General features: G+C 41.2%; 2 protein-coding genes across 5 annotated transcripts in view; both read left to right on the top strand.

Moving 5' to 3' along the window:
* The window catches only part of tamo (PUB and ZnF_RBZ domain-containing protein tamozhennic), a 59,204-nt gene extending 12,628 nt beyond the window's left edge, over positions 1-46,576 (top strand). For 2 of the 3 annotated variants that reach the window (XM_067132640.1, XM_067132622.1), the window contains exons 2-8: positions 1-64; positions 17,181-17,380; positions 17,674-17,886; positions 18,071-18,241; positions 27,482-27,836; positions 41,790-41,914; positions 42,203-44,531. The exon at positions 1-64 is cut by the window's left edge and continues 586 nt beyond it. In XM_067132640.1, the coding sequence (XP_066988741.1) occupies positions 1-64; positions 17,181-17,380; positions 17,674-17,886; positions 18,071-18,241; positions 27,482-27,836; positions 41,790-41,914; positions 42,203-43,261 (2,187 nt within the window). In that variant the 3' untranslated portion in view covers positions 43,262-44,531. Of the gene's footprint in view, positions 65-17,180; positions 17,381-17,673; positions 17,887-18,070; positions 18,242-27,481; positions 27,837-41,789; positions 41,915-42,202 lie in introns of all 3 variants that reach the window. The other variant, XM_067132632.1, reaches the window with a different exon arrangement.
* A 5,148-nt stretch (positions 46,577-51,724) lies between these two features.
* LOC136855498 (GTPase Era, mitochondrial) lies at positions 51,725-125,351 on the top strand. Of its 2 annotated transcripts, none has more exons than XM_067132587.1 (8): positions 51,725-51,863; positions 54,825-54,960; positions 72,362-72,543; positions 89,046-89,170; positions 91,091-91,265; positions 104,117-104,527; positions 122,242-122,371; positions 125,120-125,351. In XM_067132587.1, the coding sequence occupies exons 2-8, from the start codon at positions 54,864-54,866 to the stop codon at positions 125,311-125,313; spliced, it is 1,314 nt and encodes a 437-aa protein (XP_066988688.1). In that variant the 5' UTR covers positions 51,725-51,863; positions 54,825-54,863; the 3' UTR covers positions 125,314-125,351. The 2 variants fall into 2 exon arrangements, with proteins under 2 accessions (XP_066988688.1, XP_066988699.1); XM_067132598.1 differs by having other exon boundaries at positions 51,733-51,856.
* The last annotated feature ends 18,828 nt before the right edge of the window (positions 125,352-144,179 follow it).

Below are 144,179 nucleotides of genomic sequence, written 5' to 3'. Positions count from 1 at the left end.
CACTTGGGCTATATTGAAACAGAAGATAATACCTCAAAGATGGAGCAACGAGTCAAGTTGGAACGTAAGTCTTTCTGAAGTTTTTCTTAGGCCATTGGCTATTGAATTTATGTAGTGTAGAAATTAATCTATTATACACACCAGATAAGAGGGATACTATTTTGATTATTACTTACTGTATGGCAATTTGTATTATGGTGTTCCACTTTACAATTGCTGTGTTTTTTTCTTTTAATATAAATCCATAAGGAAGGTATTAAGGTCAAACTTACTTTGTGAGAAATCAGGCTATTTTTATTTAATGTTTCTGTTTAGATTTCATCAAGTGAAAGGGATCAGTTTGCAGCATTTCGTAAGAGTAGTCAGCCAGTGAAAAGTCACAGGTACAACACCATATGTCAGAGTTGAGAGTACATGTAGTTCTAGCTAGATTAGTGTTGCTTTTCTGAACACTCCTAGTTTGGATTCTTTAATTTAAATGTTCCTGAACATTTCAATTTTTCTGTTGATAATTTCATAAGGTAGCAGTTATTCTGTCATAGGTACAGTTGTTCCTACTTGAATATAAACCTTTGTCTTTTGTGTGGATATTCCTTTAGCAGTGGCCTAGAGTAGAGTTATCACAATCTATTAGTATTATTAATTCAATTATCAATGTAATAAAGGAGTTTAACCAAATGAATATGGCAGTCTAATGGGCAGTTGGTAGCTACTTCTTCCATTGAAATAATATTAGTGAATTGGATCTCAAGCCCTGGCAGTCCACAATGTGTGTGGGACTGTGGATGGTTGTAGGAGAGGATAAGGTCTGGTCAGTAAAGTACAGGATACTTAAGGGTCTTCGAACTTTTTATTTGCATTGGAGAGATGTGAACATCATCATTAGAACTTTGCAGGGTCCTCAGTTGACATGGTAATGTTGCTGAAGAAACCTGTGATGTTAGGAAGCTGCTGAATATGTGGTCTAATCTTACTGAGATATGCACCAAAAAATGCTAGTGTCTTGTACAAACTGATTTTACTGGCAGAGGGAGGAGCGTATTGCTCATGTTAGTGTTATAGGAGTATTCATTCACTTAAAAATATTGGCACCTTTGGCAATTGACAGAGCCTCCCAGTCCATGGAGGGCATCCGGCAAATAAGGCTGTGACTTTCGTGCTGGACTGCTTACCAGTTGCTTACCTCAGGAACCAAGAAGCACCAAGTCAAGAGGTCATTAGCAGCTCATCTCAGGTTAATCTCGTGAGAATGATTGCCATTAATGACCCCCTGTTGGGAGGCTTTTTGGTGGTTATATCAGATTGGTTGTTATATTCCAAGTCATCCAGGCAGCCTAAATGTGGTGTACATCAGTTGGTCTCTTCTTGGCATCTCTCAGTAAGAAGTTGGCAATGTACTTCTTTCCAATCTTGACTGTCAGGCCTAGAAAATTGATGCTGTGGTCCAAAATTAAGATAGTTTTGAATATGACATCTTGCTTTTATTACTTTGAGGTCTACTCAGCACAGATATTATTTTTGTTGTTCTGGCTTAAATTGAGTGACTCTCAAAACTTTGGAGGGTCCTTCTTGTGAGATACTCACAGAGAACTCACAACTCCATCATATCTTAGCCTTCAGAAACAGACTGGCACATTTCAGTAATTGCTGTTTTTATCTCCAGATCTTGAAACTTTTTGTCAGGAGATTATTTAGTTTTTTAACAGGCGCATGTAATTGCAACTGGTAAATGTGATTGCATCAGTGTCCATATTTGTAAAAGTACTGCACCTTATAATAAGATGGAGCACTTCTTTTGGCTGACAATGATTGTGAGAGCTTAAAATTTAATTTTAAATTGGGACTGTCTTAATGTTAAAGTAGTAATGTTGTGTGTCTTATTTTTCAAGTATTAATGTTGTCAGTTTAAGTTGTCTGTTGACGTATGACATATCTGTCTTCAAGATGTCAGTATAGCGAATGATTTATGAAATTGATTTTGATAAGGCCATTGATCGGTATTTATGCAAGTGATTACTTACCCTTCCATTTTATCCCATGTAAGTAATTCATTGTGCATGTGGCATAGCATATTTCATTCACTGAAAGTAATAAAGATAAGAATTTCTTGCTGAAATGTCTGAAATTTTGTATGTATTTGTAGCTGTATCCATCAATAGTGGAACCACAGAGCTAAGTAGCTATGCTTTTTCTTTAAAATCAGAGATAAACCATCTTATGGTGTATTATACTTAGTGTGTCCCATTTTTTGCCACTGGTCAGTTTCATCGAAAGCAGCCTTAGCTTGAATGAATGAGAACTCCTTCTGGTTGTGGCAGTAGGTACTGAAAGATTTACACTATTTCTGACAAAGTTAGAGTCACTGGCATTATCACAGGTGGAAAATAAAAGGCTTATTGCCCAAAGAACGGAAGTTATAGTAAGTGTTATTTTGGTAGAAACTTAACTAAAAAAATTTAATATACAATACAATCAAACCTCTTAAAACCAGCATTTTACAAATAGAACTTACCTGGCAGTTATATATATATATAGCTTAATCCCTGTCAAACCGGCAGATTTTCAAAACTCGCGGCAACCGCCGAATGGCAGGTGTCCGATAGGTGGTTAACAACCCTTACAGGGTGGTAGTTGGAATCATTCCCGTTTTCAGTTCCTCAGATCGTCTCTGCCGGTTGGACTGACAACATCGTTGTTGGTTCTCCGTCGGGTTTTTCGCTCGCTTCCCTAGGTCGCTGTGTTTGGACTTCTATTGGTGACGTATATTGACCTTTGGATTGGCAGTCGCTTTTGTGGCTTGTTTTGGTTTATTCTTTTGACTGTTCTTGGATAAGATGTCTGATCCTAAGTTTTTTCGAGTGTGTGTGAATGAGGAATGCAAGGTTAGGTTGCCGAAAGCTTCGGTGGAACCTCACACTGTTTGTTTAGGGTGCAGGGGTTTTGAGTGTGCCTTGGATAAAAGATGTAAAGAATGCGAGGGTTTGGATGAAAAGAAGTGGATGGAAATGAAACGCTATGTGCGTAAATTAGAAATGGATAAGTTAAGGAGGGCTTCTAAATCTAAATCTAGGTCTGTGAGTGATGTTAGCCTAGACATTTCTTTTAACCCTTCTATTCCTAAATCACCCTTAGAAGTAGATCCTTCTCCCGAGGTGGTAACCCCTGCTCCTTCTACAGGAACTGTAACTGCTGTTATGGACCCTCAGTACGCATGCCAGGATGGCGGCTGAGATGAAAGAATTAAAGGATCAACTTGCAGCCTTGAAGAAAGGTAAGAGTGCTAGTGAAGTTAGTGATAGTGTTTGTGCAAGTGCAGTGGAGGTGGCGACTGATCGACCCTGTCATGCCCCTAGATCTAGACCTCTACCAAGCTCCCAGGACCAAGGGAGAAGGTACGTCGACGATCGTAAGGGGGTGAGAGGGACGTATCCTCGGTCAGCCATCGCCTCAAGCAGTCCTGTTGCTATTTCCCAGGCTGCTTATGACCGCCACAGAAAAGGCGTGTCGGAAGGGCTTGCGTCTTCTCCTAGCCCCTCTCCTAGACGTAGATGGCAGTATGAGGATTCGAGGCCGATCAAAAGAAGATGGTTGCAGCAAGAGGATCAACCTCGTACTCGCTCTCCCCTTTCGGGTGCATGGAGTAGCCCTGAATCTTTTGCTTCCGATGACGACCGGAACGTCTCTCCAGCGAAAAGGTCAAGACCTTTGTTGGAATGTTCTCCACTCGTTGTACGGAAGAAGGAGAGATCTCTTCTTTCTGCTTCCGGAGAATTCTCGAGAGATCCTTCTCCTTCTCCCAGCTTTGCTCGACAACCTTGTTCGGAACCTCAAGATGCAGCGGCTGCGGCAAAATCCTTTATGACCGTCATGCAAGGCCAATTAGCTTCACTGGTTCAGGCCTTTAGCCGTCCTCCCCCCCAGTCGGTCAGACGTAAAGACTCCAAGTTACCAGTGAAGAGATCTAGAAGGGAGACGCATGCTGAGGTTTCTTCTAGAGATAAGAGAGAACTGGATTCCTCTCCCTTTCGAGTCAACAAGTGGCGCAGTTCTAGCTTGGGACAAAAGAGTCTTCTCTTTTCTCCCAAGCAAAAACCTCGGGGTTCTTCTGAGGCTCAACTCCTCTCCTCTCCACGCTATAAGCGACAGGAATTTTCTTCCTCTCGCCGGGAGCATTCTTCCTTTGTTCATCAAGATGACGACATCGGTTCTCCAGGAAGGAAAGAACGCAGTGAATTCTCTCGACGCCAGGACGCATCCTCCTCTCGACGTCAGGACGCATCCAATTCTCGGCGCCAGGACGTATCCAACGCTAGACGCCAGGACGCTTCCAGCTCTCGATACCAGGAAGCATCCAGCTCTCTACATCAGGACGCTTCTAGGGCGGTTTGTCAGGACGCAACCAGCTCTCGTCGCCAGGACGCATTCGGCGATCGTACGTCCTTCCCGGGCGCAGTACAGCAAGAAGAGAAAGGGACGGAGATGGAAGGAATGCATGATTTGGAAGACGTTTCAGAGGACGAAGATAAACCTTCTAATGCGGCTGATGATTATAAGGTTCTTTCTCGCTTTCTTCTGGAGCTGTATGGGGAGGAGTTTAAACCTGCTGCTCCTCGTTCTCCTCAGTCCCAGTTTAACAGGAAGAAATCGAGGAAGCAGTCAGCCTTTATTAAAATGAAACTTTCCATTTCTGCGAAGAAGGCTCTGACCAGGATTGATAACTGGCTTAAGGAGCGTAGGCAAGCAGTAAAGTCCACCTTCTCGTTTCCTCCAGCTAGGCTTGCTTCGAAGGCGGGCATGTGGTATGAGACTGGAGAAGCTCTTGGCCTGGGAGTTCCTGCCTCCTCCCAGGGGGACTTCTCTGGTATAGTAGACTCTTCTAGGAGACATGCCCTTAACTCAGCTAAGGTGATGTGGTCGATGACGGAACTAGACCATCTCATTAAAGGAATTTTTAGGTCTTTTGAAGTGTTTAGTTTTTTAGACTGGTCTCTTGGAATTTTATCCAAGAGGACAGAAACCATTCAGGCAACAGGAATTGAAGACCTTTCCAGTATTATGGCTTGTATGGATAAGGCTCTGAGGGATGGAGCAAATGAGATGGCTTCTCTTTTTACTGCGGGGATTTTGAAGAAGAGGGCTTTGTTATGCTCCTTCACGTCCAAATCTACTACAGTCGCTCAGAAGGCAGAGCTCCTATACGCCCCCCTCTCGGAGCATTTGTTTCCGGAGTCCTTGGTCAGGGATATTTCTCAGACTCTGGCACATAAAGCCACGCAAGATCTACTTACTCGCTCGGCTAGGAGGTTTCCTCCGGCAATTCCTTCAGCTGCTAAGAAGGAGGAAAAGAAAGTTCAGCAGCCCTTTCGGGGCAGAGTTCCTTCTAGAACTGAATTCAGAGGAAGAAGACAAGAAACAGGGGGTAGAGCGAACAGAAGGACGTTTAGAACACGCTCTAGGAATTGAGAAACAAGTCCTCCAGACAGCAGTAGGAGCAAGGCTGTCTCACTTTTGGCAGGCATGGGAAGCAAGAGGGGCGGACACCTGGTCCCTCTCAGTCATCAAGGAAGGGTACAAGATTCCCTTTACGGGAAAACCGCCACTTTCAACAACGCCACGAGCCCTAGTGGCTCAGTACTCGAACGCTATAAAACAAGGGGCACTCCTGAATCTAGTAGACCAGATGTTGGAGAAAGGAACGATAGAACCAGTTTTGGAACTAGGATCCCCAGGGTTCTACAGTCGTCTGTTTTTAGTGCCCAAGAGTTCGGGTGGATGGAGACCGGTCCTGGATGTCAGCACATTGAACGGATTTGTGGAAAAGACCAAGTTTACCATGGAGACGACTCAGTCGGTGCTGGCAGCAGTCCGCCCAGGGAACTGGATGGTATCCCTGGACCTGCAGGATGCTTACTTTCATATCCCCATCCACCCGACTTCAAGGAAGTTTTTAAGGTTTGTAATCCAGGACAAATGCTTCCAGTTCAAAGCTCTTTGTTTCGGCCTCAGCACAGCCCCTCAAGTGTTCACCAGAGTAATGTCGAATGTGGCGGGATGGCTTCATCAAGAGGGGATAAGAGTTTCCCTGTACCTAGACGACTGGCTGATAAGGTCCCAGTCAAAGAACAGGTGTCTGGAGGACTTACGCAAGACGTTTCTGATGGCTCAGGATCTGGGTCTCATTATCAACAAGGAGAAGTCCCAGACCGAACCGAGTCAGACAATTCTTTATTTGGGGATAGTTCTGGACTCAGCTCGTTTTCGGGCTTCTCCCTCACAAGAAAGGCAAACCAAGTGCCTCGAGAAGGTTCAGTATTTCCTGGGGAGACAAAAGTGCTCGGCGAGGGAGTGGATGAGTTTGCTGGGCACCCTCTCCTCGCTCAAGAAATTTGTCTCTCTGGGAGGTTGCATCTCAGACCTCTGCAACACTTCCTTTCAAGAATCTGGGACAGGAAGAATCAGGAGGACTCATTTTCCTTCCACATTCCAGCAGAGATCAAGAAGCATCTGAGTTGGTGGCTGGATCCCTCGATCTTAGGGGAAGGAATCTCCCTACGCAGAAAGAACCCAGACCTAGTGTTGTTCTCAGACGCTTCGGAGTCAGGGTGGGGAGCAACACTGGAGAACAAAGAGGTTTCAGGCTCTTGGGAAGAGGGACAAATCGGATGGCACATCAACAGGAAAGAGTTGATGGCCATTTGGTTAGGTTTAAAAGCCTTCAAGGAATCTGTCGCGGGGAGAGTAATAGAAGTGAATTCCGACAACACCACGGCTCTAGCATATATCAGGAAGCAAGGAGGGACTCATTCTTTGTCTCTTTACGAAACAGCGAGAGAGCTCCTTCTGTGGGCAAAAGACCACGGAGTGGAGCTGTTGACAAGATTTGTGCAGGGGCAGAAGAATATAAGAGCAGACATGCTCAGCAGAAGAGGGCAAGTTCTGCCCACGGAATGGACTCTCAATCTTCAAATTTGCCAGAAACTGTGGAGGTTATGGGGGAGGCCTTCAATAGACCTCTTCGCCTCCAGCCAGAACAAGAGAATCCCCAACTACTGCTCTCTAGTCCCGGACAGAGAAGCAATAGCAGTAGACGCCTTCATGATTGACTGGACAGGGATAGACACTTATGCGTTCCCTCCGTTCAAGATTATCAATCTAGTCGTCAAGAAATTCGCCCTCCTAGATTCAGGGAGAATGACCCTGATAGCCCCCTTTTGGCCAGCAAGAGAGTGGTTCACAGAGGTGTTGGAGATGTTAGTGGACTTTCCGAGAAGTCTTCCTCCAAGTCCAAGGCTTCTCAGACAGCCCCACTTCGAGAGGTATCATCAAAACCCCCTCGCTCTTCAACTGACTGCATTCAGACTATCGAGAAGCTTGTCAGAGCAAGAGGATTTTCAGCTCAAGCTGCGAGAGCTATCGCCAGAGCGAGGAGGGTCTCTTCACAGAGAGTTTACCAATCAAAGTGGGAAACCTTTAGATCTTGGTGTAAGCAGCATAAGGTTTCCTCAACCACTACCTCTGTGAGCCAGATTGCCGATTTTCTCTTGTCCCTCAGGCAAGATTCTAAACTGGCCGTATCCACCATAAAAGGATACAGAAGCTTACTGTCTACTGTCTTTAGGCACAGAGGCATAGATTTTTCTCAAGATAGAGACTTGAGAGACCTTTTAAAGTCTTTCAAAATGACTAAGCAGACTTTGAGACCCACGTCCTGGAATTTGGATGTGGTTTTGAAGTTCTTGTGCAGCAGGAAGTTCGAACCCATCTCGCAAGCAACCCTGAGAGACGTAACGAAGAAAACTCTTTTCCTGTTGGCTCTTGCTACAGCAAAAAGGGTCAGCGAGATTCAGGCGATACAGAAGCAAGTAGGCTTCAATTGTAATGGAGCAATTTGTGCATTAAGGCTCGACTTCCTTGCTAAGAATGAGAACCCTTCCATACCCTGGCCGGGGACGTTTGAGGTTCCTAACCTCACTGATTTAGTGGGCCAAGAGGAGGAGAGACTCCTCTGTCCAGTTAGAGCCCTCAAAGCATATATTTCTAGGACAAAGGACTTAAGAGGTTCTTCCAGTTCCTTGTGGTGTTCAGTGAAGGATCCGCAAAAGCCCCTCTCGAAGAATGCGTTATCATTCTTTTTGAGGGAGACAATAAGAGAAGCTCACCTTTTATATGAAGAGGAGACCTTTGGCTTGTTGAAGGTGAAGGCTCACGAAATAAGAGCCATTGCAACTTCTCTGGCATATAGGAAGAATATGTCAGTTAAACAAATAATGGATGCCACTTTTTGGAGAAGCGACTCTGTTTTCGCTTCTCATTACCTCAGAGAGGTAAGAGTCGATTATGAGAAATGTTACGCCTTGGGCCCGTATGTAGCTACGGCTTCGGTATTGGGTAAAGGAGTTACTGCCTCCCCTCAACCTTAACTTTTGTTTGGAATACCTGTAATTGGGCTGGTGTTTTTATGGTTGTCTGAGGAAGCTTCCTTGTGGGAACAGCAACCCCAGTCTAACTAGATAGGTGTATATCTAGTCTGCAAGGTTAGGTGGTTAGATTGAGTAAGGTTACAGGTAATAGAAGGGGGAATAGGAAGTACAGAAGTCTAGTCACGTTGTTGGTCTCACCCGTTTGACAGACTCGATTGAGTTGTTTCAGCATAACAGGTCTTCACCTGGCTGGCGCTCCTAAGGGAAAGCGACTCAAGAGGCAGGAACCTTTGAAGTCAGCTACCTTATCAGGTAAGGAATCAAGGTGTTTACCTACGACTTTTAGTTGTTTCCCAACGATGGTGGCTGTCTTTCACCCTCCTCCAAATGTGTGAATCAGCTATATGTATATAACTGCCAGGTAAGTTCTATTCGTAAAAATGAAGTTTTTATGATAAAACAAAGTTTTATGAATACTTACCTGGCAGTTATATATATATTTTAAACCCCACCCTCCTCCCCTCAGGAGACAGGTTGGGCAAGAGATGATCTGAGGAACTGAAAACGGGAATGATTCCAACTACCACCCTGTAAGGGTTGTTAATCACCTATCGGACACCTACCATTCGGCGGTTGCCGCGAGTTTTGAAAATCTGCCGGTTCGACAGGGATTAAGCTATATATATATAACTGCCAGGTAAGTATTCATAAAACTTTGTTTTATCATAAAAACTTCATTTCTGTGGTCCAGGAACTCCCATGGTTCGGCTTGATTTTGAATCAGCTACCATTAGTTCATTGAGCAGCTGTGAGGGCGGCGCCACATATTGTTTACAATTTCCTGACATCAAAAATTATGCCATATCTCTTATATTTTTATGAAAATAATTGTTAGTACTGTAATGAAAATGTGTAAGTCAAATATGTTTCTGATATTAACTTTAAATTAATAAATATTTTTAAGGATTCCACTTGAGAAGGCTCTACCAAGTCAGAACTTTTAATCAGAACAATGAGACATTTGGCAATGCACGAATTCCTTGCTCTAAGAGTGCTTGAAAGACATAGATGATACGGTTTTAATAATTTCTTTTATATACTGTAGCTGTATATTTACCCATTCGATATGCCACCCATGAGATCAGATGATGCTAGAGGTAAGAAGCGCAAGCAAAAATCTTTATCTATTCTCGAAAATGTTTCTGTCCTTCCTCTCCCATTAGTGAATGATTAGTGTTCATTTTCCTCAATAGATGGCGGTGTGCTTTGTTTACTTTTTGACGGCGAAATGTCAAATGCGCTGAGTGATTGCTGAAATTCATTCTTTATTTTTATATAAGTAACACCAAATAATTACATAGCTATAGTTTCTACTTTACGCGGCAGCTCAAAATTTGAAATTTGCGGCAGCTCTCCTTTATTTTGGGTGTAGGTATACTGCCCTGCCCACTATCAGGGAAGAATAGGTACAACATAGCTAAAGAGCTCAATTCGTTTCTGCTGGTTAATGACTGAACACCAGTTATTAGCAGCTCTTGTTTCGTTTTCGCTGGATGGTCGGAGATCGTCCTTGAAGTACTCTTTGCTTTTGGTAGCGCAGCTATCTAGCTTAGCTAGAATTTGGATTATTTCTTTGATTGTGACTTGTCTAATTGGAATTTTGACCATTATGTCTGACTCTAGTTTGTCTAGCATTAGGTACTGCAGCAAAGGCTGCAAAATATGACTCACACACCATTTGTTGTACTTGTAGGGAACAAATTTGTTTTCCGGAATTGAATTGTGACGAATGTAAAGACTGGGAGAAGAGTAAATGGAAGACTTTACAGACACACTTAGACAAATTGCAGCGTGACCAAATTAGAAAAGCTACAGCGAGGGCCAAAGCAAAGGCCTCCACTAGTGTAGGTCATTCTCCAGGAGTTGATATTGATGTTATGCCTATCCCTTCAACGTCTGTGACAGCTTTTTCTCCCATTTCCAGTTCTCCAGCTTTTCCTGTCACTCCATTACTTAGCTCTCATTCTGCTGAACCCAATGCCATTGCCAGCTTAGAAGCACGGGTAGATAAAAAATTTCATTTACTTGTCAATACTGTTTTCCAGATTGGGAACTCTGTGAAGGTCCTAATGGACAAATTTAATAGTGTAGTGTTGAGTGAAGTGTCAGTGGAGGGGCCGGCTGTTCGTCCCACCGATGCTCCTAGGGCAAGGTCCCTGCTAAACTCCCCTTGCCAACATGGGAGGAAGCAAACTGGCAGTCCAAGGGAGGTTGATGGAGTTTGCCCACTAGCAGTCATCGCCTCATCTGAGCCTATTGTCTGCCAATCCCAGGCTGTGGAAGAATGCCGTTGGAAAGGTGTTCAAATGGATCCGCATGCCATATCTTCAAGTGATTCAGATTCTCCCCATTTTGGAAATGCATCGACCATTTTGTCAATGTTTCCAGGCCATTGAAAAGGCCAGGCGCTTCAGTGGATTCAGATTCGTCCCCGTCTCATAAGCGAGCTGTAGAGAAAGAATGTAGCCCTCTCCCTTCTTGTAGTTTTTGGGAGTAGCCAGCAAGAGATTTTTGCTCCCATTCAGGTGTGAAAGTGCGCTCCAACCCCAAACGAGTGTATGCCAGTCCAGCTCATGGGCACCAAGAGTACGAGTGCCCAGTGTACGTTAGTGGTGTGCGTAAGCGCCAACTTGTAGATCACACGGCATCCGAGCTTTCATCTCTAGAGCGCCCAATGTCCGAGCGCCCATCACATGAGCGCGCCGTTTTCACCTTGCCTGTTCGTGAGCGCCCAGATTCCGAGTTAGAAGAGCCCGTGTTTGACTGCTTGGACCGGGAACGCCAGATCGCCAAGCGCCCATCCTTGGGGCGCCGAGTGTCCGCGGACAATGCAGTCTCTTCCAAGGAGTCAGTGTCTGCTTCAAAAGCGGGTGGGCACCCAACGTCCATGCGTCCAGTCGCTGGGGGCTCCTCTCTCGAAGTCCACCCCACTTGTAATTTCTCTGTGACCGCGCAAGGAGAGTTTTCAGTATTGGATGCCGCAAGAGAATTTCCGTCTTACTCAAGAACCCTCGTTGGTGCTGCTTCAACTTCAGCTTGATAAAGTGTTGAGCCTTCTTCAAAAGCCAACTCCAGTAGTGCAAGACACCGTGGAACCCCAGGATCACCCGCTTTGTCTGTCGAGGAACCTGCAGAAGAGGAGCACCCTGCCTCTCATTACTCGGCACTGCTCAGGTTTTTCCTGGTCTGCTACCCGTCGTTCTTCTCTCCAGTAGTCCCATTATCGCCGGTTTCGGCCTATTTGATGAGACAACCACCTGGTACCTCCAGACTGCCACGTATGGTGTTGTCTTCATCGTCGAAGAAAGCTTTCGGCTGCATGGATGCCTGGCTAGCAGAGGAGAGGGGAGTCGGGAAGGCAGTTTTTTGTTCGCCTCCCTCTCGTTTGATAAGGCAGAAGTATCTTTCTTATGCAACTGGAGAAGCTCTGTCCTGGGAGTTTCTGCCTCCTCTCAAGGGGACTTCTCCAGTATCTTAGATGCCTCTTGTCGCTCTGCTTTCTCATCGGCCAGAATTCTCTTCACAGCCTCAGAATTAGACCGTCTTCTTAAAGGTATATTTAAAGTCTTCGAGATCTTTAGTTTTCTAGATTGGACGGGGGGGGGCCCTAGCCAAAAAGATAGAAGACTGTACGTCCCTTCAGGAGAACTTCACATCGGACTGGCTGGGAGTACTGGGACGTGCGGATAGAGCCATAAGAGATGGAGCACTAGAGCTAGCAACTGTCTTCACACAGGAGTCCTCAAGAAACGAGATTTGTGGTGCTCATACATGGCAAAAGGAGTCACCCCATCGCAATGTTCTTCGCTTCTTTTTGCACCCCTGGACAAGAATAGTCTGTTCCCCCAGGACACCCTGGAATGGATCTCAGTGGATCTACAGAAGAAGTCAACTCAAGGTCTCCTCACTCAATCCACCAATAGAACTTAAGTTCCCTGCACGAGCCACTACAAGCATAACTACTATAACGTTGTCGCCCCTGTAGCAACGCAACAACCTTTTGAGGTTCTAGATGTTGTTTCCAGTCCCCACCTAGAGCCAACCTCCGAACCTCCAGACCAACTAGGAAACCCATGAATAAGACAACACTTAGAAAATGATATGTCTGTCCTCCGTGTTCCAGTGGGAGCAAGACTCCCATTTCTGGACAGAATGGAAAAAGAAGAATATGGAGCCGTGGATGCTGAAAGTCTTAGTAACCTCTCCAATCAGCTTAATAGCCTACTCGGTAGACTTAGAGAGGTTTTCGACCCTATCTCAGGAAGTGTCAGCCCTACTAGAAAAGAGAGCCATGGAAATAGTCGAGGATGTAAACATGGGGGGGTTTTACAACCGCCTCTTCATGGTTCCCAAGTCATCGGGGGGACCTGTCCCGGACGTCAGTACCCTGAACCTCTATGTTCAAACAACAAAGTTCAAAATGAAGACGAATCAGTCGGTTTTGTCGGCCATCCATCAGGGAGACTGGATGGTTACAATCGACACGCAAGATGCTTACTTCCACATTCCAATTCACCCGGACTCCAGGAAATATCTGAGATTCGTGTTCCAGGACAGAGTCTTCCAGTTTCGGGCACTTTGCTTCGGACTCTCCACGGCCCCTCAAGTTTTTACCCAGGTACTCGCTCCCCTAGCAAAATGGCTACAACTTATGGGGATAAAGATCTCTCAGAACCTGGACGAATGGCTCCTACGCTCCCCCTCAAGATCTCAGTGCATGTAGGACCCGCAGAAAACTCTTTTTCTTGCCCAAGATTTAGGCCTTTTAATAAACTTCAAAAAGTCACAGTTAGTCCCGACTCAGTCTATTCTATATTTGGGGATAGTGATAGACACTCAGTTTTCGGGCTTTTCCATCCCAACAAAGGATACTAACTTGCCACAGGAAAGTTCAGGACTTCATAACTCACCACTTCTGCTCAGCCAGCACATGGATGAGTCTTCTAGGAACCCTCTCTTCCATAGAGAAGTTTGTTCCATTAGGTGAGGCTACGCACAAGAGCACTGCAATTTTACCTCAAGGCCAATTGGAAAAGGAAGTCGTTCCCGGACTCATTCATTTCCAACATCACTCCCCAAATAAAAGAGGACCTCCGGCGGTGGCTAACCGAAGACAGATTCACAACAGGAAGATCTCTGGTCGCCTACTGAAAGAAACCTCCACATCAGCGTAAAGGAATTAAAAGCGATTCATCTGGCACTTCAACACTTTGCAACGCTAACCTTCCACAAGACAGTAGCGGTTCATTCGGACAGCATGACCGCCCTGGCTTATATCAAGAATCAAGGAGGCACCCATTCTTTTACGCTCTACGAAGCGACAAAGGATGTGCTTCATTCAGGGCAAGATGAACGTCCTTGCAGACGATTTGAGTCTTAGCAAACAGGTCCTACCAACAGAATGGACACTCAATCCACAGGTTTGCACCGACCTGTGGAAGCTGTGGGGAAGCTGTCGATAGACCTGTTTGCGACGTCAAGGAACTATCGTCTTCCATTGTATTGTTCCCCGGCTCTGGACCCGCAAGCATGGGCAACAGATGCCATGTTGCAGGACTGGTCGAACCTCGACCTTTACGCCTTCCCTCCCTTCAGCATGTTGAGGGAAGTGCTAAGAAAGTTCAGTGCACACAACAACACGTCAGTGACCTTAGTCGCTCCCTTTTGGCCACACAAGGAGTGGTTCCCCGATCTGTTGAGCCTTTTGACAGATTTTCCAAGGCTACTTCCTCAGAAGAGAAGTCTTCTCAAACAGCTGCACTTCCTCCGTTACCATCAAGGGTTATCCACTCTTTCACTGACAGGCTTCAGACTGTCAGGGAGCTTGTCAGAGCAAAAGGATTTTCAAGAAAGGCTGCAGAGGCTATTGCTAAGTGCAGGCGACAATCTTCCTCTGCAGTCTACCAATCCAAGTGGGCAGTTTTTTGGAAGTGGTGCCGGGAGCGAAATATCTCCTCTTCTCAAACGTCTGTAGCCCAAATCACAGGTTTTCTATTTTATCTTAGAACATCGAAAGGACTCACAACATCTACCATCAAGGGTTACAGAGCGATGTTGAGTTCAGTATTCAAACATAGAGGAGTAGACCTGTCTTCAAACCAAGACATCAGTGATTTAATCAAACATTTGAATACCAGTAAGCAAGTTAAACCCTCAGGAGTCGCTTGGAACTTGGGTGTGGTCCTCAACTGGCTGTCAGGATCACCGTTTGAACCTTTGGATTCGTTGTCACATCGGAATCTTACAAAGAAGACATTATTCTTGGCTACAGCCAAGAGAGCCAGCGAGCTTCATGCCATTGATAAAAGGATAGGTTTTTCACAAGGCAGTGCGGTATACTCGCTAAATTTGGGTTTTTTGGCCAAGAATGAGGACCCCGGTTAACCCTTGGCCTCTCTCCTTTGCAATCGAGAGCCTGTCAGAAGTACTAGGCCCATCCGATCAAGAGAAAGTCCTCTGTCGTGTAAGAGCTTTTAGAGTATACCTTGAGACACCAAAAACCTTAGAGGATCGGCCCCTAATCTTTGGTGTTCTGTGAAAAACCCCAGCCGTCCTTTGTACAAGAATGCATTATCATTCTTTTTAAGATCTGTAACTTTGGAAGCACATTCGGGAGTTCAAGATGATTTACTACCCTTGTGTAAAGTAAAGGCTCATGAAATAAGAGCCGTGGCAACATCTTTGACTTTCAGAAGTAACCTGTCTCTCTCTTCAGTTTTGCAAACAACATTTTGGAGGTGCAAGTCAGTGTTTGCCATGTTTCACTTATGGCACATTGAAACGGTGTACGAACAATGCAGTACTTTAGGTCCGTTCTTTGCAGCTGGCATGGTATTGGGGGATGAAGGATAGGAGGAGTGCCTTCTTTTCCTCTATCCACTCTCCTTGAATAGGGATAGTTGTACTTCTTGGGAAGTCTGGTGGACACTTGAGTTGTGAGGGTCATCAATCTGTTTTTTATGGTTTTGGGCTAAAATTTCATGTGGTGTAGGGTAATTTTATCCAGTCTTTGTTGTTCTATTGTACTGCGCCCAGGGCAAGGGCATAGCTACATATTATTTATGTGACCCGTTAGGATTGTTAGTTTTGGCAACCTGCAATTAACCTCCTACGTTGCAAAGCACCCACTCAAGTAGAGGCGACCCTTGGCTCTACTGCCACGCCACTACAGGTCGAGAGGAGCTACGACCAGAGGCAGTACCCGTCTACCATTGCTCCCTCACCAGGTAAGGTTACAACAAGCATATCAAGATGCCAGCTAATGTTCTATTCCAAATTCTTCTCCATATCAGTTTTTTTTTGGTTAGTATATGTCCATTCATCCCACCTCCAATCAATGTGGGATTCAGCTATGTAATTATTTGGTAAGTTATTTATATGATATAAAAATGACATTTTTATAATAAAATAAAGTTTTATATATACTTACCAAATAATTACATGATCAGAGCCCTCTCTCCTCCCCTCTCATGGACATAGAGCCTAAACGAATTGAGCTCTTTAGCTACATTGTACCTATTCTGCAACGATAGTGGGTGGGGCGGTATACTGACACCCAAAACAAAAGAGCGCTACCAGGAATTTCGAATTTTGAGCTGCTGCGTAAAGTAGAAACTATAGCTATGTAATTATTTGGTAAGTATATATAAAACTTTATTTTATTATAAAAATGTAATTTTTGTCATTTCATTACCCTCTACAATAAAAAATAAATGACGAAGAAACTAATAATAATGAATATAGTAAATTTAGATGAAAGTCACTGATAATATTCTGCAGATTTTGAGAAAAGTTAAGTAGTTGACTTACAGTTAGGCTAACTCAAGATTGTAGGCTAAATGGGTTAAATAAAGTACACTACTGTATTTTAAAGAAATTTATACAGTATGAAGTTATAAAATGATAAAGTGAAAATATATGAATAATAAAATAATAAAAAGTGGTGTCAGAACCTAGCCAAGTACAGTAGTGGACTAAGTCGGCTATTTGTATGTGGAATTAGCTTGCAAGACTATGTTTACATAGGGCTTCATTTTATAAGTGTGTATTTTATACTCTGGGATTTTCTGTGGTCTGGCAGTGGCCTGGCCCCAAGGTTCTTGGATTTAAGAGGTTGGACTATATTTCAGAATAAATCCTTAACAGCACACGTGAATGGATAGCAGCAAGATTCAACAGTCCGCTTCAGTTGCTGAACTTAGTAACAGTAATATCACACACAGCATTTGTGTTTGTATTAACATGAGAGCAAACATTTCAAACTCAAACTGTATGGAAGTTTAAAGGTTTTCTTTACAATTGAATGGTTAAAACAACAGTTTTTGCATCTTCATGTAGGAGTGGTTTGTGTGAAAAAAGCACAATTTTAGTCGAGGTTATAGGTTCCCAGCTTCTTAGGTATTGAGAAGTAACTGTAGTGGAATTGATTTCTGTAGATTTCCTGGGCAGCTGAACTTTTTCACCAAAAATTTTTTTTTATTTTTCAGAGATCATAAACAGAAAATTTTAGAAGAAAAGTTATGGCTGATACTTGAATTATACTATTGTCTTTTTTCTGAAGGCCCATTATTTCAGCATACACTGGATGCCAGAAAATTTTGTGATTAAAAAGGACGTGTTTGAAGTTGCTGATTTACTTTATGAATTTATTGAATTTGACAGCATATATGTAACTGCACATAATTGTTTTGTGTTCTCCAGGAGTCATCATGGATTACTTGGCAATCACACCCCATAATCATAAGTTCATGTTTCATCAAATATCTGATGTTTTGGAGAAGAGTATTAGCACAATCAGTGATTTTAGTGCTTACAGTGCTGCATGTGCATTTGATGCACTGGCCCAGTATGCCGCTAATCTCATAGCGCAACCTTGGAGGAAGGAATATCGAGAAGTCAAAGTAAGTTTTGTCATTCGTGTTTGATTAAGGTTATATAGTATTATAGAGTGTTTCCTAATATTACCTGATATTATATAACCATTTTGATGTTTATTGAAATTGGAGTGAGGCTTGCGTATATTATATTGATATCCAGTTTACCTGTGGTAGTTGTGTGTGTATTTGTATTTTCCAAGTGGGTAAATTTGGCTAGGTTTAACCTGGTGAGGGTTTCCAAAGTATGGTTATTTATATTCTGAAGTATTCAAAGTATGCGATAGTTGTGTTCATATTAATTTTACTTTTTTTAACAGCTGTACAGTGGTTTTTGGGTGCATCAAGTTGCACGTCATCTTAGTGGAGCTGAAAATGTGCTGTCATTAATGGGTTATACTCCAAGGGCTAGTCATCCTGCTGAAAGTGGAGACAGTGGTGATCCATCTTGCTTAGTATTAGAAGGTGTCCTGGATCCAGACCTCATCTCACGCCTTGCCCTCGATTGTCTGATTGCTTATTGCGAGTGTCAGGTAAGTACAGCCCATTGTATTGAAGTTGAATGCAAAGTTTAAAAAGAAGCTAAATATACAATATCATGCAATTTGATTGGCATAGGTAAGATGTACTGTTTACTATTCAAAATGTAATGGATTTTGAAGATCATGTTATTTTATAGTTGGATATGAAGTCCCTAACAGAAGTTATATTCGTCAGGTACTCAAAAAGATTAGTGAAGGAGTGCGCGAGTTTGGTCTTACATGGAGGCAAATTCTTCAGTTTCGGCAGTTGCATGTTGGAGGAGTGGATGTAACGGTTCGCCATCTGCTGTTTACCTTACGGCAGCGTCTGCAACCACAGATTCAGTCAGAAACCAGTCCAAGACAGGTACATGCTTCAAAGCACTTTTTTTTTTTTTTTTTTTTTCGTCAAGTAGCTCCATCCACTATGTAAAATTTTTTACTGTATGTTTTTCAGAAATATCCTTTTTCTGTTACCTGTTTATTTCTGTTCTATTCTCCCAGTATAGGGGTGTAGCACTGTCAGTGCACTATATTCAGCATTGCTTTTGGTCCCTTTGTTTATTTCTTTTCTATTCTCCTGGTATAGGGGTGTAGTGCTGTCAGTGCACTGTATTCAGCATTACTTTTGCTCCTTAGTTGCATCCACTTTTTATCCTTTAACTTAACCTACATTCCCATTCCTTTCTTCAATCTTGCTGACACCAGTAACTGAAATTCTTACCACTCCAACTCCACATTTCACTGTCTTAAGGCTGAAAGTGTCCCAGTGCTTGGCTTGACAGCCTTAATTTAATTTCTCCATTGCAATACACTCCCTGAACTCCTGAATTAGCCCTTAATCCCCACTAGCCCGAACAACTCACAACTACCCATCCCACTATAGTGGGAATTTTAACAGCCATCTTTACCAACGCTGCAGGTAAAATCTTGTCACTTGAGCTACCATAACGAATGGTTGGCAACGCTGACACAGGTGTGCGCCGACACGCCCCATTTTCGTCAATTGCTTTTTGTTCGCGCTGCTGGAAGGTTGTTTCCTTCTGCAGTGCGAGGTTTTAACCCTATTGCCCTACTTCTCTTTGTATTTTGGACTTGTGGTGAAGACCTGGATTGGATTTAACGGTTTTTCTCCTGGATTTTCTGGATATCTTCGACGTGGAACGTCTTTTGGATTTGGACTCGCTGGTTCCCGGTCTCGATTGTGCGTCACAGACTTTTCACCTTCTACTACCGTGCCATCGGCTTCGACGTCAGCCTCGACTACCTACGACGGTGGACTCTGGCGCTCATCGCTTCTTCTTCCTGCAAAGACGGATGAGTACCTTGAGACATGATAGACATTCCGTCAGGTATGTAGGAAGGTTAATTGTGATGTCCAGACTCATTGCGATGAATGCTCCCATTGGAAGGCACAAGAGAGGGATGATTACAATCGTCATCCCAAGTCTTTGGCTAGTAACGGCGGCAGACATCGGTCAGATTCTTGTTGCCTCAAGTGCCTCAGACTTCTGCTACAGATCAGTTGATGGATTTAGCGAGTTCAATGGTAGTCAAACAGATAGAGGATAGGATTGCAATTAGTAAGGAAAATTCAATAGCTAGTCGTCTTCAACATTTGTCAGATAGGGATAATAGTAGTACAGTATTAGGATGTCTAATTCTTCCTTTTCAGCTCCCCTGCCTATTCCAGAACCAGCCCTAACAGGTGCTGAGGGTAATGGCAGAACCGCAAGCCTCCGAGTGGGTAGGGCCTGCCAGCCCCCTTGGCGCAGAGCAGGCAGTGAAGGATTCCCCCCCCCAACCCCCTTGTAATATTGATAAATTTAATGTTGATAATGTTAGGATCAAGATCTAGGTGTGATAAAAGAGGATAGGTTTGGGTTTGGTAGTGACGAGAAGGTTTTAACGGTGCAGTGTTATTCTCCTGAATGGGTTCCAGTTTTGGGTTCGAGTGGTTTTTGTGCTCTTGACAAGAGTTTCTCCATCTCTTCTTTCGATCTGGCTCAGTCTCAAGTCAATGTTTCAGTTACAGTGGGGCAGAATCCTGCTTTCGCTTCTAACTCACTTCCTATTGTTTTCTAAATCTCCTACTGTAGTTTCCCAAATATCCTACTGTAGTTTCCCCCTTCCTTGTATTTTCTACTCCTCCATCTAGTAAGGCAGATTATGGTGTGTCCTTTCGGCTTCTAAAGTAATTTGCGGGACCTGCAATTGGCTGTGGCGGGTTATAAGACGGATGGCGGGGTTTTTTGACGGGTATAGACCTATGACGAGAGGTTATATTTTTTTTCTTGAATGTTTTCTCTAACATTAGAGAGTGTGTGACACAGTAGTGTCCAGAATTCATGTCGGATATGTTTTCAGGATTATTGAGGTGGGCCAGATTCGGTGTACCTTCGTTCCTTTTTGGTCTAAGTTTTCTCCTTCGTTATCTGTCGCTTCATCTCCTGCTCCCACATTCTCTGTTACTCCCTTTTCCGTCTCCTCTTCGGCCCTTTCTTCTTCTGCTCCGGTCTTTCCTGCGGCTTCCGCATCTTCCGTTTTCCCTCTTCCTTCAATTTTGGTTTTCCTCCTCTCAGGTAACTTTATGCGTCTGCTATTCCTATGCCTCCCGCCTTTTCCTTCCTTAGTACAGTCTTCTCCAGTAGGAGGAGCTTCGGGACAGGCGAAAACCCTGTTTCGGCAGATTTTGCCTGTAGGGGTCTCTTGTTCCATCCCTTCAGGTATGCGCAACCCCTTGCTTCCTCTTCATGCGGCTGTCCCGACAGTATCAGGTATTTCACAGGGTTTTCCCGTCGATTCCAGTTCGGGTTTGTGCTCCGCGGTTTTGGCAGAGCGTGCGGTACCTTCTTCGTGCAGTCCACGGCTTTCATCGCCTGCATTTTCCACAGCGGTAACTCAGGCTAGCTTCCACCTCTTTCATTCTCTCTCCTTCATCTTCTTCCGTCCCTCTGCAGCGTTTTTGTTTGCGCATCCTCCCCCAAGATTTAACAGTGTTGGTTTGGCTACTCGCACTCGTCTTCCCCTTGGTAATAATGGGGAATTGGCTCCGGGTTTTTATCGGTTCAGCCTTCTCTTCCCGGCGGGTCCAACAATGCGGATTCAGCTCCGGGTACCCGATTAGGTGTGGGTGTGCAGCATTCTGGTTAGGTTGGTCCGATTGCGGACTCTTCATCGTTGTCCGGGGCTTCGTCCAGTGCCTCCTCCTTTGTCGGTCTTAGACCGTTCAGACATTGCGGAACAGGATTCTTATCCGTAGGTGCAGGAGATTCTGGCGGACTTAGAATGTCCTCTTGCCAGCAGTATGATTATGGACACAGGCTTGAGTATGTTACTTCTTCGTACCCTCAAGCAAGAGCTCCAGACCTCCCGATTTTGAGGTTTTTATGACACTAAACCAGCTCCTGCCTCTTTTTTTGTATTGGCTGGTTTGGTTTGTTCAGGTTAGCCAGGCTTTGGAGGAGGCGGATGTTCGCTTAGCATCGGTAGTTGCTTCTAATATACAGCACTCTTCTCTTCTCTCTCTGAGTAGGACGATTTACGTAGTTCGAGGTAATCCTTCGGCAGGTGTCAGGTTGCCCCTCAATGAATCGGTTGAGGCATTCCTGTTTAAGTCTCCTACGTCGTTTCGGCTCGTAAGGACTTCTCTTAGGGAAGCAGGTGCTTGGGGGTATGTGTTGCGCAATCAGACTAAGGCTCTTGCGCATTCTTTCTGGATGCAGTCAAGTTATTGTAATGCGGGTTCTAAAGAGTGACGGCTATGTCCCTTCGGATCCGTGGCTGTTGGCAGCCTAATAAATTTATCTCGAGGGGTCTGGCTCACCAGGCGAAAGCTTTGGCTTCGTCTACGATGTTTGGAGCAGGAAAGTCGAAATTTCTATCTTGGTCATCTTCCCCCTCAGTATCCGGACATTCATAAGAGGGATTGCTTAGAACACCATTAGCCTTAGCTAATTCTTGTTCAAGGATGATGACGTAGCCAGTATGACGAACATGGTTTCTTCTAACTCATTTCTCCGGTGTCGGCAATTATGCATCGTCAAGGATTCAGAGTGTTGAAGTATCTAGACGAAACAGTGTTGAAGTATCTAGACGATCGTTTAACTGGCCTCCTCTCCAGGGGAGCTAGTAAGAGCGAGGGAATTCTACGGAATTCTTAACATATTCAGGTAAGCGGATTCTCTCTCTTCCTCAGAGGGTTTTCACAACCCTAGAGAGAGTCCAATCGGTCCTTCAGAGATAGAAGGGTTCCTGTCCAGCAGGGAACGGCCAATACCAGCTCGGAGAAGCCTCTTAGGGAATATCTCTCTCTCTCTCTCTCTCTCTCTCTCTCTCTCTCTCTCTCTCTCTCTCTCTCTCTCTCTCTCTCTCTCTCTCATAGTCGGGAGTGATTCTTGCCTGTTGGATCGTTTGTGGTAGTCAGAAATGCATCTGACAGGGGAAAGGTCTATCGACTCCCCTCTTCCTGACGTTCATCTGTACACAGATGCCTCAGATCAAGGTTGGGAATCAACCTTGGAGGAATCAGGCCTCGGGCGAGTAGTCAATAAATCTTCGAGAAAATCAATGCTGTAAAGGAAGCCCTCAGTTGTTCTCAGTTTCGGTCCTTCAGAGATAGAAGGGTTCCTATCCAGCAGGGAACGGCCAATACCAGCTCGGAGAAGCCTCTTAGGGAGAATCAATCTCTCTCTCTCTCTCTCTCTCTCTCTCTCTCTCTCTCTCTCTCTCTCTCTCTCTCTCTCTCTCTCTTAGTCGGGAGTGATTCTTGCCTGTTGGATCGTTTGTGGTAGTCAGAAATGCATCTGACGGGAAAGGTCTATCGACTCCCCTCTTCCTGACGTTCATCTGTACACAGATGCCTCAGATCAAGGTTGGGAATCAACCTTGGAGGAATCCAGGCCTCGGAACGAGAGTAGTCAATAAATCTTCGAGAAAATCAATGCTGTAAAGGAAGCCCTCAGTTGTTCTCAGTCTTAGTGCGCTACAGAGTAGTGGCTATGTTTAGCGACAGCGTAATTGCCGTGTCGTATCTGAAGAACTCTGAGGGGAACAGGCTCAACAGAACTCAATACTATTCTATAGCACATAGTCCTGAGAGGGTGCGAAGAACGAAAGTCTCTTCTTCCCCAATTTATATTGGGAGTCCCAAAGTACGAGCAAATTTGCTAGGTCGCCCTCTTTCAGGTATTGGGGGGGAGAGTGGACTTTGACTCTGGAAGTAATATGTCAGGTTCTCAGGAAGTGACCAGCAACTGTCGACTTACTCGTGACATGATTAAACCATCGTCTTCCGGTTTGTTTCTCTCTAAGGGTGTCCCCATTTCAGTAGTCACCAAGGTGACGTTACAAATTGGAATCACATGCAAGTGTACGCTTTTCCTCCATCCGGTCTCATTAATCAGGTAATAGGGAAATTGCGGGAGAGTGTCAAGACGACCTTGACTCTAATAGCTCCCTGCTCACCATAACACGCTTGGTTTCCGGAACTCCTAGAGCTCCCTATGGAAGTTCCGTTGTCCCTACCAATGCGAAACTACTTCTCAGACGACCACATTCTGTCTATTACTATCCAAACCCTCGCGTGCTGGACCTAGCTGCAGGGCAACTGTAGAGAGAGCCGCTAAACAGTCCGGACTCCCTAAAACTGTGCCTAAGTAGTTTTCTTTTAGATTAAGTCAACCCATAAGCCTTACCAGGTTCAGCTAGAAATGGTAATAGAAGTTAGTGTCATAAGGAAGGTCATTCCATCTCTAGACCTTCCATAGCCAAAATAGCGGATTTTCCTTTATTCCTCTGGAAAATCAAGTCTTTCGTATTCGGCCATTGCTGACTACCGCTCAACGGTTAGTGGTATATTTAGTTTCCACATTCCTGAAGTTTCAAGTAGTAAGATAATCGTTGATTAAGTTCTCGTAAGATTGAACGTCCTGTTTTTGCCGACTTGGGCCCTCTTTGTGGGACTTATTGGAAGTATTTCAATATTTATCTTGCTTTCCCCTGCCTTTGAACCTATTGAAACTATAACATTAAGACACTGAGAAGTTGCCTTTTCTTACGGCTTTAGCTTCAGCTAAAGGGTTGGGCAAGCTTCAGGCAGTTTCTAGGTTGGGTTCCTGTGCGAGAATGATACATATTTGTCTGTCTTCCGGAATTTGCGGCGAAGACAGAGTCGGAGGGTAAAACTCTGCCTCGTTCATTTAGAGTTCTTTATCTGCAAGTGTTCATTACTGGTGATCCAGCAGAGGTACCTTTATGTCCGGTGGGAGCATTAAAGTCTGTTTATTAAGGGTTGCGAAACTCCTTCCGCTTCCGCACACACTTGTCTCTCTGCGAGTCCTTCCCGTCCGCTGTCAGAGAATGTGATTAGTTACTTTCGGAGGGCTTCTCAGGGTTGTTCTTCGTCGTCTTCAGTTCTGTATATCCCTGACCGCACAGTGTTCGGAGTATGTCCAATTCATCTTCCTTTCCCAGGAATTATTTACTGCCGTCTATTCTGGAAGCAGCTACTTGGAAGTCCGTCTCAGTGTTTACTCATTTTACTTAGAGATGTTCGATTCGCCTCACAGCGTTTAGCGGCGAAGTCTATTATGTAGGGTGCGTTCATTTAGCTGAGGGGGTATTAACGCGGAGGTTCGGAGGATTATTCTCTTAAGGGGGGGTTTACACGGTCAAACGGTTCGTCGAACGCGGTTCGACAGACCTGTGTTTGAAGTTATGTTCGAACATGTGAATGGGGTATTTGGTTGTCGAACACATTGTCGAACGGTTTAAAGAAGTCTGTTCGAGCCTGACTTTGTGGGCAGGGCTTCATTGTCCACAAACCGTTTGAATGTGAGAACGCGCGTCAAACATCAAACTTCAGTTTATAGTTGTAGTAGTAACAAAAGTAGCAACACCAATGACTCTGAGATCATGAGATGTCGCACTATTTTGCACGTTAGCGGTGAAGTCTATTATCTAGGGCGTTTATTTAGCTGATGCGGTATTCACATAGTGAAGAGATTCTTAGGTTAACCAGATAGAGGAATTCCTTTTAGTCTTTAGAATTCTTAGGCAACAGTGATAATATAATCACATGAACTTAGGTTTAGTACGTTTTAAGTATCTTAGTCTTTGATAGTTTCCCTACGAGAGTCCAAGGGGGTACTCTAGTAGGCTAGGCTATTTCGTCGGCACCGAGATACTTCTTCGATTGCCGGACCTTATCCGGAGGATCAGCGGCTCGGCACACTGTTTTATTTCCCTCCATACATGAGAGGCTATGAATAGCCACATGGGAGGTCACCATACTCCTCCATACATGAGAGGTTCTGAAGAACCACATGGGAGGTTGACGGACTTAGATAGTACAGACCTGACGGGCGATCAAAGGTACGCTCCATCATGTCTCATCACCAAAAGCAACGATTGATAAGGTGAGTGTTTAACTAGATAGGTATCCTGGCCGAGTACTGACCTGACTTCGATCAAAGTACTCTCAACACATGTCTCTTCACTGAAACCATTGATTGATATGGTGAGTGTTTGGCTAAATGGATATCTTATGCAGAGCAGATTGGTGAGCTACCATCTCTGTGGTTGTCAAAGGGGCGTGCATAGAATTGATCCCTCCTCCTCTAAATGTTGTTAATCGGGCTAATTCAGGTGTTCAGGGAGTGTATTGCAATATGAGGTTTTCATAATGAAACTAATATTGGAATACCTGAGCACCTGAGAATGATTCCCACCCTCCTCCCCACTTCAATTTGAATAGTGAATAACGCAATTGGGGATCTCGGCCTCACTCGGCTGGGACTTGCAGCAACGTTGCCAACAGTACTTCGGGTAACTCATTTGACAAGATTTTCTTGTAAGCTTTGGTAATGCTGACAGTTAGTTACCCACTTAGTGGGTAAAGAGTAATGGGGATTTAGTTCAGGGCCAATTCAGGTGTTCAGGTAAGTATTACAATATTAGTTTTATTATGGAAACTTAATTTTTTAATGTTAGCAATCCTTTCTATTCTCAAATTCATTACCATTATTAATGTTCTGGGGGGTAGATTTGTTCATGCATCCCACCTCCTGTCAGTGTGGGAATCAGCAGTGTAATTACTTGCTAAGTTACTTATATAAAAATGACATTTTTATAATAAAATAAAGTTTTATATATACTTACCAAGTAATTACATGATTGGAGCCCTCCCTCCTCCCCTCAATGAACATTATGGCACAAACAGATTGAATACTTTTGCTAGTTGTTCCTCTCTTACCCCGAAAGTGGGTGGGGTTAGTCACCTAGCCAAACAAAATAGCGCTACCTGTGAATTTCAAAATCTGTAGCTGCCGCTTAATAGAAACTATAGCAATGTAATTACTTGGTAAGTATACATAAAACTTTATTTTATTATAAAAATGTCATTTTTTTCTCTTCCTTTAGACTTTGTTGCTTGGCCAATCCCCCATGTAACACAAAAAAATTCTTCTCTGTATCTGCTATTTTCTTTGTTCCTTGGGGTCAAATTAACATGTTTTGATTAAAAATAAAGTTAACAGTTGCTGGTATATCTGTAGAAAGTGCTATTAAGTTGGTGTCCATAAGTATCAGCCCTGAGCCTTTGTTGTTTTACAGTAGTGGAGGAAGCTTGAAGGGTGTGCAGAAAAGGTGGCTCCTCGAAGCTGCAATATTCAGAATATGAGACAGCATTTGTGGATATGTTTAAAAGGCGAAAGTTGAATGGAGAGGTGATAATTGAAAATCAGTGTATGTTGGCCTCTGTGTGTATAGTGTATCATGTGCCACAGCGAGTATCATAAGAGTTGCTCAGTACAGTATTACAAAATATGCATGAGCAGATTTTTATGCCAAAAATGTATGAGAAATTGATCCAGTAAATTTGTTGGAAGACTGACATAAAACTTTCCTATTGCCTTAGGAACACACTGGACTGAAGCAATGATTGGAAGGCCATTAAAAAAGTAAATAGATACAGTTTATGAAATGGACATAGATAGGTAGACACTGGTATGTAAAATTAACTCTAGTAGAGACAGAAAGGAAAGACTTCTTATTTCTTATGGTTACAGTAGGGTTGTACTTTATTTATTATATGTTGCAGAACATTGGTGCTAACAAACTTAATAGGGAATATTCTGAAAAGGGTCTGTAAAGAATGTTAAGACTGATGGCGAGATCATATTTTGAATGAGGCAGTAGCAGAGTTGTTGTGTCAAACAGCAATAAAATAAACAGATCTCAAAGATTGTCATACTTTGGACATGTGATGAGAAGGGATGAAGAGTAGTTGAAAAGTATCAGACATGGAAGCACCACAACAAAGGTCTGTAGTAAAAGTCCAGAAAATCATGTGAGTCCTTTGCTTGTGTCATAATTAAACTGTACTTGGCTTTTGAGTACTGTATAAGTAATTGATAGTGGAATTGGCTATGAATATTGAATTATTTACTGGTACTATTTTATTGAGTCTGCTTGTAAAATTTTTTGTTATCCATAAAATTTTCTTGTTGCTGTGGTCGAAATGATCAGGGAGGAGGATTACTTAATTTTGAAAATAATTGGTTTTGTATTTAATCAGCAGAATAAATAATACACCTTTGACTTTCAGTCAGCATCTTCAACTGGGCCACCATTACCAGTCCGTCAGTCATCTACGGGTGGAGCTTCCACTTCTCCAGTGTCAATGCCAACACCTCATCATCCCATGTCAACGCCTCATCAAGTCCAGGAAAAATCTAACAGCGAACAGCATTCTTGTGTTGATGGCAACATCGGCGATCGGAACAGTTATCACCATCACCACCACTTCCACCATCCCCATCACCACACTAATGGCCACGTATCTCAGCATCCCAGCATAAGTGTAGGCCCTTCCCACAACCCTGTGACAGCATCTCAGTCACCTGGACCACAGGCAGCCCCACCATTGTCTTATTCTCGCAGTGCTGATACACCAGACACAGGTAGGTGTAACAGCATTCACTGGAATTTGTAAAAGTAAAGACTAAATAAAAATTGAGGTTACAGTGCAACGTAAGAATTGTAAATTTCAGATGTGTTTACCAATGAAACCTTTGTTTTACATGCCTGCTGTACTGTGTTCTGGTTAAAGGTTGAAGTTTATATGAAATTTGTTCCTGCACAAATACAAACACTTGGTCTTTACATGTGGGTTTAACTTTCAGCAAGCTGGAAATACGGCCGTTAAACTTTTGCAAGGCGATTATGGTAATAAATACTGATGGCAGCGGCGGAAGCACCGCCCATCAAGTCGATGCCCATTCAATTCTACACAGGTTTCTTTTGGCCGCTGTCTCATCTAGACGTGCGTTTCTTGCTCTAACCTGCTGTTTGACTTTCTCTTCTGTGTTTGAATATGAGAATTTGTTTTTATAATATACTGTTTGTATTTTGTTTATACTTTGCATATATTGATATATTGAAACATTTCAACTTGGTTTTCTATGTCTCACAAATGATATATTCACTTGTTCTTGCTACATAGCCATATTGACTCGTTTTATCCCATATAAGTTTTGGAGCCTTTCTCCATTTTCTTACTTTTTTTGTTGCCTTTTCATATTTATGTAAACCCAGCATCTATCTGCCTGGTGTTTGTTTTGTGTATTCTTTTTCCTTTTTATCACGCAACTGTGGAGAATTGGAAGGATAGTACTAATCCAACTCTTAACAACCAACTATAAACATCTCTCAACCTTGTTTTTAAGAACTTCCCTCTTCGACATTCTTATTCCCTTCTTGTTCTGAAATGCTTTTTCTTGAACAAACTGTATTTTTTATTTTCGACTAAACAATTTCTTGGAGTGTTGTAATGTATTAGTCTTTCAGATGTTGTGTAGATTGAGAAGATTGAGACAATGCGGGGTTTTTTGTGTTTCCAGGTGAGGGTTTCGTATTCAGTCGTATGAGGATACTTCTTACCTAAACCTACCAAGATTTCCCTCTCTCCATCAACACGGAGTTTGATGTAGCAAGATCTTTAACAGTGTGTTTGGTCCTGACTTGCTCTCCAGGACCAGTGGGAGTTCCTGTCTTGTTTCTTACCCCGAAAGTCGTTCTTGGCCTTCTGAGCAGTGGAGGATTTTTGCCAAGAAGCAGCATCAGAGGAGGAAGGCAGAGCCATCTTGGAAGGGGTTTTTCGCCTCCTTCAATGGCCGCTTCTCAGTCTCCTCTTCCAGTTCCTTTTATGGCCAATCTTTCTCCAATTGCTTCTTCTTCCCTGGAAGATTTTACCCCTTCCCATTCATCCATAGCTTTGACTTTGGAAGTTTCAGGAGAGGAGTCAGGAGATATTATCTCTCTGGCTGCCCCCCCCCCCCCCACACAATTCAAGCCTCGCTCCTCAATGTCTTGTCATCGCTCACATTCTCTCTCTCTCTTAAAAGAAATCGGGTTTGCCGTTCATGTTTGCCTGGCCGTGGACATGACAGCACAGATGGCCGTATAACGACACGCCCATCACACAGGGGTGTGTGGAAGTTGTCTCAGGATGGCATGTCCAGGAACGAACCACTGACCACGCTCATGTGAAGGTTTGGGAAGAGAACGGGATGGCCTATGGCCATGCCACGTTGAAGCACCAATTCTGTCGGCGAAGAGCATTGATAATACTTCTATGGACACCTAGAATGGTGGCAACCCACGTGCAAGTGCATCAGCAGCATGCCTGTGCAATGCCTTTCGATCATGTACATGTTTTAGCTTGATCATCTGGTAACGGCCAACGGACATTACCACAAAAGCGAACAGAATCGTCCTGCCTGCCAATTTTTACGTCCTTCATAATGTAAGTTGGTGGGGTCTTATTCATCAGTAGCAGTCGGCCTCCGTTTTCAGTAAACGTCCACATCACCGAATGAATGGCCACCGCATTCGAGCAAATGGATCGTTCTTCCAGACATTTCTGACATACATTATGACCTTCATTTGGCGTTTTCATCATCCAATGTCCATTTCAATAATGCCTACAACCGAACGAATGAATTCATTCTATCAAACCCATATGGCCGTCATTACATGCATAGACAGTCTTTCACTTGTGTTCATCCAGAGACTTCAACATTTTACAGGTAGGAAGATCTGTGCTCATTGTTCACATTTGAACCTTGACCCTTGATTGTTCCTATACTAATATTAACCTTCAACTCCCTGATCCAAGGTAGTTACAGTTCGTCAGCACAGATTTCTTCGGATTCCTGTTCGTTTTCGACTACAGGTTTGTTTCGTTTACAGTGAAGTTATGTAGAACCATACTGCCCTACACTTCCAAAACAGCAGTCGGTCAATACTGATCATGCAAGGTTTTTTCCTTGTGCAATCAGAATTATTTTCTAGCTCCGTGGATCTACGGATCAGGCCTACTCCTCGGTACAACAGCCTCAGTGTCCTCTTCTGCAATACTCTTCTTAGTACAAGGATGAAGCCTAATTCTTGAAGATGGAAAGAAGGGTCCTGGTCTTCGACAAGGTCTCTCCATTCCTTCCCACTCTCTCTCAGAGAGGTGAGAGGACTTAGCCTAATGTTGACACGACAACTACCTTTGGGGTGTTGTACGCATTTCCCCTCCAGAGATACTTCGTGTCTCAAAGCATTAACCGAAGGGCATTCACCTATGCCTCAAGAGGTTAGGTTAGGTTGGTTACTTAACGTAACTTAGCCTAGCCTAACTAGTTCTACCCTAACCTTACCAGACCTGTACTTCAGTATCGTAGAACTTCTTGTCTGATGATATAACCAGGAGGTGGTCACCTGCTATTCAAGGGACTAGGGTGGGTTAGGTTTGGTTGGGTACTTAAACTAACTTAGCCTAGCCTAACTAGTTCTACCCTAACCTTACCAAACCTGGACTTCAGTATCCTGGAACTTCTTGTTTCATGGCATCAACCAGAAGGTAGTTACTTGCTCTTCAAGGGGCTAGGTTAGGTTGGGGACTTGAGTAACTTAACCCAACCTAGCCTAGCCTAAACTAAACCTAGTGTAGCCTAACCTGACCTATCTGCATAAATAACCTGGATCATCTTAGCTCCCCAAGCCTCAAGATCCGAGGATAGGCATTCTGTAGTGTTGTCAAGGAGTGGTACTACAGTAATTCTTAGTCAACGAGGGGGGCGGGGCGGGGAGCTAGTGTCCTATCATCTCCTGAATTGACGGTGCGGGTGCGCGGGTTTGCAAAAGCACACTCAGCACAGTGGTCAGCCAGACATTCCAGGATGATGGATGTATGACTGACAAGTTTGGTCACTAGGGCCAGTGTCAGCAGCAATTGGTCTTGACACCTTGGCATTTTGAAGAATTGTTCAATCTAGGAAGACAGTCAATTAGTCCTTCAACCTCGACACTCATGAATTGTTACTATTCGGCTCTGTCTCTACAGACCGTGGATATAACAGCCATTGACCACGCCACATTGAAAATATCGCTTCTCGTCTGATCAGCGAAGTTAGCAATGATTGGGTCAGGTCAGTACTTGGATAGGTGACTCCCTCTGGCACCAGGTTCTCTTGACGTCTAGAAGATGTCTTCAGCATGCATGGTTAAAAACTTTGAGACTAGTCAATCAGTACTAGGGTAATTGACTTCCTAAAAACTATAGATGCTGTTGATGCCTAGGAAACATCTTTCACATCCATGATTCAAGTCTTAGGCTTACAACTTCCTGTCGTTCTGCCTGATTTGTCTGGAGATCATCAACACCTCCAAACTATGTTCCGACAATTTTTTTTGGTTCCTACTTAGTCAAGAAGTGATGTCTGGGAGCTCCATTTCTTTTGACTTGATGTAGTTACTCTCCCCCTGTGAAGAGTGGGAGATGTAAGCAGTAGCTGTTGCTACTGCAATTAACAGTTGATCCATAACCCAAGAGGGAGAGAATGTTATGTGGATCTTAAGACTGTTTCAGGAGTCTCAGGGTCCAAATAGGCACTCCTTTGATAGCAACGACACCAAGGTAGTGCTATGGTTACATCATCCTCCTCCAGAGATTTTTCATTCTTTTTAGATTTTCAAGAGTATCAAGATCCAAAGATAGATATATTCCTCGGTAGGATAGCAACGACACCATGATAGTGCCATGATCAACAAAAAGTCTGTGTCCTTTCATCTACTCTATTGCAGTGCATGTACATGAGTAGACAGAAGAACATTCAGTATAGTGGCCAGCCAGACATCCCAAGCAAGGTGGATATAATTACAACAATTCATTCACTGAAGTCAGGAGATAACATTTGACCTTGACACCTTGACTTCCAGTAATTCGTTCAGCCATCTGAAGAAGATGGTAATAGTTCTTCTTTTCACAAGAAGTTGACGCTGTTCTGTTCTGTCTTCTCACACCCTTGAATAAAGCAAGACATCTTTGGTATCCATTTAAATCTGGAAGCTTACGCCTTTCACCATTCTACGTTTTGAAGGTGATCAGCGAGATGGATCATTCCACTTCTATGGTCCTGTGGTTCCATTGGCAGTATGACGTGTATGTTACCTCATAAAGACTAGACTTTCAGCCCAGTGCCAACAACTCATTCGTTAGCTTCAAGCTGGCCAAGAAGTAGTGTCTAAACTGTCATTTATCTGACTAGTGAGGTGATCAAACGAGCATACCCCTTAACTTCCTGGTGGACATCGTTATGTTTCGAGCCAGATCTTTCGAGGCCAGGGCCATCGGTCAGTCCTTTACATTCAGGAAGAACCTGTTGGTCAAGTACTAGGATGGAATGTAATCGTGCAGATCAGATCCATCTCCTTTTACCTTGGGACATTGCCCATAGGTCCTTGGACTCCTTTTCCTTGGATCCTATGGTGGATACCCAACAAGTTATGTGGTTCACCCAGCACTTGAGGGAGAGGTTACATCTCGCCTAAGGTGTGCGGCTGCAAGAAGAAGGTGTGTGTGGGACTGGCCTCCTCCCCTTCTCCTGTCTTCTAGTGGGCAGAAGAAGAGTGAACAAGCCGTCACATGCTGGAAGGGCATGCATGCAGGTGCTGTAGATGACAATCCTATAATCTAGCTCCATTTGGATTAGTAGATGCAAATCCTTCCTTCCTTCTCTAGCAAGGGGAGAGAGGGACTGACTATGAGCAAACCAGTTTTTTATTCTTAGAGTCATAGTCTCCAACGCTGTGGGTTCATCCAAACATTTTCGAATCAAGGATATTGCATTCCTTTAATTCAAAATGCCTAGAAGTCTGACGATTGAACATTTCTCTTGTCAATAGATCAGAGGTATGTTCTCCTTCCATTGCTTGTTCATGACCAGGAAGGGAGTACCCAGGTGAGCTGAACTACCAGTCAGTTCAGAGATTTACCTAGAATCCTCCCTCCAAAAAGAAGTCTCCCATATATAAAGAACTGAGGGTTTGTATTTTTGTAGAAACAAATGACATATTTTTAAAGTAATTTGTATATTGTAATACACTCCCTGAACACCTGAATTAGCCCTGGTCACTGACCAGCCCGAACTATATCCCCCATAAATTTACCCACAAAGTGGGTAATTAACTGTCAGCGTTACCAGCGGTACAGGTAAAATTTTGTCAAATGAGTTACATGAGGTACTGTTGACAACGCTGCTGCAAATACCGGCTGACAGAGGCTGACATCCCCAATTGTTATTAGTTCGCTGTGCTGTGTGGACTTTTCCGCATCAGGCAAACGTTTGGTCATTTAGCCTGACCCTCATTAAAGAATTTGGATATTAGATCACAACTTTGGACCGTTTTCAATGCCTTTTCTTCTGGATATACACATTTTGACGATTTGGAACTTCTCTTACGGTTTTAACTTTAGATTGGTGCTTTGGACTCATGACAAGTTAGATAAGAGGACATTGCCGTCTGCTAGCGCCGCTCCTTCTGCTTTGTCTACAGCTTCGACGACCGAGCCTTCTACTGCTGGAGATGCTGCTGCTCATAGGTCCTGCAAGCGTAGGATGAGTACACTCAAAAACGATCAAGACACCATTTGTATTTTATGTAGGAAGGTTCAGTGTAGTATCAGTCAGAGATGTGATGAGTGCAGGTCTTGGTCAGTAGGTCAAATGGAGGATTATATGAAACAGAAAATCCTTAGCCTTGGAGAGTAAGCACAGGTCAGGACCAACTGTGGGGTTACAGTCAGTAGAGAAGGAAGCGTTAGATTCAGAGTTATTCAAGAAGTTAGAGGACAGGTTATCATCCAGATGTCTAGCCTATTTTCTAGCTTGATGAGTGAGTTAACTGAGAATAGAGATAGTGGTAGTAGTAGCACAGTTGATTCTAATCATTCTTTTTCAGCTCCCCTGCCTGTTCCAGAACTAGACTTAACGGGTGGCGTGGGTCATGGAGAACAGCAAGCCTCAAAGGTAGTTCTGCCGGCCCCCCCGGCATGGAGCAGGCAGTGTTGGCAGCAGATTCCCTCCTTCCCACTCAAGGTGTAGGTTCTGAGGTTGATGTAGAATTAGGTAAGACTTAGACAAGTAGGGATAATAGGTTAGGAAGTGTTCAAGAAGAGAAGTGGAAGGTGCAGGTTTCTTCGGGTTCAGGTTATTTTGGGGTTTCTAGTGTGACGGCTTCGTCTTTGGATACATCTTTGGTATTATTTCCTGCTTTGAGTTCTTTGCAACAAGCTTTCTAAGTCCGTGGTTGGTCATTCAGATGTGGTTTCGGGTTCTGAAGTGTTGGAGAGTCCTCCTTCATCTTCGAAGGTTCCTTTTCCTTCGACGGATAAGTTTGGTTCGTCTTGCGGTGGTGGTAATTCTGGTGATCAGGTTTTTAACTTGGCTCAGTGTATTGCAGATTTGTTGGGTCTGTCACAGGTGTATAGATTACTAGTTAGGCAGTGTTTCAATTTTGGGTTTTCCAATATTCACGATCATGTCTTGAAGAATTTTCCTGAGTTCGCTAATGATGTCCGTCAAGATTATCAAGGGGAACAGGGTCAGTCTATTTTCTTTCTCTAAAAACTATGGCCTCTTCTGCTGCTTCTGAGTTTTCCTTTTCCCCAATTTCTTCTAAGCCTGCTTCCAATGTCTTTACACACACTTCTTTATCAGGTCACTCTTCGGAGGGGTCTTTGGAGTCTTCTCTCACTCATCCTGTTTCTTTGCCATTAACTCAGCAGAGCAAAGAATTTTCATTGGTTCAATCCTGTAACATTGGAGTTTCGGCGGCTCTCTCTCTCCCTTCGGGGTTCAGGGAAGGTGTACCTTTGGCGGGGCTGTCTTTTTTAGCACCTTACACAGGTCCTGTAGTTTCTCAGGTTCTGGTCTAGATGCTTCTCAGGTGGTTGCGGAGTCTTCCGCAATCCATATATTCATCCTTTACTGGGTTTAAGAAGTGATGTGTCCACCACGGTTCTTGCGGATGCTACGGCAGTTGGCGTTTCATGGGCGCCATCGTTGAGTGTGTCAGTACCGATGGTGTCCTCAGCCTCTCCTTTCACTAGGTTAGCTGGTAATTTTCCTTCTTTGGTCCCCATTGGTTCCGCAGCTCGTAGCTTGTCCTTAGAAACACCTTTGGGTACTGGACCGGTTGGTATGTTCTCCACCTGTCCAACGCCAGCGGTAGGTGCTCCGAGTGTGGCTTCTTCCTTTTTCTCTCCTTCTATGTCTCTTTCAACTTTTCCTGCAGCTTTTTTGTTCCTCCTTCTAAGGTGTTCAAGGTGGGTTCAGCTTTGGTTCTGGGTCATCAGAGAGTTCTTCCTCCCTCTCCTTTAATCAGTGTGACTTCAGCTTTGGATACCCATCCTGGTGCAGTGTTGGTTCATCTGGGGCTGAGTGGATCAGGTGTTGAGACCTCTCCACTCTCAGGGGTAGGCGTTCGTCATGCAGGTGTGGTCGGCCCAGGTGTTACATCATCATCGCTGGGTGGTGCGAGGTTTGTGCAGTTGAGTGCGACTGGCTCAAGAGTTTTGTCATCGGCTTTAGTTGGTACAGGGTTTGGGCGGCTCAGGTATGATAGGGTCCAGTATGTCAGGTGTTGGTCTCATGCATCCAGGTGTAGCTATTTCCGGGTTATCGGGTGCAGCTCTTGCAGGTGGTCAGCCTGTCTCTTTTCCTGTTCCAGTTCGGTCGGACCAGTCGGACAGAGAATGCTCTTTTGAAGAAGAGGAGCTAGTACCAGATATAGGTTTTTCTCCAGCGAATGAAAGCGAGTATAAGTGGGTGGTGGACTTTATCCATTCTCTCTATCCGCAGTCCAAGGCTCCTGAGGAACCTACACAACCAAACCAAGCAATGTTTGAGTTGTTGTATGCGGCTAAACCAGTAGTCTCCCAAACATCAAGTAAACTGGTCTGGTTTGCCCAAGTCGAGCAGGCTTTGAGGGAGGCGGACTCAGGTTAGCTTCTCTTATTGGTTTGGGTAGACAGGATTCAACCTTGCCTCCTAATCGGAAGGGGTTCTAAGGGTAGCGGTTAACCCTTCTGCCGGTGTCATAGTTCCACTCAACGAATCTGTTGAGGCCCTTCTCTCTCGGGTTCCTTCATCGAATCGTTTGATAGCGGTTACATGTTGTGAGGCTTGTATTTTGGAGGACACCTTTCGCAGCCAGTCTGAGGCCTTGTCCCACTCTATGTGGATGTTGTCTGGGCTGATGGGGTTCCTCAAACAAGATGGATATACTCCCTCCGATCCTGTACTGTTTGACAACCTCATCACTTCGGCTTCGATGGGGTTGGCATACCAGACTAATATTTCGGCTGGCTGTGCAACGTTCTTTGGCAAGAAGAGGAGGGACTTCTTAAATCTTCTTCCGCCTCACTATCCAGACATACATAAGAGGGTTCTGTTGAGAGTGCCTTTTGCGTTCTGCAACAGTCTTTTTAGAGAGGAGGATGTCTCCTCCATGGTCAATTATGTGTCATCGTCGTCAGCTGTAGAGTCACAACGGGCTATGATTCGTGTGGTGGCTCAGGGTTCAAGATCACCTAAAGGATCCAGGATGCCATCTCCAACTAAGCGATCAGGTTCCAAGTCCCCTGTTAGGTCGCCGAAGAAGGTCCGTTTTGCTTCCAAGGGTTCGGCTTCTGCCTCGATTTCGAAACCTTTTCTTTCAAGAGGGGTTTTCAGAAATAGGAGATATTCTCTTCGCCTGTACCTGTTGGAGGTTGCCTTGCTCTTTTTTGGAACACCTGGAAGGAGTGGGATGCAGAGAGTTGGGTAGTGGAGGTGTTAAGGGAGGGGTACAGAGTCCCTTTTCATTCTTGTCCTCCTCTGTCCAGCCCCCCTTTGCCTTCCCAGTTATTCCCCATCCTCCATCAAAGGGATAGGTTTAGCAGTGGAGATCCAACCCTTTTGGAGAAGGGGCCAGTAGAACTGGCTCCTCCTTCTCCGGGGTTTTTCAGCCAGATCTTCGTAGCTCCAAAAGCGGGAGGGTCTTGGAGACCCATTATAGATCTTTCCGGTCTCAACCAGCTGGTAGTTTCAACGAAGTTTCACATGGAAACTTTGCAGTTGGTGCTGCGGTCAATTCAGAGAGACAATTGGATGGTTTCAGTGGACCTCAAGGATGCGTATCTCCAGGTTCTGATTCATCAGGAATCTCGGAGGTTCCTTTGTTTCTCGGGTCCAACTGGAACGTTGCAGTTCAAGGTCCTCTGCTTCGGTCTAGCCACAGCACCTCAGGTTTTCACAAGGGTATTGTCTCCTATTTTGGACGTAATGCATCGTCTGTGGACGGAGTGTTGCAGGCAAGGGATTTCTTACTGAACCTATGTCAGACCTTAGGAATTTGGACAAAAACTCTGTAATTCCAGCTCAAGTAAATACCCATTTGGGGATGGAGATTCAGACTCATCTTTTGAGGGCTTCCCGACAGAGGAACGGATTCTTGCGGTGCTAGGTCAACTAGAGGTATTCTTGTCGGACAGGGCTCAACCAGTGAGCTTGTGGAAGAGCTTGTTGGGCTGAATGTCCTCCCTCTCGCTACTAGTTCCAGGTTCTCGTCTCCGGATGCGTTCTCTGCAGGTGAGTCTCAGGAATCGCTGGGACTTTGGGAAGAGCGCAGTTGTGGTCTGGGACGATTCTTGCCTGAAGGATCTTCGGTGGTGGTCGGAAGAACATCGTCTGACTATTGGAGTAAGATTGGACTCCCCTCTTCCAGATGTTCATCTGTACACAGATGCCCCAGATCGGGGTTGGGGTGTGACCCTGGAGGAATCTCAGGCCAGAGGCCTTTGGAGGGATCTGGATCGAGAGGAGTCCATAAATTTTTGGGAGTAGAGAGCAGTAGAAGAGGCTCTAAGTTGCTTTTCAGAGCAAGTAAGCAACAAGGTAGTAGCTCTCTTCTGCAACAATGTTACAGTTGTGTCATATCTAAAGAAAGCGGGAGGAATAAGATCGCAAGTCTTACACAACGTAGCACACAGAGTTCTTCGTTGGTGCGAGGACTACAGGGTTTCTCTTATCCCTCAATTTGTGTCGGGGAAGCTCGACGTTCTAGCAGACGCGTTGAGTCGTTCTCAGGAAGTTCTCGGGGTGAATGGACTCTGGTTCAGGAAGAAGTACAACATCTGTTGAGGAGATGGCAAGCGACAGGGATCCCTTCGCCACAAGAATGAATTTCCGTCTTCCGGTCTACTTCTGCCCAGTAGCGGACCCCATGTCGTGTGGGACAGATGCAGTGCTGCACTCCTGGGGCAACCTTCAAGTGCATGCATTCCCTCCTTTCAGGTTGATTCATCAGGTACTGATCAAACTCAGGAACAGTATCATGCTCGGATGACTTTGATAAGCCCCTTCTGGCCCCAAAGACCATGGTTTCCAGACCTTCTGGACATGTTGACGGAAGTCCCAGTATTCCTTCCAGAGAAGAAAGATCTCAGAGAGCCTCATTTCCATTGCTTCCATCGGAACCTCCGCGCTCTGAAGCTAGCTGCCTGGAGACTGTCCAGCAAGCAGCCCCTCATTCAGGACTCTCTGAGGCAGTGGCTTACCAACTATCTTTCTGTCTGAAAAGATCATCTAGGAAACTATACCAGACTAGGTGGGCTATGTACGGTAGTTGGTGCTGGAAAGAGGGGCATAGCATTTCACGTCCATCAGTTGTGAAAGTGGCAGATTTCCTCTTGTTTTTAGGGAAGGAAAAGAACTTTACATATTCTACGATTGCTGGATATAGGTCGATGCTCAGTAGTATGTTCAGGTTTCACCTGCCAGAGCTTTTGACCAGTAGAATTTTGCACAATCTATTAAGATCTTTTAGAATAGAACGTCCAGTTTTTCCACTTTGGGCCCCCTCATAGGATCTAGCGACTGTTTTGAGACTTGAGCTCTTCATCTTTCGAACCCTTGGAGTTGTTATCCTTAAGAGAGTTAACCAAGAAGGTGTTGTTTTTAGTTGCTCTGGCTACAGCAAGAAGAATTGGTGAGATTCAGACAGTGGCTAGGACGGTATCCTTTTCGGGGCAGGATATCTTTCTTTCTTACTTACCAGAATTTGTTGCAAAGTCTGAATCTGAAATGAATCCTCTTCCTAGATCGTTTAAAGTTTCATCATTGGATGATTTTGTAGGAGGTGACACATCCGAAATGCTGCTGTGTCCGGTTAGAGCTCTCAAAGTTTACTTGTCATGTACTGAGAAACTTTTGCCTCGTCCAAGAACCTTATTTGTTTCCCCTAGGTATCCATCTTGTCCCATTTCCAAAAATGCAGTTAGTTTCTTCTTGCGATAGGTTATAAGTCAAGCGTCAGTGGGTTCTGCATCGCTTTCGGAGCCTTCGAGCTCTTCTTCACATCCAAGGGCGCATAGTATCTGGGGAATGGCTACTTCTTCAGCTTTCTTGAGGAATTTTTTGGTGTCGGCAATCTTGGAGGCAGCTACTTGGAAGGAAGTCAGTGTCGGTTTTCACGGTGTTCTACCTTGGGGATATCTGGTTTTCTTCAGGGAAGGGTTACTCACTGGGTCCTTTTGTTGCGGCCAACTCAATTTTATAGTTAGCTTGTATTGTTAGGGTGCTGGGAGTTTAGGTAGTCAGTGGTAGCCTAAGTGAACTTGAAAGGCTCTGTTAGTTAGGGTTCATATTGAGCGTATTGTTTTGTTTTTAGGTCTTTAAGGTTAGGCAGATCCCGATGGTCATGTTGGAATATCTCCAACTTCTTGGGCACAGCCATCTGCATAAGTAAGCAGTAGAGAACTCGAAGGTCCCGTACACTCAACTTCTCCAGACATGAGAGGCTGAATAGCCACATGGGAGGTTTGACTTTCCCCTCCACACATGAGAGGTATAGAATACCACATGGGAGGCACTTCTGACGCAGACGGTACCTTAGGCATGAGACTGACGTCGGGGTACTTTCTCTACAAGCATCCCCACCTACCGAGTTGGACAACTGGGTGAGGACACATACATTTACACATAGTAGGTCGATAATGAGTTACCTGCTTATTTTCCGTTGACAGATCGGGCTGAATTAGATTGATCCCACCTCCATTAAAATTTTGTTAATCGGGCTAATTCAGGTGTTCAGGGAGTGTATTGCAGTATGAAGTTTTCTTAATAAAACTAACATTGTAATACTTACCTGAAAACCTGAATGATTCCCTCCCTCCTCCCCACGTCAATGTTTGATAGTGAGTGACTCAGTTGGGTATGCCGGCCTCTGTCGGCCGGTATTTGCAGCATTATTGTCAGTGGTACCTCAGGTAACTCACTTGACAAGATTTTACCTGTGGCGTTGGTAACACTGACAGTTAATTACTCACTTTGTGGGTAAATTTATGGGGATGTAGCTTGAGCTGGTCAGTGACCAGGGCTAATTCAGGTGTTCAGGTAAGTATTACAATATTAGTTTTATTATGAAAACTTCATTTTTCATAACATATAAACCTGAAGTCTGTACATAAAGGGCCCACCTCCTACCACCCCTCATTCTCTTATCTGGGCCAAAAGGTAAATTGTGTAGAATGCACACCGACTTGGTGGGTGGTGCTTCCACCCCTGCCATCAATAGCTATTACCATAACCACCTTGCAAAAGTTTAACAGCCGGATTTTCAGCTCGCTGAAAGTTAATCCCATATGTAAAGACCTCAGGTTTGTATGTTAGGAAAAATACAAAATACTTTACTTTAAAAATTTGTCATATTTCTAAAACCAAATGAGAAACATTAAACAAGCAAAACTAAACTGATTTTAAATACTTAACTAGGGGAATTTAATTAATCACCAAGACAGAAAGTTGGAATATGCATAAAAAATACAAGGAAATAGGTTAAATTTAATTCTTACAGAACTTATGAATAAATTAAGCTTGATGAAGTTATTTAGCTGTGGGTTCTGAAGGTTTGTGTGCACAGTGTGAGTTAGCCTGCCTTAGCAAAGCTGAGCCAGTATTTTGCATTAGTGAATATTCTAGCATACACTTTACTATGTAATATCCATATTTTAGCCATATCCACATCACTCTTGGGCCTATTAGTGTGGACGAGTAATGGAATACTGTAATATTAAAGCAGTTGTAAAAAGTTGAGATAAAATTAAAATATAAATACAGTAAACCCCCTGTATTTGCAGGGATGCATACCACCCCACCCCACCCCCACGCAAATACTTAAAACCCCTCCAAAAACACTTAGAACTGCCTATTTTGATAGTTGAAATACAAAAAAAATTCCTAAAAATGCTTATACCAGAGTATTTTAATAGTTTTATCACAAAAAATGCATTTAGTCATGAAAATATGAAAATATAGTAATTAGTGAATATTTCTGGGTGAAAAATACCGCGAATGGGCGAATTTTCCGCGAGTAATGTGTATATACATTCCACAGAGAAATCTGTGAATAGGTAAGTCTGCGAATCGTGAGAACGTGAATACAGGGGGTTTACTGTAGTTTATATATGTATTTTTTAAATATATAACAGTTGACTGGGGTTGCATATTACATAATGTAAATATTAAAAATTGTAAATTTTGCAGGTAAAAGTGTGAGTAGTTTGGGCTTGGGAGCACCTGCCGGGCAGGTGCCCACAGCCAAACTCATTGACTTGGACTCCTCCCTTGAAGCACTACCATCCCCTAGAACATCACAAATGCTTCCAAAGGTATACAGTTGTTTAGCATGTGTTTGGTTAATGATATATTTAGTGTTGATGTTATCTTTGTTATTCTTCACTGCTTTGAAATGGAAAGATTGCCATGTAAGGTGTAATGCACATAATGTCAAGATCATTGTAGTTCGTAATTAATTTTATTCTAAATAAACTACTGTTTGAGAGGAAAGAAATAAAAATTTTGAGGGACTGCTCTATTTTAGTCATTAGTGGTAACAAATATTTGGATTATTTTTCTTTGATTGAATAAGAAAAAGACCCTTTGATTTTATTTCTTAGGTCATCCCACATAAACGCAGCTCCAAGTCATCTGGAAGTCGTCCTTTACCTCCTTTAGATACCTCTGAGCCTTGCCCGCCTCCACCACCACCACCTGAAGTATTCCAAGCTGGCACCTTAGATGAGCATTTGGAAGCAACTCTTTCCATTGTGAAAGATCCTAACAGGAATTCTACTAATCAGATGACCCCTAATGAGCAAGGTTCCAGTTCATGGGAGACTTGGGATTTTGTATATCGGGGTTTGGAAAAGAGGGGTTACAATAAGGACATAGGTGATCGTGGAGACATTCTCCATCAGATGACAAGGCAGAACTTGTATTCAGAGGCTGTTTCAGGAAAGAACAACAAAAAGGAAGGAGGGAAAATTAATAAACCATTGACCATCAATCAAGCATTACAAGCATTAGTCCTGAATGATAACAGGGAAAGAGTAGAGAGACCATCAAGTTCTAGCAAAAGCTCTCATTCATTGTCCCATGGTGCTGGCCCTGATGTCTTCCCAAACCTCACCAAACGGAACAGCCTCTATGATAATATGTCCGCTGGATTTGAGACAGCACCTCAAGATAGTGATGATTATGAGGACCGAAAGCCAGTATTGAAGAAGACGAGTAACTTGTTGAGAAATGATAATCGATTAGATTATGCAAACAAGAACAATATCAGTAACTCGTCTTCACCTCGGAGTATGAGTATAAGCAGCAAAAGCACCCACTCGCGGCAAGAGCTACCATCGGAGACCTCACGGTCCACTACAACTGCTCTCACTTTACAGCAGGCAAGTATTACTACAAGCACTCCTCAGTCAAAAGAGATGCAGCCCTCTCGAGATGACAGTCTACAGAGTCCGTGGTCTTGCACAACATGTACTTTCCTTAATGATAAGGGCCGCTCTGCCTGTGACATGTGTGGTAAGTCTCGCGTCCCAGGACCAGAAGCAACACCCCTCATATCGGGGGGCCGTCAGTGTCCTCAGTGTACCCTCATAAATGAGAGAGATGCTCAAGACTGCTCTGCATGTGGTGTACATTTGGAAGGATCCTCTACTTACATTTAAGAAGGTTTATGTGGGTAATATGCTAAAGAAATAATGACAGCCAAAGCAATCATTATGTAGTTTCCAGTCAGATATGAAATGCTGAATTTGCCAAATGACCACTGTTTACCTAAAATTGAAGTGCAGTATGAAAAGTTAACCTTCGTGTTTATCATCTTGTTCAGTATTATAATACCTAACAAATCTACCAGATGGTGAGGTGTGAAGATTAGGAATTGTATTCCTCTAGTGCAAGATAAAATTTTTGCTCTGCAGTAATCCTTTGCATTTATTTTGGTTCTTATGCATTGGATAAATAATGATAACATGTCAAAACTGAAAAGTAAGCATGCATCACAAAGTTGATGCTTATAGGTGAGTTGTTGTATTACTATCACAAAGGATAGAGGTGATAAGATTTTGTTATTATTAGTTCCAAGTTCAGTCATTGCAGGCTACTTGCCATGGAGAAGAAATCAGAAACAGTATTCCTTCTAAATATCTAATAATTTTTTGCCATTTTTCAAGTTGAAAGGCCAGCTAGAAAGTTTTGAAGGTTTTTCCAATGATTGATCAGCATAATTTTGTACACATTTGAAATGCCAATACATATTGCATTCTTTTTCATATTGAAGTTCATTGTGGCAGTTGGAATGTGTAAAAATTGCTTGCCTTTGGACTGCACAAGAATCTGTTTTGTTTTGGTATGATTGTATTTAATACATAGAGGAGCTGTTGATTCATGGAATGTGCAAGGAATGTTTGAAATCTCCAAGTCATAGTTGTACTATGACATATATATATCTAAATCTTGAGTTATTGAAAAGGATGTCCTCCGAGTGCTACTTCAAATATGTATATTAAACTTTAACCTAAGTGTTGAAAGGTTTTTTACTATTCAGCCTGATATTTGATGTGTTGTTGCAGAATCTTTTTGGTACTACACACCAACAGTGATTGTGAAATGGCTGTCAGTATAATGGAATGTTTTGTCAAATTGTATCAAGCATCATGCATGATAGGATGTGAAATGCACTTTACCCATTAATGATAAGGCTTTATTTTCTGCACATTTTCTGTACAAATGTCAACAGTCTTCCTCAAAGTGAGTACTGAATCCCTTTTTTTTTTTTAACTTTCTTTATTGAGATTTTGCTGATACGTAAAGGGAATGTATATGTTGAGATCATCTGTCATACACATAAGGTACAGTTATGTAACTGGCTGGTTTCTGGAGATTTGCTAGGTATTTCTAGTTTTCTGAACTTTTAAAAACAATTTTTTAAAACTATGCAGCTATTGCTTATCCTCGTAAGTTCCTCAGTATAGATTGTGCATAATGGGTTTGATTTCACACCTAAAGGACTTTTGATTGTTTATTTTGGCCTAGAAATGTGTAGTTCAGTACAGTACAGTATATAGTTTTTTATTGTGATATTTATTTTTCCCCCTTAGTATTTCCATTTATTTTCCCTCTTAGTATTTCCAGTTTTGACTGAATACATTTTGTATTTTTCTTTTCTTTTGCTCTGCTTAAAGCCATTTTATCGTAGATTTTATTTTTTACTGATAATACTTTTCACTACCTTCTTAAAGGGCATTTTGCACAATTCTTCATTTGTTGATTTTTTTTTACAGTTCTTTTTATTAGGGAAATCTCCCCATCAATTTTGCACCTAGACCAGTCTTGGTTACCTTTCATCCTCTATTGATGTATTTATTCTGTCTACTCATGTTGAAACATTTTCAGTCTCATGTCTTTAACCCATTTTCATTTTTATACTATTCCTTTATTGAGGAAAATTAGAAGTGTAGATTAAGTAGACTTGTAATGCTTTCATTTCGCCTTCATCTTGACCTTTCATATGTGTATGAGCTGTTTTGGAGTACATCTCTGATGTGTAATATTAGTTGAATTCTATAATAGTAACTGTAAAAGTGATACCAATATTTTTACCAGTCATGCAAGTCCCCAATTGGTTTTGACTTAATCATGCTTATTTTCTGTTGGTTGTGTGCTTTATTCCTGGAAAAATATGTGATGTAGCATGTTCTTATATTCATTGACACCATAGTACTGTACTCCTAGTTCTCAGTATAAATGTATTGTGTATCATTCACATTTTTAAAATGGGTGAAATATGGGAAAGTTCCTAGGGTTAAAGGAATGGTGGTCCAGCTCTTGCAATATTAAGCATTTTAATTATTTGCAATTTGCAAGCCCATGTAGTGGTGTTGAGGGTTGCCAAAGATATTTCATTGTAATTAGTCAGGACAACAAACAGCTGGAGATGGGTAAAACTGCCTGTGCACTTAGTATGCAAGTACAGTACCTACCACTAAGGCATATAACACTGCTCACACAGCATTTACAATTACACAATTGTAATTTTTTCTTTACTTCCCAGTTAGGGGAACTTTGTTATTTATCCTGCTGAATAATTTGCTTATGGTAATGGTACTTAGAATGCTGGTTGTGCTATTCATAAAAAAAAAAATCCTCCAAAATTGGCTTTGGTTTATATTTTGTTTTGTGGTGTTGGAAAAATATTTTCTAAATGTTTTGTAAGCCCTTGAAATCTCTGCTTTTAGTAAGATACACTAAAACTGGCCATGTTTTCATGTTATTAATATTATTAGTGTACTTTATGAAATTTCTGATTGACCCATCAATCTTTCATGCGAGTACAGTAGTATGTTTTCTGAAATTTTCATAAGGTTTCTGAGATTAGTAAACTAACTAAAACTGGAATTTTGTCCTCAAACCATTGTCATTCAAATTGGATACCTTTACTTAGCAGAAGCACAATAAAAATGATTGTCTGTAATATAAATATAATTAAGTACTGTAATTGTTTTTCTGTATATTATGTAAGGATATTGGTCCTTTAGGTGAATAATGCCATGTATAGTCTTCAACACTTACGAGTTTATTGTCCTAGAATCAATGAGTTTACCTTAAGGAAAAAAGCTTTAAAGGAGTGTTGTTTTTTAATTATTATTATTAATCAACTAACTGTTATCCTTGGCGATTGATGCGTGAGTGCGTATATTGTGTTTTTGTGGCGTAGTGATGGACGAAAATTGTGGATTTCCTGGTATTGGTTTTGCCAGTGTATTTATAATTGCACTATCACCCTGTTAATGGAGGTCCTCCCTGGGTATTGATAGATGTTCAATAAATATTTTTCTATATAATAGGAAAGGGTACAGAAGTATTGTAGTTAACTAGATGAGGCTTAAAATTTTGTTTCTAGTCTGGTTTTTTAAATTTTTGCATCACAGGCATAGTTTTGTAGTGATTATGGCTGGGATAATGCTATTCTGCATTTCATTTAGGATGTGAAATGTGTTTATCATCATCTTTATGTAATGGTAAGAAATATATATATTTAAGATGCAGTGAACCCTAACTCGTCAGATGATCATAGGTTATATTTTGCTGTCTAGAAGGGTTCTTTACTTGCCGATGTTACAAGTGAGTGGCCTTTCTGTTATTATTTATGGTATAAATGTGAGTTGTCAAATATCACCAATGCAATAAGAAATATAAAAATGAACACCTCATCCTGCAGGGTTGCAAATGTCCATGTTACAGCATAGCCCTGTTGTTCAGAAAGCAGAGGTTTATTTGAAGGAGGGTCGCAGCAGATTGGTATCCCAGATAGAGAGGGAAGAGGTCAATTGGTACTTGGCTTCTCCATCAACATGCCTCCTGTCTTATTTTTATCTATTGGCCAGACTAATGATTTGGTATTTTATAGCAGTGGCAAGTGATGTACATTTTGGTACAATGATGCATATCGAACAATTCTGCGTAGTTGTACTTGGTTATTTATTAGAATAGATGTATTTTTCCGATTTTCCCCACTGTAGGATTCTATTCCCTGAAGCTGATTGAGAAAATAATAATTGATGTTATTTGGTTGTGTTACTGTGATGTACTGAGGGTCTAATAAAGATTGGAGATGTTCTCCAGTTTCTGTGTGCAGTTGAAACACAATTGTTGATCAGGAAGTCACATCCTTCTGAGCATTAAAGTATTTTGTGTTGAAATATCCGAAGGTAGTACACAAGGTTCCCAACATTTTGTTCTGTATTTTCATAACCATGATTTGGGAAATATTATTTTGAGCCTGATCTTGTGTGCTTGATATTCATGCTTTGAAAATTATGAATAGTTTATTTACATATTATTTCAAGAAATTTTGATTCAAAATAGTAATACCTAATTGCCACAGATATCTCACTGCTTTGAAACAAAATGCCCAGAATTCAGTAAGAATATATATCTTGATAAGATACTTTAGATTTTCTTCAAGATTTTAAATTCATTAATGATATAAACATTTCCATATTAAGATGATTTCCAAAGATAACTGAAGCTCAGCAGTGAAAAATTTGTAATTGTTTGGTCCAGATTATAAGAATATTTATATGCAATATGTCTTCATAAAATTTCCATGTTGATCTGCATCACTATTGAGTAAACAAAAATTTTGCATGTTTGTGATGCTTTTTGTGACCATTGGTGGGTACAAACATGCTCAAAAGGTCAAGTTTCATTTTCTAGGATAGAACAGAATAGTTTTCCATTTGTGCTCTTATGAGAGCTGAGTAAGTTGGTTGACAAAGTAAGGCAGTTTTGATTCACAATCTTCTTGACAGTAAAGAATAAAGTATGTTTTGTCTTCATATGATTTTAGTGTTGACTTAGAAATTTTCACTCTTGAATTTAGTTCTTGTTTTCTTTACACAGAGTGAAAATTGCTTTTCAGCTAAATCACATAATAAAGAAGACCACCAAAGAATCCTTGAGGTCTAAGATATATTATAGGGCTTTGTTTTATGCCTTTTAAGAGTCTTCAGTATTGGTACTGAATTTTAAATTTTATCAAATTCAGTCACTTTCTTGGTACAATTTCCTTAACTCTTTATTGCATGCATTGTTACTCTGCATATAGTGTATTTGTCAACCTATAAAGATAATGGACTCTTGACCTTTTTGAGTATTAATACAAAATCATTTTGAGTGCATTATAGATCTAGGTATAGCCAGAGATCATCACGTATAAGGCCTAAGGCTGTGGGGCAGTACAACAAAGATGAAGTTAAATTTCTACGAGAACTAGTTCTTGTTTTAGGAAAGTTAAAGGAAAATTATAAATTAGCTGTGATTCTTCTGACCCCCTGTTATAGGAGGAATTGATTTTGGAGTACCCTACATTTTTATTCTTCCAATATCAGTGTAATCAGGTAAATGTAGTGTTTTCGCAGTAGGAATTATTATGACTACTGGGAGGAATGTTGTAAGTGGTTTTGTGCAGATTTCATTGAAAAGTTCATTATTTATTTGGGTTTTCTTCAAGGGTTGAGTTTGCCTTTCAGCCAACAAGGTTTGTTAAATCAGCCTTTTCAGGTGACCCTACAATGTAATATAGTCTGTTCAGTATGCATTGATATATATAAATATATATAAATATATAAATTATAGATATACTGTATGAATACCAAGTGCCCATAATAAAGATATTATAATTAAAGATAGCTGAAAGCTCTAATTTCTTTCCAAAAATGATGTCATAAGTTTAAGTGTTTATTTTGCACGGATTAGACAAGTGACCTCATGACGAAAGTACCCCTTTGTTCTTATAACTAGGAATTTACAACAGTAAACGATCTAAGTGTTAGTTTTTAGTTTTCATCTTCAACAAAATTTTCACCACATTTAATTACTGATCTGCAATAATTAAGGTTGTTTTCACCATCCATAATGAATGAATCTCTGGACAGTCATACACTTAAGTGTAGTAACTATGGTGTAATTGAACTACCACATTGACAATTGCTGTATAACATCATGTATAATACTTATTTTTGTTACATTCTAACATGACGGCGAAAGAGCTTGCAGTTATAACTAGAAACAAGTTTCCCAAGAGGTTGAAGGCGTGGATGTTAGCCTAAGGATTTTTGCAGTCACAGCACACTTAGTAGTCAAGAATTGTAGCAAAAATTCCCAGAATGTAGGCTCATAATTCATGACCCTCAAACTGCCTGACCATTTTAAAATTGTTCAAAGTGTGAGGTACTGATGCCAAAGTGAATAACCTCTGTGGCAACGACCTTGCATAAGAGCCAAAGTTCAGTGTTGCTGAGGAAAAGTGGACATGTGAATAAAGCTGGAGAGAACAACCAATTTGTGTAAAGGTATTAGTATGGCTAAACCTCTCCCTGCAGCTAACTGTGAGAAGGCCAAACATTTTATAGTTGCTCTTCAGCACATCATGGGGACTAGTACTGAACATCTACAAGGTGCTGAATGTGGAAACCTTACTGGTTACTTGCCAAAACTCCTGAAGCTTTTTACTTTTAACCACACGGTGAAAAGATCTTTACCCTAGGAAGAGTTTACTACCAACTTGCCAATGCTAACTACTTTTGTTAAAGGGTGCTATTGTTTTTCTGACTACCCTATTGCTGTTGAACTCTTGGCTGCAGTTGAAATGGGACTTAAGGGGTCCAGGTTTTACCAGTAAATGATACATCTGCTGGGACAGGGTTTACTGAGTGGGTGTGTCCAGTCAGGTTCATTTTTTCTGATGAAACTACTACAGTACCTCATTATTCACCTATTCATTATCAATCATATCATTAATATATATATTTCACCTTCATTATGGCGCTGAATAATCCTGATGGGTTCCGGCGCTGGGTCTTCAAGACCTAAATTTCATAATCACAATTAGTGAGACATTTGAGTGTAATCAAGTTTAAATCGTTCACTCTAACTGTCATAAGTGCAAGGTGGTGGTGTAGTATACAATACCTTCTCGGTTAACTGACTATCCTGAAACTCTGTGAACTGGAATTTTCTGGTAACAGTTCCATCAAGTTCCATATGTGCATGTGGAGAAAACCAACCTCTTGGCCAGAACTGGGCGATGGTTCAGCAGACACATAAAGGAAAGGTGTTGTTTGGAAGGGTAGAGATAAAAAAATCAGAATGCTTGATAAACAGGCTTGGTGTTAAAAATTTTCTTACATCACATTGGTTACATTAACTAGATTTCAGTACCTCCTACATCATCCTGGATGTAATAAAGCTATGTAATATTTTTACTGTAAGATGACTGCAAGAGCTAAGTTTGGTTGAAAAACAAATATAGACTAGAATTTGGTGAAAAATATCAAAACAGAATATAGTATGAAGTCTGAAAGTTCAAACTGTGTTAATATTACCAATTAGTACAAATCAATCCTGTATGATCTTTAGTTTGGAAAGGGTCAAGGGAACTATCACTTTGACAACAGGATTTTGTAGAGAAGATGGGAAAGAATGAATGGTTACAGGTTCTTCCATGGATAGGGGATTAACATCAAATAACTAATTTTCCAGTCTAATTTGCTTATGTTGAAGCAGTAGTTATTTTAATTCACCAACTTTAAGTTGAACTCAAGTTTGTGTATCAACAAATATTTTTAGTCAAGTATTCTTACAATAGAAATGAAAATAATTTTCTGCCTTGAGTCAACATTTACCGAAAACGACAAATGATATGCAACATTAGGTTCTTTAGAGGGCTCGAAGATTTTATAACTTCAACAAAGCATGGTAAATAAAAACCAATAAGAACACTGGAGTAATTGCACTGGCACAAACGGTACGAAAAACCACCTGGGACTTCCAGAGAGCAAAAGATGCCTAGGGCTAAATGGCTGCAGTCTGAATTGTATAAAGTGCCTAATGACTAGAAAAAGAAGAGAATTCCAAAGCAAGACACTGGACAAGTCATTTCATCAAATTTATGAAGCAGCAACACTTCTTGATTAATAATTCCTATTCAAGAGTTGTGTGCTTAGACAATCTGCTTATGTATTGATGGAACAGAGGTACGAATGTCAAAAATAAACAGAATTAAGCGAAAATACTGCTGTTCAAAAACAGAAACAATAATGGATTGTTAGGAGAGATTCCGAATGAAAAAGTAATAATTTAATAGGAACATGGGACTGCATTAAAGTGAAGGAAACTGGTGAAAGGTTTGGAAAAAAAGGAAGGGAAATAGAAAGTGGATAGCAAGATGTGGAAGGAAAGGAAAATTAGCAATCAACATGGAATGGAACACGAAATGATGCGGGACCAACATTAATTACTCTCTATCGAGCTAGAGCAAATCACCTACCCACGGAAAACAGGAAAAACTCGCGGAAGGAAATAGTGCGTGCTAGGTGTGAATTCCGAAGAAAAAAAAAACCACACTGAAATGCAGAGCTAAGCATTGAAGGAACAAAAGGTAAAGAGCTGCAACAGTCATACCGGACAAGTGACTAAAATATACTAGGAAACTTCACATTTATAGATGTAAAGAATATTGGAGAATGTGGAAAAGAAGAGAAAACTGAAAGAGCCAGTAACCACGACAGGAGCTCATGAGGTGCAGATACAAAGACATAAGTAAGGGAGCCGCTTCAGAGGCAAACCTCATCTACTACTACTACTATAATCTATATTGCACATGATTCAGTGGATATACAGTAGGCTAGGCGTGGAAAATAGTTGTATTCTAATGCAGTGTTAAAGCGTCACACCTCAACACTACAGCCTATTATGAAGTAAGAGGTAAGAATGATATTGTTCAATGATTTTACGAAGAAAATAAGGACCAACGACTCGCTGCCAAGTAAAAAAGAAAACACAAAAAACTTTCCTTACTTATCCTAGGCTAGGCATAGGCCACTGTAGTCGCCATTTAGGAGAAACATACGTAAAACTGGGAAGCACAAATTAGATATTCACAATGGTCTTCTGAAAAGATAGGTTAGTCTATAGCCTACAGTAGGCTATTTTTCGTAATTCTTTACAAAAGGTCCGCATCAATATTTGGTGTTTGTTTGATGTGTTGGGTTGTGCCCTTAAGGTGGGGTCGCAGAGGGGGCGAAGCCCCCCCTGCTAGGCCTAGGTAGGGGCACGGCGCCCTAGGTTAGGTTAGGTGGTTGTGTTAAGTTACTGTACATATTAAGGGGTTTTGTATATATTATTTTAGTAAGGTCAAACACCAAATATTGATGCGGACCTTTTGTAAAGAATTACCCTATTTTTTGCTACTCTGCTAGGGAAAACGTATCATATTTCTGCCACCTTAATTTAGTCAGGACTGTCAAAAATTTTTTTTGTAGTTAACAGTTTAGTTGGCCAGGCCGCGCAACACCTTCTGCCCGGACTACAATCACTCCGCGGGTAGATTACTGTTTCGTATGCTGGGCCGCCTAACTCATTCTGCCGTGCCGAGATCCCTCCGCCAAGGTAAGTAGTTCCACCCAAACGGCTGACGACCAATGACCCGAAATGCCCCGCAACCTTCCTCAGTCTCTTCCGGGTTCAAGAGTTGCTAACATGGCTACTTTTGTGTCTTCCGTGTCGTATCCGACCCACGTGGAATTTGCGGCTAAGAATCCAGTGACCCTTATGGATTTAGGCGTTTTGTGTCACGAAGAGCATTCATTGCTGGTTTACCTAATGAAAAGTGGCCTACTTGGCGGGACTCGTGGCAAGTGTGACGAAGGCAGCATCGTCCCTTGCCCCTTTAAAGCTTTCCTCGAATTAATTAAACGTGCATATCCCTTAAATAGAGCCGTTTCAACACCCGCCAAAATGCGGTCTAATGTCGCCGATTCCGACTTCGAATGAGGTACGTGCTATTTTGAAAAGTTATAGATTTACTAATTCCACGGCCCTTCTGGGGGGGTCTGGGGTGGGTGAAGCCCCCCCGGCCAGGTAAGGGCACGCCGTCCTATGTTAGGTTAGGTCGGTTTCGTTAGTTTCGGTCGCGACCTAGGTTTGTGGGGGGGTCCAGGGGGGCGAAGCCCCCCCGGCCAGGTAAGGGCACGCCGTCCTAGGTTCAGTTAGGTCGGTTTCGTCAGGTTGGGTCGCCATCTTTTTGTATGCATCCGCCGATTCTCTAGCCAGTACCTACTGCCACCTGGTGGTGGGTCATGGCTAGGAAATCGGCAGACGAAACCCACAGCACACGAAACTGTAACCGCGCCCACTCCGCCAAGGTAAGTAGTTCCGCGACCCGACCATGCTTGCGACCTAATGACCCCACGCTTTCTGGGGGGTCCAAGGGGGGGCAAAGCCCCCTGGGGCCAGGTTAGGGCACGCCGCCCTATCTTAGGTTAGGTTGGTTACATCTGGTTAGGTCAGGACCTGGCGCTACAGGAAAAGTTTGTCTTGTTTGTATTCGTCTGCCAGTTTCTTAGTTGGAACCCACACGACAGCCTTGGCCAACTAAACTGTAGGCACTCCAATTTTTCTCTCAAGGTTAGGTTAGGTCAAGTTGATTTCACTTAATTTGGGGGGAGGGAATGTATCTGACTTTAGCTAGCATCTTAGCCTAATATCTCTCTTAAGGGTGTCCCTCCCCCCAGCCAGCTTAGTCACGGTATCCAAGGTAAGCCTAGGCAAAGGTTAGTTAGGTTAGGTTATCTTCCCACTGAAATGCCATCTACAGAAATGCTTACTAGGCCTGACCCCTCACTCTGCATTTGCCCCTATTTTTATATTCTTTTTCCTTCCATTTCTCATACCCTTGAAACACAATACAGTCAATATAAGTTTTAAAGATCATAGAACGAAAATGTTTTCAGTCAATATGTTGAACACATTACTAAACACAGTGTAATGACATTGTTGTATGTAAAATACCTATAGTTGTATACAGGAGTAGTTGTTTGCAGGTTTGCCACAAGGAGAGTTAATTAAAACCTAAATATTGAGTACTTCTGTGGAATTTTACATATTTTCACTATAACTTGAAAATGTGTAACAATTACACAAAAGTACTTGGTACAGGCGGTCCCCGGTTTACGACGGGGGTTCCGTTCTTGCGCCGCGTCGTAACCCGAAAATCGTCGTAAGCCGGAACATCGTCGAAAATCGTCAAAAATCATAAGAAAACCTTACTTTTAATGCTCTGGGTGCATTGAAAACGATGTAAACTGCATTATTATTGAGTTTTACATCAAAAAAAACCTTCAAATTATGATTATTCTGCCATTTTGGGGCCATATTTCTTCCGTCGGATTGGCGTACGACGCGTTGTAACCCCGGAACATGCGTCGTAAGCCAGGAAATAATTTCTGATGAATATATTTGAAAAGCGTCGTAACCTCGGAACGTCGTAAGCCGGAACCGTCGTAAACCGGGGACTGCCTAGTTTTTCATACTTGTGGCAAACCTGCAAATCTGATATTACAGTACTCAAAAGTTTTGTAATTCATATGATTAGTTGTATTTATTCCAATATTATGTGTGACAAACTAGATTGCCTTTAACACTTGAAATTAGTAAGGGGAGAAGTTACAAGTTTAGGCTATATAGTGAAGATAAATTTAATGCTAATTATTTTTTTTACAAGACGGATGTGAATTCAAGCATCTTAAAATTTATATACATGTACTAGGCATTGAAGATAACCAAATGTATGTCATTTAAAATTTCTGAATTACTCTTACCATTTAAATGGTACTTCCTCCTTTTATGAGGATTTTCATTAATGCATGGATTGCACTGTATTTTCAGGTATGGAGTTTTTCTCCTCAAAATACTGAAAGGAAGACAATGAGGATTATTAATCGTATTCTTCAACCATATGTTCACCAAAGAAACCGCTCGTTTTCATGGCTCTCGACCAGAAATTTCAGTATAAAAACAGATGGTTAGTTTCAGTTCCCTAATGTTAGCAAAATTTTATATTGCTCAAATATAGAATAAGCAAAATTTTATATTGCTCAAATGCAGAATTATTGTCACTTAAGTGCATGGAGTTCTATTTATAGTATGTTCTGCTTTAGTCATCAAAAGGTAAAAGATTTATGCCATTGGTGTTATATTATAATGTCTGGATGAGTCACTTTGAATTGCCCAATTTCATTTTTAACCATTACAGTACTACCTTTCAAAAAATTATCAATATGTGGTTGATTTGTTTTTTTTTCAGCTTCTGCAATAGGAGAATGAAAACTCTAGGCAAAGTAGAGATTCTGTACTATCTTTTGTAGAGAATGATGGTTTTCATTAGAATTAACAAGAGATTGTACAGACTCCAAATAAAGGAAACAATGTTCAGTTAATCCAAATGCATGTAAATTTGGCAAAAAAGGAATTCATGACACTAAGCAATATTTGTTAATACAGTAATAGCATTTTTTATAAACAAAACTAATTTGTTCCTACTAGTGTATAAACCTATATTTTTATGTAAGTGAGATACCAAGCAATTACATAGCTAACAGCTTCCTACCACCACAGACCAAAAATTCAAATTTCGCGGTGGCACTACCATCGCTAGTGTAGGTGACAGGGTCCTGCCCACCATCGGGACTGACAGGTACAAGTCAGCCGGAAACATCAGTTCATTTTCTGCCAGCGCCCGATCAACATTGGTGGTTTTTGGGCAGTACCTTGCATTGTTTGTTGGATTGGTTTCCTGTTTTTGGTGACATACTCAGATTTTGTGTGGCCTTCTTTGCAATTAGTGATTGTTCCAACATGATATACAGACCATCGGTCCTTTACATTAGGAATACTTACAGCAAAGCTGGACACGACCGTTAAACTCTTGAACAAGGCGCATTGAGAGGGGCGTAACCAAGTGGTAATGCTTCTCTTCCAGTAGCCCTTTATTTAGATACTGAAGGCGTTCCCCTGTACGTTCGGAGATTTTAGATTGGGACGTAATATCTTCACTCCCCTACATTGATCGGGAGGTAAAAAGCTCACTCCCCTTCTTGGGCTCCTGCCCTCCGTGTACAAGGGCATGACTACTTCCTTTCTACTTGTGCTGAGTGTTGTTTTCGCCGCCTGGGCCATGGAGAGTTGTGGGGGAGGGGAGGTGGTGGGTGTCATCTGTAAGTTTGGCTTCCACGGCGCCCTTGGTGGCCTCTCCTCCTTCCTTCTCTCTCCCTGTAGGCTCTTCCTTCTCTCTCCTTCGCCCTCTTCACTCACTCGTCGGGCGAAGACCGTGAGGGGGGCCTGCAGGCAGTCAGGCAACCTCTTCTAAGGGGCCTCCTCTCGCTTCATAGGGCAGTCCCCCTCGGAGCGAGAGGAGTCTCCCTCTACTAATCATCTTTGCTTTTTCTTTCAGGGTGACAGTGAGCATCGCAGGCACAGCAATAGTTGGCTGGATATCTTGGGATATCTTTGCCTGAAGGAGTCCCAATGTTCATACAGTGTTGCTTCGGAATCGACCACAGTACCTGGTTGGAATGGCATAGTTCCACGTCGAGATCGTTCTGACTCGCTGATGTTGATCGATCGCTGTCATTGCTGGCCTTCATGTATGCTGTGGCACTGCCTCTGGTGTGTCTGTGGTCCGTCTGCTCCAGCTGTTTCCTGTGTTATGACATTTATGTGAGGTTCCTGGCCGTTGCTGTAACTCCTGCTTTCCGAACCGCTTCCGTAGCACCTGCATCGGCTGTCCTGATCATGCCTGCTGCTTCTCCTGGTGGTCATGTCCTGGGCCGCTTCCATTGTGATCCTGCCTAGCTGCCCTGGAGGTTACGATGTTTCATGTTCACCATCCTGTAGAGAATGTCAGAGTGAAGGTGAAGGAAGTCACCCTGTGGAAGTAGCCACCGTCTTCAACTTATCTTCGATTTCATCCTTTGCTACCTCTTCCTCTTCCTTTCCTCTCCCGAGGATCGAGGGGGCCCCGGGAACCAGATAGACCTCCGTCGGCCGAAGGAGAGGAAGGCTGCTTCTTTCCCCTTGATGCCCCTTGGACTTGTAGAGACTGCCTCCTTCCAAGGAGGCAGCGGGTCTCTCGCTGACTCTTCCCAACCTTGGGTTAGAGAACCGATTCGCATGCCCCTGGGTTTTGTGTTTGTTCCGACACATTACAAACCCTCGGTCCTTTACATTAGGATTACTTTCAGGCGTATGCTGGAAGCGGCTGTTGAACTTCAAACAAGGTAGTTGGGCAGTTAACTACCGTCCGGGAGGCGGGATTACCACCTGCCCTGATGTAAACATTCCAATTTGCTTTCGGCCATTGTGGAATGCGGACATTGTTCTTCGCTGTATGCCTGACTGCCCTTTTTCAACCTTTTGGTGGGAAAATTCCGTTTTTGTTTTCAGTATGAATATTGATAAACCTTCTAAACCCTCCTATCCCCAGCGTGTGTGTCCTGGGGTAGGAGGCAAGAAATGTAATACCTTTCGGTCTAGCATCGACACGGACCCACACACCCTTTGCCCAACTTGCAGGGGGCGTGTGTGTTCGTGCGACGCTCCTTGTAGTGAGTGTTGTTCCTGGTCTCCCGAGCAATGGAAGAGGTTCGAAGGGAGGAGGCGCTACCATCGGAAGCCAGCCAAGGACTCGTCCGAGGGTAACACGCCCCTGACGACTCCAGTGGTGGCTAATGTGTCAGGTTCGTTTCTTCCTCCCTGCGAACTTTCCCTGCTTGCTCCCTCTCCTTCGGGTGAGGACTACCCCTCCCCTTCCTCATTCGTTTCATCGGGTGTGGAAGGGCGTGGGGGGGCAGTTGATCAGGACATCCTCTCAGGGTACTTCTCGAGCTGGGGGGGAAATTTTTCCCCCAGAGCGAGCGGAGACTTCCCAGTTTAACCCGACTATTTCTACAGGTTTCGGGGTGGATAACCAGGTATCAGACCTATCCTCAGCCTGGTTACACCTGGGTCTACCTGGCGTTCCGTCACTGGAGGGCCTGGTATCTCATCTGTCTGGCGCTCCAGTAACAATGCACACGGCTACCACTACCACCACCACGTTTGTCACCATGCCTGCTTTCACCAAGCTGCCCGTGTCGGTGGCTTCACACCTGGACACCCAGTTTCGGTTGCCCCTGCCTCTCACCATTCCCTTCCGCTGCCTCCTGGGCTCCTGGCCCCGCTCTCACGACCTGGGCCTTCCTACATGGTGACGTCAACGGTGCCGTATATGACTGTTCCTGCCCCTGTTGCTGACCCTGGCCCAATTATGACTATGGTTCCAGCTCCTCACTTCCCTGTCTCTCGGCCTGGCTTAACTACCGACTCACCCCCCATGCCTTCGATCCTGGCCCGGCCCTGCCTGGCTGCCCGCGCGCCACCCGTGCCTTCATTCCCGGCTCCTCCTCCGCATGTTCCTGGCTGCCGCGCTGATGTTCCTGCCCCGGTAACTGCTGGCCTGAGCACCGCCTATGCTGCCCGGGTTGCACCTGCTGCTGTGGCCCCCCAGCTGCTCCTACATGGCTTGGGGACCTGACTTCAATTCTGAGGAAGATGGCGAAGAAGAAGTCAAAGAAGAGATTGAGAAAGGTGTCGTTTTCTTCGTCTTCGTCATCATCTTCATCTTCGTGTGCTACCTCTTCTTCCTCTTCTCCTTCTGAGGCTTTCCAGCCAAAGAAGAGGAAGCCTGCCTTCCCCCCCCAAGAAGTCTCACACCGAGATCTCTAAGGGACTGCCTCCTTCCACAGGGAAGGCAGTGGGATCTCTTGCTGGCTCTTCCCAATCCATGGATCAGGGAACTGCTGCTCTGACCCCCGGGTCAGTTGCATCGGGAGCCAAGGGTGTGCAGACCATGGTCCGCACTCACCCTGCTGTGCCGAAGAAACCTGCTTCTAAGGCCAGCGGGTCCATGTCGAACACTCGTGCTTGAGTCGCTCTGATTACCTGGGTTTCCAAGGAGACCTAGGTACCCCAGGCTGATACGGGAGAAACTTCTCGCCGTACAGACCCGGGCGTGGGGCGAGAGAAAGAGTCCGGGCATGCAGGTGCCCCGACTCTTCCTGCTGGTACTTCCGTGAGTGCCAAGCCAGGTTCCCGGGAAAGTGCTTCGGTCCCTCGGGTCCGAACGCCTGGGGAGGCAGAGGTCCCCTGCTCAGTCTTCCCGAGAAGCTACAGCCTCGAAGAAGGCTGGGGCGCATCTAGAGGACAGCGCAAGCTCGCGCCAGCCAGCTGCACTCTCGACTCCTCCCAGTCCCCGCAGCCTGGCTCGGGGGAGGCGAGCGCGCGGTTCGACTCACGCGAGCTGCTCCACGTTCCTCGAGAGACTGCTTTGCCTAGGTGAAAGCACTCTCCTTGACCCGGCCTGCCGTGACCACCGCGGGTTGGTGACTGCTCCCGGCCCACTGCCCCTGTTGGTTCTGCCAGCAAGGCCAGTGGGAGTGCCCAATCCTCCTCGCCTGTCCCCTCTACCTCTTGTGTTCCTTCAAAGGGGCACAAGTCAGACAGGAAGAACTCTGGCACGTTTTCTCCCCAGAGTTCTACCTCGGGGGCGTATGTACCTGGCTCGGTCCTCGGCTCGACCAGGTCTTACGCCCGCGTAGTGCAGGAAGGATCACGGGGGTCTGCCGAGGCTCTCCCTCTTGCAGGGAGAGTAGATCGGGAGGACTGCACTCTGGAAGGACTTGAGGCTCCTCTTCCTCAGGATGCGGACACCCCCGGGAAACAGAGGACGTTTGCTGAGGTTATTGTGCTGATTCATCAGCACAATGACATCGGGGAAGGGACCACGGCCTCAACTGTGGATCGTCTGTCGCACCTCGAATCCTACTGGGGACCCAAGAAAGAACCCAAGGCTTTGGCAAGGCTGCCGTGGTCCACGCTTGCCGAAGGGGTCCTGGGCAAGACAATTCCCTAAGATCGAACCGCTCGGACAAGCTCGCTCGCTCTCTCTCTCTCTCTCTCTCTCTCTCTCTCTCTCTCTCTCCTCGCCAGAAGCACTTCTACGCACCATCGGAGGGGGCATTGCCACCTAAACAGGTTGACCCAGATCTGGTACATCTGGATCCGGGTCTTACGTTGCAGCAGCTTACTGCAGAGAGCATCTCCCTCTCTCAGCAAGAAGCCGCAACCCTGGAAGCCACTACCATGGCAGCCTTCCAGGCAGTCTCCTGGCTGGATCTGTGGTCCTTCACAGTATGGAAGGTAGTTGCTTCCTCGGGTGCTATCGTGCCTGGAGAGGACTCCGCCTTTGGGAGACTATGCCAGTCTGGGGGTAGGGCCATCTCCTACCTCACCCACCAGACAGCAAACATGTGGGCAAACCTGGTCCTGAAGCGGAGAGATACCTTTCTCTCTCGCTTCTCCAGGTCTGTACGACCCGAGTCGGCAATGACCCTGCAGATGGACCGTTTGCTGGGTTCCGCCTCTCTTCCCTAGGGAGTTGGTGGACGCCGCGGTGGACAAGCGCCGGGCCGATGACAGCGACTGGCTTGTCCACCAGGCAGTGGCCAAGACCTCTGGGTCTTCACATTCCACTGCAGCCAGGCCCTCGGGCCAGGCTGGCACTTCCTCGGCCCCCAAAGAAGTCCCAGTCTTCGAAGGGGTCCCATGGGAACACCCAGCCTTCTTCCTCTAGAAAAAGCAGGTCTTCCCGCCCCTTTCAGCCCACTTTCCAATCCGGTAAAGGGGGCAAGGGGAAGAAGAAGAAGGGGAAACGCTAGGGGCGGCGTTCCCCCTCAAAAGCTGCCAAAGGTGGGGGGTTGCCTGTCGAGCCATTGGGCTACATGGCAGCGACACGGAGCCGAGACCTGGATAGTGGATGTCCTTCGGGAGGGATATCTACTACCCTTCGAGCCTCGGCCTCCCCTCACCTACTCCCCGGTCCATCTCCGCACGTACGTCCAAGGAACTCCGAAGGACACTGCACTACAGCAAGAAGTGCAAGCCATGCTGAGCAAGGGTGCTGTGGAAGTCATGTTGGACCAGTCTCCAGGATTTTACAGCCGTATCTTTCTCATAGAGAAAGCCTCAGGAGGATGGAGACCAGTCATAGACCTCTCTCCCTGGAACCAATTGTTCGCCAGACTCGGTTCATGATGGAAACAGCGCGATCCGTGCGTGCTTCCATCAGGGAGAATGACTTCATGCTTACAGTGGACTTGAAGGATGCGTATTCCAAATACCCATTTATCCATCCTCTCGCAAGTACCTCCACTTTGTCCTCGGGGAGACGGTTTTCCAATTCAGGGCACTTTGCTTTGGGCTCTCGACCGCTCCCCAGGTGTTCACGAGTCTTCTCGCTTATGTCAGCTTGGGCCCACTTGCACGGGATACGTCTACTATGGTATCTTGACGACTGACTGGTCCTGGCGAGCTCCCGCTCGCAGTTGCTACAGGACAGGGATCGGCTCCTCGAGTTTTGCCGCGATCTTGGGATCCTGGTGAACCTCAAGAAGTCAGATCTCATCCCCAAGCAGAGGATAAAGTACCTGGGCATGCTGATAGACTCGGTGGCAGCGAAAGTCTTTCCCTCGGACTCTCGTATCAGCAGGTTCAGGCAGGCAGCACAGCTGTTCCTGTCACGACAGGAGCAGCCAGGCCGGCAATGGCAAGTCGTCATCGGCCACCTGTCGTTGCTGGAGAAGCTAGTACCTCATGGGCGTCTTCACCTGCGGTCTCTATAGTGGAGACTAAAGGAGTGTTGGTCCCAGTCCCGAGACCCCCAGTCCTTCCTCATTCCTCTTTCCAAGGAGGTGAGGGAGGACCTTTGCTGGTGGATGGACGACAGGAACCTCTTGATAAGAGTATCCCTGCATACTCCCCCTCCGGACATGCTGCTGTTCTCAGATGCATCAACCGAGGGATGGGGCGCACACCTGGAGGAGTTGCTGACTTCGGGAGTGTGGTACCGAGACGACAAGCGCCTTCACATCAACATCCTGGAACTTAAGGCAGCCTTCCTGGCTCTCCAAGAGTTCCGGGATTGAGTGATGGGACACTGTGGTACTGATGAGCGACAATACTACGGTACTGTAGTGGCATACGTCAACAAGCAGGGGGGCCTAGTGTCCCTCCCTCTCCACCAGTTGACAATGCAGGTGCACAAGTGGGCTGTGGCTCACTCAATAGAGTTGTCAGCCAGGTACATTCCAGGCAAGAGGAATGTCGTGGCAGACAAGCTTAGCCGCCAGAATCAAGTGATAGGAACCGAATGGTCCCTTACTTGGAAGTGACGGAAAGGCTATTCGAACTGTGGGGGCATCTAGCCATCGACCTGTTCGTCACCTGGCACAACAGAAAACTCCAGGTCTTCTGTTTGGTCGTGCTGGACCCATGGGCCGCTGCTGAGGACGCGTTCCAGCACCCGCGGGACAACCTCGACATTTACGCCTTTCCTCCGTTCTGTCTGATTTGCCGAGTGATCAGCCGAGTGATGATCACTCCGAATCTCAGGATGATTCTGGTGGTACCCAAATGGCCGCAGGCTGTTTGGTATCCCGACCTGCTAGCTCTCCTCTCCGAGGTGCCGAGAGAGATTCCCCACTGTCAACCCCACGTAGAGTGGTACCACCAGGCAGTGCAGTCCCTGTTATCTTCATGGCTGGAGGTTATCCACCATCTCATGCAAGCGAGAGGCTTTTCGCGTCACGCAGCAACAGAGATGGTAGGGTACCTCAGACGATCCTCTGCAGCAGTATACCAGGGAAAGTGGTCCATCTGCTGTGGTTGGTGTAGTCGACGGGGTATCTCCCCGGTCGGAGCTACTATTCAGCAGGTCGTGCACTTCCTCATCTTCCTTCGCCGAGAGAAGCTTCTTTCCGTTTCAGCTGTAAAAGGCTACCGCACCACACTCGGGCTAGTCTTACAGCTGAAAGGAGTAGACATCTCTTCTTCCTTCGAGATTTTCCTACTAATGAGAAGCTTCAAAAGGTCTTGCCCACCGAGGGATCTCAGGCCCCCTGCGTGGGATGTGACTCTCATTCTAAGGAGACTGACTCGTGCACCATACGAGCCTCTACAAGAGTCATCAGATAGGGATCTGACCCTCAAGTCCGTCTTCCTGCTGGCCCTGGCATCAGTGAAGAGAGTTGGCGAACTACACGGACTTTCCTTCAATGTTAAACACTCGAGGGAATGGGGATCAGTTACGCTCAATTTCGTCCCGGATTTTGTAGCGAAGACTCAGAATCCTTTGGTCCCTGACGCACGGTTCGAGTCCTTCACGATCCCTCAAGAGGACTTTGTAGGTAATGAACCAGACGAAATGCTACTGTGTCCTCTTAGAGTGCTGCGGCACTATCTGAAGAGGACTCAACGTCTCCGGCCTGAGTGTCGACGACTCTTCGTTAGTACTGGCTCGACCAAGAAAGAAGTGTCCAAGAACACCATCTCCTTCTGGGTTCGTGAGACAATAAGGAAAGCGTATTCTGCTGCAGGAGTAGACGACACCGGTACGCTTCGTCTGAGAGCTTACGAAGTCTGCAGCATTGGTCTGTACGTCGCATTCCGGAAGAACATGTCAGTTGTGCAGGTGCTGAAGGCAGGTGTGTGGTCCCAACAGACTACCTTCACCTCCTTCTACCTCCGGGATGTTGCTCACAAGTCCTTGGACACTTTTTCCTTGGGTCCTGTGGTGGCTGCTCAACAAGTTGTGTAGTTTACCCGGCTCCTCTAACAGGACAAGTTACATCTCGCCTAAGATGTACGGTTGTGATTGGGAGAATGAATGTAGAGTGACTGGCTTCTCTTCTTTCTCCCCATCCTGGCTCTCTTCCCATGGGCAGGGAGCGGACGTGCCATTACATGCTGGATCTGGCGGTCGATGCAGATAAGCACCCAACGGGAGCTCCCATTCTATTTTCCGTTCAGGTTGATAGAAGCAACCTCACTCCTTCCCCTTGCAAGAGGGGTGAGGGAGACCATGACTATAAGACAAACCCAATGCGTGTGATTGCCTTAAGTCATCCGACTCCAAGTTCTTCCTAGCCTACTTTGCACAAACTGACGTTTCCTCTTTCATGCAAAGGGACCCAGAAGTCTGACAACTGATCCCGCGTTTCTTACAACCCGATCATTCCTAACCTGGATGTCGTCAACATTTTCACTAATACTGTGTTTCCCAAGGAAGAACTGTCTAAAGACATCTTTCTCCTGGCTTCGTGAAGCGATCGAAGGAGGTGCTCGGCAGCTGGCAACGACGATACCGGTACTTTTGACCCGAGAGCTCACGAAGTTAATGGCTTGGTCCATCCCTCACATTCCGGAAGTTTCTATCGGTCGGAAGCAGGATGTGGTCTCATAGACCACACTCTTGTCTTCTTCCTGTGGTCTTGCCCACAGGTCCTTGAAACCTTTGATTCTTTGGCCCTGTGGTGGCTGCTCAATAAGTTGTGTTTTCTTACCCGGCTCCTTCAAGAGGACTAGTAGCATCTTGCCTAAGGTGTTGGTTCAGAAGTGAGAAGGATTCCGAGGGTGACTGGCCTCTCCTCCTCCTCCTTCCTTGTCCTCCTACTTCTCCTCCTTTGGAATGAGAATATGACTCAGACCGATATTTGCTGGATCTGGCGTCTGATGCGGTAAGACTACACATCGAGCACCCGTTCTATCTTTCTTCTAGAATCATAGAAGCAATTCCGCTCCTTCCTCTAACAAGGGGAGGAAGGAGAAACTGGCAATAAGGGAATCCCTATCTTAGGTATTTCTGACTGTCTCCCACTCTAAGATTCTTCCCAACCTATTTTGAATGAGTTATGTTTCCTCACTCATGCGAAAAGGTCCAGTATCTGATATTTGATCTTGAAGTTCCTACACTTCGATCAATATGTCAGAGGCACGGTACTCCTCCTTGCTCTTTCAACCAGGAGGAGTAGCCTAGGTGTGCAGAACTCCAGTAAGTTCAAGAGACTCGCAGATTCCTCCCTCCAACCAGTGAGTCTTCCTAATGAAAGGATCAATGGTTTGTATATCGTGTTGGAACAAATAACAATTTTTGAAAGTGAAATGTATACGGGCGGGCGGGTATTCCCCGCCTACTGACGGTAGTTACTGCCTAACCACCTTGTTCAAGGGTTTAACAGCCGTGACCAGCTTTGCCGTAAGTAATTCCTACTGTAAAGGACCTCAGGTTTGTATAGTTAGGAAAAATACAGTTTACTTTCAAAAACTGTGATATTATTGGGTTGTTTTGTAATTTTTCACTAATTTGCCATGTCAGATTCTAGTTCTTTTAGCGTTCGGTTCTGTACCAAGGAATGTAAAACTAGATTAAGTAAGATTATGTATGATTCTCATACTAAATGTATTAAATGTAATGGAGAGACTTGTCAGGATTGGGATTCTCAGCATTGGAAGTTTTATCATTCCCATTCTGATAAATTTGATAAAGACAGGAAGAGGAAGGCTGTTCTTAGAGCCGAGCATAGAGCTAGCTTAGAAGCTACTCCTTTGTCTTCATTGGCTGAGGGTAATGCTGTTTCTTCCCCACTTATATCCCTTCTGTTTCTCCAATTTTGAGTCCTACTGATTTACCACGTACAGTACTTCTTTACTGTCTTCCCATGCTTCTGATCCCAACACCGTCACCAGTCTTGTGTCTAAGGTCGATAAGAAGTTAGAGTTTTTGGCCAATACGGTCATGAATCTTGGTTTATCTTTTAAGGGTTTTGTTGAAAAAGCTTCTGTTCCAGGTATTTGTGCTACCAGAGTTCCCAGTGCTAGTAAAGTGCAAAGTGAGAGTGTTGTGTTTTCTGAGGAGGTGGCTGTCTGTCCTACCAGTGCTCCTAGACGAAGGTCCCTGTCTCGCTCCCCCGCACCGGGGAGAAGACATACCGGAGGTCGAAGAGAGGCTGGTAGGGTTTGCCCACAGGCAGTCTCCCCTCCATTGAGCCTGTTGCATGTTCCCAGGTGTTGACTGATCGCCACTGGAAAGGTGTCTCGTTTAGTGCGCATTGTATGTCTGATTCGGAAGATTCGTCGTCAGTTGGAAGGTGTCGTCGGCATTGGTCTTCTGTTCCTCTCCCTTTGAAGAGGCAATCTGCAGCTGCAGACAGCTCTTCTCCTCCTGTTACGAGACTGAAGGAAGTCAGTGTTAGTCCCCAACCTTCTTGCAGTTTTGCTGATCCGCCTCCTTCGTCGTCTTAGGTTCGACAAGCAGCCTAGGATAGTCTTGAGTCCCTTGGCACCGAAGATCGCTTGGTCTTGTCTCCTAAGCGCTCTCATAATAAGCGCTCGCTGCCTCAGCCCAAGCGCTCTCACGCTCCTGAGCGCCTGCCTTCTCCCATGTGCCTGGTGCCAGCTGCTCAGTTTCAGGCGCCTGCGCCTGCTCGTTTGGTGCCAGCTTCTTCTCGCTCGGCACCAACTTTGGACTGTTTGACTCCTTCTTCTAAGCACCCGGCGCCATCGCTGCCTTTCCCTCTTTCGCCGCCTCAAGAGGATTCTTCTTTGGCTTCGACTAAGCGTCAATTGGAGGATTTGATGACTTTCTTAAAGAGGAAGAAGGTTCCTAAGTCCAAGGATTTAGTTCTCTCTCCTATTTCGTCAGAGGAGGAAGAAGCAGACCATGATTCGGCACCTGCCTCGGCTTATTCAAGTCTCCTCAGGTTCCTGTTATTGAACTTCCTGGACTTCTTCCAGCCTGCTCCTGTGGACTCCCCTGCCTCTATGTTTTTGATGAAGAAGCATGCCTCTGACTCTTGCCTTCCTAAGCTTGTCCTCTCCTCCTCCTTGAAGAGAGCGTTGAAAAAGGTCGACGAATGGTTGATTTCGAAGAGAGCTGCTGGCAAGGCTACTTTTGCCTTCCCTCCTTTGAAGCTTCTTAAGAGGAGGTACAGGTTTTATGCCACTGGGGAAGTGCCTTCCTTGGGAGTTTTTGCCTCCTCCCAGGGGAACTTCTCTATCTTGGTTGATGCATCACGCCGTACTGCTTTTGTCTCGGTGAAAGTCTTCTTCTCATCTCCCGAACTGGATCATCTTGTTCGTAGTATTTTCAAGGTTTTGGAGATTTTTAGTTTCCTGGATTGGACAGTGTGGGCTTTGGCACAGAAAACTGAAGACTGCCCAGCCCTTGCAGAAGACTTTGCTTTGGACTGGCTTAATGTTCTGTCTTGCGCAGACAAGGCAGTGAGGGATGGTTCGCCTGAACTTGGATCACTATGTATGATGGGCTCAATGAAGAAGTGAGAGCTGTGGTGCTCCTTTACTACTAAAGGAGTGACCTCTATCCAGAAGTCGGCTCTCTTATTCGCTCCACTTAATAAGTCTTACCTTTTTCGCCACGACACTGTTATTCTTACCTTTTTCGCCATGACACTGTTAAAGAAGGTCTTTTGGATCTGCAGAAGAAATCGACTCCTGATCCTCTGATCCTATCATCGAAGCATTCCAATGTAGCACCTGCAGTAATTTCCAAGCCTTTTCCACCTCTCCCTTTCATGGAGGAAGATCTAGAACCCAGTCCAAACCTCACTTGAACCTTTGTCCTCCAGCAAAGTCATTTAAGTCTTCGGCCAAAACGGCCACCAGTAAATGAAACCCATGCCCTTTGTGCTCCGATAGGTGCCAGGTTGCACCTTTTTTGGGAGGAATGGAGTCGCAGGGGCTCAGAACCTTGGTTAGTGCAGGTTCTGAAGACGGGCTATTCCATTCCTTTCAATCAGACCCTCCGCTTTCAAAGTTGCCAATGACCTTGACGGCTTACTCAGCAGGGTCCAAGAAGTTTTTGGCTCTCGCTCAAGAGGTTAATTCTCTCCTTCACATAGGCGCAGTGAAGGAAGTTGTAGGCCTTTCGTTGGAGGGGTTTTGCAACAGGTTTTTTGTCGTCCCCAAGGCTTCCAGGGGCTGGAGGCCAGTTTTGGATGTCAGTGCTCTAAACTTGTTTGTGGCAAAGACCAAGTTCCACATGGAGACGAACCAGTCTGTCATGTCCTCTCCATCAGGACAACTGGATGGTCACCCTGGACATGCAGGATGCATATTTTCATGTCCCCATTCACTCGGACTCAAGGAAGTTCCTGAGGTTTGTTTTTTGGGGCTGTGTTCTCCAGTTTCAGGCACTATGCTTCAGCCTGTCCACAGCCCCACAGGTCTTTACTCGAATCCTCGCTCCCCTCAGCAAGTGGCTTCATCCTTGGGATCAGCGTATTTTTATACCTGTACGATTGGCTTCTCTGCTCTCCGTCAGAGGAGCAATGCACAAAGGACTCACAAAAGTCCCGAATGACTCTGTCTCAGAGCATTCTTTATTTGGGGATGACTCTGAACTCTCAAGTTTTTCGGGCTTTTCTCTCCCCCAAGAGGGCCAAGTTGTGTCTCCAGAATGTGCAGGAGTTTCTCAGTCTCTCGACTTGTTCTGCTCTCTGGTGGATGAGCCTTCTCGGAACTCTAGCCTCAGTGGAATCTTTTGTGAGGTTGAGCAGACTTCACATGAGGCCCCTGCAATTCTTCCTGAAGGCACATTGGTGCAGGAATACTCAGTCAGACTCCATAGTCTTCCCAGTAACGTCGGAGATCAAGGAGGATCTCCAATGGTGGTTATCGGAGGAGAGACTTCAGGAAGGACTCTCTCTGTCTCCTCTGAACCCCAGCCTAGAATTCTACTCCGACGCCACAGACGTAGAGTGGGGAGCCATTTTAGGGAGTCAGAAGGTGTCGAGGACTTGGACCACAGCTTAGAAATCGCTACATATAAACGTCAAGGAGTTGAAGGCCATTCATCTGGGTCTTCAAGCTTTAGCTCCACTCGCATCGGGGAAAATAGTTACGATTTACTCAGACAACACCACAGCTCTGTCCTACGTTTGCAAGCAGGGGGCCACCCACTCATTCACTCTCTACAAGGCAGCCAAAGACCTTCTTCTAAGGGCAGAGCAGAATCAAGTCAAGCTACTCCCCCGCTTTGTGCAGGGGTAGATGAATGTTCTGGCGGACCAGTTAAGCCGTGGTCACCAGGTTCTCCCTACAGAGTGGACCTTGCATTCCAGAGTCTGCAGTGATCTGTGGAGGCTTTGAGGCAAGCCCTCCATAGATCTCTTTGCTACTTCAAAGAACAACCAACTTCTTCTCTTTTGCTTGCCAGTCCCGGACCCTTTAGTTTGGATGACGGACACATTGGTGTTAGACTTGACAGGCCTAGACGTCTACGTCTTTCCCTCCTTCGGGATGATTTGGGAGGTGTTAAACAAGTCCAGTTCTCATCAGAATGTCTCGATGACCCCAGTCGCTCCCTTCTGGCCAAGGAAGGAGTGGTTCTTCTTGTGGATTTTCTGAGGCTTCTTCCACAAGCACAGCTGCTGCTCAAACAGCCACATTTTCACAGGTACCATGAAGGGTTGTCCGTTCTGGCCCTGACAGGCTTCAGACTGTCAGGAGATTCGTAAGAGCAAAAGGATTTTTACATAGGGCTGCAGAAGCTATTGCTAGATGTAGAAGAGCTTCTTCTAGCAAGCTCTACCAGTCCAAGTGGACAGTGTTCAGAAGATGGTGTGCATAAAATCATGTCTCTTCTTCTGAAACCTCTGTAGCCCAGATTGCAGACTTCTTGCTCTTTCTCAAGACTGTTAGGAGATTGTCACCCCTCTACAATTAAGGGATATAGCGCTATGCTTAGCTCAGTGTTCAAGCACAGAGGCCTTAACCTGTCTATGAACCAAGATATTAGTGATCTTGTCTAGTCTTTTGAGACCTCCAAGACAGACAATCGCTTTTCAGTCCCTTGGAATTTGGACGTGGTTTTAAAGTGGATTGTGAGCTCCTCTTTTGAACCTCTTTGTTCTGCCTCCTTGAAGTCCCTCACTCAGAAGACTCTCTATCTTGTAGTGCTGGCTACAGCAAGGCGTGTAAGCAAACTCCAAGCAATGGATAAGAAAGTTGGTTTTGCACAAGGAGACACAGTTTGCTCTTTTTCACTTGATTTCCTTGCTAAGAACGAGGATGCTTCTCGTCCCTGGCCCTGCTCATTTATTATTAAGAGCTTGGAGAATATTCTTGGGCTGGAAGAAGAGGAGAGACTTCTTTTCCCTGTGAGGTCCTTGCGGCTTTACATCCGCATCAGTGAGAAGATCAGGGGTTCCTCTAGCAAACTCTGGTGTTCGGTGAGAAACCCATCTTACCCACTCTCTAAGAATGCCCTCTCCTTTTTCTTAAGGAGCCTTATCTCAGAAGCGCATTCTCAGATTCAAGAGGACACCTTCCCGATCTTGAGGGTAAAGGCTCCTGAGGTTCGAGCCGTCGCCACTTCTCTTGTGTTTCGTCATAATACGTCTTTGTCTTCCATTCTCCAATCGACTTTTTGGAGATCAAAGTCTGTGTTTGCTTTGCACTACCTGAAAGACGTGGAAGCAGTTTTTGATAACTACAGTATGTTAGGGCCTTTATTGGTGGCTGGCATGGTGTTGGAAGAGGAAGCATAGAGGGTGAACTGTCCCTCTATTGTTACTTCGCCTTGGTTTTTTTTTTAGGTGTTGAGTTGTTGGAAACCCTGGGGGTACAAGCATACCTGGAGTACCCACCAGATTTTTTATGGTTGGGGTGTTGGTTGTCTAGTTTTTCTTATGGTGTAGGTGACACTGTTGTTTTTATTCTGGTCATGCCCAGGGCAAGGGCACCTCCTTTTGTCTTTGTCAGCCGTCGGTGTACCTCCACAGCTGCAAAGTACCCACTGAAGTAGGGGCGACTCTGGCAAATACGCCATGCCCTCTACAGGTTAAGATGAATGCTGACCAGAGGCGGTATTTACCTGTTGCAGCTCTCTGACTAGGTAAGGTACAACAGGCATTGTCTCAATGCTAGCAAACTTCTAGTTCAGTCATTATCTCTTAATGTTTTGGATTAGTTTTATGTCCATCTAACCCACCTCCTCTCAGTGTGGAGTCAGCTATGTAATTGCTTGGTAAGTCACTTATATAAAAATTACATTTTATAATAAAATAAAGTTTTATATATATTTACCAAGCAATTACACAATCGGAGCCCTCCCTCCTTTCCCACAGATGGATGTATTTTGGCTCAAATGAGTTGATGTTTCCCACTGAGTTGTACCTGTCAGTCCCGATAATGGGCAGGACCTGTCACCTACACTAGCGATGGTAACGCCACAGCTAAATTTGAATTTTTGGTCGGCCATGGTGGGAAGCTGTTAGTTAGCTGTGTAATTGCTTGGTAAGCATATATAAAAATTTATTTTATTATAAAAATGTCATCTTCTATATAGTAATACGTATTCCTGAAGCAAGAAGGAAGAGTCGTTGAAGGCTGCAAACAAAGTATTCATATGAAAGCTGTGTGATCTGTTTGGTTCTATGACTGGTATATGGATAGTCAAGTGAATGTATGGATGTCTTTTTTGTTTGACAAGAACATCTCCATCTCCAATTACCCTACTACAGTATTTGTAACGCATACACTTACTGATTGCATCTCATTTTTGTTTGCAGTCTCTCTCTGAATCTCCTTTACCGTCTATCCTCCATACCTTCATTGTTGTATTCATATCACCAACAGTTCTCACATCTCTTTCAGGTATTTCTAAATAAAATTAATTGTTTATTTCTTCAGATAGTTCATTAGTTGATGCATAGCATCCTATGATACTCATATTGCACTAGTTTGATTTAATCTTGCCAGTAATAGTCTACCGCTCACTGCTATCTAGTCAGTCCATCAGTGCCTTTTCTGCATTTGGTGGTAATATTGCTTAGAATTTGAGCCATTTTGCTGGGCCTCCAAACCTGTGTTCATCACACGAAAGACAAGATGGTAGAAGTGATGACAAACAAAATGACATTGATAGCAAATTGTAGATCCAAGGAGGCACAAAATCCTGATCCCTTTGGTTTTCTGTCAGTCAGCATTTTCATCTTGGCAATAGCCAAAGACGTAAGATTGTTCAAAGGTTCATGTGAGGGACACACAATACAGTAGTAGGCAGTCTCACCTTCTGTAAGCATTCCCATCCAAAGTGTTCACTTCATTCTGTTATGTACAACGCTGTGTTGCAGCTGTGGGACACTCCTTTCGTATAAATCTTTACAGAAGACTTAACAAGAAGATACCACTCTACAGCTATGCTCTGTCATATCCAGCTACCTAGAAAGCAGGTGGTTTGATGTATGCTCGGGATAGTCTGGAAGCATACACCTTTCCCATCTTGGGTTGATCGGGGAACCCTTTCAGTAGCACAGTAATTTATAATGATGGATAGTTTGCTTACTGCCCAGTAGGGTGATTAACATATACAGTACCAGTAATATAAGATGAACGTTTGCATTACAGAGATAAATCTGTAAATCGTATGTCTCCTGTGCTAATTTTTTTATTAATATTATCTGCACTTGTAAGGTTACAAAATTTGACATTGTATTATATCTCAGTCAATTTGCTTTGCTTTTTTTTTATAGATTCAGAAGCAGAATGGAACAGGTTATGCCAGAGAAGAGTTCCGAAAACAATACAGGAAATGAGTTTATTGTTGGGAGGAGAAGTAGACTCGCCTCCCAATGCTAAGCTTTTGAAAGTGGCAATCATAGGTGTGCCTAATAGTGGAAAGAGCACTCTTATCAATGTCCTCATGCGATGGCGTGTAAGTATTTCAAGATTATTTTACTGTCAGTAACCTAAAACTAGTTATATTGCAATACACTCCCTGAACACCTGAATTAGCCCTGGTCACCTACCAGCCTGAACTACATCCCCATAACTCATTACCCACTAGGTGGGTAATTAACTGTCAGCGTTACCAACGCTTATAGGAAAATCTTGTCAAATGAGTTACCTAGCGTACTGTTGGCAACGCTGCTGCAAGTCCCAGCCGAGTGTGGCCGAGATCCTCAATTGCTTTTTGTTCGCCGTGCTGCTAGGACTTGTCCTACATCAGGCGAATTTTGGTTCTCAGCCCAACCCCCTAATAATTTTTTTTTTTTTTATTCTGGATAATGACTTGGACCGGATTTTTGCCCTTTTCTCCTGGATTTTACTATTTAGCCAGGTTTTGGATCTTCTCTCCCATCTAGACTTGGCCTGGATTTTGGGGTTGAAATGGATAGATTAGAAAAGAAGACACCCCCCTCGGACAGCACCGCTGCTTCCACCTCTGCTACTGCCGTTATGACTGAGTTCTACTGCTGGAGACACCGCAGCTCATCGATCGTGCACAGCTTGCAAGAGAAGGATGAGTACCCTCAAACATGACAGACATTCGTTGTGCGTACCATGCAGGAAGGTTCAATGTAACGTCACTCTGAGATGTGACGAATGTAGGTCATGGTCAATAGAGCAAATGGAGGATTATGTGAAGCACAGGAAATCTTTAGCTTCTAAGAGTAAGCGTAAGGAACCAGCAGTAGAGAGACAGGGTTTTGGTAAAGATGCCTTAGAATCTGAATTGTTTAGAAAATTAGAAGATAAACTATCAGCTAGTATGTCTAGTTTATTTTCTAGTTTCATGTCTAAATTAACAGAAATGAAAGATCAGGACAATAGTAATAGGGAAATAGAATCTAATCATTCTCTTTCAGCTCCCCTGCCTGTTCCAGAACCAGCCCTAATGGGTGGCGGGGGTCTTGGAGAACTGCAAACCTCAAAGGGAGGATCTGCCCCCCCCCCTCTGGTAATGTAAGTTCTAAGGTGAATTCAGATTTAGGCTTGACTTAGACAAGTAGGGATAGTGTCTTAGTAGATAGTCAGGAGGATAAGTTGAAGGTGCAGTCTGCTTCGGGGTTAGGTGTGGTTAAGGTTTTGGCTCCCTTGCTAGATTCAGCAGTGATTCTATTTCCGGCAGTAGGCTCTCTGCAACAAAGGGTTGCTAGATCGGTGGAGGCTAATTCAAATTTAGTTGCTAGTTCTTCATGTTCGGAAAGGTTGGAGAATATTCCTTCTTCTTCTTCGAAGATTCCTTTTCCTTCAGGGGACAAACCTTCATCCTGCGCTGAGGCTAATTCTGTCGATCAATTCAGAGAGACAATTGGATGGTTTCAATGGACCTCAAGGATGCGTATCTCCAGGTTCTGATTCATCAGGAATCTTGGAGGTTCCTTTGTTTCTCGGGTCCAACCGGAACTTTGCAGTTCAAGGTCCTCTGCTTCGGTCTAGACACAGCACCTCAGGTTTTCACAAGGGTTTTGTCTCCTATTTTGGACATAATGCATCGTCTGTGGACGGAGTGTTGCAGGCAAGAGATTTCTTACTGAACCTATGTCAGACCTTAGGAATTTGGACAAAAACTCTCTAATTCCAGCTCAAGTAAAGACCCATTTGGGGATGGAGATTCAGACTCATCTTTTGAGGGCTTTCCCGACAGAGGAACGGATGAAACTCTAAAGAATATATTAAGTTCGCCTCTCAGTAATGAGCATGATTCAGAGTTCACAAATGTTAAATTGTACATATCTGAAGTTAGGTCTTATTTAAGTGGACTCCAGAAGTATGGGGTTGATTTTTTGGAGGAGAATACTCCAGGGAATATGTTTGTGAGCCATATAATCATGAGCAAACTACCTAAAGTAGTATTAAGAGAGTTGATTAATAAAACCTCTAATAATTACCCTACATTGACTGAAATTTTTGACAATTATAAAGATGCTCTGAAAACCCTAAGTAAGACAAACGCAGCCAGTAAGGAATAAAAGAAAGAAAAAAATCACCTAGTAATAATGTAGCTGGAGGCCTAATGCAAGTTAAAGATGAAAGGTTTCCTACTGTGCAAAACTTTGAATCAGTAGTTAGTAAACCATCTAAAATTTCTTGTAAACTATGTGCTGCAGATGGCCACTCATTAGGTAACTGTGACAAATTTAAAACTTATGAAGCCAAAATAGCCAGAATATTAGAATTGTCTCTTTGTCCTAGATGTGCTGGTTCTGGGCATAATGAATCAGAGTGTTATGGAAAAAAGGGAAAATTGCGCTTTCCATGTACGGTGTGTAAAAGGAGAGAACATATGACCCCTCTCTGCCCTAACAAAAAATCTTATACTAGTACTAATGTAAATTTGTGTTATGCTATGCACAATATAGAAATAGGAAACATTTTGCCTGCTATGACCTTAGAGCTTAAGAATGGAAAAAGGTATCGTAAAATAAGAGGTCTGATCGATTGCGGGAGTCAAAGATCTTATATTATGAAAAAAGCTATAGGTGTTCTAGTTTTGACAATTTGTATAGTGTTGATCATAATGTTAGTACCCATATAGGTGAACAAACTTTGAACTTTAAGCAAATGTCTACTGGCATAAAAATTGAAAATAAAGCTTATTCTGTTCCTTTATTGGTATGTGAAAAAATGAGCGTTAAGTTTGAAATTCCTGGCATGAATTTAGTGGCTGATAAATTAAAGGCAGCAAATTTCGAATTAGCTGATGAAGCCTTCAATGGACATGGGAATCATGAAGAATTTGAAATTGAAATGTTAACTGGTATTGATATAATTCAATATTTTTCATTTCATAAAGAGATATGTGCTGGAGGTAATTGTTTAATTATAAATAACAAGGTAGCTCCTGTAGGGAATGTTATTCAATTTTCTTGATTCAAAACAAGACAAGGAACTGTTTGATGCTCATGTAAGAAAGCCTGTCAATGTTGAATATATTAGTGCTAGAACAAAGACTATGGTAAATTTAGTGATGGACCCACTTAAGTCTTATTTCAATCCTCTTGAGCATCTACTAACTGATTGTGAAATAGATAATGGGTTTGAAAATCTGTTTAGTTTTGAGTCTATGGGGATTAAGAATAGTGACAAAGAGTTAGTGTCTTTTGATAAACAACAAATAGAGAATTTTAAAGAAGGAATTACTTTAAAGGATGGCCATTATCATGTTAACTTACCTTGGTATGCTGACAAAATCACCAAAGTACCTTCTAATCATTTTGTAGCACTTAAAGTGTTAGATAGAACTATGGAACTTCTTAATAGGAATGGTTTAGTAAAGAAATATGAGGAAGTCTTTGATAATCAATTGAAAGAAGGAATTATAGAAGAAATAATAGTAGATCCTGTCAATTATGAAGATCACACTGGGATTCCACATAGGCCAGTAATCAGAACTGAAGAACAAATAACTAAAATAAGACCAGTTTTCAATTGTTCTTTGAAAACCTCAAAGGACCTGCCATCTTTAAATGAGGCTGCTTTTACTGGTATTGACTTGATGGGTTCCATTTTGAAATTGCTTTTTTATTTCAGAACTAATCAACATGCTATGTTTGCCGAGTAATCTGCCTTTCTTAAGATTAAGTTGGCCAGTGAATATGATCAGAATAGATTTTGCTTCTTTTGGAGAAGAGGATATAATTTAGCCTGTTATCGATATAAAACTATTGTTTTTGGATATACTTCTCCTTTTATCTTGAATTATGTAATGAAACATCATAATGAATCATATCCTCAAGACAAATGTAGGCAAATATTAGATAAAACAAGTTTTATGTAGATAATTTGATAGTGACTAGCAATGACATAGGTGAATTACATGAGCTATATAATCTTTGTTTTTCAAGAATGAAGGAAGGTGGATTCACTTTAAGATCATGGAATTCAAACTCAACTGAGTTAAGGGAGACCATGAAATCTGATGATAGGTTAGTAAAGCATGGGTGCACAGAGGAGAAGGTATTAGGGTATAGGTATAATGTAAATAATGACACTTTAAGTATAGTTGATTGTGTGGTAGAAGCAGAAGCTGACACCAAAAGGAAAGTTTTATCTCAAATATCCAAGGTTTTTGATCCACTTAACTTTGTTTTACCCGTCACTATTAAAGGTAGAATCCTAATGCGCAAAGTTGGAAGTTAGGAATAGAATGGGATCAGAAAGTGCCCAAAGAAATAAATGAAATGAAAACTATCAGTAAAGATTTTGAAATGTTATCTTAGTTATCATTTCCTAGACAAGCCATAAATGAACAGAAATCCTATGGACTGCATATATTTTGTGATAGTTCTACTTAAGCTTATGGGTTTGTGTTGTATGCATGTGATGAAGAAAATAAAAGTACTTTCTTATTTGCTAAAGCAAAGCTCGCTCCATTGAAAAAGGGTAACAAGCACAGTGTACCTACTTTAGAATTAATGGGAGTAGTCTTAGCTTTGAAGTGTTTACCAACCTTAATGGAAACTTATAATAATATTCAGTTTCAATTTGTAAATATTTGTGTTGATGCTCAAGTAGTGCTAAATTGGATTATAACAAAAGAGCCTAAAGTGAAATCTAATTTGTAAGAAACAGGATATTGGAGGCAGATAGTCTTGCTGGTTATTTCTCCAATGAATTTAACATCCCTATAGTTTATCATTATGTGCATACTGACCAGAACCCAGCTGATTTAATTACAAGAGGATTGTCATATGGAAAGTACTTGTCACAAAGAAAGTGTTGGTTAGAAGGACCTGATTGGCTGTCTAGTAATTTTGATAATTGGCCCAAATATCCGCTATTAAGCATTTCCTCTGAATATAAGCTGAAAATAAATGTAAATTATGTTAATACTGTAAATAGAGTAAACACTGGCATTTTGAATATAAATATATTTTCTAGTTATGATAAATTGTTAAAGTGTACTAGTTATTTGTTTAAACGTGAATGTAAAGTAAAGGGAGGGGATCCTAAGGTTAAGGCTTTAGAATATTGGATTAAGACGGCACAGTCCGAGCACTTTTCCAAAGAAATAAAATTCTTACAGCAGGAAGTTAAAACTGATAAAGATATTCCAATATTAGTATCAAACTTAAATTTATTTGTTGATGATAATGGGATCCTGCGATCAAGAGGAAGAATAGCTAAATGTTTGTATTTTGATTATAATGTATACAACCCTGTGTTATTACCTAAAGGGCATCAATTTATTTTCTTATATGTTAATTATTGTCATGCCAAGGTTCAACATATGGGGACGGGAACTACTTTAAATTACCTTAGGGAACAGGGATACTGGATACCTAAAGGTTTAGTAACTGTCAAATCAATAATAAGTAAATGCACAGTGTGCAAGAAATATAATGCATTGGCTTACAAATATCCTAGAATGGTAGACATGCCTAAACACCATATGAATTTGGTAAAACCCTTTATGCATGTTGGAATTGGTTACACAAGGCATTTCTGGGTGAAGGATGAAGTAACTGGGAATAATGTCAAAATGTTCATTTTAATATTTACCTACCTTAATATAAGAGCAGTGCATTTTGAACTATTACCCGATATGTCAACCCATAATTATCTGTTGGCTTTTCAAAGGTTCTGCAATATGTATGCTGTTCCTAAATATGTATATAGTGATAATGCTAAAACCTTTGTAAAAGGTGGTTGCATATTGGAATCCTCTTTAACATCTAAAGAATTTTGAGAGGAAATGGAAAAGTGTAACATCAAACATATCAGAATCCCTTTGTATTCTGCCTGGGTAGGGGCTGCCTGGGAAAGGCTGGTTAGAATTGTAAGAAACTGCCTGTATAAAGATATTGGAAGATCTAGGCTTTCTTATTCTGATTTTTTAACCACCTTATCTAATATTAAATTAGCAATAAATTCTAGACCTCTTACTTATAGATCTAATACTGCCAACCTTGAATTTATCACTCCAAATTCATTTTTAAGACTTCATTGAAATTCCTCCTTAGTCTTGAGGAAGGAAGAAGAGGAACTTTGGCGTGAGCAAGATCCTGGTGCTTTGGAAAATACCTTAGTATTACAGGAAGAAATATTGAATAATTTCAAAACTTTGTGGTACAAAAATTATCTGTTAAGTTTGAGGGAGCATTCTAGAAATATTTATCAGAGTAGTGGGAAGATAGAATCAGGGTAGGTGATGTTGTTTTGAAAAAAGCTTTTAACAAACCTAGACCCTTTTGGATGTTATGGAAAGTTTTGGAACTTGTAATGGGCTTTGACAGTAAAATAAGAACAGTCAAGCTTAAGCAGGGAATTGGTGCAATTGAATACCACTCTATTTCTGATCTCTTTCCTATGGAAATATCTACAAGGCAGTCAAGTGTTCAGGCTGGGGCTGATACAATGGTGACTGATAATCCTCCTGATAGTGGACCCAATGTAATAAATAATAATGGTAGTAATGGGCCTACTGCCCCTGGAACAGAAAGGTCTGTTAGACCAAAAAGAAAGGCCACAGAACGATTTCAGCAAATGATGAGGGATCATATTGCCCATTTGTAGTGTATAAAGGTTTGTTCATATGTAAATATCCTTAGTACGTTAGTAATTAGGATTAGTAAAATTCTATTTATAAGTCAGTATTAAAATGCTACACTTGTTTGAAGCAACCTTGCTTGGAACAAGTGAGGACAAATGCTACTTTTCTTCACTCATAGAAAAGAGGACTTTAAAATGCTACTCTTTCATTCTTGTGGAAGAGAGGAAATACCTTGTGCATAAAATAATGTACAAATAAGTAACATAAACATTAATATTAAATAATTTGGTTTATGTAAAATTAAATATCAAAGTATCTTAATTAAATAACTTTATTAATAACATAGGTGTGTGTGTGTTGTAATTTAAGTATTTCATTGATTTAATATTAAGTATTGTAAGTATTATATTAATTGCAATAGATGATATTACAATCCTTTAAGGGGAACATGTTGGAAAATTCTTTCGGGATGATGGAATTGTACAATGAATATTGAGTATTCTTAATAAATAAAAATTTAGTTCCTCTTAAAGGTAATAAATGTTGCTAAAACACACCCTTGAGTTTTGTTCATGACTGAAGTACTAAATGCGTAAACGAAACCATTTGTAATTTAATAAATATAATAGTGTATTTGGCTTTAATATCCATTAATTGAATTAATTATAATTAGGATTAATTTAAAGTTAAATAACTGAGTAAATCAAATGAAATAACAAAGTAATTAAATAGTTTAAATAATTAAACCAGCGTAAATATTGTTGGAACCTCCCCTTGTGGGTTAGCATGAGCGGAAAGGCAAAGCTAGAGTCAGTCACGTAGCTACCACTGTCAAGTAAATAAGTTACATCAAATGTTAGACCAGGATGTTATAATTCTATGAGGACACCTGTAGAAAAACGAAACAGTGTGGCTAAGTAGCAACTTACCTTTCTGTTATCTTATTTTTGTACATTTATGAGAAGTTAGGAAGGTGTAAGCTAGTCACACTGTTGCTTTACCTAGTTGAATGCAGGTGTGTTAAGTAGAATAATGCATTGTAAATAATTAAACAGTAAGTAGGTGTTAGTATACAATATTTCTAACACACTCGGCCGGGACTTGCAGCAGCTTTTTGCCAATGATACGCTAGGTAACTAATTTGACAATATTTTCCTATAAGTGTTGGTAACGGTGACACTTATTACCCACTTAGTGGGTAATGAGTTATGGGGATGTAGTTTGGGCTGGTAGGTGACCAGGGCTAATTCAGGTGTTCAGATAAGTATTACATTATTAGTTTTATTATGAAAACTTCATGTAGATTATGAAATATATTCTTCTAGTCCAGAAGTGGAGAAAGAATACAGTATTACATTCATTTTTTTTATTGTTTGTATGCTGATATTTATTTGTTTATTCCAACCCCATTAGTTGATATGTGCCTATTCGTGCATTCAGCAGCTTCCCAACCCTCTGGGCAGCACATGTGATGGTAATATTTGTGGTTAAGAAATAATGTGCTGCCTTTGCTACCAAAATTTGTTCATTTCTGCCTCACATTTTCATGCTTTTTTCATGTTTCACCCTTATTTCTGTAGGAATTTCAGTATTCATTCCATCTTTAATGGTGTGTATAATTCTCCCAAAGTCCTTAGTTATTGTGTATCTTCTTTGTTCAGTGGCTGTAGTTGCCTTATTACTAACCATACTTGCCTTTGTAAGTACATCTATTTTCTCCGAGTAACTGGTGTGTGTCATTGCCAATGACTTCTCTTGTAGTAGACATTTCATAGTAATGTAGTGAATTATGTCTCACTGTGTTTTATTTGAAGTAAATTCTCTTGGGTTGGGATATAAAATCTAATTATGAGGTTATAGTTAGTGCAGTTTTATTACAGCTTTGGTAATTGTTACGTAAAGTTCAATAACTTTGTTTCAGTACATTTATGTAGTTATTGTTTTCAGTAACAAGTTGAGTATTGCTGAGTGAGATCAGCATCCCCATCAGCCACAGATCTGGGAACCCCAGTGCCACCAAAAATTGAGAGGGATTCCTATGAGTCTTCAGCCTGAGCATACCTGTCATTGCTACTCCAAATTTTGAAGAGTTCTTTTGCTGAACACTTTTTTTATATCTTATTCATATTTCAGTTTTTTTATTATTTTTTCTCTACCTTTCTGAGACTTTCCCCATGATAAAGATGAATAATAAGTAACTTACCAAGTAATTACATAGATATTGGTTCCTAACCTACGGCAGCTTAAAAACTCAACGTTCATGCAGCGGCGCTTCTATCGTTTGTGTGTAGGTGACAAGGTCCCACCCACTATCCAGGACTTAACCCTTTCCTGTCCAATTAACGTAATATTACGCAATAACCCCCTACCCCCTTCTTTTCTGACTGACGTAATTTTACGTAAAATTTACCGACATTTTTCGTACGTCTGGTAGGGGTAAATTTTTTTCATTTTCGGACAGTTGGTGGTTTCCATAGGCTAAAGCATACCTTGGACCATGTAACTCAGGCATCGATACGCCAGGCAAGCAGTACCTATACTGCGCATGCGCAAATCCCTGGCGTAGTAAATTTCTCACAATGAAATCAGCTGATCCTACCCACGTTTCTCTCTCGTATCTTATATTTTTTTTTATAAAATGTAGGATTGCATTATTGGAAACACTCTGTTTCGTATCCTCTATTTTCTATAAATTTTTTAGTTCCTCTACTGTGCATGCGCAAATCCATGGCGTAGTAAAATTCTCACAATGACATCAGCTGATCGCACCCACGCAGGCCTGGCAGGCCACACTTCTGTCAGAGACCATGTGTACGAGGTTGGGTAAACACGTGTGGCTGTTTACATACAGCGACGTCAATCGAGAACAGTTTCCAACATGCTTTCACAAAGTTTTTACAGTAAAACTAGCGGAAAACGTGTTAGTGCATCACATAAGAGACGTCTGGATTTTAGGCAGGGCTCTGAATCTCATTTTTCATTATCATATATATCGATATTTAGAGAATTTTGTTGGCTTTCTCATAAAAAATAATTCATTCACCTAACTGTTATAGCTTTTGAGCTACGAACGATAATGTTGACAACAGTAACATTTTTTTTTCGTTTCGAACAGCTTATACGTCAAAATGAAACTGATGCTGTTACCAAAGCCATTTTTCTTGACTCTCACTTTATTCCTCAACCTTTCCTCTACATTTTTGTATATTTACAAAGTAATTTCTATGAAAAAATCCGAGCTAGGGCTCTTCAAAAAAATGTCTAGCGATAATTCTCACTGTATGCGGGCAGCGCTCTGTTTCTTACCCACTTTTCTACCAATTTTTCACCAACTGGACTTATTCGTTTTTCATTGTTTTATATGTCGATATTTAGAGAATTTTCTTGGCTTTCTCATAAAAATATTTCATTCGCCTAACTGTTATAGTTTTGAGCTACTAACAATAATGTTGACAACGGTAACTTTTTTTTTCGTTTCGATCAATTTATAACGTCAAAATGAAACTGTTGCCGTTACCAAAGCAATTTTTCTTGACTTTCCCTTTATTCTTCAACTTTTCCTCTACTTTTTCGTATATTTACAAAGTAATTTCTATGAAAAATAACCGAGATAGGGCTCTTCAAAAAAAAATTTTTCTAGCGATAATTCTCACCATAGGCCGGGCAGAGCGCTCTGTTTCTCACCCTCTTTTCTATCAATTTTTTCACCAACTGGACTTATTCATTTTCCATTGTTTTATATGCCAATATTTAGGGAATTTTATTGGCTTTCTCATAAAAAATAATTCATTCGCCTAACTATTATAGTTTTTGAGCTACGAACAATAATGTTGACAACGGTAACTTTTTTTTTCATTTCGATCAATTTATAACGTCAAAATGAAACTGTTGCCGTTACCAAAGCCATTTTTCTTGACTTTCCCTTTATTCTTCAACTTTTCTTCTACTTTTTCGTATATTTACAAAGTAATTTCTATGAAAAATAACCGAGATAGGGCTCTTCAAAAAAAATTTTTTCTAGCGATAATTCTCACCATAGGCCGGGCAGTGTGCTCTGTTTCTCACCCTCTTTTCTATCAATTTTTTCACCAACTGGACTTATTCGTTTTTCATTGTTTTATATGTCAATATTTAGGGAATTTTATTGGCTTTCTCATAAAAAATAATTCATTCGTCTGACTTTCATAGTTTTTGGGTTACGAACGAAAATATAAAAATAACTAAAGAATTTTTTTTTTTTTTCGTTAAATAACTCACATTCTTTCGTATTTAGAGGGCTGGGACTCTTATTCTGACTATTCCACCATAAAATATAAACATTTAGAAAAAAAGGACAGCAAAATGAACGTTGTTGGCATAAAATTTCTATTTTTGCTGAATTTTCGAAATAATTATTTTTTCGCACTGTTGAGCGCTCCCAGACACATTGGGGCTCATGTACCCTCAGTGATAACTATACAGATATGAAAGGGTTAAAGGAACAACTTAGCAGAGAGCTCAGTTCGCTTCCTACCAGCTTCTGATCAACATCGGGAGTTTTTCCACAGCTGCTTCATCGCTTTTCGGATAGTTATTTGCCCGATCTTGGTGAAGTATTCAGAATTTGTTGTTGTTGTGGCTTTCAATCTCTGGTGGATTGATTTTTGTGGTTAACTTTAGAAATTGCTTTAGTTAATTTGTCAGATTCTGAAGCTTGTAAATTAGGTTAACCAAGTTTTCTTACAATTCTCATACTAAATGCACTAAATGTAGGGGGCCAGATTGTAGTAAGGATAATACTTGCATAGAGTGTCAGGATTGGGAGGATACAAAATGGAAAACCGTAAAATCTCATCTAGAAAAACTTGAAAGAGATAGAAAGAGGAAGGCAGCCCTTAGGGTTGAGAATAGCCCAGTACAGAATCTACTCCTTTTGCTAGTGTAGGGATGATAGAGCTGTTACTCCTCCAATTCCTCCTGTTTCTCCCAATCTGAGTCCTCTTACTTTACCACCTACTCCTCCAGGTTCCCATGATTCCGCTCTCCATGCCATTGCCAGCCTCAAATCAAGGTTCGATCAGAAGTTTGAATTATTATCCAACACCATTTTAGAGATGGGGTCTGCTATCAGATCTCTGATGGAGAAAAATGTGAATAGTGACAGTGCAGTGAGAAGTGACAAGGTGGCTGTCCATCCCGCCAATGCTCCTAGACGAAAGTTTCTGTTCGGCTCCCCCACACTGGGGAGAAGACATACCAGAGGTCCAAGGGAGGCTGGTAGGGTTTGCCCACAGGCAGTCGTCCCCTGTGTCAAGGCTGTTGTTCGTTCCCAGGCTTCGAAAGAAGCCCCCGTATTGCTACCCTGCTTCATCGCGCCCTCTCAAGAGATATGCGGATCTTGGCGATGTCTCTCCTCCGTCAGTCAAGAGGTACAGGGAACCTTCCTGCAGCTTTCAGGGCCAGTCTGCTTCTCCAGCTTGCCCTCGTCATTCGTTGGGAGATGTTCCTGAGCACTATAAGCGCCCAAAGCACCCAACTTCTGAGCACCTGGCGCCCACCAACTCGTGCCAGAGCGCTAGGCACCAACTCCCGAGCCGAGCGCCCAGCCGCTTCCAGGTGCCCAGCGTCTTCCTCTCGTAAGTCGCCATCATCATCGGTTCAAGAAGATGTGTTAGCCCCACTCCTGCGTCAATTGACGGAGCTTATGGGTTTCTTGAAGAAAACCTCTTCAGTTCCCAAAACCAAAGACAAGTCTTTGTGTCCTATCTCTTCAGAGGAGGGAGAGGTTGTTCAGGATATGGTCCCCTCTTCAGCATACTGTACTCGTCTCTTTTGCAATTTCTCCTAGATAGCTTTCCAGATTTCTTCGCCTGATGTAGGAGTTAGGCATTATCATAAACGAGAAGAAATCCCTTATGACACTGACTCATGGGATTCCCTGTTTAGGGATGATCCTGAATTCTTGGACTTTTCAGGGTTTTCTGTCGCCCAAAATAGTAAACATCTGTCTTCAGACTGTCAGTCAGTTCCTTGCTCTTCCTTCCTGCTCAGCAGTGCAGTTTATGAGTCTCCTAGGGACCCTTGCATCAGCAGAGCAGTTTGTGAGATTAGGCAGACTGCACATGAGACCCCTGCAGGTTTTCCTGAAAGCAAACTGGTGCAGAAAGACTCAACCAGACTCTTTCATCCTCCCGATTACGTCAGAAATCAAAGGGGGTCTCCAGCATGCAGACAACACCACTGCACTTTCTTACCTTCACAAACAGGAGGGCACTTACTCCTTCTCTCTATATGAGATGGCAAGGGATCTCCTTCTGTGGGTGGAGGAGAATCAAGTCACTCTTATTACCCAGTTCATTCAAGGGAGAATGAACGTTATTGCGGCCGAGCTAAGCCGCCTCAAACAGGTCCTTCTGACCGAATGGACCCCAGACCCATTAGCCTGCGACAACCTGTGGAGACTATGGGCCAGACCCACTGTAGATCTCTTCACAATGTTGAGAAATCACGATCTTCCTCTCTTTTGCTCTTTGGTCCCAGATCCTCGAGCATGGGCGATGGATGCCATGCTCCTGGACTGGACAGGCCTAGATGTGTACGCCTTCCCTCCCTTCGGGATGATTAGGCAGGTAATCAACAAGTTGTCGACGCATCAGAGCACCTCCATGACCCTAGTTGCTCCCTTTTGGCCGAACAAGGAATGTTTTCTAGATCTGATTCAGCTCCTGGTGGATTATCCAAAACTTCTTCCACAAAAATGGTCGCTGCTCAGACAACCCCATTTCCTCAGAGTCCACCAAGGGTTGTCCGCTCTTGCCCTGACAGGCTTCAGACTGTCAGGCGCCTCATAAAAGCAAATGGCTTTTCGCGACAGGCTGGAAAGGCGATTGCAAGGTGCAGACAAATGTCTTCTACAAAGCTCTACCAGTCCAAATGGGCAGTCTTCAGAAGGTGGTGCAGCTGCAATAAAGTCTCTTCTTCTGAGACATCTATAAATCAAATGGCTGATTTTTTACTATTCCTGAAGTCTGTCAGGAAATTATCAACCTCTACCATCAAAGGGTATAGGTCGATGCTCAGCTCACTTTTTAAACACAGAGGAATGGATCTGTCTTCTAATCAAGACATCGGTGACTTAATCAAATCCTTTGAGGCGACTAAGCAAGAAAGTTCTTCCAGCATCTCTTGGAACTTAGACATTGTACTGAAATGGCTTTCAGGTCCTCAGTTCGAACCTCTCCGTTCTTTCTCGCTCAGGAATCTCACTAAGAAGACACTCTTTATAGTGGTTCTTGCTACTGCCAAGTGTATTAGTGAGTTACAGGCAGTAGGCAAGAGAGTAGGTTCCATGCAAGGGGATGCAGTCTGCTCACTTTCTCTTGGTTTCCTTGCTAAAAACGAGGACCCGTCCAAGCCCTGGCCTCGATCCTTCATTATCAAGAATCTCATGGACATCTTAGGACCTAAGGAAGGAGAGAGACTTCTTTGTCCAGTGAGGTGTCTCAGGTACTACCTTCACAGGACGGAAAAGATTAGAGGACCTTCGAGCAACCTCTGGTGCTCTGTAAGAAGCCCGATTTGTCCTCTCTCAAAAAATGCCATTTCCTTTTTACTGAGAGAGTTGATATCAGAAGCGCACTCTCAGATCCAGGAAGATCCCTTTCCTTTAGTCAATGTTAAGGCTCACGGAATTAGGGCAGTCGCAACTTCCCTGGCATTTAGACATAGCTTGTCTCTCTCTACGATATTGCAGTTGACATTCTGGAGATGCAAATCCATCTTCGCCTCACACTACCTCAAGGACATAGAGACCGTTACAAAAAATTTTAACACTTTAGGACCTTTATCTATGGCTGGCTTGGTGTTGGGAGAGGAAGCATAGAGAACTCTCTGTTCTTTTGCTATCCACTCGCCTTGACTTTAGGTTTTGAGTCTATGGGAAGTGTAGGGGTACTTTGTACCTGTAGTACCCACCAGTTTCGTTTTTAATGGTATGGGTTGTGGTTTTAATTCTGTTATGTAGGTGATAGTGTGGTTCTTTTGTATTCTGGTCTACGCCCAGGGCAAGGGCATCTTTTAAACTCTGTCAGCATATGGTGTACTTTCTCCGCTACAAAGTTCCCACTAATGTAGGGGCAACCCTTGGCTACACTGCCATGCCCACTACAGGTTGAGAAAAGTGCCGACCAGAGGCAGTACCTACCTGCAGCAGCTCTCTCAACAGGTAAGGAAACAACAAGCATTTATTTAATGTTAGCAACCTTTCTATTTCAAATTCATTACTTACTTATTGCTTTGGAGCAGAGTATGTCCATGCTCTTTCCCACCTCCTAACAGTGTGGAATCAGCTGTGTAATTACTTGGTAAGTTACATATATTAAAATGACATTTTTATGATAGGGTTTTATGTATACTTACCAAGTAATTACATGATCGGAGCCTGCCCACCTCCCCTTGCATGGACATTAGAGCATGAAACGAATTGAGCTCTCTGCTAAGTTGTTCCTTTAAGTCCCAGATAGTGGGCAGGACCTTGTCATTTACACACAAACGATAGAAGCGCCGCCGCGCAAATTTTGAATTTTTAAGCTGCCGTAGGTTAGGAACCAATAGCTATGTAATTACTTGGTAAGTATATATAAAACTTTATTTTATCATAAAAATGTCATTTTTTCTTTCACTGGAGTTTGTCAGTATTGTTGATTATTGTAAGTATGACTGATCATATGATTGCTGCAGTTCATTATGTACGTGATCCAGGTTGTTTGTTTGCTTTACCCATTTTGGTCTGGTAGTGTTGTTATTACAAGTCAAGGTTCTCCTTTCCTACTGGATTCTTAAATGTGTTTCTTATTTGTTACCAATTAGTTTGTGAAACTCTTATGACTTTCATAGAGAAGACCTACATTTATTACACAGTTCTTGAAGAGGCCAGGTTTGCTCTTCAAAGTTAACATGTACAAACTTTAAAAACTGGTTGCAATCACTGTGGTTGCTTTATAATTCCAAGTTTTTCAAATACTCCTAGCATTCATCTCATAAGAAGGGTTTCAGCTACATCACAGACCTCTAAAACTGCATCTAAGTACTCATTGAAATCCTTGGACACAGGACTTTCTGCATCAGTGTCAAAGAGGAAGGTGAGAAGCTTCCCATTTATATTCATCCATAAGCAGAGAGAGCAAAACCTCTTTCACCTGCTCTAGAATTTTCCTGAAGATTTTGATTCTTCTTCAGGCCAGGATGATGACGTCCCTCTTTTCTTGTAGTAAGAGGTTGCTTTGCACAGATGGATTTGAAATGCATGAGGTGCATTAGGTCTTGGCTTTTCTCATGGCACCAGTTTTCCATGGGAATCTATGACTCCTGTTGACATGTCAATTGATGATGAGCCTATCATTCCTCATGCCACTGCTCCATTAAGGGTTGGAAACAGTATTATACTAATAATGCTGTATTGTTTTTAATATAATGTCTTATAATTCTATAATTTTAATAATATGTCATATAATTATACCCCCAAAATAGTGGAAGGGCTATATATTAATCACCTTGTCAATCCTTCCATTTGTTTGTCCATCCATATGTCACACACTTCATCATGACCAAATATTGTAAAGTTTCAGTAGTAGAGGTTTATATCTGGTACACATGCTGCTTAGGATCAGAGAGTGTATGCTTCAGACCCGGAATTAAGATTTTTAGGGGATGTGGAAGGAAATTCTTGTTTGTGTAAAATGTGAGACTGTACAGTAGAATTTCTGCATTAAAAAGTTTTGCGCCAAAGGTTGCCTATGATAAAAAATGACAGTTAGTTGCATTTTTATATTTCTCTATTTTTATCAAGATCTATATTTTTAATGTATATAGTCTCAACTGTCTTTTCACATATGGCATTGCATTTTGTATCATTATAGAATGTTTTGTCTTACATATGTTATGTGAATCTTAACTTACAGGTCTGTAGTGTATCATCCAAAGTTCATACTACAAGAATAAATGCTCGTGCCATACTTAATCATGGTTCAACACAGCTAGTATTCCTTGACACTCCTGGATTAGTTACTCACGATGAAGTTAGCAGGTAAGTGATAATTGAACAAGTATTGCCCACATGTATGTGATGTGTATTTAGCAAGTAAGTTTATACTATATTTTTACCCCATAAGTGTGATGCATTTTTGTATATTTCTTTAAATCTCCAGGTAAAAGCTTAATTGCCTCCTAATCCAATAATATTTTGTGGGTCAGCCTCATATCAGAGGGCAACTGCTGGGTGGAAGATTTTATGTGGCATATTTGTGAATCTGGAGAATGGAAAGGAGAGATTTTGAAAAGCAATGTACGGTAAATAAAGCTTTTGGTGGCTGCTTAGGAAATGTGAGGGGATGAAATCATTACTGTATACTAAATGGAACAGGTTGTGTCACAGCGCTAATGGGAAGAGGATGTGGAGAACCATATGGTAAATCTTAAAACTGCCATTGCTGCTTTATGAAGGTATGGCAACAGTATCCTGTGTTCCTAGACAGTTACCCATTTTTCCATAAGTCAGCTGTTTGGTAGACAGAATCTGATGAAAAATAGCTAATCAGGTGAGCCTCATATGACTGCATTCCTCCATTGCAATATGCTACATCAAACTCTTCTGTTGCTACTCCCATTGCTGATGTCACTCATGACCATGCTGTCTTGGACTGAGAATCCAATTTTGAGGGAGTCAATTGCTGTCATCAGTTAGGGCTAGAGGCCACTCCATTGATCATCGTGTCTGAAGCCTTAGCCAGACTTCAGCTTACTTTCCACAGCTGTTCTGTTTACCACAGCCTTTGCTGAAGCTGCCACAGTGTCTGGAGTCATAAGCAAGACCAGTGCCATTGATAACTCCCATACCACCCTTCTGCACATGAGCGTCTCTAACAGTTGGAGATGTGCCAGTTACTTAAACTATGTCCAAAGCCATTCCAGTAATTACAGCTGTCAGCCTTCAATTTGACATCTGCCCCCAATTGCTAGATACATGGACATAGTTATTCCAGTAACCAGAGCCTTAGCAGCCATTTTACAAGAGCTGTTCCAACAATCAGAGATACAGTAAAACTGCACCAGTTTCAGCGACCATTGCAAGTACCAATGTCACCCAAGCAAGATCAGAGATGCATGGAGAATATTTTTTCAGAAGTTTCTCCTCAAAGTCACTGGTAGTATTAGTGGAAACTTCAAAGATATTTGTTGTTTCATAATGACAACAAAACTCAGTAACATCTAATGCAGCTTTTTATACCTGTACCTAGAGACTGAACCACAGCTACTGCAATGTCCAAAGCTGTTTTAGCAGTCATTTATAGTACTGCTCTCAGAGCACCGTTAACATGAATAGAGCTGTGCTGGTGTTGCCCCAGTTGTTGTACTTGGTCATCTAAGGAACCTAAACCTCTCAATCAACCTTTAGCTAACATATGCATATTGTTCTTTATAAAGAAAGGAAATGTTTTCCTTAGCAGGAAACTGCTAAATCCTTCTCTTATATACACCAAAAGTTAATCACCATGAGAACTTATCTGATGAATGTCATTACCCATGATCTTCTAAACCCATTTTTCTGTTCAAGAGGTATGCTGTTAACATGCACAGATACAAGTGAAAGTACTGCCTTTTTGACATAGGAAATATGAGATTGAAGAGTGTAAGATGGCAGAGTCTCATCCACCATAATCATTGTTTGGCTTATAAGTAGGAAATTAATATTTTGCATTTCTGTGCCTTCTGGGACATTATCATAAAATATTAAAATGTATTGATAAAATATTAAAATGTATTGATAAAATATTAAAATGTATTGATACTTCATCTCACCTTATTGGAAGTTGGAGTTAAGGAACATAGTAACCTGACTACACAGTAATAGTAACTGCAGGTAATGGAGACTGAATATTGCAGGTTCCTTTTAACAATATTTGGGTATCAGAAATAAAAAGCAAAAATAATGCCCTTTTTTTTTCAGGCATGGTCTTGAAAGATCTTTACTTATGGAAGCTGAAAAGTCCTTGCTTAATGCAGATCTAATGGCAGTTGTGCACGATATGTCCAACCATCACGCGCACAATGAGTTACATCCAACAGTACTTCGGCTGTTAGCACTTTACCCTGATATGCCAAGTATTTTGATTTTGAATAAGGTAAGTGTTTCAAACAGCTTATGAGTGTTTTGAAAATGCATAATTGAATGTCTTGGGTGTTGGGGGGAATTTCTTATGATAGTTATCAATTGGCATATATTAAACTTGACATGGAAAGTATATTTGTTAATGGTGGTTGCAGTACCAGGTACTTAGATTTGCAAAAAAATTAGAATGGGAGCCCATCATTTTGAAGTACTCTTGTTCATATCACATCTTTATTCTCTTCCCTCTTCTTTTCCATGTTTAATCTCTCTTCCTTTTAATGCTGTGCAATAAAAATATTGTGCAAGAAAGACTTTCCAGCATGCTACAGCTAGAAGTCATTTAATAGAATAAGGTTATTTATTTTTTGTAAAAAAATCTACAGAAATTCTTTTTCATTTACACATCATGTACATTAGCCCAATTTGTGATTTTAATGAATTTTTAGACAAACATTACTGAACATGCAGATCCTCTGAAGGCTGACTGGCCGCATCGTTCACGTGCCCTTATGAACTGTTAGTTACGTTAGAACCTTGCTTATTGTGTGTGTTTCTGTCTGTTAGCAAGTTATCTTCTAGGCTTGGCTGAATTTAAACATTTATTCCCACATTTTTTTCCCTTTTTAGGTTTTTTTTTCCATTTATGTGCTAGCAGGTTTTCTTGCTACTTTCAAGTATTTTAGTAATTTTAAAAAATGTTTACCTGTTTCAGTCTATTTCCATACTAGCATTAGTGAGAGGAGTTTTGTTATCTGTATGTGTTTTGCTATTGGCATTTACCTGGTCAGATATTGGAAGTGGCATTTAGGTGCTCAAATTTGCTGTTGGCTGGTGAAATTCAACAAATTGGTTAAATAAGGCAACAGTTGCAATCACAAGCTTCACTGTTACCCTCATTTTCTTTTCCTCTGTTATGTAGATAACCCTTTAGCATTATAGTTTTGTGACTTCTGTATAGTATTATGGAGGAAAAGGTTTTGGGATTTTGCTTCTCATACCATTGTTGTAAGTAGGTGAAGTTCCCAGCACTGGTGATAGATATAAGCTAACTTCTTGGTTTTAATGACTTACTTCAATAGCTGGTGTTTGTATTTTGATATACAGATATATTAAAATTGTTTTACTTTGTATTTTGCCATGTATTTTGATATACAGATATATTAAAATTGTTTTACTTTGTATCTTGCCATGTATTTTGATATACAGATATATTAAAATTGTTTTACTTTGTATTTTGCCAAGTGCTATTGTAAAATTCTTTTTGAGTGTTTTTAACATTTGGAACATATTTGTTTTATATATTAAAATTGTTTTACTTTGTATTTTGCCAAGTGCTATTGTAAAATTCTTTTTGAGTGTTTTTAACATTTGGAACATTTTTGTTTTTTTGTCAGCAACTGTTAAAAAAGTCAATTGCTGATAGTTTCTTGAAACTTAACTCTTGCTGTAGTACCACAAAATCTCTATTCTTTTCCTATTTTGTCATTGTTCATACACAAAACAAACTTTCAGTCTTAATGTTAGGATAAATCTTCTGGTGCCAGCTGGAAACCAGTTAAAAACAATAAAAAATTTTATTGCAATACACTCCCTGAACACCTGAATTCGCCCTTAATCCCACTAGCCCGAACAACTCTCAGTTACCAATCCACTATTGGGAATTTTAACAGCCAGCGTTATCAACGCTGCAGATAAAATCTTGTCACTTGAGCTACCATAACAAACAGTTGGCAACACTGACGCAGGTGTGCACTGACACCCCCACTTTCGTCAGTTACTTTTTGTTCGCGCTGCTGGAAGGTTGTTTCCTTCTGCAGTGCGAGGTTTTAATCCTATTGCCCGACTTCTCTTTGCATTTTGGACCTCTGGTGATGACCTGGATTGTATTTACTGGTTTCTTCTCCTGGTTTTTCTGGATATCTTTGATGTGGAACGTCTTTTAGAGCTGGACTCGCTGGTTCCTGGTCTCGATTGGTCATCATGGACTCTTTCACCTTCTACTACCGCACCTTCGGCTTCAACATCAACCTCGACTGCCCCTACGACTGTGGAGGCTGGAGCTCATCGCTTCTTCCTGCCAGAGACGGATGAGTACCTTGAGATACGATAGACATTCTGTCAGGTATGTAGGAAGGTTAAATGTGATGTCCAGACTCATTGCGATGAATGTTCCAATTGGAAGGCACAAGAGATGGAGGATTACATTCGTCATCGCAAGTCTTTGGCTAGTAAGGGCGGCAGACATCGGTCAGATTCTCATTGCCTCAAGTGTCTCAGGCGTCTGCTACAGATCAGTTGATGGATTTAGCAAGTTCATAGGTAGTCAAACAGATAGAGGATAGGATTGCAAGTAGTATGGAAAATTTAATAGCTAGTCTTCTTCAACATTTCTCAGATAGGGATAGTAGTAGTGTTAGGATGTCTAATCCTTCTTCCTTTTCAGCTTCCTTGCCTGTTCCAGAGCCAGCCCTAACGGGTGCTAAGGGTAATGGCAGAACTGCAAGCCTCCAAGTGGGTAGGGTCTGCTGGCCCCCCTCGGCGTGGAGCAGGCAGTGAAGGATTCCCCGCCCCCAACCCCCTTGTAGTATTGATAAATTTAATGTTGATAATGTTAGCCAGGATCAAGATCTAGGTGTGATAAAGGAGGATAGGTTTGGGTTAGATAGTGAGAAGGTGTTAAGGGTACAGAGTCGTTCTCTTGGATGGGTTCCAGTTTTGGGTTCGAGTGGTTTTTGTGCTCTGGCAAGACTTTCTCCTTCATTGCTTCTTTTCGGTCTGGCTCAGCCAGTCTCAAGTCAATGTTTCAGTTACGGTGGTGCAAAATCCTTCTGCTTTTGCTCCTAACTCACTTATGACTTTCCTACTGTAGTTTCCCCCTTCCCTTTGTTTTCTACTTCTCCATCCAGCAAGGCAGATTCTGGCATGTCCTTTCGGCTTCTAAAAGTAGTTTGCGGGACCTGCAGTTGGATGTGTGAAATATAAGGTGGATTGCTGGTTTATTTTTTGACGGGTACAGACCTATGGTGAGAGGTTATTTTTCAAATGGTTTCTCTGACATTAGAGAGTATGTGACACAGTAGTGTCCAGAATTCATGTCGGATATGTTTCAGGATTATTGAGGGGGGCAGATTCGGTGTACCTTCTGTCCTTTTCGTTCCAAGTTTTCTTCTGGGTTATCTGACGCTTCATCTCCTGCTCCCACATTCTCTGTTGCTCCCTTTTCAGTCTACTCTTCGACCTCCTCCTCTTCTTCTTCTGCTCCAGTCTTTCCTGCAGCTTCCACATCTTCCTCCTCTCAGGTAACTTCTTTTTTATGCGTCTGCTATTCCTCTGTCTCCCGCCTTTCCTTCCTCAGTACAGTCTTCTCCGGTAGGAGGAGCTTCCAGACAGGTGAAAACGCAGTTACGGCAGATTTTGGCCGCAGGGGTCTCATGTTCCATCCCTTCAGGTATGCGCAACCCCTTGCTTCCGCTTCAAACGGCTGTTCCGGTAGTAACAAGTATTTCACAGGGTTTGCCTGTCGCTTCCAGTTCGGGTTTGCGCTCTGCGGTTTTGGCAGGGTTAGTGGTACCTTCTTCGAGTGGTCCGCGACTTTCATCGCCTGCATTTTCCGCGGTGATAACTCCGAGGGTAGCTTCTACCTCTTTCATTCTCCCTCCTTCTTCTCCATCTTCTTCCGTCCCACCGCGAGCGGTTTCGTTTGTGCATCCTCCCCCAGGATTTAGCAAATGTGGGTTTGGCTACTCTCACTCGTCTTCCCCTTGGTAATAATGGGGAATTGGCTTTGGGTTTTTATCGGTTCAGCCTTCTCTTCTTCCCGGCGGGTTCAACTATGCGGATTCAGCTCCAGGTACCCAATTAGGTGTGGGTGCGCAGCATTCTGGTTAGGGTGGTCTGCTTGCGGACTCTTCATCGTTGTCCGGGCCTCGTTCAGTGCCTCCTCCTTTGTCGGTCTTAAATCGTTCGGACATTGCGGAACAGGATTCTTATCTGGAGGTGCAGGAGAGTCTGGCAGACTTAGAATGTCCTCTTGCCAGCAGTAACGATTATGGATGCATGCTTGAGTATGTTACTTCTTCGTACCCTCAAGCAAGAGCTCTGGACCTCCCGATTTAGTCAATTCAGTCTTTCTTTTTTGAGGCTTTTTATGACACTAAACCAGCTCCTGCCTCTTTTTCGTGTTGGTTGGTTTGGTTCGATCAGGTTAGCCAGGCTTTGGAGGAGGCTGACGTCCTTTTAGCATCGGTAGTGGCTTCTAATAGACAGCACCCTTCTCTTTTCTCTCCATGTAGGACGATTTACACAGTTCAAGGTAATCCTTCGGCAGGTGTCAGGTTGCCATTCAACAAATCGGTTGAGGCAATCCTGTTTAAGTCTCCGGCGTCGTCTCAGCTCGTAGGGACTTCTCTTAGGGAAGCAGGTGCTTGGAGGATGTGTTGTGCAATCAGACTGAGGCTCTTGCGCACTCTTTCTGGATGCTGTCAATTTACTGTAATGGGGTTCTAAAGAGTGACAGCTATGTCCCTTGGGATCTGTGGCTGTTGGCAGCCTAATAAATTTATCTCGAGGGGTCTGGCTCACCAGGCGAATGCTTTGGCTTCGTCTACGACGTTTGGAACAGGAAAGTCACAATTTCTATATTGGTCACCTTCCCCCTCAGTATCTGGACGTTCAAAAGAGGGATTGCTTAGAACATCATTAGCCTTAGCTAATTCTTGTTCAAGGATGATGACGTAGCCAGTATGATGAACGTGGTTGCTTCTAACTCATGTCTCCAGTGTCGGCAATTGTGCATTGTCGAGGATACAGAGTGTTGAGGTATCTAGACGATTGGTTGATCATTGCCTCCTCTCTAGAGGAGCTACTAAGAGCGAGGGAATTCTTATGGAATTTTGTAACCTATTCAGGTAGGAGGATTCTCTCTCTTCCTTTGAGGGTTTTCACAACCCTGGAGAGGATCCAGTCGTCCTTCAGCAGATAGAAGGGTTCCTGTCCAGTAGGGAACGGCCGGTACCATCTCTCTCTCTCTCTCTCTCTCTCTCTCTCTCTCTCTCTCTCTCTCTCTCTCTCTCTCTCTCTCTCTCTCTCTCTCTCTCTCTCTCATTCCAGGGTCTCGTGTCCGGATGCGCTCTCTCTTCAGGTATGTCTCAGGAATCGCTGAAGTTGCCGGTCCAACAGATGTTTTTGTACAGACTGTGATGGACAAGCTGGACCCAGTTTTTCAGGAGAGGTACGGAAGTACTGCCGTACCTCTCCCGAAAGGTACAGCAATACTTCTGAGAAGAAAAGACATAGGTCTCCATCTTCTTTGCCCTCTTCATTGTCTTCATCATCATCATTGTCCGCATCTCCCCCTGTTCATGCTCGAGTTAGACATTGGGGGATTAAGGACTTTGTCAATCCAACTTCTGAGAGGCTAAGAGTTGTGTCGCCGTCATCAACTTCTTCTCATGAACGTGTCTCTCCAATTCGCTTACACGGACGTAGTTTTGTCTTTCGCATTCATGTTCCTATGAAGAATGTTCATCGTCCTACAGCCTCTCAGAAGAAGACTTCAGTTGTTCATTCTTCACCTCCTCATTCTGTACAAGTTCACCAGAAAGATGATAAGGCTCCGGTTAAGAAGTCAAAGGTGGTGGAGTCCCCTGTTAGAAGTCCAGTTGCTCTGAGGCCTCCAGGATGTTCTACTTCCCCTCGATTTAGGTATTGTTCGCCTACGAGGATTAAGGATTCCTCTCTTGATAGTTTTGTCTGTGGATGTGACTTGTCAAGACCGAGGATTAGTGAATCTGTTTCTTTTTCTCCTGGAAGGGATCACATACAGTAAACCCCCCATATTTGCGGACTCACATATTCGCGGATTTCTCTGTGGAATGTATCTAACCATTATTTGTGGAAAGTTTGCCCATTCGTGGTATTTTTCACTGAGAAATATTCACTAATTACTGTATTTTCTTATAATTTTCATGATTAAATGCACTTTTTGTGATAAAACTATTAAAATACTCAGGTATAAGCATTTTTAGAGGGGTTTTAAGCATTCGCGGATTTTAGCTATTTGCGGGGGGTGCAATACGCATCCCCCACGAATACGGGGGTTTACTGTACGTCGTTTGTCTTCACCCGTTCGCTTACGTGACTCTTCTCAACCAAGGACTGATGCTCGTCCATATTCCTACGTTTATGGACGTGACTCTTCAATGACAAGGGACGACGTACATCCATCGAGTGAGAAGAGGTCTTCCATTTCCAGAGGAAGCGATCGGGACCTCTCTCTTCTGTCTACTTCAGGACATCAGCCTTCTTTGCAGGAAGCAGAGGATTGGGAGAGTCAAGAGTTTCTTGCTTCCTACAGTGAGGTTATTGATCTCATTCATGAGTTCAATAATCTCTCTGAGACTCCATCCACAATGACCCCTACAGGCATAGAGGCCTTACTAGGACCAAAGAAGGATGTAAGGACATCTTTTGAGTTGTCTTGTTCCGGGCATGCTAATTCTATCTTACAGCATGTGAATTCTTTGGTTTCGGGACAGGATAATTCTCTCCATTTCAACAGATCATTCAGGCTTCCCCCTCTGCTTGTTCATCATAGGGAGTATCATTCAACAAATCTTGTACCTCTGTTGAGTAGACAGATCAACTAGGATGTTGTTCGGTTGAAGCCTGGGTTAACCCTGGATCTGGTTAGGGCTGAGGGTCCTTCTCTAACCTTACAGGAATCATCTACCCTGGAGTTGACTGCCTCTTTTGCCTTTCAGACCGTCTCATGGCTAGATTTGTGGTCATCAGCAGTAACTAGGATTTCTTCATCCTGTTCTGCGAGAGAAACATTCAATAGTCCGTCTTTCATCAGGTTACTACAATCTGGTGCTAAAGCCATATCTTACCTAGGCCATTTGAATGCAAGCTTGTGGGCTAACTTATTACTAGTGAGAAGAGATGCAGCCCTCTCTAAAGTGGCTTGATCAGTTGATGTGGACTCTTTACTGTCCTTGCGGAATGGAGATCTAGAATCCCAGCTTCTCCTGCCTAGGGAATAGTTGGACACTGCGATCAACAGACGACAGGCTGACAATAATGATTCACTTGTCCATCAGACAGTGACTAAGTCTTCAGCTCAGTCTTGCCCGTTTGCTCCAAGGCAGAATAGGCAGTCCCCGACCAGGAAGTCTTCGAGACCTTCAGCTTCGACTAAAGATTCTCACCCAGCTCCGGCACCAAAGAAGCAACCTCAGCAACGTCCCTTTCAGCTTCGCCCTTCAAAACCAGGAGGGGGGTTAGGGGCAGAGGCAGGGGAGGACATCGGTAGATCGGGCACCACTCCCCACCCATTGCCACTGGTGGGGGGATGCCTGGCGAGTCACTGGGCTACTTGGCAGATGCACAGAGTGGAACCATGGGTAGTAGATATCCTTCGGGTAGAGTATCTACTTCCTTTCTACTTCCCTCCTCCTCTCTCCAATCGTCCTCTCCTACACCTGACTTACACCCAAGGCTCTCCGAAGCCCTTAGCTCTACAGGAGGAAGTGAGAAAGATGATGGACAAGGGGGCAGTGGAAAAGGTAGTACGTCCCTCTCCGGTGTTCTACAGTCAAGTTTTCCTGGTACCGAAAACCACTGGTGACTGGAGACCAGTTATAGATCTCTCAACTCTGAACTGCTTCGTCAGGAAGACGAAGTTCAGAATGGAGACACCCCGGCAGTCTCAGCTGCTGTGAGGAACAACTACTTTTATGCTGATTATAGACTTGAAGGATGCCCACTTCAGATTCCTATCCACCCTTTGTCCAGGAAGTTCCTCCACTTCAGTCTTGGGGTGCAAATGTTCCAGTTCAAAGTCCTTTGCTTAAGACTGACAACAGCTCCACAAGTGTGCACAAGAGTCTTTACCCTAGTGTTGACATGGGCTCATGCTCAGGGGATTCGCCTGTTGAGATATCTCAACAATTGGTTGGTCTTAGCAAGTTCCCAGGAAAGGCTGATTTGGGACAGGGACCACCTTCTACAGTTATGTTATAACCTAGGTATCATGATAAATTTGGGAAAGTCCAATCTTCTTCCCAGCCAGAAGATTCTGTACCTGGGAATGATGATAAATACAGCCTCGTCAAGAGTTTTCCTGTCAGACCAGAGGATAGGGAAGTTCAGGGCGGTAGCTCGCTCCTTCCTTTCGAGCTCATCAGTGGCAAGTAATTCTGGGCCTCTTGACTTCTCTAGGGAAGCTGGTTCTTCATGGGCTTCTACACATTCGATCACTGCAATGGAGACTAAAGGAGTTTTGGTCCCCAGCAGAAGACTCCCCTCAGCTCCAGGTCCAGCTCTAGGAACTCCTCTTCATTTGCCCCCTCTGGATCTTTTCCTGTTCTTGGACGCATCCTCCAAAGGTTGGGGTGCTCATTTGGATGATCTCTCGACTTCGGGGGTGTGGAACTCTCAGGACAAGCAACTCAGCACACACACATCAATGTGTTGGAGTTGAAAGCTGCCTTCCTGGGTCTTCAGGAGTTTCAGGAGAGGGTGGTAGGTCACTCCGTTGTTCTGATGTTGGACAACACTGCGGTGGTAGCATATATGAACAAACGGGATGCTGGTGTCACGCCAACTTTACTCGTTAACCGTCAAATTGTACCAGTGGGCGATCTACAACTCAGTGGAGCTCATGGCCAGGTACATTCCGGGCAAAAGGAATGTAGTGGCCGATGAGCTAAGTCATTAGGGACAAGTTCTGGGTACGGAGTGGTCTCTACATCAGGACTTTGCGGACAGGCTACTCCATCTATGGGGAAGACCCCGGAGGACACCCTTCAACATCCTTGGGACAACCTGAAAGTTTACACCTCCTCGCCATTCTGCCTGATCCGTTATGTTCTAAACAGAGTGATGGGTTCCAAGAATCTCAGGATGACCCTAGTAGCTCCTTTTTGGCCCCAAGCAGAGTGGTTCCCAGATCTTCTGTTTCTTCTCTGAGCAGTGCCGAGAGAGATTCCCTCTTGGCACAATCTTCTCTGCCAACCTCATGTAGAGGTACCATCAATCGGTAGGGTCCCTATCTCTTCATGGCTGTAGATTATCCAGTATCTCCTATGAGTGAGAGGTGTTTTTGCAGAGCAGTGACTCGGATGTACGGCTACCTCATGAGATCTTTGTCAGCCGTGTACCAGGGAAAGTGGGCCATCTACTGTGGTTGGTGTCGTCAGCAAGGTTTCTCTCCACTTGGAACTTCTGTTCAACAGATAATGAACTTCTAATCTTTCTCTTAAGGGCTACAAAGCTGCCATAGGATTCATTCTCCATCTGAAAGACATGGGCATCACTTCATCCCGGGAAATATCTATGTTGTTCAAGCTGATCAAGAGCTTTGAGCAGTCTTGGTCACTTAGGGAACTCAAGCCTTTTACATAGGACCTAACTCTGTTGCTGAGTAGTCTCGCTCAAGCTCGATCAGAGCCACTGCGTCAATCATCAGACAGGGAACTGACTTTAAAAACAGTTTTCCTCCTGGCCTTGGCTTCCTCAAAAAGAGTTGGAGAGCTCCATGGTCTAGATTATGATGTAAAACACACCAGGGGTTGGGGGTCGGTAGCTTTCGAATTTGTCCCTGAATTCGTGGCTGAGACTCAAAATCCCTCGGTTCACAATGACAGATTTGCCTCATTTTCCATTACTTCCCTTAGGGATTTTCTTAACAACGATCCTCAGGAGTTACTGCTTTGCCCCATCAGAGCACTGCATTTTTATCTAAAAAGGACTTGTCACCTAAGACCTAGATGTCGTAGACTTTTTGTTAGCACAGGCCTAGCCAAGAAAGAAGTGTCCAAGAATACCATTTTGTTTTGGCTACTCCTACTCCTCATTGTCAAGTTCTGTCACCAATACTGTGCATTCAAAAGCACATGACATCAGAGGAATAAGTTCCTCTCTTGCATTTAAGAAGAACTTGTCTGTTCATAGGATTTTGAATGCTGGTTCTTGGCTTAGTCAGACCACCTTCACTTCCTTCTACCTGAAGGACATTGCCCACAGGCCCTTGGACACTTTTTCCTTGGGTTCGGTGGTGGCTGCTCAACAAATTGTGTAGCTTATCCAGTGCCCCTAGCAGGACAGTTTATATCTTGCATATGATAGTGTGGAAGAGAAAATGAGTGAGATGACTGTCTCTTTTCTTTCCCTTTTTCCTTTCTTCTCTACCTACCAGGGGATTGAAGAATACACGTCATACGCTGGAACTGGCTTGATGCAAGTGAGTGTTGCAGTCATGCTGTTACAGCATTTATATGTTCCATACAACATACAAATATGCTTCTCAGTAGCCTTTACTTCTCTCTCCAGCAAGAGGAGGGAGGAGTGGTGACAAACCCGTTGCATGTGGCTGACTTGATTTGTTGCTTGAATAGAGATAGTTCTCTTGGACTTCCATATATGCAATGAATCTGATTTGCTACATTGTATTTTAACCCAGTGTACTGGGTGTTAGATACCAACATATCTAACAATTGAGAGGCTTAGGTCCTCTTCCTTAGAACACTAATTTCTAGGAAGAGTGATCAGGTGAGCCGAACCTCCAGTCAGTTCAGGATTCTCATACCTCCGAGTGTGTCTATCCTAATGTTAAGAGCGAAGGTTTGTTCTGCGTAAGAACAAATGACAAATTTCTTTATTAATTTGTATTTTTCTTAGCCAACAAACCTGAGGTCTTAACATTGACTGCCCACTTCTAGCCACCCCTCTTATGTCTTATCCTGGGTTGAAAGAACGACTGAATACATCATGAGGTACCAGCAAGGTCTCTGACCCACTTCCACCTCATCTATGTATCAGATGCCAGGTTTTCTGTTGCATTCAGCAAAGAAAAATAACTCCACATAGGATCAAACAGCCAAAATTATTTAGTAGATAAATTGCTAAATTAATCATGGAGAGACAGAAGACACAAATTGTTAGAGTTACAGCTGTCACAGGAGACAGCAACAAAAATGCTAGACAGGTTGATTAGGAAGGAAAAGTTCGGGGTATGATTATTTGAAGTTCAAAAGAAAACCAAACAGCATTTCTTTTCCTGACAGTTGCAGCAGAGACTCATGGTAGCACTGGAAAAGTTACCCATACTTGTATCGCAGATCTTCAAGAGCCATCCTTACTAATTCTTCTCTTTCCCACAAGAGATGTTGTTTCTCTCTAATAGCATTTGAACTTGGTTAGTCCTGGAAGGTAGCCACCAATCAGTGCTTCCATGAAATCTATTGATGTAGTGCTGGCTACTAGTTGGACTAGTTTTGATGTAGATCTCGGTGAATGTTTTTTCATGAGTGATTATGGTAAATTCCCCATCCCCAGCAACATGAATCAACGTTTAACAAAGCTTTTGGGGTGGATTTTTTTTACATTAATTTAAAAAGGCAACTGCAGTCTCCTCAAATAGTATTTGCTTCAAAACTAGGTCTGACTTAACATTAGATGAATCACCAATGGGTTTTGCACTTCCTACACCATTAACTGTGAGGGGCATTCTTAACCTGTCTCCCTTACCAGATGTCCAATCAATAAGTTTATGTAAGCAGGGTGGATGCTCCACTCATGCCAGACTCCAACCTCAAGGAGTCAAGGCACTGGCCAGAGTTGTTTCTTCTCCTTTTCCCAGACCTTCAGTCATCCTAACCTCAGCTTAGTTAGACTCTAATGAGGAGTTCTGACAGAGATGTTCTTTATAGCTAACTGGCTGACAGGAGTGGGTGATAGGAACTACAATCAAGTTGATGGAGAAAGAAACAAAAAATCTCAAAAGACTTGGCCAAGGCTAAAAGGTTTGAGACTGGTGTCCTTATGTTGCACCTTGATGTTGACACAAGCTACTGTGTTCTCTGGCTAACTGGAGTCTTTCAAATAAGTTCTCTTATTCAGATTTTGATAGCCTAAGGACATTTGACTTACTGGATCAGCACTTTTCACTTGGCCTCCACAGTGAGGTACTTGGTGGAGAGGGTGGATGCTGCTACGACTTAAGCTACCATGAGATTTCTAGGTAGCACAGCTCTTACATGTCCCCACCAGTCCCTTAGCGTTCTTAGTTAATGAGGCTTCTACAGGTTTCTTTCCTCTTCAAATACCAAGGGCAAAAATCCTCTTAGGTCTCATGAAACTGCAGCTAGGAGATACATTCCATCCAGGCCTTTGACTGATTCCTAAGACCCAGCACTTAATGCTTGCCTTTTCATCTCATCATGGGTTGCAGAGCTATTCAGAAGTTTCCCTACAAGTGATGTAGCAAGAGATGAACCTCATGTCTTCCTACAAAACCAGCATTCTGTCAAGAAAATTAAATTTACAGCAAGCAATAAAAGAAAATAATCTCTAGGTTCATGAGCAGTAAGCCAGAGCAAATTTTTTACCCCCTGCAAATTTTTTACCCTCCCCAAAAAAATCTTTAAGGGTTAAATGATTGGATATTGAAAATTCTTATTGTATCAGTTTGTGAATGTTAAGTTTATATTCCTCCCTGGTGGGTACAGTTCTCTTAGGAATTAGAAATCATCCTAACTGTTTATGGCAGGTCACAAAGTTTGGATCTACTTGCCCTCTTCTTTCCACTGAAATTAAATCACATGGCTCCAACTCAGTATTTGTTAAACATCAGATTCTGGACCCTACTCTTTTTGCAGTAAGTCTGGACAACACAGGGTTTAATTTAATTATGTCCAAAAGGATACCTGTCCAGGTGAGGATTCAGCTTTTTTCTTCATGGAGCTGCTGACCGCAGGATTAAGCATATGTAAACTGAAGGGTTTGTATTAAGAAAGATTTTAGTTTTTAAAACTCACTTTTCTATACACAACAAAATATTCAAATAATTATTTTTCCTTTCAGCTTGATGTTCTTAAATCAAAACGACGTCTTTTGGATTCAACTCGGCTTTTAACTGAGGGTGTTGTTGGTGGCATGGTGGCTCAGAAAAAAATAGAGAAAACACAAGATTTGGACAAAGAAATATTGATACAGAAGGCTTTTAATAGGAAACAAAAGCTTCTGAAAAAAGAAAGTGAAAATACACCCCCTCAAGTAAATGGTAAAACTGGTCTCACAGAGAGTGCAGATACATTGGAAAACTATTCACAGCTAACACAACATGAGGTTCCTGAATTTATTAAAGACAGAAAAGGCTGGCCTTATTTTCAAGATGTCTTCATGATCTCAGCTCTTAAGGAATCAGGTGTTGATGATCTACGAAATTATCTTTTATCAAAAGCATATAGCTCTGCATGGCTCTTTAGTTCAGAGGTAGGCTGTCTGAATTTTAATGATATTAATGCTGAATTATATTTTTACCATATCTATAATCCTGTTCATGCGAGATGTGATAGTTTTTGTATTATTTATGATAGATGTTAAGGGGCTATCTAGTTTAGGAAGAGGAATAAAATTCTTTATTTTTCTATAAATACAGACCCATCAGTTTTCATATAGCCAGTACATGTGTCAGGGCAATTCTTAGACTCCAAGAACACCTTCACCTAGGCAAGTATGCATCTGGGACCCTCAGCACCCATGGTAGCATTATTCTTACCTTGTGTTGTGTGGACTTGCTACAAGAAAGGAGAGGTTGGGAGCTGGGGACTTCATGTACATTAACCCTTAAACGCCTACTGGATGTATCATACGTCGACTAAAATTGTCTGTTGGGTGCCGAGTGGACGTACCGTACATCGACTACAAAAAATTTCAACCTTCGGTCAACTTTGACTCGACCGAAATGGTAAAAAAACGCAATTGTAAGCTAAAACTCTTACATTCTAGTAATATTCAATCATGTACCTTCATTTTACAACAAATTGGAAGTCTCTAGCACAATATTTCGATTTATGGTGAATTTTTTAAAAAACTTTTTCTTACATGCCCTTGCATAACTCGGCCGAAAATTTCAGAAATTCTTTCGTCATTTTGTCGTAATTTTTGCACTGTTCTATATTAGCCGTTACATAAAGTTTTATATATGAAAATGTGTGCAATTTCATGTAAAATACAGCAAAATACAATCCATGGTTGTAGCTTTTATCAGTTTGGAAATATTTTCATATAAACCACGATAACTGCCAAAATTTCAACCTTCAGTCAACTTTGACTCAACCGAAATAGTAAAAAAACGCAATTGTAAGCTAAAACTCTTACATTCTAGTAATATTCAATCATTTACCTTCATTTTGCAACCAATTGGAAGTCTCTAGCACAATATTTCGATTATGGTGAATTTTTGAAAAAAACTTTTTCCTTACGTCCGTGCCAGAAATTCTTTCGTCACGTTGTAATGTTTGCTTCGTTTTATATTAGTCGTTACATAAAGTTTTATATATGGAAATGTGCGCAATTTCATGTAGAATACAACAGAAAATAACTCATGGTTGTAGCTTTTATCAGTTTTGAAATATTTTCATATAAATCACGATAACTGCCAAAATTTCAACCTTCGGTCAACTTTAACTCGACCGAAATGGTAAAAAAACACAGTTATAAGCTAAAACTCTTACATTCTAGTAATATTCAATCATGTACCTTCATTTTGCAACAAACTGGAAATCTCTAGCAACAATATTTCGATTTATGGTGAATTTCTGAAAAAAACTTTTTTTCCTTACGCCTGCGCCGCGATAACTCGGCAACATCTCAGAAATTCTTTCATCACGTTGTCTTAATGTTTGCATCGTTTTACATTAGTCGTTACATAAACTTTTATATATGAAAATGTGCGCAATTTCATGTAGAATACAACAGAAAATAGCTCATGGTTGTAGCTTTTATCAGTTTTGAAATATTTTCACATAAATCACGATAACTGCCAAAATTTCAACCTTTGGTCAACTTTAACTCGACCGAAATGGTAAAAAAACGCAATTGTAAGCTAAAACTCTTACATTCTAGTAATATTCAATCGTTTACCTTCATTTTGCAATAAATTGGAAGTCTCTAGCACAATATTTCGATTTATGGTGAATTTTTGAAAAAAACATTTTCCTTACGTCTGCGCGGTAACTCGGCCGAACATCTCAGAAATTCTTTTGTCACGTTGTTGTAATATTTTCACCGTTTTATATTAGTCATTACATAAAGTTTTATATATGAAAATGTGCGCAATTTCATGTACAATACAACAGACAATAACTCATGGTTGTAGCTTTTATCAGTTTTGAAATATTTTCATATAAATCACGATAAATAGAAAAAATTCAACTTTCAGTCAACTTTAACTCTACCAAAATGGTCGAAAACTGCAATTGTAAGCTAAAACACTTACAGTTTAGTAATATTCAATCAATTAGCTTCATTTTTCAACAAACAGGAAGTCTCTAGCACAATATTTCGATTTATGGTGAATTTTTGAAAAAAACATTTTTTTACGTCTGCGCGTTACGAATTCATGCATCATTTTGTGATAATATTTTCTCTGCGTTGCTTTGATCGTTTTACAATTTGTTATGTACCAAAATCATCACAATTTAGTGTACAATACCAAAAAAAACAAAATAACCCGTTAGCTTTAACCGTTTTGCTCACAGCGTGATTTGTATAAAATTATATATGAAAAATTTTCTTTTGTGCTATCATATATTTCAATATTTATATATGATAATGATATTTTTTTCATTTCTGATGGTTGCATACTAAACTTCAGGCAATGACAAAAAAAGGAGCCAAAAATGAACTCTTAATCTTTAAAACTAAGCGTGCTGTGATTTTTTGAAAAAAACTTTTTTTCCGCTTCGGCGCTAACTCACCAAACGCCGCCGGCATACGGGAGATGTTTTTGTAAATAGAGGCTCGGCGTTTAAGGGTTAATGGGTTTGTTTAAAGAAATAAATGTTGTTATTTAAACAAATTCAATTGTTTTATCACAAACCCATTTAATACAACAGCTTTGGTACCTATTTATGTGGGAGATTTTCTTCCTAATTTATGGTTAGACCAGACCAGGCCAATGAGGCAAGCAAACTTCTGAAGTGTGAATAAAGAGAAAATTATGAGATTCATTACCCAGTGCTAATAGGTCGTGAAATGGACTTGTTGGTAAGGTCATAAGTTTTGGGGAAAGTTATATGTAACAAAATCACTTATGCCAAATCAACAAAGCATGAGTGGTGTAAGGGAGTTATAGTGAGCGGTGTTATCTTTAACCCGTAAAAGGTCAGCCACATCATATGACATGTTGCAGAAGTCGTCCCACACAGGTTATCTATGTCATATGACGTTCTTAAGTTTTTAAATTTGCGCTCCTTCATAGCTCATTGTATGGATATAGTTTATGTTGGATGGGTACTTGGCAAACCTCCAGAAACACAACAGCACCTGAGGCTGCATGCAAGGTTGCCAGATTGGGCTAAAAATTGCAAATTGGGCTACTTTTTACACCTTTGGGCAACCAGATTTCACAATCTGCTACTTGTGACTTGGGCTCTTTTATTCGATTTGGGCTACTTCCATTTATTTTTTATCATAATAATAATAATAATAAATAATCACACCAATGGCCATACAATGCTCTTAGCCCCTTATTAGTCTTCATGGAGGAAGGTCGCGCTCTCAATCGAGAGGAGGTTGTGCTGGCCGCGCGCGCTCTCAATCCAGCCCGACTTTCTGCACGTCATTTCGCTCATACAATGCCAGTGCCACCAGATGCCAAAAAACAGAGTACAAAGGGCCTGCTATGTCAGCCAATATACAAATCGTCAACCACAGCAGAGAAAAGACACTCGCTTCCACTGCCGTGAATGTGAGACAGTATTCCAATATGCTTGGAACCATGTTTTGAAGAATATCATACTCTTCGAAATTTGTAAAAATGCTAGAAAAAAAAGAAGAAAATATAGTTTGTAAGTTGTACAGTATTACTGAATAGAATAGGAGACCAAAAAAGTGAAAATGGACAACAACAACTCGAGGATTATGTCCCAGTAGCCAGGTGGGGGATACGCCCCTAATACAAACTTCTGATTTTGGACCTTTAAACATGTGTCATATGCCTTTCTTTTGGGGCCATTTGGCAGTGTGCCTTTCTTTTGGGGCCATTTGGCACTGATTAAGCCAAAAAAATAATTTTAAATTTTTTGTCACCTGAGGGAATAAACCTTGTTTACAAGTATGTAACCCCTTGTGGGTTAAGGACTGTTCCAACCACAAACTCTTGACCAAAATATCAGCCCTTCCACTGCCCAGAAAGATAAGGAGCAAGTTGTTAAATACTGACAGACAAGTACTGGGTATGGTGCTAATCTGGTTTGTGCAATCATGGTGGAGTGCAGCAACAATAGTATTAATTATTGTAATCTTAAAGATTATTGTCATTATATTTATTAAAGAGCAATATACAAAGAACTATTGTATACTTATTTGTTCCTACACAAATACAAACCCTCGGTCTTTACATATGGATAACTTTTGGCAAAGGTGGAAAGTCCAGCCGTTAAACTTTTGCAAGGCAGTTATCATAACAGTTACCTAAGGTAGGGGTGGGAGTACCACCTACCCAACCAGTATGCATTCAATCTCTTCAGTTTCCTTTTGGCTGCACTTTCAATAAGACTTGCTTTTCTTCTCTGTCCTGCCATTCGGCCTTTTTCCTCTTGTTGTATATTTTACGTTTGTAATGTGAAGTATTGATTTGGATATATTGCAACATTTTTGTATTTTGATATATTAAGATATATGTTTTATTTCTGTGTCTTCAATGATATATTTACTTATTCATACTGTGTAGTAGGCTTAGGTGTGGAGTTTTTCTCCCTTAATATCATTGTTGTTTCTCAAAAACCCTCGTCTAGGTGTGTGTTTAATTATTGTCCTTTTTAGACACAATGCTTTATTCAAACTACACAATTTCTGGGAATGTGGTAGTGTTTTAGTCTTTCAGATGATGTGTAGATCAAGACTTTACAGGTTCGTGTTGCAGCCGATGGTTTCATGCAAGAATTTATCTTACTTAACATAGCAAGTTACCTCCACTCCCTCAGCACAAATGTTAATGGCTCAAGCTCTGTGGTTGCATTGGTCCCAACTACATGCTCAGGACCAGTCAGTTCAGAATTTACTATCTTGTCTCTTCCCCGTCTGGGGCGTGGGTGAGAGTCATACGGCTCACTCCCTTCCCTTAGATACAGGTATATTTCTTTTCCTTTCTCTCAGGGTGGGAGGTTTCTTCCATTCCTGAGGGGGAAGGCATATTACAGTAAACCCCCTGTATTCGCAGGCGATGCGAATACTTAAAACCCTTCAAAAAACACTGCCTATTTTGATAGCTCAAGCACACAAAAACTAAAAAAATGCTTATACCAGGTATTATCCTGCTTACGATGGGGTTAGGTTCCAAAAGAACCCATCGTTTGTTGGAAAAGATGTATCTCGAATATAGCCTAGCCTACACTAGGGTATTCAGTACCATGTATACATAATACATGGTAGCCTAGCCTGCACTATAAAGTATACTCTATACATATACAGTATAGTAATTATTAATTTCAGCTAATTCTGGAGGTTCATGCAGATTGACTTATGATAATTCAGCACAAAGAGAAACTGAATAACAAACAAGAACTAGCTTAGCCTACACTATGGTATATCGTATACATATACAGTAGCCTAGCCTACATTATACTGTACTCTATATTCACATATTAATAACGTATTATACAAATATCAACATAATGAATATGCATCTTTTCCATGGATCTTTTAAAATGTTTTGCTTTACTTCACTGTATCCAATAATATTGTATATATATTCTTGTATTGCTTTTGCATTATAAATTGCGATCATAGCAATCAGTGTTTTGGTTTGGAAATCAATTACGATGTAAGTTTATTTCACCATATTTAACTCAGCTCAGAGCACCTTTCTTGCTTCTAGTGAGTGTAAATGAATCTCTAGATACTTTATTTATATGGGGCAAGGTTATTTTTTGTTATACGAAGTGTTTTTAAGTTGAGATGTAACTTAAATACGTCTCGTTGTGAAATTAATTTAGTTATTTTTTTGTTAATAGATGAAGTGGTGTAGCTATTTTTTGTTAATAGATGAAGTGGTGTTGGCCGTTTGGGGCATGTTTGGTTTGTGAAAAAAAAAAAAATTTATTCTGTTCACTATTTTCACTTGATTTAATCATAATACAAGCTTTATGTACTTATCGTTTATTGGCATGAAAACAGCAGTAATATATGTTCTTTCATGCCCAGTAGCTTTGATTAAAATACTTTCTCTCCAATTTAACTATGGTCGGGTTTCATCCATGTTGCCGATGCATGATAATTTATAGTCGTTAGCAGCTTGAACATTGTTTTCTCAACTTCAGCTACAACTTGCAGCTTAAATTTAGTAGTACAGGCAGTTCCCGGTTTATGATGGGGTTCCGTTCCTACTCCGCGTCATAAGCCGAAAAATCGTTGAAAATCGTAAAAAATCCTAAGAAAATCTTACTTTAATGCTCTGTGTGTATTGAAAACGATGTAAACTGCATTTTTATTGAGTTTTTCATAAAAAACCTCCAAAGTTTTATTATTCTGCCGTTTTGTAGACATATTTCTTCTGTCGGATCGGCGTCGTAACCCTGGAACGTGTTGTAAACCGGAAAATAATTTCTGATGAATATATTTGAAAAGCATCATAACCTCGGAATGTCGTAAGCCGGACCCGTCGTAAGCCAGGGACTGCCTGTATATTTCCTTGCCGATCTTTTATCGATAGCAAATAATGGTATAATGTAAAAGTGTATCAGTCCCATTCTACTTAACGTTATTTGTAACGTAACTATGGTTATTGTTTACTACTGTACGATGGTTGACATAAAAGCAAAACGGCTGTTGTTATCCGATTCGGTTATAAGCAAATCAACAGTTTCTTGTTCAGTTGTTTATGGCTGTATGTATTTACGCAAGAGTATAACGTTACTAACAATACTTTTATCATTCTTTTTTACTGTTTTAACTCAAAGATGGGATAAAGAGATGAAGGAAAAGAAGGGATAAAGAGATGAAGGAAAAGAAGTTGGTCGATTGTGATTTGGTCTCTCTTGCTGCATGATTGTACTCTGCTGCCTGCAACCGCACGAAATTGAGGATTATCTTATGAATATTGTGGTATCAGTATCAATTGCTTATTCCATCGCAAAATCGAATTATCGTAAGGCTAATTATCGTAACTCGAGCACTACCTGGGTACCTGAGTATTTTAAGTTTTATCACAAAAAATGCATTTAGTCATGAAAATACAGTAATTAGTGAATATTTTCAGTGAAAAATACTGCGAATGGGCGAATTTTCTGCGAATAATGTGTATATTTGTTCCATAGAGAAATCCACGAATAGGCGAGTCAGCAAATCATGAGAACGCGAATACGGGGGGTTTACTGTATTTGTTTCTTTACAGGCCCTACAGGTCAGAACTTGTTTTGCCTCCCCCTGTCGTCTTCTTGCACGACAGTTGTCAGCCCTGCTGCTTGACTTGAAGTTAGACGGCGGCATGTTCCGCTCAGATCTTGGGAGCCCCTCTACATTCTCTTCGCTCTCCCAGTATTGTCACTATACCATCGGTGTACCTTGTCTAACTCCTTAGTACTGTGGTGGAAGTTTGGAACCAAACCAGATCTGATGGCAGTGTGTTCCCTTCAGAGCCTGGGAGCCCCATCTACGTGGTGACCTCCAGGGGTTGTTCCCCTCCTGGGTCGCTGGGGGCAACACCATTTTGTTGTTCTTCTTTTCTAGGCCCATATGCACAGTTTATGTGGTCATTCAGGGGTGCCAATCTTAGACGGACCGCTTCTCCGATGTAGCCTTCATCTGCTTCTGTGGCTTCTCATCTCCCTTCCGATGTTTTGCCATCCGATGCCCTTCACTTTGGTTGCCCTTTTGTCATACATATGAAATAAACTTCTATCACACAATTTTATTAGAATAAATTATTAAACCCACTCTTACAGAGTAATTTCTGCTTTGGAAAGAGTCGTCTGCTCCTGTGACATCACGGATGGGATTATGAAGTCATGGCTAGTTGTCTCAAGATTGTGTGTCTGGGAATGGACCTTCGACCTCGCTCAAGTGAAAGGCTGAGAAGAGAATGGGATGGCCTATGGCCATGCCACGTTGAAGCACCGTTTCCCGTCCGTTCACCACCTCATTCATTCTGTCAAGCGAAGAGCATTGATACAACTTCAATGAACATCTAGAATGGAGCGAATCACATCCACAACCATCTGAATCACGTCCCCGGCCCCTGAATTGCGTCCACAGTCGTCCAAATCACGGCCATGGCTGTGCGCAATCTATCAATGGCTGTGTGAGTCACAGCGACAACCATGATGGCCGTGTAAGTCACAACCACAGCTGTAGCAACAACCATGTACAAGTCATCAGCAGCATGTCTGTGCAGTGCCTTTCGATCATGTAGGTAACAGCCAGCATTCGAGGGCTGATGCACGTCCGTTTGCCCTCGTCTGTGGTCATGACTTTATCAAGTCCATCGGAGGATGTGACTCTTAACACGTCTGCGGACTTAACCCTTCACGATTCCTAGTACGTGACTCGTCAAGAGTGGGGAATGGTGGGAGCCCTTCATGTGAGAAGAGGTCTTCTGTTTCCAGTCTGGACCTATCTCTCTCTCTTTCTCTCCCTTTTCCTTATGGTGTTTACCATTGGAGGAAATGAAGAATAAGATTTTCTTTTTTCTTACAAAGTGGTTATTGATCTCATTCATGAGTTCAGTAATATTCATACAAAAATTTAGAAGATTAAATCCCCACCTGTGATTGCTCCTACTTCTGTTGAAGATCCTTTAAGCAAGAAAGGATTCGAGAACACCTCTGGATTTTTTTGGCTAAAAACAAATGAGGAAATATATCTTGTTCCTCAAGAACTTTGAGATTAGGTTTGGTGGCTTACTTAGCCTAGCCTAAGTAGTTGAGTTCTTAGCATAGCCTACCTAGTTTGAACCTGTTTTTATCAAACTTGCTCTTCAATATCCCGAAGCATGTTCTCCGGTTCGTGACTTCTACAAAAAGATGATTTTCCCACTCTTCAAGAGTTTGGATTGGGTTAGGTAGGTTAGGTATAATTCCCACCTTAGCCTACCCTTATCTATCCTAGTCTAATCAGACTTTTGCGACTTAATATCCTCATTCTTCTTGTGCCTTCAAGCATTAAGATCAGTCTTTATGCTTTACGTAACGTTTCTCTGAAACGGCACCATGGTGGTTCCTTAGTCAAGAAAAAGGTTGAGGGGTGTTGTTGTATCATCATAGGGTAGCTCCTCTCTTGAGTAGCATACTGAACTTATGTCATTGTAGGGGATCATCTCATAGGATGTCTCCTCTGTTGATGTACTGTACATTCCATTGACAGTACTAAGACATCTCCTCTGTCAATGGTGCGAAGTCTGTTGACAGTGCACAAGTTAGCAGTAGAATACTCAGCACATATATGCATAGATCATCTTGTCATAGGACATCCCCTGGGGTTATCCTATCATATTCTCTGTATACAGTGCTGATGAATGGGATTGCAAGTAGCATGCTCAACACAGACGTCAATCAGACACATTCCAGAATGAGGGATGTATGTCAGACAAGTTCCGTCACTGGAGTATATGCCCATGTACGGGTACAGGAGTTCCACTTCTTTGGCAACGTGAAGTGATTGAAGGTGCCTACTTTCCCTTATCAGTTTCTACTGCCAGACTGGTTTTAATACTGTTATAATGTTAAAGCTGGGGTCTTGCTAGATTAATGGGGTGTACTAGGATGATACGCAACTTACCTTAATTACCACAAAAATCTGGACTCTGGCCTTGAGGACAGATAAAAGTATAAACAACAAAATAAGGCTGAAGGCCTACTTCAAGAGGGGTGTGATTAGATAAACTCAGGGGTTTAACTTAATTCATTATATTTGCAAAAGAAAACACATCAGAAGAATGGGAGCGTAATTCTGGTGCAATAAGACAAGAGCAAATGATGGAGAATTTCCTGGAGGGAATAGAATGGGTTGCCTGCTTCAAGGGGAGTTGAAAACGAGGTAGTGGGGGCCGCTACGCACACAAGATAATACACAGATCCACAGCTGAATACTCCTAATCTGCAATCAAAACACTTATGGCCACTCAACCAAAACTAGCACTGTAATGAAGGAATCGAGGAATTGCACAGAAGATGCCTAGACTGAACCCGATTCCAGTGACTCGAATATCATACGATTACATTACACTTCTCGTAAATGCTTTGCAAATTAAGCAGCACAAAATACAAAAAGCAATACAGGTCTCACTGTAGGTATATTGCATTGTGAAAAGAAAGATAAATTCATTGAAGGCAAATAGGGAATGTGGCTGACGAAAAAACCTTAAATCCTGGTACTTTACCTTTCTTAGGAGCTGAATTTCTCTTCATATGAGGGCCAGTGAGAGGGAGGTCAAGTGAATTAGTTCATAACAAAAGTTACTTTTGATACTGCCAGTCACATGTTGAAAACAGGCAGTTTAATGGAGCAAGGGACGGATCTCCGTCTGTTGGGGCCGCCGATACAATTCTAAGATTTGGCTCACATGGAAGTGCGGGCAGCGTGGCTGCAATTTCAAGATGGCGGAACTCTCATGTTCAGCCCACCTGCTGACCTGCCTCGGGCGACGATTATTTCAGGTTGGGTCCACACCTGGAATTAAGGAATTTCCGACAGCACTTTGGACAAGAAAGAGGTTAAAGTGGTTTTCCCCCAAAAGGTAGTGATGAGAGAGGTTTTAGAGGCAAATTTGCCTACAGTGAATCATACTAAAGTAAATTAATTAATTTCTTAGTCCTTATTTCATTGGATTTATTACATGTAAGATGGCATGTGAGAGGATACTCTTGATAATACCAATATCGTGTATACAAGAGCACTATAGCAGAGTCCACCTAGTTTTGCAGCTAAGCTCCGCCTACTGCATACCAGTGATTGGCTAGCTCTCAAAGGGGGAATGACATCACACTAGTTAACAGTCCAAATGATTACCAGTACTGGATTTGACTCTGTTCAGTCATGTTAAGTTTCATGCATGAACCATTTTGTCTGTGCATCTTTTTTTTTTATCATGTGCAGCCTCAATACACAAGCATCTTGCTTTTTTTCTTTTAAAATTGGTGTTAGCCTAAATAAGCGATCCCACATAGACCACATTAATTGAAATGAAGCATAGATTTCTGCAGCCATGTCAGATGTTAATATCATTGAAAGATTAGGCGTACACGTCAATTTCTTATATTCTGAGACAATGACAGGGCATGGGCCTACACATCAATTTCTTATATTCTGAGGCAATGACAGGACATGGGCCTACACGTCAATTTCTTATATTTTGAGACAATGACAGGACATGGGCCTACATATCAATTTCTTGTATTCTGAGGCAATTATAGGGCATAGACCTACATGTCAATTTCTTATATTCTGAGGCAATGACAGGGCATAGACCTACACGTCACTTTCTTATATTCTGAGACAATGACAGGGCATTGACCTACATGTCAATTTCTTATATTCTGAGGCTATGACAGGGCATAGACCTACACGTCAATTTCTTATATTCTGAGGCAATGACAGGGCATGGACCTACACATCAATTTCTTGTATCCTGAGACAATGATAGGGTATGCGCCTACACGTCAATTTCTTATATGTTGAGACAATGACAGGGCAAGGGCCTACATGTCAGTTTCTTATATTCTGAGGCAGTGAAAGGGCATAGACCTACACATCAATTTTGTATATTCTGAGGCAATGATAGGACATAGGCCTACACATCAAATTCCTATATTTTGAGACATTGACAGGGCATCGGCCTACATGTCAATTTCTTATATTCTGAGACAATGACAGGGCATAGACTTACACGTCAAATTCTTATATTTTGAGACACTGACGGGGCATGGGCCTACACGGCAATTTCTCATATTCTGAGATAATGACAAGGCATGGGCCTACACATCAATTTCGTATATTTTGAGACAATGACAGGGCATGGGCCTACACAGCAATTTCTCATATTCTGAGATAATGACAGGGCATGGGCCTACACATCAATTTCTTATATTTTGAGACAATGACAGAGCATGGGCCTACACAGCATTTCTCATATTCTGAGATAATGACAGGGCATGGGCCTGTAAGGACTGGGTGTTGAGCGACATACTGGCTGGGTGTATACTGGTTTATTGGTAGTTCCTTACTGTGCTTTTTTTTACAGAATCTTCGAAGATGTTATTGATGCGTGTGAACGGTAAAGTAGCATCTACACACAGACAGATAAAACAGAGATAAAAGATTCAGACATCTGTGCTTGTCGGCAGACAAACAGACGGCGATATTGAGACACATAATAAACGTACGGTGTTAAAACATACATCAATGGAAAGGCCAGGAAATTCTACATATGGCTAATTGCATGAGATTCAAGACAGATAAAAGAATACAATGCAGTAGCATAACATATGTGAAATGGAGAGACGTTTGGCGTCTTCACAAACAGAAACACACACACAGTTTGATACAGAAGATTCGTTGGAACATTATGAGTACATGATTAGAATGCTTTCATGGCAATGCAAGTAGTGGTGATTGTACTTACATCAAGACAACAATGCTTAGGGAGAAACAGACGGAAATATTGTATGGTTGAAATCGCGTTCCTGTAGAGAAAGAAAACGAGACGCTCCTTTTTTGTCCTGTCCACTCCGATGGATGACGATTGATGAACACAGTGTCGGGCTCTTACAAATACTCTCCCCCAAGACGTGGGTAACGTCTGATTAATCGGCTCGGCTTCTGAGACGACTGCTCAGACAGAGGGAGTGGTGTGGTTGTGTTTGGAAGAGACGGCGTCGGGGCGACGGGCTCTTACAGTACTCCCCCCCAAAGCGAGGCATCGATGCGGAAATTGTCTTGCCGACAATTGTAGTTGGCTCGAAGGGCTTGGACTAGGGGCGGGTAGGAGGCTGAAGGACAGTGCCAGCCGGCAGGAGCTCGAGGAGGACAGGAGCGGGTTGAAGGGTGACGTTGGATGATCCTTCGGTGGCCGGCTCGAGGGCTGAAGGATGACGGTGGCTGATCCTTGGTAGCCAGCTCGAGAGGGGTGGCAGCAGGCTGAAGGATGACGTTGGCTGGTCCTTCGTTGGTCAGCTCATCCATTACGAGTGCGGGGGCGGCTTCAGGTTTCCTGGAGGGGGCATCCAGGGCTCCAGTGGTGGGGTGGGTCATCTCGGAGGGTCGGACTTCTACTGAGAACTCAGGAGTGGTGGGAAGCAGCGAGGCAGCGAAGGGTCTGTCAGCGCGTGGGTCGTCATCTTCGGTCGGCCGGGTCCTTCAGGTCACTCGGGGATCACCAGTGCAAGGACTGGGTGTTGAGCGACATACTGGCTGGGTGTATACTGGTTTATTGGTAGTTCCTTTCTAGGCTTTTCGTACAGAATCTTCGAAAATGTTATTGACGCGTGCGAGCGGTAAAGTAGTGTCTACACACAGACAGGTAAAACAGAGATAAAAGATTCAGACATCTGTGTTTGTCAGCAGACAAACAGACGGCGATATTGAGACACATAAACTGACGGTGTTAAAACATACATCAATGGAAAGGCCAGGAAATTCTACATATGGCTAATTGCATGAGATTCAAGACAGATAAATGAATACAATGCAGTAGCATAACATATGTGAAATGGAGAGACGTTTGGCATCTTCACAAACAGAAACATACACACAGTTTGATACAGAAGATTCGTTGGAACAATATGAGTACATGATTAGAATGCTTGCATGGCAATGCAAGTAGTGGTGATTGTACATACATCAAGGCAACAATGCTTAGGGAGAAACATACGGAAATATTGTATGGTTGAAATCGCGTTCCTGTAGAGAAAGAAAACGAGACGCTCCCGTTTTGTCCTGTCCACTCCGATGGATGACGATTGGCGAACACACGAGCACACACGTGTTTGGAAGAGACAGCGTCGAGGCTCTTACAGGCCTACACATCAATTTCTTATATTCTGAGACAGTGACAGGGCATAGGCGTACACATCTGATTCTTATATTTTGAGACACTGACAGGGCATGGGCCTACACAGCAATTTCTTATATTCTGAGATAATGACAGGGCATGGGCCTTCACATCAATTTCTTATATTCTGAGACAATGACAGGGCATAGGCGTACACATCAGATTCTTATATTTTGAGACAGTGACAGGGCATCGACCTACACGTCAATTTCTTATCGCAAATAGTTTTCTACCCATGTCTGTTGGAAATAGAGTAGCTTTTAATTAATATATGCATATATAATATATATGCATAAAGTGGAATGTACACGTATAAGCAAGTGCACATACACGTACATGCTTGGATGGCCATAGTAATTGTAATACCACTTATACTACAGAAAATAAAAGTAAAACTTGTGTTTACATAGCCGATGGCACTCACAGATCAATCATAGGACTGCCTCAGCCTTACACACAACTATCAGACTGCTCTCAGTGAACTATATTGAAAATATATTTACAAAAGGGATAACAAATTATATTACTGTCATGAGTGAATATAAGGCTGCTGTAGCATTTCTATGAAAATGAAGGCTATGGTAGGAAGGCATCATATGATACTTAATGAAATAAAAAAAAATTATAGCTGAAAAAGTTATGCATGAGATGATCCAAACCAGTCTGCAGGTAGCCCATGATTCATTTGCTTTTGGGGGATATTGCATATTACCCTGTTGGACAAAAGGACACATAAGAGTCAGTAATTCTCTCTCTCTCTCTCTCTGTTGTTAGGAGAATATTCTAGCGTAGACTATATTCATAAAGATCTCGATTACTTTTAATTAAAACAAATTTCTAAATTTCAATTAACAAGAGTAGGCAGATCATTCTTTACATCAGTATTTTATGAATGGGTCTATGTTTATTCTGCAATGTTAGGTTACCATATGAAAATTTTTCGAGGACACTACAAGCACCATAACAGCAGCAACAAAAACAAGAATAACCACAACAAGAACCATGATAAGACGGCTGAATATAAGACAGGCCTGTAATCCAAACGTCATAAAGACATAGAACATTAAAGGTCTATGTGATTTTTTATGGTCCTGTTATTTCGAAAGGAGATAATGTCCTTAAGAAAGTTCTCAGCAAATTATATCCAATATGACTTGTATAGCCTATCATACCGTAACTTTAAGTTAAACATAGGCATATTCTGGTTTTGTACAGTACAGTCACTGCTTGTCATCCCTCCGAATGTGTAAACGATTGCAATGAAATCGATTTTGTGACTATTAAAATGTAGTAAAAATTCCTAAAATCAATATGAAATACCAGTCTGCATAGCTCTGAGAAAATCTTTGAGTTAACTTTAGAATGGTGAACACGCCTGACAATATCAGACGGTAATTATCATTGTCCAGTGATTCAAATGCACCTATTCGAATGCAGACATTCCCTGTGTCACCTCCGTATTCAGGTGGACCTCATTTTCTAAACACAACATTGCAGCATCGTGGAACACTTCTGACTTCATTCACATTTTCCCTTTTTTTACCATTTTCAGGGAGATGAGTATTATGATTTTATTTCAGGGGATAATATAACGTTTCCTTTTGATAATCAGCAGAACGTATTTTAGCTCAGTAAAACAACAATTACAAAATAAGTGAAGATGAAAAGAACCACAGATTAGTCAACTTTTCGAAACCATTGCCAACCAATCAACTTCAAGGAATGGTTGTGACATAATCAGTGGGTGAGTCTTAGCTGCAAAGCATGGTGGACTTTGCTGTAGTCTTTAGAGGACTGATCTCCTTATATTTGAGAAGAACTTTTATGTTCATGGAACTTTGAACAATGTTTCTTAGCTATGCTAAACCACTTTCACTTCCGGTATCGATGAGATCTTACCGATAAAAGGACAGTGGAATTGATCAAGACACTGATCTCTTTCTTTTCTAGTTGCTTTCTTCTCTACTGAGATAGTTAAGAAGATAAATCTTATCAGAAGTATTCCAACTTTTATATAACATTTGTTTTGTACACAAATGTGTCTTTCAGTGGCATACCCTTCCTCTCTCTAGCTAAATGGGAAAGGAATGATATCAGGCATGTATTAATAGATACCTTAGTTTCTTGTCTGAACAGATATATCTATCAACTGATCTGGAGACTTAAGTTCTAAAAATTATTTTCAAAGAAGGGTGTCTGAGGCTCCTGTGAGGAGTGCGGAGATGTAGGCAGTAATTGCTGCTTACAATCCTCAGCATGATAACGACGACACCACGATACAAACATGGTCCCCAAAGGTCATAGTGTCCTTCCATGTCAGTCTGCGACAGCGGTAGTACTCGGACAGATAGAAGTACTTTCGGTACGATGGCCAACAAGGAATCAAAAGCGAGATGGATGAAATGTCAACACTTTTTCTCTGAAATCAAGCAAAAGGATGGTTAATCTTGACTTCCGGTTCTCACTCAACCTCAAAAGATTGATCATACTCTTTCTTCTCTCGATTTCCTATTGTTGGCTCTGTTCTGATCTGCTTATTCTAAATATTCGAAGGTGGTCAGTTTGATTCATCATTTTCCTTCGTTAGCTTCGAACTTCCTGAGAAACGATGGCAAAGGGATCCTTTCTCTAGCTAGGGAACGGATCAACCGAGCGTACCGTGAAACTTCCTACTGGACATCAGTACTTTTCAGGTAAAATTGCTAGAGGGCAGATTCATCCATATGTCCGTCACATTTAGAAAGGACATGTAGTTCAAGTACTAGAATAGAATGTATTTGTGAAATTCACATGCATGTTCTCTTACCTTGGAGTGTTGACCATAGGCTAAGATATCATTTCTCTGCCTAGGGGAATGACCTTCCAAATGTACCCTGCAGTTTCCTGGTGGTCATCCTTGGTGGTTGCTCAAGAAATCATGTAGTTGACCCAGCTCTTAAGGACAGGTTGCATCTTGCCTAAGGTGTGTGGCTACAAAGAGAAGGTGTGGGCGGGAGTGGCTTTCTACCTTCCTCCTGTTTTCCGTCCTCTTCCATTGGACAGAGGAAGAATGAGCAAGCTGTCACGAGCTGGACTGGCGTGCACGCAGGTGATCTGCATGACTGAGTATCCTGTCTATAATCCAGTTTTGTTTCAATTAAGAATTGCGTTTCTTACCTTCTCTCTAGCAAGGAGAGTGAAGGACTGACTATGGGCAAGCCAGTTGATTATTTTTAGCTACATAGTTTTCGACATTGTGGGTTCGTTCATACCTTTCGAACCAAGGGTTTTCTCATACTTTCCTTGTATTCGAAGTGCCCAGAAGTCTGGCAGTTGAACATCACACATGTTCAACAGATCAGAGGTATGGTATTCCTTCCTTTGCTCTTTCATGACCAGGAGAATACCAGGTGAGCCGAACTACCAGTCAGTTCAGAGAATTATGTGGAATCCTCCCTCCAATAGTAAGTCTCCATATGTAAAGACCAAGGGATAGTATTCGTGTAGGAACAAATGACAAATTTTTCATTAATTTGTATTTTTCCTAACAAACAAACCTGAGATCTTTACATTAAAGGCCCACCTCTTACCACCCCCCATTCTTTTACCTGGGCCAAAGGTAAACTGAAGAGATTGAATACATACGGTTGGGTGGGCAGTACCCCCACCCCTACCTTAGGTAACTGTTACCATAACCACCTTGCAAAAGTTTAACAGCCAGACTTTCCAGCTTCACCAAAGATTATCCATATGTAAAGATCTCAGGTTTGTATGCTAGGAAAAATACAAATTAATTAAAAATTTGTCATTTTTCCTGTAAAGTACTCGGCAGTGTATGTGGAAATCCACTATTTCCTAAAAGTTAACGTACATTTGCAGGATGCACTTATGCAATGGAATGTAAGTCTATCATAGTAATCAGTGGGTCTATATTTCAGCAGTAGTCTCTTGTTGACAGGTTGTAACAGATCAGAACCCAGAAGAAATAGCTTTGATGACAGTCAGGGAAAAGTTCTTAGAAACCTTCAAGAATGAAATACCTTACACAGTCAAATTTGATATTGAGCTCTGGGATGTTTCAGAATCAGGTAAGAAAAGTTGACTAGTTCTGATGAGCAAAAAATCATCTTTTTATTGATAAGTGTTTGAAATGACAGCTGTGGCATTTAAAACTGCTCTATTGCCATCTCTAAAACTGCTGTCTTACCTGCATTTAAACATGTAGACATAACATGTGGAATACAGTGGCACCTCAACTTATAGACCATGGGGCATCTGCTCTTCCCAATAAGGTTGTCATATAACCTATTTGATACAGTACCCTAGAGCTAACTTATAGAGCTTATAGTGAACAGCAATTACATATAAAGTAATACCCTATCCTAACCAGTATTCTGTAATTATCATTCAATTTAAATCAATTTATTTATCATCTAATTTCAGAGATACGTGTAAAGAATAAATTGCTTTTAAACATACATTACAGTGCTGCAAAGTTTAGGTTAACGAATGCACAGCTAATTACAATAGTTCTGTCTACTTTGCTTACAATATATGTATGAAATTCACAAAAATCTTACATTATAAAAAAAAAAAAGACTATAAACATCTTTGTGTTTTAACATAAAAATTATGAAACTTCATTTAGTGTGCCCCCTTGCTAGTACAGCAATTTTTTTTAAATTTATTTAATGTAGTATAGCACTGTACCTATTACATTAAGGCAATATTACATACTGTATGTATATTTATCTGTCTGTGTATGCTTGCATGTGTATACACACACAAGCATCTTTTTCAGTGTATACTGTGTGTGTATAAGTATATTTAAGCATTGCATTAAATATACACACATATACACTGAAAAAGTTTTGTGTACGTATGCACATGCAAGTATACACAGGCAGAAAAATCTATGTACATTATGTAATATTACCTTTCTGTAATTTAACAAAATTTCTGTACTAGCAGGGGGGGGCCACACTAAGTGAAGTGTTTAGTAGTTTTTATGTTAAAACAGACACAAAGATGTTTATAGTATTTTTTTATTTTGTAAGATTTTTGTGATATTTGTTAGCCTAAACTTTACAGCAGTGTATTATACGTTTAGAAGCAATTTTCTCTTTATTTGTATCTCTGAAGTTAGTCAAATAAATTAATACTTTAAACTGAATGATAATTACAAAATACTGGCTAGGATAGGCTTTTACTTTATATGTGATTGCTGTTCACTATAAGCTGTGTGAGTTGGCTCTAGGGTACTGTATCAAATAGGCTATATGACAATCTTATTGGGAAGGGCAGATGCCCCAAGGTCTTTAAGTTGAGGTGCCACTGTATTCCACATGTTATGTCTACATGTTTAAATGCAGGGAAGACAGCAGTTTTAGAGTTGGCAGTAAAGCATTTTTAAATTCCACAGCTGTCATTTCAAACACTTATCAATAAACTACACACTCGCTATGGCACTTTTCCCCCCACCTCTCTCTCTCTGTTTATATATACACTTACTGTGTCACTCCCCACCCCAACTTCTCTCTCTCTCTCTCAGTATTTTTATTGAGAGTTATTCAGTGCTGTACAGTATTGTACTTTGTAGTGTAATGTATTGTTACATATATTTTTCAGTGTGTATTGTATGTACATGTGCACATTGCATTAAGATAAACTACACACTTACTGTATGTCTGCTGGCCTTTCCATCTCCCCATCAATATTTTATTATTTTTTATAAAGAATAACAGAGAGAGAGAGAGAGAGAGAGAGTGGGGGGGGGGGCAGGCAAACACCAAATTCTTTACCAAAATGTCTTTTGGCAGAGAGGGAGAGAGAGTGGCTTTTTACCTAAAAGCAGCATGCACATACATATGCAGGCTGAAAAAATATATACTGTAACTACAGTATCATGTACAAAACTGTTCTGCACTGAAGGAGAGGCACCACATATGTGTGTAGTGCTTGGTAATGTAATGCCCTTGCATGTATAGACAGGTAATGGGGCCCATTTGTACATAATACAGTAAACTGTGATGTTTCAGACTCAAGGGGTATGGAAGTGGTAAGCTGAGGTACTCCCACTTCTTTTAACCATAGATCGTGGAATTTCAGAGCACAAGCTCACACAATGAAAGAGTAAAGCATTCAGCAGTAAGTTTAAAACATTCATGTAAGAAGCTGTTTTCCTACGTTTGATTAACAATGATTTGCAGTAGTGTGATTTCCTGTACAGGTACAGTATATTACACTGGATTTAAGCAAACATCTCAGAATTTCTGAGCAAGTGATTTCCAGATGATCAGAGTAACACTTACCCTTTTAAAAAGACCCTTTTTTAATTGTAAATTTAACACTGTACAGCAGGTACTTTACATTGTCAATGTATATTGAACACTTTAGTTATAACTTTCAACCCTAGGAGAAAAAATAATTGCACATAGTTTATCTGCATAGCCAGAAATGCAAAAATACAATGCAGTATAATTTTTTTTTGTTTTCCGGGTTTTGGCGATACATCTGGTAAGTAAGAGAATCCAATAACTTGAGGTGCCAGTGTACCAGTGTAATGTGGAATATTCTCGTTAGCCAATTTTGGATATTTCTGTTGATTTTTGCTTTGGCTTAAGCTCATGATTTTTTGCCTTACTGGGTGTATTTTATAGAATTATGAATGCTTCTCAAGTTTTGCTTGTTGTCAATATTGATATGCTAAAAGTTCTTGTGAAACTTAAATTTCTTTGTACAGATAGAGATATAATAAATCAATTTATATTACTGTATGTGCAAGGCAATAGAGATATTATTTAAACTACAAAATGCTTTGCTCTATCATTTTCCAGAGCTGATGAACATAAGTGTGCAAGTGCGCTGCAGAAGAAAAGGATTAACACAATTTATAGTAGGGTCTGGAGGATTTCGTATTGCTAATGTTATAAGAGAAGCTGAGGAAGAACTTTGTAGAACATTTCGCACTCGGGTGTGCTTGAAAATAAATGTTGTATATGATGCTTCAATGAAAAAAAAATCTTACTAATATATGTAATGTTGTAAATAAAATAATTTTTTATTAAATGGGCTTTTAACTTAACTTTACCATAGACAACTTGACCCCTTGGAGTTAATTGTTTGCATCAAGATAATCTAAAGCATAAGCAACATAACCCCTCAGAGCTGGCTGTCATGTGTAAGACAATAAGATCTATAATATTGCAGCACTGTAGATCACTATCATCAATTTCCATTCAGCTTTTCTACATAATATGAATAAAAATAACTTAATACTAGCTATGTTTATCAGCCAATAAGCACGGATAAGAAGTAGGAAATATCCGTATGCAACTGGTTATTCTTGAAAGTGATTTTCCCCATTTGAATAACTTAACTTACCACATATAAAGCCCACTGCAGATTGTTTTAAAGGTTCTATGCTCCCTCCCTTCAGCCCCAGTTGTATTGGCTTTATTGCTTTCTGCATTTTTACTTCTCAATCCTTTCCCTTGGGTCTCCTCCTTCTAAGGTGTCCACCTTTGTAATCGTACCCTTGATTTAAATTTTATCACTCAATCAAGAGTAATTCCTTTGGGTAAGCCTGTTAAAGTAGATAAATATGACTTTTGGTTTTATTAAACTTATTTTATATTACTGTAGCAATATTGACCTTTACAATTAACTAGGACCAAAATTCAGTTTGTGATTTCACATGAAAATCCATTTAACCTTTAAGCACATTTCAAGCAAATGGCCAGTTGAAAAGTTGATAGCAAAATGCCCATGGCACTTAAGTTAACTTTGTCAACCCTTGGCTGCTATTACTGCACAATCCTTTATTCACATTGTTTCTGAAAAATGTATAACACATTTCTCTGGATGAAACTTTGATCTGTCACCTGCAAGAATAATAATGCACAATTTTTGAGGCTTCAAAATGTTGAATAAATTGGGACATCAAAGGAATTTCTGAAAAATGTTTAGTTTACAATAGCAACTTGGTAACAATTTTATAATGAGAAAAGTTCACTTCTAAGCATGTCACTTATTACTGTATAACTTGATGCCTTTGAGAGCTAGTTATTGAGCTACTAGTAAAGAAATTTATCAATTTTGATATTCTTATATCACCAATGAAAATTTTCACTCTAAAATTAGCCAGCTCTGTGAACTCTTATTTTGATAAATTGTTCGGAAAAGTGAGTTAGTGATTGTGTTATGAATGTCATTTTAGAAACCAGGAAATAACTGTAGTGGGCTTTAATAACAGTTATTAATCAATAAAAGTTTAGTGAAATTTTAATTTCTGGAAAGCAAAATTAGTTTTTATACAAGCCCATTACTAATACTGGTCATTTCACAAGTTAACTAAATGTCCCAGACACGAATTCTCTAAAGAAAGAAGTACTGTAGATGCATTCCGTATGTTATTAACAGGTCCACTGCTGCTTGGCTGGCAACCTAGTTCATTCTTTGTATAGTTGCACCTTTGACAAGAAACATGGGGCAGGGATGACATCAAAATTTGTGTAATTAATGGATTTGTATGAAAAAATTAGAATTGCTTGCAAAAAATTGCCTTTATTTCACGAACAACCCACAGTGCCTGAACCTCTGTTTAGGCAGGGAGGAATCACAGTGTGCTTGACATTAGAGGCAAAAAGCAATTCTAATCCACAAGATTTGGCAGTTTTGTCTAAGTGCTAGAATCCCGATGAAGAGTAAATAAGTCTTTGGAAAATACACATACCACACTAATAGACCTATCTGGGGCTAAGACTCAAGAGTTGTATGTTATCATGACATACTTTTTAGCAATCCACCCATGCAAAGAAACTTACTCATCATGTGTGACACAGAGGCTGATAACCCCAGACATCTCCATTGTCTAGTTAGTTAGTTAGTTATAAATGATTTGTTTAACCAGACCTCTGAACTCTTTTAGGGTTCTTCTCGGGCTGGGACTCCATTGTCTAGGATGCCATAACAAGGTAATGAGAAGAATGTGATGATGAAAGGTCTAATAGCCTATAACCCTCCCAAGAAAGAGGAATACCTTGTCCTGCTACTACCACAAGACCCAGACAATTACAACTTTAACCACTTAAGGTTTACCTCTCTTAAAATAAAAACTGGCTGACATCAGTTGTTAACTCCACAAACCCACCATAAGACTACATTAAGTTACTGTAAGTGTTGGAAAAGAACGTCTAGACTCAATGCTGTTATGAATTAGTCATCTATGCACTTGCAAGACAAATTTTTGTTCCTGTGCACCCATATTGCTACGGGAAACTGAAGAATGAAGAACCTTTGCTGTGTACAGGCTATTCCAAAGCAAAGTGCCTTAAATTTGAACACCTTTCCTACCCAGAAAAACTGAAGATACTGACTTCTTAGAATCTGGGTGCAGAGCATAAAAAATATGCATCCTTGAGGTCCAAAGATGTTATGTGTTCCTTATTCAGATGGCTTAACAAACAAAGAAAAACGTCTTAATTCTAAAAGAAGTCTGGAGGGTATTTGAGGTGTTGGTTCATCAGTGAGATCAATAATGGGATGCTAACCCCCTTTTACCTTGGGAACTGTAAATATGCGGCTGTAAAAAGATGAGGAGCCATATACAACTTCCTTTACTACATCTGTGCTCCATTAATGGTCCACCAGGTTGCCAGTCTCAGACTCTGTGAAGGGATGAACACTTTTAAAGTTGAATAGTACATGTAATCACTAATCTCTCACAGCGCTGGATAACACAATTCAAAAATTTCCAGAGCCACATCTTTCCTCTTCAACAGGGAACTGCCAACATGACGATAATTATGCAAAGCACATGAACTGAAGATCTGCCCAATGAGGGTACACTTCTCCTGGCCTTGGATATTTTTCAACTGTGTAGTCCATAAGAAAAGAATGCTGGTTGCCTTAAAGCCCATTCTTGCCAACTGGCAAAAACAAGAAATTCTCCTGTGTAACTTTTAAGGTTAAAAGTTTAGAGCATAAAGCAATTTGAAACCTTATGAAATCTCCAGTCTCATTTCTGGATGTAGAAGGTCAAAGAAGTTAGGTTTGGCATACTTCCTGCAAATAGATGTTTGAAGGTTGAGGTGGCACTGCCCAACCTTACTGGTGACTGGTGGTTGGTCTGATACTGAGAACACCTCTTGTGGCGTACATCACCCCTCAGGATTCAAGATGTCATTACTACAATCCACTTTAGCTTCTCGGCGAAGGTGTCCTCATCCTGCTCAACCACTGGACTTTCTGGGGAATCTAGAGCAGCAGCCAGGTGGATTTCATGCAAGTCAGTCAAATTTAACTTTCTTTGCTGGAGTGGAGGGAGGGACTTCTGTCAGATGACACCATGTCAGCTTGTCACTCCAAACTGAAAGAGGTGGATGTAGTCCATGTCATGGGCTTGCCAATATGCTATGGAGCTTTTACAACATTGGCCACTGAAAGCCTGTGTTTATTGTAGTGAACATCCTTTACAGCTTAGAAGAGAGGAACTGTGCTGCACAACTAAAAAGTTAACTAAAGAATACAATATATAAGATTCTTAGGGAATATAACTTAGATAGGTTTGGTGCAAGATCCTCCAAACCTTTCCAAAAGTGACAGAGAAGTTTGATGATGAAAGAATTCAACATCAAAAAAATTATGTGAGGCCACCATTCATTCCACCATGGATGATATCAGAAATCTTGTGTTGCTCAAAAAATATCAATACAAAGCAGCAGTCAGAAGAAGCCACCAGAACTCCAAAATGGATGGTAAAGTTGGCTACACTGCCGTATCTGAAACTGATGGACAAAAGGCAAAAATACATTATTGCACATCAGTCTACTTAGTAAAGATGACAGCTACTGTTCAAGTTTTGGGCCTAGCACACCACTCGAAACACGGTTTTGTAATAAGTTCAGACAATGGGAACAGAACAAATTCCTATTGAGTTCCTATTTGTCAAGACCAGGAGTAGCTTTTCTATTATGCTGGGGAAAAATGGTTGACAGACCTTCATTTACCCTTGCAAAATCAGACAATAACGCCAGTGTTCCATTTTTTGATAACAGCTCACTAATATATGCAAACTGCGTAACTTGTTTATTGTACAATAAACATAACACAGACGAATTTCCCCTGGGAAATTTTCACTTACAATGGGTCATCCTGATTCTGGATAGTTAACACCATTAGTTGAAGGAATTATATATATATATATATATATATATATATTTTTATATATATATATATATATATATATATATATATATATATATTTTGCAAAAACAATCTTTTTCAATTTTTAAATAATATTTTTAAAGTATGAATTTCGACTATGCAGAGAGTGCTTCATTTTAATAAATTTGTGAGATATACTGTAGTGCAAAACAGCAATGAATTGTATTTTACTGTTTTTCATGTATATTACAACACGCCTAATGTAATGATCAACATATCCTTCATTCAAAAAAAAATTTATTTTGTTTTTTATTTTACTAAAACTTTATTTTCAAAACTTCCCTTTTAACCTGTTTTACAAACAGAATAATGGTTTTACTGTGCTATTCTTATAATTTTCAATAATAAAAACTTGGAGTAAAATAATCACGCTAAGCGCAAACATATCCCGAGTCAGTCAATGTGCAACATGAGGTAAATGGTTTTGTGCACATTTCTTTTGTGTAACTTACTTTAATTGTCCATACTAAATGTGATTTAATTAGCATTTTGAATGTTTTTAAATTTTATTTAATTTTTTTTTATAAATTAATTAGTCACAATTAAAATTAATGCAATGTATTCAGTGATATGTTGTCTTACGGCACAAATATTTCCCATGTGTATGCCACTATACGTCTATATTCGTATGTTTAACGTCCTATCGGTAAATACTTAACTTCCTAATAAATACCAAGTTGGAACACATGCCCTCTGTGAAACTTGTGTAAGTAATCTACAGCTGTGGTATTTAAAATATGTCATACTAATTGGGTTACTGTACACATTCCAAGATTATGGTGGTGCTTGCTCTCGCAATAACCCACAAACCGCTGGGTGCTCGTCGTTTTAAAAAGGCTGGGAATCCTTAGACCAAGTCTAAAGAATAATTCTTTAGATCTTGTCATGGAATAAACCGAGGGTATGAATGGACCATGGCCATCCTTATAGAGTTTGTTAAACACCAGTATAAGTTATTTACTGTGCTAAGAAAAATCAATCATGTTACCCCAATGTGACAAGATTTCGTGCCTAACTTTGGGACGTAACATTATCAGATGGTTCTCTGTCATTAATAAAGTATATGTTAAAAATAAAAAAATATATATATACAGTATATGTTAAAAATTTACAAAATGGTTAGAAATTGCCCTTCCATTATTTTCCTATGATTTCTTGAAAGATAACTTCAGCACAGTAATTTACTTTAATGCAATGTTGCTTGTTTAGAACTCAATATTTGAATTGCATAGTATTTGACATAATTTGTGATGTCACCTGAATTTCACTGGAAGAATGACTGAAATGACAAATAAAAATACGTTTAACATTTATTAAAGATTTTATTATGTTTAAAATATATTTTTTATATAGCAGAGAAATGTGAATTACTGTACTTGGCATTTTGCAAAGTGTGAAGTTAAACACTGCAATAGCCTAGTCTCGAGAGCTTCACGTTTGCTCTTTCGGTCATTAACACCAGTCTTTCAAATATCTGGAGCCTCACAGCAAACCTCAAACTGCCGGCTCAAGCTGTGGAGATGGCTTGCCAAGCAAAAAAATAAATAAATGTGTTTCAACAACTGATAAACCCATGGCCGGACCAGACAGATAACAGACGGGCATTTGGCCAACAGCCACCGAACAAATATATTTTATAGGTGGATATTTTTTCCAACTGGACATATAACTTTTTAATAAATTTAATTTGTTATTTTTATTTCTTTACATTTGTTATTTTTTTCTAATTTTAATCGATTCCCAGCAACTGTCAGTTAAATTTATGTTCCCGTCTAGTGCCTTGTTTGGTCTACAGTGTTCTTGCCCAAGTTTCTTCTTGGGAAGAGAACCAGCAGGTGCAGTTTTGTAAAAAAGTCGACGTCCATGCCAGCTCTTCCACTCGCTGTGCTGTGTTAGTTCCTCATTGGACGGGTGGGTTCTGTTCTCAGCTAGCACTCTGCTGGCCGCGAGTTCGAATCTCCGACCGGCCAATGAAGAATAAGAGGAATTTATTTCTGGTAATAGAAATTCATTTCTATAATGTGGTTCGGATTCCACAATAAGCTGTAGGTCCCGTTGCTAGGTAACCAATTGGTTCTTAGCCACGTAAAATAAATCTAATCCTTCAGTCCAGCCCTAGGAGAGCTGTTAAGCAGCTCAGTGGTCTAGTTAAACTAAGGCAGTGATCTTCAAACTGTGGGCCATGGCCTGGTTTTCAGGTGGGCCACAGACATTTAACTAGATTATAATAAAAAAAAAATTAACTATATAAAAAATAAGAGAATAAAATGAAAACAAAAGAAATAAAAATCTGAAACTTCAGTGTAAAGACAAAACTGTAATTCATTTTGTTGACTCATTGTGCACCTTCATTGCTAAGATCCAGAACTGGGTTAGGAAAATTAATGCCGGTAATTTTGCAATGTTTGAGCATTTTTGTGAAGTTGTTGAAGGTGAAAAAGAACTAGATTCTTGTCTCCAAAATGAAACAATCAACCACCTTCAATATTTGGGTCAAGAATTTTCCAGATACTTCCCTGATCTTGAGTCCATAGATCTGTCATTTATAGCAGATCCGTTTAATATTGAGCCAGATTCTGTGCCAGACCCTGACCAAGATGAATACTTGGAAATGAAATTTGATTCTGGTATACAGTGTTTGCAAAAAGAGCTCTCTGTACAGGAATTCTGGGCTCAAGTAAGTGCATCATACCCTAGAATTGGTAAGCGTGCGCTAAAAACACTTCAACCTTTCTCTTCCACTCACTTATGTGAATCAGGCTTTTCTCTCTTACTTCAAATCAAAACAAAAGCAAGAAGCCGCTTAGAGGTGGAGGATGACATGCGATGTGTCTTGTCCAAAATTCTCCCCCGATTTGATAAGCTTGTAGATATGAAACAAGTACATCCATCTCATTAGCTGCCTTACCTGAGTCAGTGGTTACCATGAACAGCAGAGAAGTTGCGTTTTATGTTTATCTTTTGGCCATGTTTCAAGCCAGAAGGTCAGTATATGAATTTTATTTACAATAATCAAAGTTCAGTCATTGATTTCTGGATTATTAAATTTAACTTTCATGAAAATTTCTTAGATACATTTACCATATAATGTATTTATGAAAATTCTTTTTGATCATGTTAAGAAAATGTAATAAAGTTCCTTAAGTACCTGGTATCGTATGTTTTATTATGAACATAATTTATATGCTAAATCTGAAGGGCAGTAGGCCATGAATATTTGGAAATGCCTAAAGTGGGCCATGGTCTTAAAAAGTTTGAAGACCACTGAACTAAGGTATACTTTTCAATGACAGGTTGCGTCTCCGGCGTCAGGTGGAAGTGTGATTATTTGCTTCCCAGTTCGTTTTTCAACGATGCTGGCATAGCCATCAACCAAAAGGCTTCTTCCTTATAGGCTATGACACCAATTAGCACCATAACAGCCAGAGGAGATATGGTTTTGACGACACTGACGAAAGAATTAGAAAAATCGTCAACGAATCGTTTGGGCTACATTTCAGAAATATTTTGATGAAGGAAAAAACCACGAGATGAGTTTAAAAAGAATGTTATTTTTTCAGTAGACATAAAATTTAATTTCTAATTATTCATATTTTTTCGTAAAATTAATAAAAGTAACAGTATCAATGTTCAAATAACCTAATAAAGATAAAACTAGTCTAGTAAATGTACAAATATCGCGGCACTTTAACTGCATTCTGACTACCTGGAGCTCATCTAAACGTTGTGATGCTTTTTACTGTATCATTAATTGTATAAGGCGGTGTTAAAATAATAAAAATAACGATGCGAAGAAAGACAGCAGAGTTGAAAATTTGTTTCTGAAAAAATATAAAGCAACAAGAATCCAGCCTATTATTACAACCAACACTGCTGTTACAATTACCATTACTGTTACTGGTACTAACACATTAAAATTCCGTGCTTGTTGGTACCTAACACGCCCAGTCCAGTCGAGCTCTTATAAGTATTAAATGGGACCTCCCTTTACCAATAATAGTGATGAATCATTCTTAAGCCATCACGTCCTGAAGGAGCAAGAGAATCCACTTCCAGCACGAGAGACTTAAGACCAAATTAAGCTTCTTTTCTCTTCCTGACAAAGGCATTTCAACAGGTCAGATACCTTGACAGATGGGGAGAGACAGATTTATTGAGATGACAAAGTGGTGTCAAGTCGGTGAGAGCGTAATTGGTATATATATGGACGTATCAATGTAGGCATACACACACATAATGAACGTGAATATATATACAAGTGTATACAAAGAGAGAGAGTTGCATAGGGCACTGAACTTCCATTCTAGATTAAAATCAATTTGCTGTCGGTTACAATATATATATATATATATATATATATATATATATATATATATATATATATATATATATATATATATATATATATATATATATATATATATATATATATATATATATATATATATATATATATATATATATATATGTATATATATATATATATGTATATATATATATATATATATATATATATATATATATATATATATATATATATATATATATATATATATATATATATATATATATATATATATATATATATATATATATATATATATATATATATATTCAGTTAACTACAAACGTCCTTTAATATCCAATTCGCTCTACCTCATAAAATAATATATTTTCATATATGTTGAAGGGGAATTTTTAGTTGATAATTATCAACTAAAAAATTCCCCTTCAATAACATATGAAAATATTATTTCTGAGGTAGAAAATTGATATTAAAGGACGTTTGTAGCTTACTGATTGTATATGAATCACGGTGATGTGATAAAAAGTCATATATATATATATATATATATATATATATATATATATATATATATATATATATATATATATATATATATCAATACAGCATGAAGGAACGTGTGCTTGAGAATATTACTAAGCCCACGTCAGAAGGTGGGTGAAAACCGGGACTTTGAACAAGTATTTCGTAGTTTATTCTACATTTTCAAGTTCACGCCGAGTACAAAAGAAGTTGACAGAGATTTGTATACAAAAACAGAAGGTGGGGGCAGGGTTACAGTTTGTTCATCTGGGCACCATGTTCTTGAAACAAAAAAGACAGGGACAAAGGATCAAGTGATAATTCAGGGTGGAGATTAACATTCCTGGTGGAAGTAGCTTCAATGAAGACAGTCTCTAGCAGATTTCTTTTCCGATGGTCGTTGACCTTGTAGATAACCGTTGATTTATACCAGTTCATCCCATGGCCTGTCTTAAACCAATGATCCACAATGCCATTATTTGATAAGCCTTTTGAAATGGCATATTTGTGTTGGGAGCTTCTTACTTTTAGTCCTATTGATGTTTGACCAATATAAATCTTATTACATTCTTTACAAGGAATACTATATACAATATTGTTCGAATTGGGTGGGCTATTCTTAATTAGTTTATTTCTTAAAATATTATTATATTTAAATACTAAGTTAATATCAATAGTTTTTAAAATGGGCCCTGCAGGAACGAAATTAGGATGAAATGGTAAACAGAGAATATTCTTAAGTTCGTTGTTATCAACTGGTTAGATAATAATATGTCTTTTTTTTTTGCTTTATTTTTACAAGTTCTAAAAAATATGGAGGGTAACATAATGAATCTCTTATTTTATCAATAATTTTAAACTCCTTTTTCGAAAATTCAGGACTACAGATTCTAAGAGCTCTAAGATACGTACTGGAAAATGTTGACACCTTAATGTTTTGCATGGTTAGAGTAAAAATGAATATATGACAAATTATTTTTGGGTTTCCTATACACTTTAAAACAAAAATTGGTGTTATTTCTAATAACTAAGACTTCCAGAAATGGTATACAATTATTTTCTTCATATTCTATTGTGAATTTTATGGATGGTACAAGATTATTAATTGTTTGCAAGAAATCGGGAATATTTACATTTTCTTTAACAATACAAAAACAATCGTCTACATATCTAACCCAAAACACCTCAGATAAGAGATTCCTTGGAATAAGTCTAGACTCAAAGAATTCCATGTAAATGTTAAACAAAAGTGGCGAAAAAGAGGGTTCCCCATAGCCATACCAAATATTTGTTCATAAAAATTACCAGTGAAAGTGAATTTACAATTTTTTATACAAAGGGACATCAAATTAATAATAACATTGGTAGGTAATTCTAGACTATACAAGTCCAAATGTTGTGATAAATATTGAAGTCATCAATAGGAACTTCAGTAAATAAAGATGTCACATCAAAATTGGTTAATCTGTCAGTACTGGACAATTCAATATGGGAAAGTCTAGTACAGAAATCAACAGAGTTTTGTAAATGGGAATTTGAAATAGTACCCAGAACAGGTGATAGCAATTTAACTAGATATTTAGAAAGTTTATGATTAATAGGGCCGCTTGAACTGAAAATGGGGCGAATGGGAAAATCTCTTTTATAGGTTTTGATTAATCCGCACATGTACGGTAAGGATGGGCCAATCGTGGAACATTTTCTCTTTTATTGAACCGAATTCCTTTAGTACTTTATTTTAGAAATGAAACTTTTTATGACATCAGCTAATGGGTCTTTCTGCAGTTTTTGTAAGTACTAGAATCAGATAATAAGTTTTCCATTTTTTCAACATAGCTAATTTTATCCATTATTACAAAACAATTGGATTTGTCGGCTTTAGTAATGTGAAAACTTTTATCTTTCTTCGTTTCATGAATTGTATCTATAAACCTTTTCGGGAAATTCAAATACCTAGTAAAATAGTGAATTTCTTGAAAAGGTTTATAGATACAATTCATGAAACGAAGAAAGATAAAAGTTTGCACATTACTAAAGCAGACAAATCTAATTAAGGTGTCAACATTTTCCAGTATGTATCTTAGAGCTCTTAGAATCTGTAGTCCTGAATTTTTGGAGGAGGCGTTTAAAATTATTGATAAAATAAGAGAGTCATTATGTTACCCTCCATATTTTTTAGAATTTTGTAAAAATAAAGCAAAAAAGACATATTATAATCTAACCAGTGATAACAACGAACTTAAGAATATTCTCTGTTTACCATTTCAACCTAATTTCATTCCTGCAGTGCCCATTTTAAAAACTTTTGATATTAACTTAGTATTTAAATATAATAATATTTTGAGAAATAAACTTATTAAGAATAGCCCACCCAATTCGAATAATATTGTATACAGTATTCCTTGTAAAGAATGTAATAAGATTTATATTGGTCAAACATCAAAAGGACTAAAAGTAAGAAGCTCCCAACACAAATATGCCATTTCAAGAGGCTTATCAAATAATGGCATTGTGGATCACTGGCTTAAGATAGGCCATGGGATGAACTGGTATAAGTCAACGGTTATCTACGAGGTCAACGACCATTGGAAAAGAAATCTGCTAGAGACTGTCTTCACTGAAGCTACTTCCACCAGGAATGTTAATCTCCACCCTGGATTATCCCTTGATCCTCTGTCCCTGTCTTTTTTGTTTAAAGAACATGGTGCCCAGATGAACAAACTGTAACCCCGCCCACACCTTCTGTTTTTGTATATAAATCGCTGTCAACTTCTTTTGTATTCAGTGTGAACTTAAAAATGTAGAATAAACTACGAAATATTTTCACATATTTTAATCCATCCCGCCTATTCCACCCAGTAATAAATTGAATTTTATGAACAATGCCTTTCGCAGTAGCGACGAAGCGCCAATTTAATGGCGGGAGAGACTCAGACACATTTACTAAGGAATTAAACTGTTAAAAGTTATGAGTGACCATCGATTACAAAAATATCAATTACGTTACAACAGGACATACGAAGTCCTGAGAGAGAGAGAGACGGAGGGAGAGAGAGAGAGAGGGGGGAGGGTGAGATAGGGAGAGAGAGAGACAGACAGACAGACAGAGGGAGAGAGAGAGAGAGCCATCCACATCTTCCCTTCACACGGTTATCAGGCTCAGAATGACTCTCTCTGTATAGGCGTCTATAGACGACATGGCCGTTCATTCATACGAGTGTGTGAACAGGTCTTAGACGAGATTTTTAATTTAAAAACTCTTTAAAAACGATAATTTATTATTACATAGTTTCAGAACAATAGAATCTCTAGTTACTATAATAAAATGAAAAGATATCGTCCCATGGAAAATCCCAGAATGATGTTAGGCAATTTTCGTGATAGGATTTCCCACCCAACAGCGTTCTGATCGAGTCATATAGGAATGCATTATTTCAGCAGTCTGGTATATTGATGAAAACAAGGCCTCCCCATAGAGAACAACCACCTCTGTCTCTCTCTCTCCACTCCATACATCGTCCTTCTTATAAACCATACAGAGTTTAACCACATTAACTTTAAGCTAACTCTCTATGGAACCTGCACATCTGAACATAAAATTATACACTATGCAATAACACACACAACGACTAAGGAGAGATTACTGCATTATGAAAACTACAGCATAAGAATATATAATATATATATATATATATATATATATATATATATATATATATATATATATAATATATATATATATATATATATATATATATTATATATGTATATAATATATATAGACATAATACAGTATATATATAGATCTATATGTAGATATGAATATATATGTGTGTGTGTGTGTGTGTGTGTGTGTGTAATTGTAATAGCCACAATGCCCTCTTAACTTCTCGAATTCTTTTTTGGATATGCTAAATCCAAGTGCAAGAAATTGAAGTGGCTTGGATGTCTGGTCGCGGGAAACGGACATCCAAGCCACTTCAGTTTCTTGCACTTGGATCTTTATGGCTTTGTAGTGACAAGCATAACCAAAATAGCGCGAAGAATTCGAGAAGTTAAGAGGGCAGTGTGGCTATTACAATTACATATGTATCTGGTAAAAGTGACCAGTAGATTCTACATACAGTATATATATATATATATATATATATATATATATATATATATATATATATATATATATATATATATATATATATATATATATATATATATATATATATATATATATATATATATATATATATATATATATATATATATATATATATATATATATATATATATATAATATATATATATATATATATATATATATATATATATATATATATATATATATATATATATATCTATAATATACATATATATTATATATAATTCTATTTTCATACTTTTCCTCCTTTGCTTTTTTTTTCTTGTCTCTCTCTCTTCCCCTTGATCTCCCAAGAATTACGATGTCGTGAGCGAGTTCGCTCAGGCAACATCGCCATCAAGGACCGGATATGAGATTATTCTAGATCGGAAGAGATTCCGACACCGAGGCTGGATTCCTTCGTGTCTCACTTCCAAGAATGTATGTTTGAAGGCGTTTTTTTTTTTTTTTTTTTTTTTTTTTGTACGTGAGAATTTCACAATTTTGCAAGTGTGTAGTAATCGTGAGTATTTAGTTTTTACGTACGCTATGATTTATATACATGCAAATGTGCAGTAGGCGCGAATAGTTTTGTTTGCACTTGTAATTTTTAGATGTGTTTTCTTTTTCCGCTTAACGTCTGTTTCTCTGTGCAGCCTTGTATAAAAATTGAAAAATAAAGAATTAAAGTAAATGTAAATAAAGGTAAATTACAAGAAGCGAAGTTACAAAGGTACACCAATGGATAAAAAAATAATTCGAGCCTTGAATCATCGATGGCAGGGCTATGTACAGTAAGATCTGATCCAGTGAGGTTTACAAATATTTCCAATTCTAAATTTATCACGGTTCCTATTTTCAAGACCCCTAAACTCATGGCTATTGGATGCTCTACGGATGAGATGAAACAAATGATGATGCTACTTCTGCTGTGGAATTCGTGATTCTTAAGTTTGGTACGCGAGTTTATACGCAAAGTTCATTGGAAATTTATAAGGATTTTATTTTATGCCTTAAATTTTCTTTCCTCATTCTTGGATGTACGACAACTGTTATTCAAAGCAGTTGCTAAATCCGTATTTATTACTGCTTTAAATAAAAGCTCTTTGGCATTGAAGTTAAACTTTACAAAGAGAACAACGCGAGTGATCCCCAAAAAGTAACGATAAAAACAAATTAACACAAGAGGCTGGTGTTGAGTTAGTAAACTTAATCCAGCCTTCGTTTATGAACCCGCACGAGAGAACAAAAAAGAAAAAAGAAGTCGCCGGACCCTTCCTGTTCCCTTACTATTCCTTTTAGCTTTCCCTTAACAGTGATCAATAAGTCAGTAAATGGTGCGTGTGCCGAGCTATCGAGTTCTAAGCGGAGAGAAGTGGGCCAGCTCACGGGACCAAAAACAACTGTCTTAACCTTTGAGTCCCAGTTCTGATTCTGTGTTTTCTTTAACCTTTATCACAAACTCGCGTTAGTAGTTTGCTTAATAATTTGCTATCGAGAACTTTAAATGTTATGAGCATTTTTTAAAGGGCCCTCATTTTGGGAGTTGGCAAACATGTCATTTTAATGTTTGCAGTGTCCTTCCAGATATTTAAATGACTGGTGGCAATGACCGAAAGGCGCACTTGAAGTTCTCGAGACTAGGCTGATGCTAAGTGTTTACTTCATACTTTGCAATTTTCCATGGAGTATTTCGCATTTCTCTTCTTTATTAAAATTTATCCTAAATAAAATAAACTGTTTGATAAAATGTTATACACATTTTTATTTGCCATTTCACAAATACCTTTCTAATAAGATTCAGGTGACACTGAAAACTGAATCGAATGTGATGTAATTCCAATACTGAGTAACATTTTAAAGCCTGAAAGAAAAAAGAAAACAATGAATTAAAGCAAATTTCTATGCTGGGGTTACCTAAAAGGAAAACATCGAAGTAGGATTTCTACCCATTCCTACAATTTTTTAATATATTTCAATTATTTTTGACAGAGAACCACCCGGTAATTGAAAGCTGGTAGTCCATGAGCCAGACCAGATTTGACTGCCATAAGGAGGGACTAATTGCCTCTATGGTTTTCACTTAGCTTAGTGTCTGAAGTGACTGGAATCAAGGCCACGACTTCCCAAATTCCCAGCTAAATAGCATTTGGGCAGCTATTTTGAAAAATGGATGCCTTTTTACAGCAAATATACTATGTCTCAGAAAAAAATACCCTGAACTGAATCAATTTATCACAATCCCATTTTATTACATCCCAGTTATTCAAAATACGAATATACATCAATTAAATCATAGTTTGTTTGGCTTTTCTAGTACTTATTTTGTTTTCACGAAATTTACAGAAAAAAATTAGTTTTTTTGTTGATTTTTCGAATCATGCATAAATTATTAGGTAAATCCTTTATTTTGTACATGTTTGCTTGTATGTGACTTTAACAAGCCTCTAATTATTGAGAATAAACATATTTTATCATGGCTCCTACCTTTTAGTGGTAAAAATCACATTTAAAAATATAAAAAGCAGTAAATATGCGCCTAAAATTGTTTTTCAACCATTTTTGCACATCTTTGACTATTCCTCCATATCTAACTTCTATATTTTGCAGATTAATTTGTCATTGATAAATTGAAGGAGTAGGGTTTTTATTTCCTTCAAGTAATCCATATAGAATATTTTATATTATTCATATTATTCCCAGCAATGCATAAACAAGAGGCCTGTATTTAATACATAATTATGATCTTTACTTGAATCAATCTAAAGTCATTCAGTCATCACTTCATCTTCAAAATATTGCAGTTGTCCTTGATCAAGCCTTATTTGCAAAAGCAACAGAAATAGCATGGAAAAACCCAGAGAACTATAGTGGTATTGTTTTAATGACAGGTAATCTCCACACTATTTGCAATTTAATGTCAACAATTGGCAAAAGTATTAAGTATATCTTAGTTTAACCAGACCACTGAGCTGATCAACAGCTCTCCTAGGGCTGGCCCGAAGGATTAGATTTATTTTACGTGGCTAAGAACCAACTGGTTACCTAGCAACGGGACCTACAGCTTATTGTGGAATCCCAACCACATTATGACGAGAAATGAATTTCTATCACCAGAAATAGATTCCTCTAATTCTTCATTGGCCGGTCGGAGAGTCGAACGCTGGGCCAACTGCGTGCCAGCCGAGAGCTCTACCCACCCCTCCAATGAAGAACTAACAACTGGAAAAATGTTTGGGGATGCAGGACTTCGTGATTTAGCTGTGGAATCTGGAGTGACTGCTGAAGGTTCAGCGAACAAAATGTTAGAAGGCAGACAGTATAATCGTGCTGTACGTTTCCATAAGCTGATGTATGAGTCATTAATGAGACTTGCATGGTCTGGTTTCCCGACTGGATGGAAAACAATCACATAGGTGACTTCCAGTGTTGCGTAATATCAATCATGCATATAATGTTTGAGCTTCATGAGAATATCACTTCATCTCTATTTGAGTCTGTGTTAGCAACTGACTCATATAAGAGAATACAAGCATTGTTTGATGAATATTTAGAAGAACTGAGGAACAACAGTGGCCCAATTGTTTCCTATTGGATGACATCTGTTGACATGGTGGACATTTTACTTGGACTGTTGTGTGCAGACAGAGAAGGTGATTGGTCTCTTCATTTGTCATCAATCCGCAAAATGATCCTTTGATGCTTTGCAACGGACAAAACTAATTATGCAAGGTATCTTTCAATATATTATGCCCAAATGACTCATCAACAACTGCCCTGATTTATATGATCACTTTCAAAATGGTGGTTTCTCTGTCCAGCTCAGGTCATCAAATCCTTTTGCACGAATTGCAGTAGATCAAACCACTGAGGAGACAGTAAATAAAGACACCCAAACTGCTGGTGGAACACGTGGCTTTAGTTCGAAGCCAGGAACAGTTACCAGGTATTATTTGACTCCAGAACATCGAACAACAGCACTAAGGCAATTGCGTGAACAAATCTCTTTCCAGGCCTCAAAACTTAGTCATCCCGGCCTGGAAAGGACGCGAATAAAAAGAGATGAAGCTGATGTAGCATCGTTGGTGGATCTGATGGAGAATGATTGGATAAATCCATTTCAAAACGATCCATCAGACTTAATTAATATATTCACTAGAACAGTTGCATCAACTGAGATTTCCAGTGATTTGTTTTCAGCGCACCAAAAAGGAGAGGCAGCATACCAAAATTTCCAAAGACAACGACTGCAAAATGGAGAAAGTTATAGAACCTAAGCTGAAAACATTTCAGAACATAAAAAAGAAGACAGTAAAAGGTACAAAGAAGGAAACTGTTCTAAAAGCTGACCGTTGGGTATTTGGGAACAAGATTCTCATAGCACAGAACCGCAAATTGGACATGCTTGATGTCCTTAGTCACCCTCTGGGGCCTTTACCTTGGTCACTGGCAGGTACTGATGGTGTGATGAAAAAGACCAACAAAGCTGTTTTAGCCAAACACTTGGAGAGTTAGGTATCGCCTGCTGAGGTCATACCTGGCCAATATGCCACAGTTATTGATGCAATGGCGGCCATTCAAAAAGTTATTGAAGAGAATCGTACTTTTGATGAGGTGTCCGATGTTATATTGAAACAGATGCTGCACCATGGCCAGACAAGTTCCAGAATTGATGCTGTATTTGATTTAAATAGAGATCAGTCTATTAAAACAGCTGAGCGTGAGAATCGTGGTTCACATGAAGATATAGTATTTAGCCAAATTAGGCCAGGTCACAAAATAAAAAATTGGAGGCGACTGCTGGCTTGCTCAGAAAGTAAGGATAATCTTACTAAGTTCTTGGCAGAAAGCTGGAAGGATGAAAAAAAGGAGACAAACACTAGGAGACAAGGTGACATCTGGGGATAAGTGTTTCAGACTAACAAAGAATGACTGGCAAATAGTTCATGACCTAACATCAAACCATGAAGAAGCAGATACACGTCTACTGCTCCATGCCAAACATGCTGTTGAAAACTAACCCTCTGTGATTTGTGTAACTGATGATACAGATGTTTTTGTGATTTGCCTTGGTTTCAGCAAATTGATTAACTGCAAACTCTTCATTAGAAGAGGTCCCAAATCTCGTGTTAGGCTTGTTGACATCAATAAATTGGCAGCAGCATTTGGAGATGAAATTTGCTCTGCTTTATTGTGTCTGCACTCATGGACTGGATGTGACACCGTCAGTGCATTTGCAGGACAGGGAAAACTAAAAGCATTGAAGCTAGTTGTTCAAAATGAAAAGTACAGGACAGCATTTTCCAAACTTGGAGCCAACTGGGAACTTTCTAATGAGGTGCTGGACATTATAGAGGAGTTTACCTATCAGCTGAACCGTAGACAAACAAAACTGACAAAGGTTAATGAATTAAGATATAACATGTTTCGAAGCCGTAAAGGAGATGTAGAATCTGGGCAACTACCACCATGCCAGAATACCTTGGTTCAGCACACACTTCAAGCAAACTATCAATCAGCTATCTGGAGGCGATGTTTAGAGAACTGGCTAGATATTCCTGATCCTAATCAAGGCCATGGGTGGAAAATGTCTGTGGACCAAAAACTGGTAATACAATGGATGACTGCTCCCCCAGCCCCAGAAGTAGATTTGGGTTTAATGTCATGTAAGTGTCCGAATTTGTCGACCATCGGACTGCCCATGAAT

This window comes from Macrobrachium rosenbergii, chromosome 3 (genome assembly GCF_040412425.1).
Source record: "Macrobrachium rosenbergii isolate ZJJX-2024 chromosome 3, ASM4041242v1, whole genome shotgun sequence".
Classification (NCBI taxonomy): Eukaryota; Metazoa; Arthropoda; class Malacostraca; order Decapoda; family Palaemonidae; genus Macrobrachium; species Macrobrachium rosenbergii.
Note: the sequence above shows the minus strand (reverse complement) of the source record. Positions and strands in the feature narration are given on the sequence as shown.

What these genes read in the sequence shown, in the direction of transcription:
- LOC136855498 (XM_067132587.1), top strand. Translation starts at nt 54,864, where the DNA reads ATGAGGATTATTAATCGTATTCTTCAACCATATGTTCACCAAAGAAAC. An exon ending in GTATTTTGATTTTGAATAAG is followed by an intron (nt 91,266 to 104,116) that starts GTAAGTGTTTCA and finishes TTTTCCTTTCAG; the next exon opens with CTTGATGTTCTTAAATCAAA. An exon ending in CATGGCTCTTTAGTTCAGAG is followed by an intron (nt 104,528 to 122,241) that starts GTAGGCTGTCTG and finishes TCTTGTTGACAG; the next exon opens with GTTGTAACAGATCAGAACCC.